At 40.8% G+C, this 131275-nt stretch overlaps 9 protein-coding genes and 1 long non-coding RNA gene across 16 annotated transcripts; 9 read left to right on the forward strand and 1 right to left on the reverse strand.

The window, feature by feature from the left end:
• Window positions 1–4651: 4651 nt before the first annotated feature.
• HOXD13 (homeobox D13) lies at window positions 4652–6217 on the forward strand. Its single transcript, XM_007060522.3, has 2 exons — window positions 4652–5276; window positions 5967–6217. Exons 1-2 carry the CDS (start codon window positions 4652–4654, stop codon window positions 6215–6217), a joined length of 876 nt encoding a protein of 291 aa, XP_007060584.2.
• Window positions 6218–11095: 4878 nt separating this feature from the next.
• Window positions 11096–13484, forward strand: HOXD12 (homeobox D12). Its single transcript, XM_007060521.3, has 3 exons — window positions 11096–11166; window positions 12374–12948; window positions 13208–13484. The coding sequence occupies exons 1-3, from the start codon at window positions 11096–11098 to the stop codon at window positions 13444–13446; spliced, it is 885 nt and encodes a 294-aa protein (XP_007060583.2). The 3' UTR covers window positions 13447–13484.
• A 6389-nt stretch (window positions 13485–19873) lies between these two features.
• HOXD11 (homeobox D11) lies at window positions 19874–23029 on the forward strand. 2 transcript variants are annotated; one of them, XM_007060519.3, is made up of 2 exons: window positions 19874–20632; window positions 21199–23029. In XM_007060519.3, exons 1-2 carry the CDS (start codon window positions 20026–20028, stop codon window positions 21432–21434), a joined length of 843 nt encoding a protein of 280 aa, XP_007060581.1. In that variant the 5' UTR covers window positions 19874–20025; the 3' UTR covers window positions 21435–23029. The 2 variants fall into 2 exon arrangements, with proteins under 2 accessions (XP_007060581.1, XP_043381479.1); XM_043525544.1 differs by having other exon boundaries at window positions 21202–23029.
• A 5964-nt stretch (window positions 23030–28993) lies between these two features.
• On the forward strand, window positions 28994–32064 carry HOXD10 (homeobox D10). The gene is made up of 2 exons (XM_007060518.4): window positions 28994–29823; window positions 31193–32064. The coding sequence occupies exons 1-2, from the start codon at window positions 29082–29084 to the stop codon at window positions 31468–31470; spliced, it is 1020 nt and encodes a 339-aa protein (XP_007060580.1). The 5' UTR covers window positions 28994–29081; the 3' UTR covers window positions 31471–32064.
• A 2726-nt stretch (window positions 32065–34790) lies between these two features.
• HOXD9 (homeobox D9) lies at window positions 34791–36694 on the forward strand. Its single transcript, XM_007060517.4, has 2 exons — window positions 34791–35699; window positions 36015–36694. The coding sequence occupies exons 1-2, from the start codon at window positions 35084–35086 to the stop codon at window positions 36254–36256; spliced, it is 858 nt and encodes a 285-aa protein (XP_007060579.1). The 5' UTR covers window positions 34791–35083; the 3' UTR covers window positions 36257–36694.
• A 5539-nt stretch (window positions 36695–42233) lies between these two features.
• Window positions 42234–44404, forward strand: HOXD8 (homeobox D8). Of its 2 annotated transcripts, none has more exons than XM_037912931.2 (2): window positions 42234–43048; window positions 43609–44404. In XM_037912931.2, the coding sequence occupies exons 1-2, from the start codon at window positions 42529–42531 to the stop codon at window positions 43902–43904; spliced, it is 816 nt and encodes a 271-aa protein (XP_037768859.1). In that variant the 5' UTR covers window positions 42234–42528; the 3' UTR covers window positions 43905–44404. The 2 variants fall into 2 exon arrangements, with proteins under 2 accessions (XP_037768859.1, XP_037768860.1); XM_037912932.2 differs by having other exon boundaries at window positions 43612–44404.
• A 4350-nt stretch (window positions 44405–48754) lies between these two features.
• On the forward strand, window positions 48755–88700 carry HOXD3 (homeobox D3). 4 transcript variants are annotated; one of them, XM_027822933.3, is made up of 5 exons: window positions 48755–49358; window positions 60189–60215; window positions 76400–76483; window positions 81089–81643; window positions 83223–88700. In XM_027822933.3, the coding sequence occupies exons 4-5, from the start codon at window positions 81148–81150 to the stop codon at window positions 83969–83971; spliced, it is 1245 nt and encodes a 414-aa protein (XP_027678734.2). In that variant the 5' UTR covers window positions 48755–49358; window positions 60189–60215; window positions 76400–76483; window positions 81089–81147; the 3' UTR covers window positions 83972–88700. The 4 variants fall into 4 exon arrangements, with proteins under 4 accessions (XP_027678734.2, XP_007060577.2, XP_037768089.1 ...); XM_037912161.2 differs by lacking the exon at window positions 48755–49358 and adding an exon at window positions 58886–58991; XM_007060515.4 differs by lacking the exon at window positions 60189–60215.
• On the forward strand, window positions 58489–68391 carry HOXD4 (homeobox D4). 2 transcript variants are annotated; one of them, XM_043525078.1, is made up of 3 exons: window positions 58489–58991; window positions 60189–60215; window positions 65075–68391. In XM_043525078.1, exons 1-3 carry the CDS (start codon window positions 58874–58876, stop codon window positions 65377–65379), a joined length of 450 nt encoding a protein of 149 aa, XP_043381013.1. In that variant the 5' UTR covers window positions 58489–58873; the 3' UTR covers window positions 65380–68391. The 2 variants fall into 2 exon arrangements, with proteins under 2 accessions (XP_043381013.1, XP_007060578.2); XM_007060516.4 differs by lacking the exons at window positions 58489–58991; window positions 60189–60215 and adding an exon at window positions 63758–64694.
• On the reverse strand, window positions 85368–96837 carry LOC119567320. Its single transcript, XR_005227292.2, has 2 exons — window positions 96637–96837; window positions 85368–85846 (listed from the first exon to the last, which is right to left on the reverse strand). It is a non-coding gene; the product is annotated as an uncharacterized LOC119567320 (long non-coding RNA).
• A 93-nt stretch (window positions 96838–96930) lies between these two features.
• HOXD1 (homeobox D1) lies at window positions 96931–99173 on the forward strand. Its single transcript, XM_027822936.3, has 2 exons — window positions 96931–97630; window positions 97928–99173. Exons 1-2 carry the CDS (start codon window positions 97039–97041, stop codon window positions 98245–98247), a joined length of 912 nt encoding a protein of 303 aa, XP_027678737.1. The 5' UTR covers window positions 96931–97038; the 3' UTR covers window positions 98248–99173.
• The last annotated feature ends 32102 nt before the right edge of the window (window positions 99174–131275 follow it).

Genomic DNA, 131275 nt, shown 5'->3' on the forward strand with positions numbered 1-131275 from the left:
AAATTTACATTATTAATCTGCACTCTGAGTCTCCACAGAAAAACGTGTAGAGCCATCTAGTGACAGAGCTGGGATCCTACATCGTACGATATAATCATGGGAAATGCTGAATGGTGCAACTTGAGAGAATGTCTCTCTCTGCTTACACCTCCAACTCTGCAAAAACTGGAAGCCATTTAATATTGTTGCTGAAGACTTGCTGCTGGGTACAGCAGCTGCCTGGAGTTTTACTGGAGACATCAGTGCTTTCTATGAGCCCATATTCTTCTCCTGTATATAAAGAAATAATTTAAGTACAAATATCCATACATACACCTCCATATATAAATATACTTATATTTATTCTACTTCCTGATGAGAGGTGGACAAAGCTAGAATTATTATGTAGGAGGACTCTAGCATAGTTGTCTAATTACTTGTGCTTTTAAAAATATTTCACTGCCGTGGTAAATATACAACTTGATTACAACTCAAAGAAAGCTTTGAGCACCATATATTACAAAGTTAATAACATTGTGTCTTTTTGTGGCTAGCTTCACGAATGGGACGTATGTTGCGAAGTTCAGCTGATAACATTTTCTGTGATGTAAAAAGTTATTTCGGTTTAAACCGAACCGTTTATCAGTTCCCTGCAGCGACCTGTATGCAACGCCAGCACGAGTTATGATTCTAAATGCTGGCTGGGACTTATGAAAGATTTTATACCCGTTTATGGGGGCCTGGGGGGGGACATGTTAAACACTCACGTTTGCTTAAAAGTCTGCTTGGATTTTGTAGAGGCCACTGTGCAGAGTGATACTTTTCAATGTTCTGAAGCTTAGGGGACTGGACTCGGTGACCTCTGAAGGTCCTTTACACAGGCTTACATTTCTATGAGTCTGTGAAAATGTATCTTTCAAATATCAGAGTTAACTGACTTCCTAAATAAAGTTCTGTGCATCCATAAGACAGATTTGGAAAACATATTTTAACAAATATCCTTACCTAGCAATTAAGCCTTTTCTTTATTGCAATTGTTTCAATTTCTACTAGGTCTTTTTGTTGAGTTGGAAGAAAAAGAAACACAGAAAATAAACACTGTTGGTCTACTTAGTCACTAAAAACATAAGCTGGTTAACATTAAATAAAAAAATCTAGCGAGGATTGGAGAAGGTAGCTGTTGAAATATTACTAATCTCCTTATTTTGTGTACGAGCTGTTCAGGCTGAACCCAAAAGTGCAAAGTTCCTTGGTTTGTTTGGTATGGTTTTGTTTTCTGCAGCAAACTATAGCAATAGACCGTGACTTCAGAAGGGCAATCGAAATAAAGAAATAAATTTAAAATATAGTTCAGAGAAGAGGACAACGTTACCAAAGCCAGATCCCATGGAAGCCTGGAAAAGAGGTAAAAGAAGGGGGTGGCGGAAGGACGAGGGTGTGTTTGCTGGGCAGACGGAAAAGGGAGGTGAAAGAGAGTAGCACAGCAATTGCTCAATCCGTATGTTTAATTAGGACAAAGATTTGATTACTATAGTAGATTTTTCCGAAGATTTTTGAGGACACGAGATAATTTCAAAATCATAAAATGCGGCATAGTTCTTTATGGGAAGAGCTCAGTAACTTTCCTGCATGATGTGCTTGCAGATATCTAGTTAATTTATTATACTGATGCCCGTATTATTTCTAAATGGAAAATGTCATACAGATATGATGTCAACTATGCACACACTTACTATACACTAGAGGGAAGGGAAATTATTCTGTAACATTCTGGAGCAAATGAAAACATCCATTATTACGATCTACTAACAAGTTTCAAAGTTGTCAGTTGTCACTGCCTTCTAAAATACTTTTTCACAATAAATGAAGGAGATAAGGAACCGTTTTAGAATACTTTATTATCAAAGTGTAATATTACACAAAAGCAAGCATTAATTAGTCTAGGTTCTTGTTCTACACCTAAGTGTACCACATAGTTAAAACAACGAATCTTAACACGTAAACTGGGTGTGTATTTTCAGACATTATAAAGAGACTGTGACTTATGAGCTCATTATTTTTATTCACATTCATAATATCCTGTTCGTGCAAAGCGTGAGAGTAAGGCAATGCTGTGTTTTTACACACCTCACAAAATGGCATATTACTGAGTTTCAATTATTGATCCCAAACACTGTTCAGAGACATAGTCTCACTGGGCATGGAATCACAGAACACTCATTGAGGCGAAAGTGGTCTTTGGTGTTATTTCGCGCTAAGACATAATTACAAATTAATTTGCTTTGATGTAAGAGGGCTAAGCAGACAAGAAACTTCATACTTTCCGTTTCTTTTTTTATTAAATACATTTTTTATATTTTTGTGACAGGAAAGATCATTACAGTATACTTATTGGCTAGAAGAACTACAGTACAAGATATAAACAGAAAATTGCACATGGCCAGTGCAATACACATTTTCGATCTTAAATATTGTATATTTTAGTTAAGAATCCATGGGAAAGCTGAATTCAGTTAACTAAAGGAATGAGTCTTTACTTGTATCCTTAGGATCCACTTCCCTAATTAGGTACCATTTTATATCCTGGGAACAAATACTGAGTCGGCTTATAATTGAGCCAAATACGTAGCCCTGTCTGGTTTATTTATTTGACTTCTTACCTGATTATGAAAGATTAAGAGTAATTAAGTGGTTGGAGCTAATGAACACGAACTTGTGTTTGCCAGGCGGTTGTTATTGTGATTATTGGCACCAGTTTGTCATTCCTCACCCCACTTCCAGAAACTGCCAAATATTATTAGACTTGCTACAAAACTAAAAGACCTGCGATTACTGCGAAGCGGTTCTCTTTCTCATTCAACTCACTTAAGCCACTGTTAATAAAGAGAGATCATAGTTTTTATATAAAATACCCCAACGGGCTTATGATCCTTGGTTGTTATTATCAATGCAAATTGCATTTCAAAACAAAATCATGTCAAATATTAATTTCGCTTTCCATAACCTGTCCTTTTCTTTGAATCTTCCACTGTGTTGTTTTGTGTGTGTGTGTGTGTGTGTTAAGCATTCAAAACATTTCTGTTATCATTTTAATTTTAAAAAACCCACTTCCTTTTACTTTGGAGAAGCTTCCCTGTAGTAACTTGTTGCATATTATGTCCAAGTGAGCGTGTTAAGTGTTTGCAACAAGTAAACCGAGAGCAAGAATGCTGAAAAGAGCCAGTCCAATAAGACTGAGATATGTTTATAGAACGTGATACATTTTAGGATCTTTGCACTACGGCAAGTTCAAAACTGACACAGCACTCGTGTCGATTAGACAATATAAAGATTTGCTACAGTCTTGGAAAGTTAACCCTAGAACCATAATAATAAGCAAACACGGCATTTTAACTTGTCAGTTTTACCACTAGATTAACTGACACTTCAAGAAAAAAGCCACATGTAATGAATCCCAGGTTTAACATCTTGTGCAGTACACAGACAGTGGATTTTAATGGCTATCGGCAATGATATAAGATCTGCCATTTATGTGTGCGTGTGTTTGTGTCTGTGATCTTATACACACGCATATATCTATATATGTTTATGCACTATACTTTTCAGAAATAACGTAAACAGCACTGTCATTTATATACCCTGTTAGAGCACACAGTAAGTTGCGTATATATATCTAGTATCCAAATGACAATAATAACAAAACCATGCAAAGTCTAATATTTCTTTATGAGATATTAGAAAGATACTCCAAACTTCCGTGTAGCAATCATTAATAACTCAGAAATGTCAATAAATCTATTTAGGAAAGGAATGTTTACTTCTAAACTAAATGGTTATTTAAATGCATCCCCATTCTGTGCATTTAGCAGTAACTGTTCCAATATTGGAGTAGGATCATTAATTAAGACACTTTGCTGCTAGTCATTAGCAACTTTCCATGCCTTTGAGCCAGAATTTAAATAACCATATGAATCGATAATGAAGTAAGACATAATCTCAAGTGTGAAGAACTGCAGTAAACACCGAGATATTCTGGACAATGACAATACATTGCCCGCCCCCCCGCCCCCCAGCCATTTCCTGCGCAATACGGTCAAAAAGTTGGGGCGCTTGTTTGTTTGTTTGTTTGTTTGTTTGTTTGTTTGTTTTCTTTCTTTCTTTCTCTTTCTTTCTTTCTTTCTTTCTTTCTTTCTTTCTTTCTTTCTTTCTTTCTTTCTTTCTTTCTTTTAAGCCTTTTGAAGCGATGGAAGCTAGCCGGGAGATGAAAGCACCGCTGGTGCTGCAGAAAAGGGGGCCATAAAACCCCCCCTCCCACTAGCGTGATCAGCGCGTTTCGGAGTAAACGCCCGTGGATCCGAACAGTAAAATATGAATAAGTGAGGCAAGGGGACACGCCGGTCCCGGGCAGGGGCTGAGAGCTCTGAACCAGTTCAGGCGGCTGGAGGATCACATGCTCCTCGGCAGCCTATGAGGCGTCCTCGGACTCCAGCAAACTAATCTGGAGCAGGCCGCCCCCTCCCCCTTTTCCCCCTCCCAATCTGAAGTTAGTTTTTATAAACGTACCACAATGATCTAACCTGTTGGAGGCAATAACAATGTGCACCGTGCCTAGCCCGGGACCGAGCCGCAGCCAGGGATGTGCAAGGCCATGAGCAAAGCCGCGAGCTGGGAGATGGAAGGATTAAGAGGAGACGGGGTCGGCGGCGCCTCCAGCCAGTGCCGCAATTTTCTCTCGTCGCCCGTGTTCGGGGCGGCTCACTCGGGCCGCTCGGCGGCCGCCCCGGGGTTCGCGTACGCTGGGGGCCCGGAGCGCTCGGGTTCCGCGGCCCGCTCCGATCCGCCCTCCAAAGAGTGCCCGGGCTCCGCCGCTCCGCCGGCCGCCCCGGCGCTGGGCTACGGCTATCACTTTGGCAATGGATATTACAGCTGTCGGATGTCCCACGGGGTCGGGATTCAGCAGAACGCCCTGAAGTCTTCCCCCCATGCCTCCATTGGCGGCTTTCCCGTGGAAAAGTATATGGACGTCTCCAGTTTGGCCAGCACAAGCGTCCCCGCCAATGAAGTCTCCTCCCGGGCCAAGGAAGTGTCCTTTTACCAGGGCTACACCAACCCTTACCAGCACGTTCCTGGGTACATAGACATGGTCTCCACGTTCGGCTCTGGGGAGCCGAGGCACGAAACATATATCTCAATGGAGGGCTATCAGTCCTGGACTCTGGCTAATGGCTGGAACAGTCAGGTTTACTGCGCTAAAGACCAGTCCCAGAGCTCACATTTTTGGAAATCGCCCTTTCCAGGTACGCGAGGGAGAGCTTTGGTCTGAGTTTAATTTCCGCCCTGTGCTGCACTCGCCGGCCTGGCGACCTGGTTACTCTGCGCACACAGCCCCCCGGCGCAGGGGGGAAATGTTGGTTAAGAATATCCCACTCTGTGTTTCCACCCTGTGTGGTAGACCCCAGAGCTCAGCTGTCCTAGCCTTATGGCTAGTTTTAAATGTGTTTGGATGATTGGACTTTTATTCACGTTTGCCTTTGCTGTTTTGGGAAGATGTGCCAGTTGATGTCTGGAATGCTTGGGATTGTCTCTGATTCCGCCTAGCATTTAAGACTCGCCCCAGAGTAGTTAAGAAACTGCATGCGGTGAGTGTGCCCATGCACAACACCACATGCAGACAGACACAGAGAAACACACACTAAGCAAAGTTCTCCGTGTACTTTACATACATGTAACTTAACTCAACCCCCCCAGCAAATGCACTGCGAAACTTTGCAGGCTCGCTACCACGCAGGCTTGGAAAGCGATGACAGACCATCAAGATTTTCGTGCTTTAATAGCGTGTAAATAATGTGGGTGTGTAAATAATAATAAGCTGCAAACAGCCTAACATTAATTATTTTCCCATGAAACCCAGTGCCCAGCAAGTATCAGTTAAGATTTAAACGCCTGTAATAAAATTCTAATTTTTCGCATAATGTCTTTTACAATAGGGGATGTTGCACTAAACCAGCCAGATATGTGTGTCTACAGACGTGGAAGAAAGAAGCGAGTGCCATATACAAAACTGCAACTTAAAGAACTCGAGAATGAATATGCCATTAACAAGTTCATTAACAAGGACAAGAGGCGAAGGATATCCGCAGCCACAAACCTGTCTGAGAGACAAGTTACCATTTGGTTTCAGAATAGAAGGGTGAAGGATAAGAAAATAGTCTCAAAGCTGAAGGACAATGTTTCTTGATCTATTGGTTGTGGACAGTGACGGAAATATAAATGCAATTTACGATCAGCTAAAGACTTTTGGAAAGACTTGAAAATATATTTAATATTTTCCCCCCTTCCTATGGCGGCGAGATTTTGTGATTTGCTTTTAATTAATGTCAGCATTTTTCTCTGATCCGTGGAGAATGCTGCCAAAACTTGACTTTGTAGTTCTGTTTCTTTCTTCTTTTTTATGTATTTTAATATCTTCTGTTCCTCCCTCTAGGCCAGTATAAACGACTTTAAGTATGTTGATCAGTTACAATTATAATTTTCTTAAATACTTATCTGTTTTTTTTCTGTAAAATTGTCTCTGAACAGCCGGGTGCCAAGACTGTCAGTTGTGATTTGGTATAATACATTTCACAACCACGCCGAATTTAAAAAAAAAAATTAATGTAATGTAATTGGGGATTAAGAAATCATTACAACACTGTTCTCAGTCTAAAATAAAGTGAGCCCACCAGCATATACAGTGAGTGGTTGTTAATGTGAAAATAGCTACTTTTATGTTGTTGGGAGGTGGTTATTATTTTTTCAGAAAAAAATGTAATTTGGAGCCAGATTGGAACTAGAAAAACATATTTAACTTCAGCTGTTTCCATGACTGTCTGTATTCCACATATTTTTTGGGATTTTACTTTGTAGTCATTTGCAGATTAATGATTTCATACTCCCTATTTTAAAGAATAACAAAATATTCTGTGCAGATGCATTTATTCGGATGCATCACACACAATTACTTCAAACAATACAGTTTTATAGGGTTATCATTTGCTCTTCATTAGTAAGATAGTCCGAAACAGATAAGTTTTATCAGTTTATAGCTAGCTAGTTAGCTGCATACTAGGAACACACAGTTAAATGGAATTCCAGTGTTTAATCATATTGCATATAGAGGACATGCTGTATAAAGGTGTGTATAAACGTTATGTGTATTTTTATATAATGTATTGGATGCCCTATTATCCTGTTTGTCTGAACAAGCACAAGACTCTCCACCTTCACCCCATCATGTGGTTTGAAAACTTCTTGTTACAAAAGTGAAGCTTGCTGATACCTTTAAGTTACAAAAATACACGGGTGTTAATGAAAGAAGCAATAAATGAGGACTTTCGAAAGATGCCGTAATTTATATAGATCAGAGAGGCTGGCGGTTGTGTTTTAGTTTTGTTTGAATCTTAGTGTGCGTGTTATGATACCCATGCAGTGATTTTGATCATACAAGTCAGTTGACTGCTAGGAGAGAAAAGAGAAAATCTCTCCATTTATTTCTCGTGTAATTATTAAACTATGTTGTGTTCCGAACTATTATTATTTATTATAATAGCCTATTGCTCTAAACACATTGATACTTAACGTATGTGGGTAAGACATACACTAAGTCTCTTTCCATCAAACGATATTGTTTCCGTTCTTGTTTTAAGGTCTGCTTTTACTTGGAATTGTGTTGGAAATGGGGGCTCAACTTCAAAGCCGTGAATGAGTTTGTCAAGAGCTCCTTAAAACATCTTCAATAAAAACGATTTCTTTTCAATATAAAAACAGTTGAAGAAAATCGCATTTATTTTTACAGCGTGGCGTTTCGCAAGCTGCATTATGGAAAGGCTACTTTTATGGCTTGATTGTTTTTTTTTTTAAAAAAAGCAAGTCAGATATCTAACGACAGGCTGCATTAAAAAGTCGAGAATACAGCCCAAAGACGGGGCTCTTTGCTATACCAGGTCTTTGTATAATGAGTAAAAGATGCTTTCTGCCTACAGTTTGCTCTATGAAACATAATTGTGGTTTTCCAGCAACTTCAGCTCCACTGTGGTATTTCGTCTCGCAAGAAATGCGGCTTCTTTGAGCAGCCTTCCAGTGTTTTAAACGTTCCATACGTGTTTGCTTCACATGGCATTTTAGAATATTTGTTGTGTCCTTAGGCCTGAATCTGCATTCACACACCAACAAGCCTCCCTGATGCAGCTGGTTTGGCTGAGTGTGGAGTTCAGAAAGCGGCCCAGAATTTTGTCAGCCCATTCATTTAACAAAATGACCTGTACAGCGAAGTGTTAGGCTCACACGTTACCCTTACACTTATTCCCACCCTCGCCCCCCACCTTCCCTTTTAACTTGGAAAAAAAAATCTCTCTCCGCTGGAAAGCCAGGTTCCAAATTGGATTTTCTTTCCCTGGGAAAATAAGAGACTTTGGGGGAACATAAAATCTCTAACTTGAAGTACATGGGAGATAGAGTAAATGTCCAAAAAAGTGTTGACCGGTCTCTGATAATCAATGCTGCCTTTGTTTAGAACTTTAAAAATCCCTTTCCTCTCTATATTTTAAAGTCCGTCTATCTGTTAGAACCTTTTCACCCTATTTTTTAAAATACTTTTAAACTAAGAAATACTCATCGGTTAGATTTTTATTGCTAACATTTAGTTTTCTTTTTGCCCAGAACTCGCTCGTATTATATTATTTTTTGTTGTAAGGTTAGCCTTTAGACTCAGTTTGTATCAGAATACTGAGGTGCAGATTTAGGCAAGATTACAACTCCACCTGACGTGCAAATAATACATCAGAATGAAATCTGAACCCGCTACTCACTCAATCACATATGAGGAGTTTGCTTTTAATTTTTGTCCCATGGAGCCTAACGTGCAGAAATAGAAAGAAAACGGCAACTATTGTCAGAAAGGCGAAGGCTTCCTTTTCCCCTCATCACCTGCATTTCGACGCATTATTTACAAAGTATACTGTCTGTAGGTACGCACACAAGGAGCACGGAAGCGAGATGGAAGAAATTAAAGAATGCTTCGGCAGAAAGTACGGAGAGCTGCTCTGGTGCTAGAGACAACGTCTTCATCAAAGGCTATTGGATTCTGTACAGTTGTTTGGAATATCAGATGAATTATAATATACCCAGCCATTGTGTGTGCAGTGTACATTTCATATCACTGCCAGCACCTAACTAAGAGACCTTATGGCCCCACAGTTTATGTATAGTAATTTATTTTAGACTAATGAAGCGTAGCGTAATCGTAATGATTCTGCTACTATAGATAATTAATGTACTCACTAACTGTGAGAAATAAAAGTGTGAAAGAGAAAGTTCTATTTCACACTATTCAAGAGTACTTTGATTATACATATTAGCAGAATTCTGATGACTGAAATGTCTTTATTATATAATACATGTATAGTTTTATTTCACGTAATTAATGAGTACATTAGTAAATTGAATTGAAATATGGCGTGATGGTGACTTGGCTGCCCTCTATTTACCATTGATCTTGACTCCTATAGTAGTGCTGTGGAGTGAGCGTGGATGTACAGGACAATCCTGCCATCTCCTGGACAATCTCTGGCATAGGCTGGGAAAGCGCTTCACTCCCGTTCCAGCTGCCGCATCTCCACAGTACAAATGACAACTCAATACCATTAATTTACACGGCACAACTTTCATATTCAAAGGGAAAGACTATGCTTATAAAATCAAAGGGTTTGGAAGCGTAATCAGGTCTAGTAGTCACACTACTTTTGATCCAACACTTTCCCAAAAACGCTTAAGAGCAAAGGTCTCGATCTAGCTCTATAATAAACAATTACATTTCTTGTACAAATAAGAATATAGGGATAGGCACGTTTTATTAAAGAATATGGTTTAACAAATGAGGCGTGTGTTTACAGCTGAAGATATCCTCTCCAACAAGACTTCTGGTCACTGATATTTTCACCCCACCACCGGCAAAAACTTTGAACAAGGATTATATTACAAAATATTGTGTCATGCTTGCGCAGACTTAAACATAACCATTATTTTCTTCAGCTATAAATACCTCTGCTATTGCTAAGATTTTTCTTTCCATATTTATTTTATTATTCATTTACAATTATAGATGAGTTTAAGGTTAATTGAAAAGTCCTGGTTTCTCTAACACCATAAAAACTAGTTTGAAGTGTCACCTTCCTTTCCGGTAACAGATCTCACATCTATTCTTGGTTGGTTTGTTTTTTTACTGCGGGAAAATATACTCTTTTGAACACAAAATGCCCATTCTTTTCTTCTGAGAGACTAAAAGCAGTTGCAGATTTCTTTATGAAACGCTAGGGCGGAAGAGAACTAAACTTTTCCCAACTATTTCCCAGCATATTGGAAAACGAAAACAAATAAGTTAATAAGAGAGACTCAATTGGTAGACATAACTCAAACAATAAAAATTAAGAGCAGTGGTCAGTAATATCCTCCAGCACTGCTTGTGTGGTCTTGTGTGGTCTAGGAGGATAATCTGGAGAGTAATCATTTAAAGATTTTCTTCCTGGGCAATGAAATTACTGTATAATTTACTCAAAATTCCCATTAAACAGAAAGACGAGTTTCATTAGGAAAATGTCAATGTCTGATCTCCTCATAGAAATAAAGCCAAGATTAAAACTATAATTAACAAGACAATAACATGGAAAATTAACCTTTAGTGTTAACCATGTTTGATATTTTAATCGAGCTAAGGTAACACGATGAAGTCAGTGCTTTATGTTTCTGTTTGAAGCTGGGTTAATTCCGTTGTGGGGACATCCCGTTTATGGAAGCGATCCGTATGAAATAGTCAGATTAGAAGCAGCGTGTATGTATGTACTGTGTGAAATGTATTAAATGGATGGATGCCGAAAATATTATTTAGAAGTCGACTTTATGTTCCGAAAACCTGCTCTGAAGACAGCTGACTGATGAAGAGTGATCTCAAAAATATCCATGATCATCTGAAGCTTTTTCCTCTGATAACTTGCCCCACAGCAGCCGCCTTACCCCATATTTCCGTATGTTTTAGCAAATAGGTTCAAGACCCTTGCGCCATTAGCCGTATTTTTCACGGACTATGTCGGCCTTAGTTACTATACAGAAGGCCTCGCGGAATTCAGAACTGACTCCTCAAAAGCTCCACAACTCGTTCGTTCACCCTTTGCCAAAGTCATGCGATATGAAGTGTGGACGCTCACTAATGTCATTTTTAATTCCGCTGTTATGCGAAAAGCAGGGGGGGAATTCTTTAAATCATGTTTGACCCTGAAAAACCCCGAGTGCCAAGAGCTGACCACCTAATGGCGGAAAAATAAACGCTATGGAAATTATGTCATATCAGCCAGACAATTTAAAACCGGTGGCGACCACTCTAATCATTGCCTTGTCTTATTGCACCTCCGACTAGATGTGTTTTCTCGCAGTTTCCGAATTAATTCTTAGCTTCTTCTCTCGCCAGTCCTTAGTAATAAGCCTGATTTGCGAAAATAAAAATAAATAAATCAAGAAAACCTTTACTTTGGGCGGGTTATTCTAAAATGTATTGCACGTGATAGAAATGTATTCTTTGGACTTTATTTTTATATACTTTGCAATGTTAAAAATAAAGTCTCCTCAATAAGAAACTTGTTGGGGGAAAGAGTGGAACGGGTTTTATTTTTAACAGTGTGTGTGCACTGGGAAATGTAAATTACTGAACGCCCTGTAAAGAACACAGACCTTCAATGATTACTCTCTCCCCCACATGGTGACAATGCAAGTTAAAATGTGAAAACCTGAAAGGGGCATAAATCTACAACTCGAGTCATATCAGATCATTATCATAATCATACCAATAATAACAGAGCATCGATGAGGATTTTAATTTCAAGCACGTGTATAATGATGTTTGCAATAAACATATATGTACATGTGCATCTGTATGTATAGCAAATAGCTTCACACCTTTACAATAAATGAGGAAACCCTAGGTGAGAAATAACGCGTAATAATCATAATGATCGAGTCAAGTAGGCATAAGGAGAAATCACCGTTCTCCGGATTCTAGCTAAAGTGCCCGATCTAAAGCTTTACAAATGTTTGTTTTCTCCTAGTTTCCCTTTTGGAAAGCAGCGTTCCACTCCTACTCCATTCATTTTTATAGGAGTGGGGACAAAGCTTTCTCCTCCCCCTTGCAAGTTAGGGATTTTAATATTTCAAGTATTACTATAATACTGAGAACAAGAGGGCTCAGTGGGTGTAGGCGGTGCTGAAATTACCGGCTTTGAAGAACCTGTATGCAAAGTTTCGTCCAATCGTTTTAGGCTTGCCGCTTATTCCCCGTTGTAACTAAATCCTGCTGTAAGACCAGCTGAAGGCCTTTGTTGGAAATGTGTGATCGCAGTCTCTACAGATCTGGCTACGTTGGTTCTCTCTTGAATTTGCAATCGCCGGACTCCTTTTATTTTCCTAATTTGCGGACTAATGGCAGTCAATTGGCGGCTCTGCCCACCATTTCCTACCCCAGAAGCTCGATCCCCTGGACTTGCTCAAGTTCGTGTACAGCTCAGCCTCAGAACCATGCTTTCAGCAGCTCCTCGCAGCCTTACCTTACGGGCTCTGTTCCAATCAACATCAATTCCAACAGCAACAAAGAGTGCCTGGAAGAAAACAATAAATACTACGCCCACGAAGCAAGCTCCAAACAGGAGGAAAGATGCAGGCAGAGGCTCTCTTTTGCCAATGACCCAAGTATTACTCATCCAACCAACTTAAAGGCAGTGAAGTATGACCACTCCAGCCTGCAAAGAGGTTTGCATGGCTCATCAGCTCTTTTTGAAGTGAATTCCTCTCCTTCAAACTTAAAGGAGGACATCAAGAATTCGGTCAACTTGAACCTGACAGTGCAGTCTGCAGCAGTCCAGTCATGTCTGAGACCTTCAGTGCAGGATGGTATGCCTTAAATAACTCACTTTATCTAGAAGAGACCTAGAGAATAATTTTCTAAAAGACCCTTAGAATTATCTTAATTACACTTTTATCCATTTGAGGAGATAATCATTTAATCTGACAAGATAGGTAGTTCTTGTGATGTCCAACGTACTTGACGAAAACATACCTTGGGCAAGTTACATTTAGGTAATGCTGTTTATTGCATGCTCCATGTATTGCAGACAATTTATCCATTAAATTATCGACATGTTTGTTGTAGGTTTGCCTTGGTGTCCCGCACAGGGGAGATTAAGAAAGAAACGGAAACCTTACACAAAACAACAAATTGCTGAATTGGAAAACGAGTTTCTCCTCAATGAGTTTATTAACCGACAGAAGAGGAAAGAGCTATCAAACAGACTGAATTTAAGCGATCAACAAGTTAAAATTTGGTTTCAAAACCGACGGATGAAAAAGAAAAGAGTAGTAATGCGTGAGCAGGCGCTTTCTATGTACTAGACAAAAGTCTTGCCATTCCTGTAATGAACTTGTCTTTTGCAACTTTAGGGTAGAGTATATTCCCGATGAAAACTTTATTATTATGATTATTATTATTATTAATAATAAAACAAATTCTAGAAGTTCTAAGCAAACCTTTGGGGCTCTTGTAAATTGGCATATATTGAATTCTTGGCCAAAAAGAAGAAAGTAAACTCATCAAAATGCTACACTAAGACCTGTATTATCAGCTCTTATCTTTAATTTCGCTTTATAATAGATTTTCTTCTACTTTTTTCTTTCCTTGGAGGATGAGCGGTACTGAGCTAAGATCCATTTCTCTAACTGTATGTAAACATAATTTTGCAGAAAAATAAAGAAACGTTGACTAGTAATGATCTTGGATATTAAAATACTGGCTAGTCCCTTCATATATTAACTTGCTTTTCAGTATGAGCATGCAGTGTTTGTTTATTTTGTGGTTGGGAATAACCTGTTTTTTTTAAATGGAAAAGCGTATAACAAATAAACCCTATTTTTAATAAGCCATTAACATAATGGCATAGATCCGAGAACCCAGAGGCATACATTTTAACGGGGCACGTGACTTGTGCGCAAAGGCATGGCATAACCTGACTACACGGATTCATAATGCGCCCAAAGGTTTTCTGCTTCTTGCGTGTTGAAAATGATGCATTAACTCCTGCTACTTATTTAAAAAGGTGTTGAATAAATCTCTCTTCTGCAGTCATAGGCTCCGGCAAACTGAATGAAAATGCCTGAAGTACTGGGGGTAAAAAATCCTTTGTGCATCTTCAAACATTCATGTGCCACTGAAGGCTGCCGTTGTCTCTTGCAGCCCTGCCCTTATACCTAGACTTTTAAACTGTGATGGAAAATCAATGGTCAGGCCTTTGAGCCCTTTGCCGCAGCTTCTTACTTGTAAACCAGAAAGAAATACATGTCAACGGACTGCCTTTTGCTTTGGTTTTCGGATGCGTAGAATGTTGATCGTCTTATTGCCTGCTCCATTAAAAGAAAGGAACTTTTATTTGGAAGTAAATATTGTTTGTCTGTCTTTGTCAGTGAAAGTGTCGAGGAGTCTCGTTCCCCCCCCCCCCATACACTGCCTTTGAACAGCCTTGACAAAAATAATGCTCTCCCAGTCACGTTCATGATCAAATGTTTTGATTCATTGACTAGAATCCAAGTGCAAAACTCAGTTGTTATGAGCTCCCTCACCCACTCCATTCGCCCTCTCTCTCCAGAAAGAAAGAAAGAAGCGAAGTGTCACTGCGAAGGCGTTTTTAAAAATTAGACACCCCCCGCCGCCAGCGTTACTATAACTTTGCTCCGTTTCCATCTTCATGATCTAGAAATAGAACTAAAAAAATTCTTGTAGGTCGCGTCCTGTGTTCGATGCGAATCGTTTCTTTGGCGGCCCGTGCGGTGCGCAGTCTACTCTGCCTTTAGCCTTGTTGGTCTGGATGACTTTGGCCTGGTCCAAATGTTACACGGGGGAAAAAATTCAAAAATCAAAACACCCTGTTGTAGGCGATAAAGATGGGGTTAATACAGGCCGATCTGCGATTTCTTTTTAATCACACGCCTTAACAACATATACTAGTGCCAAAGAACTGGGTAAACATTGAAAACTCTCCGATTCATGGAAGGGATTTACTTCCATTACTATTGTTTCATCTGGATGTTCAAATGATCATTTAGCATATTTTTTTTCCTGAGGACAAAAGCTTCTGTGTCTTTGTCCAATGCAAACACCTCCAGTTGTAAATACCTCTAACTTCATCGAGCTCGACACATTTTCCAACTCATCTGATGGTTTTTAAATGTTTCATCCATTTCTATTCTTTTTTTGCGGCTGATCCCTTTCCCTTTAATGTGAAACTGATTTGTGAGCAGTACACTGAGCTCTCTACCAGATGCGAATCAAATGAAAATTACGTATATTTACTGGGTTTTATATTTTAAAATTTTCCAGGGATCTTTAGGTCCTGATTAAAATGTCTATTGAATGTATTTTTCACGTAATTCAAAGTTTTTAATGCAGAAGCTTTTTCTGCATGCGAAATCTTGGGCTGCCTTTCCTTTATCATAGTAATTCAAAATGACAGAGACTGGGTTATACCCGTGTTTTTCTGATATGAAATAGGCTTAAATGTACTTCTTCAAGGCGTGTGAATAAGGATCAAAATGATAGTGAACAGTACAAAGAAACTATCTATTAATACAAGGCTAGTGACTGTTTGAGATCAGCCAAAATATAATTTAAAAAAAGACACATTTGAACTTTGTTCCTATCCAATCATCAGCTTTAAAATGTGTTATGGCAGTTGTAAGGAAACAGTCGTTACAGCTCATTTTGGATATAAATACTGGCTTTTTGGGGGGTGCAGCGTATCAGCAATGTTTCTGAATGCCTGAGGCTGATTGCTGCAGAAGAGGGAAGCGGTAAAGGGTCCAGAGATATTTTCGATTATAAGAATGAAAGCCAGCAAACTGGGGATTAGTATTTATGTCTTCTAAATTATCATGTTACCTCAGTACACAATGGAGGCAAAAATACGCCTGAGGATCTCGCTATTCAAAAGTGAACACTTAGGAAAACCACCAGCGAAACAATGCATTCTGAGAAGTCCAGAAATTATCTTTTTAAAGATTTTTTATTTCAAGCTAATGCGAACTGGCAAATACAAATATCTTCTTCTCCTAGTATGTTCTTCGATAATAATAACACAAAGAAATTCTATTGAAAAAATCCAGAAGAAAAATCTCAAAACTTCTGAAGCTTCGTTGCTGATTTCACCCCTCCCCCGCATACTACTCCTTTCCAATACTGTCTAGCAAAAATTGACTTGTTTATATTGCATTTTCCACCTTCCCCTCATTACATTTACAAACTATCCAACCATTTTATTTCCTAATTTTCTAATATTAAAGCTTGATAGGAATATCGGATGAAAAATGTGGAAAGAACAATGCATTATTCATTAAGCTTAATTGCTCTACGATGCTCACTTACTGTGAATCTGCATTCTTTATTGCCTTGAAATGAAAGTAGAAAATAAAATAAAGAACAGGAGACGTAGGATCTAAAATACATAACCAAAGCGCGCGCGCGCGCGCACACACACACACACAGAGGCACAATATTTTGTATATAAACTGCAACCTTAAATATAAAGCAACTACCGTCGCTCTGTGTGTATATGCATACATGCAAATATACATATATAGTAAGATATACTGTGTATACACACACACATTCAGTTGAGTGTGTGATTAGATAGATACACACACAAATAGATACATACTATATATATCCATGTGTCTATATACATATATATTTATATCTAAATTCATATACACATACATGTATGTATTAAATAAATATATATTAAATAAGTAAACACGAATATATTCTCATCTATTTATATAGTCCTGTATTTAATTCTCTACCAATAGATTTCTGGGTGCGTGCGGTGTGTGTCTTTGTACTTGCAAATAAGCACACAAACATACATGCATTGTAGCAATACACACATACACACCTACATTCATTTATTCAGTCCAACATAAACATCTTTACATTCGGACCAAAATCTAAATCGGATAAACTGATTAAGATAGGGTTTTCATTCGTGCTAGATTGCTAAGGAAAGGCAACTCTGGGTGCTTTTGTGTTTCCTAAAAGAGCATAAATAATTAAAGTTTGGCAGGGAGGAAAAGCTTTCTTGCAGAACTGTAGTGGCAATAAATGAAATGACTCAGAATCTCTTCTCCAGTCAGTTTTTACGAGAGCTGCCAGACAGTGTCTGTTCACGTTCTCCAGATACTAGGGGCGCCATAACAAAGTTAAGGTCAAGTTAGTGTCTTATCTTGGGTGGCACAAAAATACCGCATCTTCTCTAACTGGACTGGGTATATTTTTAAATCCGAATGTTATGCAAGTCGTCTTAATTTTCACGGAGGTCTTTTGGAAATGTCACTTGGACAAGAATACTTGCTAATTCTAGGCAACGATTGCATATGTTACAAGACACCTAACGGTAAAGTATTAGCTTGAATATATCCATTATATACATTTATGTTTCGATGCTATTTCATCTGCTTTAAAAAAGGATTACTTGTGTTTGGGATAGGATCCAATATGGGGTGAAAATGCCTTAGCAATCAGAAATTCGCACGTTCATCTCATTCAGGTGGAATATCTGTAGTGTTATTGGGTGGACATTCAAACAATAAGATGGCTGGGTTTTTGGTTTTGGCTCTGGGATTGTTTCCTAATTGAGCTGTTTTCTTATTAACAAATCGTCGCCATGTCGTTGAACTTGAATTGCTTGAAATTGATTGACTCCTACCACAATATTTAATTGATTCTAGGGTTTCTGCAGCCAAAGGAAGGGATACGATTTCGGCTAGAGCTTAATTAGTTGTTTTGGGTGCTAAAGAAAATGAAGTTTCATAGGTTCATAGCTCCCCGTCAAATTAGTAACTTAGTCTTGAGAAATCCTGGAGCATCATGCAAACGAATCTTTGCCCATGTTCTGCTGGGAACTCAGGGTGGGAAGGGACACAGAAGCCATTTTAGCTACGCAGTCATCATTTTTAGGAGATAGTTGTTGCAGCAAAATCTAAAAGGCTTGAAAGTCTTCCGCAAAGAAGGAAATGATGTGTTATGTGCTGTGCGTTGTATCTAGTGGGATCTTTAGTGAGTATATCTGATGGGATAAATCAGATTGCTGCATTAATGGTGGTATACAAGCGAGGCATCATGGAAAAAATAGATTGAACTTCAAGTTGTCTGAATGGCTTTGGACACAGTCCCTTTGGAAAATAGGACATTATGCTCCGTTTTGGGAACTGCTTTCACGAGCCTTGTATCAGATGGACAAGTCTGAAGATTTTTGGGGGGAAAAAATCGGAATAAAAGATTCCATACCTCTACCTCCCTCTTTCTACAGCTAAAAGCAAAGTGCGCATAATAGGTGTCTGTCATTGCGGATGCCTCTGCTACCACGCAATGCAGATGTTTTATACCCCATCGGGTTATACTGAGTCCCTTTTCTGGGTTCAGCCATGATAACAAAGTTAAGATCCTGGGTTTCTTTTTCTCCTTTTTGTTTGTTTTCATTATTCTTTCAGTCCGCTTCCACACCTGTAGGGGCTTTGCATTGTGTGAGATTTTAAGATTTTATGTCATCTGTGGCCTGAGTGTTTGCAGACAGTATCCTGAAAAAGCTTGGCTTTCAAGGGTTTTTTTTCACAAAAGCGATTCTATGTGGCATAACGGCATGTTTTTTTATTTAGAGACGAGCATGCCCTGTGGCTAAGATGGACATTTTGTACTGGGTAGGAACAAAAGATTTCTACAGAGATTTGGTAAATGCCCTCGGAATGAATAATGGTCTTGGTGCAGGGTCATTTCTGAAGCTTATTAATTAATTTTGTTTTCATACTACGTGGCTCATTTTTGTGCTCATTTTAGGTATAATAATATTTTTAAAATAGGGTAGGCTAACGCTTATTATGTGGCTCTGCGTTAATAACCAAAACTCCCAACTATGAAATGAAAATGAACATTGGTTGAAGTTTATGGTATCCAGTCACTTTGTCTGATATTCTGCTTTCCAAGGAAATCGTGACTGTTGGGTTTCTTTTCCTCCAAAGTTGTGATGTTGCATCATAATCTCTCCATAATTCCAAATGAACCCCGAAAGAGACTTCCTTTAACAAAATAGGCTAACTGTAAAGTGCTATTTGCATATTTCTCTTTTCAGTCTCTCTCACACACACCCTCAGACAAACACACAGGGCTTGTACTTAGGGAAGGGAATCATAAGGTTACTGAGTCTCATAGTTTGAATTTTGAAACAGGTTATTTTTTGCGAACTATGGATTTCTAGATCTGAGTTAGCAAATCTGCTAGAGTATGTAAATAGGGTCTTTGCTTTCCTAAATTTACTATCATCAGCTAATCATCAGCGTAAGTAGCAACAAGCAAATATTTCCGGCGCTGAATTGTCATACTACAGCGTCGAGGTCTCCGATTTGAAGCTCACACCCAAATAGCTAGGGATTACCTTTCCCAGTAGAATTATCTGTGCCTATTTCCCCAAATATGTTTAGAGACATGCCTAGAAAGAGGGGATCGGAGGGGTTCTGTATGCGTGCGTTTTGCTTCAGGGGTAGGGGCTGGATTTCCAGCAGTGCGTAGGAGTCGCTACACAGACTGTGCATTCTCAGGTGATTAGCCTCTCTCTCTATTTACCCCATCTTGCCGTGGCAGAAAGAAAGATAAAAATGTAACATTTGTACAAATGCGTTGCTCATCTCTCGGTGCTGGGAGGCTCTTTGGAGAGATCTTAGGAGTCTTTCCGAAGGGCTGATATAGATATAAGGACATTTCTACATTGCGTCACGTGACATAATTACCACTAGAATCAATCAAGATGAATTGCACGTCAGCACACGGTGGGGATTTTTTCTTAGTTGATCCTGTCCAAACCCTCTTGTGCAATAGATGGATCTTGTTCAATGCACTGAAGTCTCCTGGTTGCTTGCAATCGCAAAAAGGAAGACATGACTGAGTTTGACGATTGCAGCCACAGTGCATCCAATATGTATCTACCAGGGTGCGCTTATTACGTTTCACCTTCAGATTTCTCGACGAAACCCTCTTTTTTGTCGCAGTCGTCTTCCTGTCAAATGACTTTTCCTTATTCTTCTAATTTACCTCATGTCCAACCTGTGCGAGAAGTGGCATTCAGGGAATACGGATTAGAGCGCAGCAAATGGCAGTATAGGGGCAGTTATGCTCCTTATTACTCAGCTGAGGAGGTTATGCATCGAGACTTTCTGCAGCCTGCTAACAGGAGGACGGAAATGTTATTCAAAACGGATCCTGTGTGCAGCCACCATGGACCCTCCGCCGCTGCCTCCAACTTCTACAACACGGTGGGAAGGAACGGCATTCTCCCGCAAGGATTTGACCAGTTTTATGAGACAGCCCATGGACCTCCATACCAGCAGCAAGCAGAGAACGAGGGGGAAGCGGCCAAGAGCGACTTGAAACCTCAGAATAGCACTTGTAGTAAAACACCTTCCAGCCAAGAGAAGAAAGTGACAACAGAAAACAGCGCCGGTTCCCCTTCTGGTGAGGCTGTTGCAGAGAAGAGCAACAGTTCAGGTAGGTATCAGTAGTAAATTGGGGGCAACCGTACAAGGCCAACACTTTGTCAAGCCGCATTTTATGTGCAATTTTATAAGCATCCAAAGGAGTTTATATATCCTATAAGATTTCCTTTACCGTTGTAAAGCGTGTTTACGATAGGAAACCAATTTACGTGGGCTTAAGGTATTTTTGGAGGAGGATATTAATTGTTATTAAATTGTTGATTTGGGAGGGGGCAGAGAGATTTCACAGCTATTATTCAAAGCACCCTTAATTATAGATTCTAATATTTTCATTTGTTTAGGGGAGTAGTTTGAGAACCTTGGAATATTTCCAACCAATTTAAACATCCTTCTGTACTGCTAGATAGGGTCTGTTTTAAGGGGAAGTTGGAAATGTCCACCTTTTGCAAAGTTACCCAGAAGGGAGGCGGGAGAGAGAGAAATCTCTCAGAATATTTCCTTAACTGTTAGGATGCTGCTGTCTAGTAAATGGGATATTGTGAATGTGTCTTATCTATCATTATATGAAAGTGTTTATTGAAACAGCATAAAATCAGTTTATTTTGTCTTGAATTTCAGCAGTTCCCCAGCGATCAAGGAAAAAGCGATGTCCGTACACCAAATATCAGATAAGAGAACTGGAACGTGAGTTTTTCTTCAACGTGTACATAAACAAAGAAAAAAGACTGCAGTTGTCCAGAATGCTGAACCTCACTGATCGACAAGTTAAAATCTGGTTCCAGAATCGAAGGATGAAAGAAAAGAAACTGAACAGAGATCGACTTCAATATTTCACTGGAAACCCCTTGTTTTGAAAGAAAAGAAAAGAAAATATCCCTATCTAACCTGCCATCAGAGTACACCAGGAAATTGGTTTACAGGACACATTCACCCTGCGGAACGCAAAGTTTCATTTTGTTGTTCAACTCTGGTGCCTCCAAACAATCAATGTCCACTGGCGATATCGGGGGCTTGGCGGAACGCGTCCCTCATAAGGGGAAGCTAGGGTAAATCCAAAAGTCCATTCTCCAATGTTTATCGCCCAAGGTGTTTTTTTTTTTTTCCTTCTTTTTTTCTTTTTCAGATGACACCAATGAACCGGCGGTGTGTATGGTAGATTTTGCTTTTAAAAAAGAGTGTTTTTCCCTCTTGGTTTTGATCTACGATAACCCTTTCCTCCCTTAAATGAATGCAATTTATTTAAAAGATGGTAAATGTACATGGTGTGTGTGTGTGTGTGTATGTGTGTGTTTCTATTGTCATATAAACGCATGGGCCACTGTCTTTTACATGTGAATAAATGGTTTCTAGTAAAGTTAAGGTTATATCTTCTGCTCACTTATGGATTTCCATCTCTGAAAGATCAGAGTGTATACTCGACTAGAGCCAAATTCAATTTAGTAACAATGGAGGAAGTTAAATCAAAATATTTTCAACGGGATATAAACGTTAGTTTAAATCTCTAACTTATTCTATATAAAACCTTCACTGTTATTCCCTTCAGCTTAAGGCAGCCCAAACATGGCTGTCTGAAGACCACCACTTCTGCTGGTGCCACAATTACTATCAGCTATGAAAAACGCTTAATAGCTGTTCGGGCGTTTAAGGTTTGAGACAAGAATTCAAAGCTCAAATGGATGTTTACTAGCTGGGGAAGGATTGTCAGAATGGGAACCCTGAATGTTTCAAACAACAGGCAGCTGTAAACAATTGCAACTAGTTAAAACAAAGTTTAGCAAAAAAAAAAAAAAAAAAAAAGTGAATATTTTCACCGTGTTTTTTTACCAATTCGTTCTGAGTTTCCTATATTTAATCACGGGAATGTAATCAGTTTCCCCAACTTAGTATAAAATAACTGGTCTTTGTCTTTATTTTGAAAGTAAAAGAATTTGGTGAAGGTCCCCTCTTCGCTTCATGTAGTATGACCTGGCGAAACTGTTTACAAAACCTTGAACTGTCTAGACAACACCATAAAAGCCGAGGTTCTAAACAGCTTAATTGGGTTATATTATACACCTTCTGGTGGGTGAAAAAGAGATTTCCGCAAAGTGCAATAAAGGAAAGAAGTGAGAAAAGAATCTGGCTTTTCTGAATAAAAAAATAATAGAAAAGTGGGTCTCATTACACTTGCACCCAGTAAACACAAAAGTACGGAAATAAGTCCGGAAAAGACAGAAAAACTAAAAATTATCTGATTAAATCGTAAGGAGGCATAGCTAAAAAAATAAAATTTTAAACTCTTTAGCAAGAAAAACATAAGTGTATGCCTTTGAACTTCCAAAATGTCAAGGTCATCACCTTTAACCTTTCTGAATAATTAGGCGCCTTAAGGTTCCTCTGTTATTTTCAACCACCACCCACTCTCTCTCTCTTTCTCTCTGTCTCCCGATCTCCTTCTCTCACACGCACATACATACACTCACCACACACGCACCCACACACCCACACACACACTAACTACTGCATAGCTAGCCTTATTAACAAATGCATCATAACGCTAAGAAAATTCCAGCTGTCATGAATACTTCCCCATAACGCTATGTTCGGACAGGTCCCTAATCGAATCCGTCAGTTATGTTACAATGTCTTCTATTTTTCTTAATACTTATGTCGTGTCCAGGAAATGCAGGAAAGGCCATTCTTTCTATAACCGCGCCGAGCTAACATACTATATATAGAGCAGTGGAATGTAAAAAATAACTAGGTATTTCGGAGGAAAACAATATTTCCAGATCATTCATTTTCAAATATATATTTTAATAGGAAACATCCTATCAAATGGAGTAACATGTAGCAATAGGAAACTATTAAAATAAATCATTTAACATTATCACAAAAATCGCACATCTCTTCCAGGTCTTAATCCATAGTGCAAGAATAAGTTATTTGATTTTCAGATCCCTGTGGTGTATTTAATAAATTATCCAAGGGTACATGGTCTTTTAAAATGTTAAGGCACCGCAAAGATGATCACCAGAAACTAAATAAACCGATATAATCATTGCCGAATTTTGCAAATATATTATATTTTAATGTCTATTTAAAAACAGAAATTAACCCCATTGTTGAATACACCTAAAAGCATCAAGGTTGAACGGAAAGCCAAAGAAGATAAATAAATTCCCTTGTGCTTAACCTCTGAATTCCACAGGAGGGCGCGCTCATGTTCTGTAATGCTTACAATTGTCCTGATGTTCAAGTCTATTTTCCTCTTAATAGTAATTGTACTACTAATAAAAAATCTAATATATAAGTAACGATAAGATTTCAGGGCTTTCGAAATGAGAAAATAAAGCATCAAAAAGATTTATTAAACAAATAACCCGTAACCGTGACATGCTCAAGGAATATGCCACTTGAAAAGAAAAATTTTGGTCGTAATTTTTTATAATACATCCGAGGTTTAAAAATCCTATAATTTTAAGATAAATATAATGATATTCAGAATTCATTCAGCATTGCGAAAATCTGTTTACTCTTTTTAGTGCAATCTTAACACCCAAAGAACAAAAGTTATATCAAAATATGTGTCTCCTTTTCAAAGCTTATCTGTAAGATATTATTGCAAGCCTGTCCCTAAAAAAGTGCAAACACAGCTATAACATAATTTTAGAGGTGTATGTAATTTAAACAAAAGACGGGTTTGATTCTGGATGTGCCTGTTTAGTATAAATGACAAAAAGGAAGAGTACATATTTTGAATATCGGAACATCACCTTCCCAAGGGATTGTTAAATAAAATCTCTCTCCTTATAATGCTGTAGAGAGCTATTAAAATGTAACTAAAAGGTTTGAAAATTAAGTATAACACGATACATGTCCTGGAAAATTTCCAGTGAATTTACATATTTCTTTTTTCCCCCAATACGCACTTGTAAATAATAACACCAAAGATCAGTTAGTTTTTATCTGCTTGTTTGCAAAATTCATCTAAAACTAGCTAATGCATGATCTACTTGTTCAACTATATTCTCTATTTAACAAGCCCTATCCCCGTGAAAGAATTAGTTGACAGTTTGTCTGCTAGGTTTTTTAGAAGTTCATTGTTAACAGTTTCTTGGAAATAGCTTTGCCGTCTGTAATAAAATGACATTGTCCCATCTAAGATCATTGGAATCTTTGAAGAGAAAGGTAACGCTTATCAACAGAATCCAGAACAAACCCTATCTCCCCCAACATTAATTTAGTTACTTAGTTCCAGAGGAATAAATACAGAAAAATCTTTTTGTTGACAGGTTGGTTGGTTTTAAAATTAACGTACTTCTTTTGAGATCTTGCCTCTTCACTCCACCTCTTGCCTTCTGTATGTTTTAGCCCTTCACATTTATACAAAGGCCATTCTTAACGAATATAATCTTGGGATTGAAATCATATATGTTGTTAATTAAATAATTAGATGAAGATTAAAATGTGCCTTTGTTCTTTTTTGAATCATCATATAAATGTGATGGTTCTGTGGATGGATAAGGGAGAGTATACTTTTTTAAAAACTGTCAGCGATTTCCCAATTTATTTTGGTTGGTCCTATCAGAACAACAAATAGAGTATTTCTGGTTAAAGAACAAATTGTCAGGAATTTATATATAGATAAAGGTACTTTTAAAATAAATAAGATTAGGGCGCAGTCATTGGCCTATCTAAACGCTAAACGCTGATAACATCCAGATCACACACTGAGTTTTGTACTTACGTGTACAAAGAAATATGGATGCACAATAGGCTAAGGTTTAAACTATGTGTGAATATCTTCGTAATACAGGCAATGCACCTATGTGTGATCACACAAGACACCAATATCACCATTTCAGGAAAAGCTAATGTGCAATTACAATTGTTTTATCAACAATAATACTCTTGAAATACATAATGGCATCGGTATATTTTTTAAAAGTTCCGACAATCCCAGCAAGAAAAACGTGACTCACGAAGAGCAGGATAGTGTTACAATTACATTATTAAAAAAGAAAGGTCAAGCTATTGTAGCCAATTAATTTTTTTTTTTTGCTAAATAAAAATATTCTTCAATCGCAAAGCAATGTAATGGCGTGATATACAATATATAGTTTGCATTTTTAGCGTCTCCCTACATTAATTGCTCAAATCGAAAGCAATATTACTAAAGACTTCCTGGGTTTCCGGCTATTTTAAAGTTAGCTATTTCTCTCAATATCTTTTGCACTGATTAATACATCTGCAAAATATCTCTCCTTTTTCGTAACCGTTCTCCCATCCTACGCTAATAATCCGATACCAACATAGGAAATTGCAAGTAAGAATCGTTAGAACAGTTGGGGAAAAAATCAAATAACCTGTAATAACATGGGGGAGGGGAATGAAAATTAAACTTCACAGCAACGTCTTTTAACCTCGAATTTCTATTACTAATATTTATTAAGACTGAAAAGCATAAAGCCAACCTATATTTTATTACAAATAGTAATCTAGTATATATGGGCCCTTTTGAGGGACCCCCTTGAAAATATCTCATTTATTGCACACCATTGATTTATTTATTAATGTTAATTACTTTATTCCATCTTAATATGATTTAAAAAATAGTGACATTAAATACCCAGAGTGTAAGTAACGATTTCCCTAAAGACTACTGCATGTTTATTCAACTTCTATGGCAAACAAACTCCAACTTTCCTAACGTTCATTTGTCCAAATAACAGCTAGGCTACTTCATGTACGATTTTTAAAAGCCATGATTTATTATGATCAAATTGAGCTATTCGACATTCCTAAACTCAGTATTAAATAATAATAATTTGAACTACATATTCTGACATGTTATAATCATATTTTCACTTAAATCAAGGAAACATAATGTATAATCAGCAGCAGCAGAGTCAGCTCATTAAATAAAACAGACGCAGGAACGCAGAGCATTTAAGGATTAGGTTATTGTTTTAACTTTACCATTGGTCGAAATACACAGCAAACCTCTGGGATAATACTTCAGTAGGAATATTTCTGGGACACTCTTTTCTTAAAGAGTAAATACAGATTCCGAAAGGCCATTTGATGGGCATAAAATTCTTGATTAGATTTAACAGTCAAGTCTTAAACTGTGTCAAGGAAAATAGTATTTTGTTTCTTTAAACTCGGTGGGTTGTCAGGGCTGTTGTTCCAAAAGAGGAAATTGTTAGAAAGCAGGGGGGAAATCCCAGTCCGCAAACAGTGAGCATCGTGAACTCTACTGCAGTTTGTTCCTGAGCTCAGGCAAATCTTAGCAATGGCTCTGATAATGATCTTAAATATACACATAATCCCATTTTTTGTGCTAAATGCTCGGTGGCGATTAAACACACATGAAAAAGGCAGGGACGCATGCAAAGACTTAGGGAGTGCAGAAAAATCTTAAAAGCAGCTCATATTATGAAGGTAATATTTAAACTCTCTGGCAACACTGAAGCTTTAGACTGAAGCTGTAAAAGACACTGGCTCTTAACCTGACAATGATGTTGTATTTGAACAGCTGCGATAAGGTTTTAAGGGGTCTGTCTCATTGCCACAGCGAGATTTTAAATAGGGTTATTGTTTCCAACAATGTAAAGTGTACGGAAAAGTGAAAAACATTCAAATACCAGGAACTCGTATAAAATTCAAATTCACGTTGCTGGAATATGCCATTTCAAACTATGCTTTTGTGCAAAAGACAGAGTTTAAACTCCCTTTTATGTGTTGTTTGTTCTTAGATATCTGGACTTTTTAAAAACAGTGTTTTGATTATGTAAAGGCCCCAAATAAATAGCTAGCTGAACCTGAAACGGAATTTATCCACAAGTTCACGTTGTCTGTATGAAATTCCCTGACAGCACTATTCTTAAACGAGAACTGTCTGAGTTTGTAACTAGGCAAAAATATAATGAATTGTTGCGCGATCAAATCTGGTCTCTCGCAATTTTAAAAGTAATAGCTCTGGATGTAAATATAGTTACAAAGTGAGGAGGGAAACAACAAAACACATTTAAAATGTTGGAAAATAAAAGTCTAATTTGCCATGTAGGCAGTTATTGTTGCTTTCTGTGATTTTTTTAAATATTCATGCGGCATTTATTCTTCTGGGAAAAAAGAAGTGGCTTGAACAGTTGTAATAAACCTGAGTTTCTGTATGTTTTTAAATGAGCAATGCTACAGAAGAAGAATGATCTTTATGGTGCTTTCAGTGTCTAGGGCAAGTAATTTTTTATTTTATTTTTATCTTGGTTTATTTTGCATATGCAGAGAGAGAGAGAGAGCAATGTAAAACAATTTTAAGAATCTAGGGTAACTCTACACTTATGTTACGATAAAAGTATAGCTTTTAATATTTGACGGTTTGTGTTAAAACAAAATTGACCTTCTTGGTTAGTAGCGAGGGGAAAAAATCAATAGTATAATTTTCAATAATTCATAACGCGAACGCCATTATGCTAAATCTTAACTATTAATCTTATCCTTTACAAAGTCTCGATTGATTTGTTAATAAAATATCTTCCCGTGTGTGGCAACAGAGGGTATAACTCTTTAAAAAGCTTCAGAAGCAAGAAAATTACCAAGTAGCCCAAGAATGTAGATGAGAATTTTATTGATCGCCCTGATTCTTCTTAATACGTATTAATAAATTCCACAACCTTTTGTACCTTTCGCTTGTCAGGAACCAATGCTTTTACAAAATCCATAAAAGGCAAACATATTTTTCTTTGCATAATAACCAAATGACACCTTCGGATTTCGCACATGGTTCAGCACATCCAGTTGTCTAAAACTTTTAAGGTTTTTTTTTTTTTTTTTTGGTAATTAGTATTACTAGCATTAAGGAAAAGGGGGAGAAAGAGCCTTTCTCATATAGTGAGCTTTGGGGGCGGTTGCTCTGAGAGCACATTGCTTGCAAATAACTGTCTTCTGCATGAAACTGCACAGGGTCTTGCAGTAATGAGCGTCCATGCGGCCAGAAGAAACCACTTATTTTCGTACCAAAAAAAAAAAAAAAAAAAAAATTGCACAACCTATGGGAGTTTCATTATGTCCATTACAGTGATTTTCCGGGGCGTTCAGTCTGCAAGGATCTGTTTCATGTTTGTCCCCATCTCCTTGGACCACGGGACAGTAAGCTGCCAGGAGTTCGGTGAATTCGGATTCAGCTTGTTTGTAATAAAACACAACTCAGAGAAATAAAGCCCCTTGTTTTAAATCAGCGCAGTGCGCCAGGGCTGCTTCGCAGGGCTCGGGCGCGGGGACGGCACTTTCCCCCTGGCGTTCTAGATGTCGCTGTTGACCACATTTCAGACGCAGCCCGGACCGTCCCGCGGAGCACGTGACTCGCGGGGAGGTAGCGGCTCAAGGCCATTTTCAAATCTCATTGGCTTGGTTGTCATGTGGTTGTGCAGAGGCATCCACAATTACACAGGGAATGTTTTCCTAGAGATGTCAGCCTACAAAGGACACAATCTCTCTTCTTCAAATTCCTCCCCAAAATGTCCTTTCCAAACAGCTCTCCTGCTGCTAACACCTTTTTAGTAGATTCTTTGATCAGTGCCTGTAGAAGTGACAGTTTCTATTCTAACAGCGCCAGCATGTATATGCCACCTAGCACAGACATTGGAACTTATGGAATGCAAACCTGTGGACTTCTACCGTCTCTGGCTAAAAGAGAAGTTAATCACCAAAATATGGGTATGAATGTACATCCTTATATACCTCAAGTAGACAGTTGGACAGATCCGAATAGGTCTTGTCGAATAGAGCAACCTGTTACACAGCAGGCACCCACTTGTTCCTTTGCTACAAATATTAAGGAAGAAAGCAATTGCTGCATGTATTCTGATAAGAGAACAAAACTAATTTCTTCAGACGTCCCTTCCTACCAGAGGTTGGTCTCTGAATCATGTCCCATTGAAAATCCCGAGGTTCCTGTCCCAGGATATTTTAGACTAAGCCAGACCTACGCCACTGGGAAAACCCAAGAGTACAATAATAGTCCTGAAACGAGTTCAACTGTAATGTTACAGTTAAACCCTCGCGGCAGCTCCAAACCGCAGATATCTTCTCAACTTCAGATGGAAAAGAAAATGAATGAAAATCCGAACAACCAAGACAACTCAGCTAAAGTCTCTCAAGTGGAAAGTCCAGAGCCAAAGTCCACTTTGCAAGATGAAAGGAGCTGCCTGGCTGAAGGCTCTGTGTCCAGCCCAGAAGTACAGGAGAAGGAAAGTAAAGGTCGGTATTATAAAGTTTAAACCGTAACGTGCTATAACTTGAACACGCCAGCATCGTAAAACACGGTGTAAAATACTAACAAGCATTACAGCCATAACATTTAATGATAAGGAGGAATCGGGCTGCAGGTGCTGTGTCTCTGAAGCTTTTAGAAGGGCAAAATGCTACACAAAAGATTGCAAATTCTTTTTTGATATTTACATATCCTCCTATGCAGATAGCCCTCTGTGCATGCAGAGAACATATATTTTATTCTTTGTAATAAATTACAGTATCAAAAATCAATGAAACACCTTAAAATAGCTCTAGAGCGTGTACAATACGACCAATTCACCTTTTATCTTGTAATATTTTGGTCAACTATTTTCACTCAGTCTAACTGTAGTTTGATTGCATTGAAAGTTAATTATGATCCTATTAAAAGAGAGGAGAAATGGGTGCTACAGAGCTGCATAAAGTTTTAAACAAACGTACAATGAAAACAGTAGCCCGCTATCTGTTTGATGAAAAGTGGACTATTTTGCAGTGGTGTTTTTGATAACCTTGGTTTTGTCTTTAAAAGTACAACATTATTTTGAAATGTATTTAAAAGATGAATGAGATAATTATTTGATTATATTTTCCTTTTAAAAGTGCACAATAGCCTTAATTTCGACCGGGGTATGGTGCAGTATCAAAACCGGGAGATTTCCTCTTATAAAAATGTGCCTGGCAACCTCTAGGACAATTTTTATCCCAGTATGTGCATAGAAATTCTATGTATAACATTTATTTAACAATTAAAGTGTAGCTTTATCCGGGACAATTTTCTTTCTAATGGAAAAATTCTAAAAGGAAAATTTAAAAAATCCGTGGTATAAGGTGTTAATTTGAAAATTATCCTTTTAGTTAAGAAAAATGCCCATATCTGCTTCTATACCTCTTTGTGTAATTCAACATATGATAAACAGGAATCTGGTAGAAAATATATTGCATCAATACTTTGTAACTGAGAGATTTTCTTACTAAATGTCTCATAAGACTTGTATTGTCATGTGCAGCCCAGATCCGTTAAAATTTTACCATTTTACTGATGGCAGGTTAAATAGTGTGCAAATGTTATGTACTAGTTGAAAACTTAGGATATAATTTTAAAAAGAGCCCCAAAATTCCAAACGGTAGTGAATCATTTTATCTGAACTATTTACCTTGAGTCTGGCAACAATTAAACATCTATTCCAGTGCACACACCTCATACTAGCAATGTTTAATACCAACATTTAACATATCTGCCAGACACTATAGATGAGGGTTCATGGCCAAGGGTACACTTTGCCAGCCTGAGGTATTTTTGATTTTTCTTCTTCTTCTTCTTCTTTGATTTTGATAGAGGAAATCAAGTCTGATACGCCAACAAGCAATTGGTTAACTGCAAAGAGTGGCAGAAAGAAGAGGTGTCCTTATACTAAACATCAAACACTGGAATTAGAAAAAGAGTTCTTATTCAATATGTATCTCACTCGAGAGCGCCGCCTAGAGATCAGTAAGAGCGTGAACCTCACTGACAGGCAGGTCAAGATTTGGTTTCAAAACCGCAGAATGAAGCTTAAGAAGATGAGCAGGGAGAACCGAATCCGAGAACTGACCGCTAATCTGACCTTCTCTTAAACCGTAAACCTGGGGGTTGAAACAGTGAGAACTGGGCACAGCACCGCCAGTTGCAAAATGCAGGAGAGACTTTGAAAAAAAAAAAACCTTCATTTTTCATTTTTTTCTGATAGAATGTGACTTTTCGTCATTCATTTAGTGCTGCAAGTGAATATGTATTACTATGATAAGTATATATATAAAAACCTAGCACGTGTAATTTATTTTTTTCTCATCGTAATGCAGGGTAACTATGATTGAATATTATCATTTGGTCTTAACTTATTGGAACTGTCGAACGTCCAAACAATGTGACTTTTTCATGTTTTTTCTAACAAAATGGTATTTATGTCGGGGCTAATATACGGGCCATAACATTTTGAATACATTCAATACTTTAAGGGGGAAAAACTTTTGGGAAAAAAGCACATTAAAATGTAACTATTCTATCAAATGAACTTAGAAATTGTCCTTCATAAAATGGAATAGTTAATTCTTCTCCATTGTAGACATTTTCTTGTGGTGCATATGTGGTATAGTAGTCGTACAACAGCAATATGTTCTTCTTGTGCATGTTCTATTCGCATGTATAATGCAATAAAGTCTGTAAACTACTGCGGTTCCTTTGGTTTTCTAAAAAATGTTTAAAAGTACAGATTCAGGTTGGTTTCCTGATCCTGCCTTATCAGTAGTTGGTTGGATTGATGTAGCTTCTTTTCTTGTTTCTTCTCTTTTGTGTGTGTGGTTTTATTTAGGGAGTGTGGGGGGGTGAGAAATGATATAAACCTAATTATTTTATAATTGTGACTGTAAACAAATGATTAATTGGTAAAATGTTGTGTAATCGTTCGCAGTTTGAAAAGTGAATGCAAAAAGGATAGTAAAATATTATGGCATAAACTGGACATCCTCATTCAATCAACTCATAAATGGTAAGTGATAAAAAAAATCTCTAGTACAAGCTGTCAGCAATCTGTGTGTCGTTTTATTTGACATTAGGGTGTTGATTTAAAAAATAACAGTCATTGTGTACCTACAATGTGTAGAGTTTGATTTCTTGTCCTCGTTTGCTTTTAAAAATGCAACATACAAAATCCACAGATATGTGTACAGAAAAACATCATGAAGCTCTTGGTGAGCTCAAGAGCTTTAAGAGCATTGTGGAAGAGAAACAATTCTCTTAGATATCTGGCAAGGATGGGCTTTTTCTACTAGCAATGCTCACAACGGTGCACACTAAAGTACGACAACCTATTCAGACCTACTTTTGTTATTCTGCACCATTTTTGTTTGCTCGGAAGATCGTTTTATTTCACGCAATTCCATTTTTATAACATATATGAAGCTAATAAAGTTCACGACTCTTAACGATACATAGCTGGAAAATGTTATTAACAGCCACTTTATCTTGCAAACTGGGGGAGGGGGGAAGAGGAGGGAATGAAATGCTAAACAGAACTGTAAATGGCTTGCAAATGAACATGACTCCACATTGAAGTCCAAATGCTTGAACATACTTTCACCTTCTAACAATCCTGGAAAGAAACGCGTGGATACTGTCTACTCTTGAGAAACAGCATTCAGACAAAAAAACACCCCCTCTCTACCCATGCAGTTTCCAAAGCAAGAGATAAGCTCCGAGATATTTTAAATGTTTTCTTCCTTAATGACACGATTACAGTTCATATTACAATTGTTGATATCAAATTTTCCTCCCTTGTCTCGGGTATATAGTTTAGATATACTGGGCTGGAAACAATTAGTAACATACTATATTTTCCTCAAGCCAGAGAACAAACATTTTGATGCTAAAGACGCCGATAGTATTCACGTATGATGTTTTTATCCTGGTTTTAAAATATCCATACTAAAACCAAGGTTCTCCATCAGTTTAAATAAGAAATATATTTGAACCTCTATTTACTTTCTTCTCCTTTCGCGTAAAAGTTCTCAATACTTCGCTAAAGAAGTTTCAGTAGTGGAAATGCAATTAGCTGGCTACACACCAAGTTTTCACATGTATGAAAAAAATGTTCATTTTAAATCTTCCTGACTAATCAGTTTATATTTATTAATAATTAAGTGCAATATCTTAACATGAAACAAGCTGTGTATACGGAAAATAAAATTTCAGCATGCAAATGCAAAAGAAGAAGACAGCCATAAATCATTAAATAAACAGGAATTTCAGTCCCTTCCCTTTATTTGTCAGTGCGTAGGAATTGCTTTCCTGTATGGTGTTATGTTATATTCTCAACGAGTACTGTTGTGGGTTATGGACTAACTGTGTGCATTTTCTTCAGATTCAAATACGTCCATCTTCAGTATGTCTGAAGGAACAGAAATGTGCAGACGAATATGGGTAATTTAGTTTTAAATTCTAACCAAATATTCTTTTAGTTGGTAAAACACACTGTTCAGAAGAACCCATCTAGGGATGTGAAGTAAATAAAGGGGATCCTCCATCTCCAACTATTTTTGGAGGTGGGGGAATAACAGCCAGATGCCTTTTGCATATGCTTGGTAGGAATGTAGTAGAAGGGGCTGTGCATTAGACTCTAAATAGGAAAACCTTGTCTATCAATAGTGCAATGTCTCTCCTGCTGACGTAGAATTGTTTTCAAATGTGGTTTTATTTATAGTTGTAATGTACTTGTAAGAGATTTCGTTGGATAACGTTTGCCGATAGTTCATTAGCCAAATTGTGACGAGGCTACAATTAATGATACAATAACGTTTGCCATGTTGGAACATCCGAGCCCCGAAGTTTAACAAATACAGGGGCATGTGTTCAGGAACGAGTCAGTTGTGCAGGGAGACACAGGTTTTGCTGTCCCATCAGTCCGTTTTATTAGGGACACATTAATCTATAATCAAATCCACCTCATAAAATTTTTATGGAAAGGCATAAAATCATTACGGAGGTCTTCCACCTGTTTTAAAACAACACAGTGGGCATCTCTCTCTCTCTCTCTTTCTCTTTTTTAAAAGTCCCTTAAATCAAAACTTTATTTAAAAGACGGAGGAATACAGCCACATGCTTTGAAATATGGAAGTCACCACAATGTGCTTTTACTGTAACGTTTTCCTGTTTTATGAGCAGTCGTATACTCGGAGCGCTGGGATGTGGTTTGATTTTACAAGCAAGAATCTCCCCTTTCCCAGCGGGTTCTCTCGGCAGATTTCAGTTTAATTCGGAAGCCCGGGCTGCTGGGTTTATTTAAACACCCTGCGTCTCACTGATTAAGAAATGAATGGCAGAAATCACTCCAAGGAAGTGAAGAAATAGTTCCCGGCTGTCTCATTCTTGTGCTGCTGGCTCGGGCCACGCCCGCCTGGGATCCTGCTGGGACACAGGCGCAGCTGTCTCCCGGTGGGCTCCTTCCGGGCCGTACAGTTACAGTTTGGATTTAATTGTCTGTTGTTGTTATTGTTGTTGACGATTTTTTTTTTAATCACAGCAGCCCCAGTTTAGCGGATTGATTTACTAGTAGTATTGGTAAATATGATCACGTGGGCTCCACAACCAATGGTTGAGGGTTGCAGTCTGCAAAATACTACGATTGTTCTCAGGGAGGGCATCATACACAGTTAACAGAGTAACCTTTTATATGACTAAGAGGGGAACCTAAAAATGTCGTCTAGTGGCACCATAAGTAACTATTATGTCGATTCTCTCATAGGCCATGAAAGCGAAGAAGTTTACGGGAGTAGATTCGTCCAGGCAGGTCACAGTGCGTCCTCCAGGCCATCAGGTGTTGCAGAGAGTTCAGATTTTTCTTCCTGTAGCTTTGCACCAAAATCCACCGTGTTCTCCACTTCTTGGTCCACGGTCCATCCGCAGCCGTCTGCGGCAATGACAGGGATCTACCATCCCTACATGCACCAGCCCCACTTAGGGGCAGCCGAGACTGGCAGATACGTGCGCTCCTGGATAGAGCCCTTCCCCGGCTTCCCCAGCAGCAGCTCCAGCTCCTCCAACGGGCGCCACTACGGGATAAAGCCTGAAACGGGAGCAGCTGCCTCCTCTTCCTCCTCCTCCTCCTCCTCCTCCACCTCCAAAAGGACTGAGTGCTCCTCGTCCCGAGAGTCTCAAGGGATCAGTGTGCCCGAGTACACGTGCAATTCCTTCCTGCAGGAGACCCGGGAGAAGACGGCTACTTGCAGCCCTAAGGAGCCTCCAGGCTGCAGCCACAACCCCAGCCCGAGCAGCGATCTGAAGGAAGAGAAGCAACAGCAACTTGACCCAAGTAAGTAAAAAAGAAATTGCCCCTTTGATTTATTGCCGAAACCTGTAAGGCTCCAATGTGCAAAACTGATAGTTTTACTAACCTATAAAAACGTCTAGACGCCTACCCTAGCGCAAGCAGCAACAAGCACCCATAAAAGACTCCACATAACCACCTACCATCAAGACATGATTTGTACAGTAAACAGACTGGGGTATTAAGGCTTTTATGATAATTCCTACAAAGTTGTGAAGAGTCCATCCTTCGTTAAATTTAACGACCTTTCTTCCCTCACCCCCGTCTCCCCCTTCTCCCTATATACCTCCCTTTTTCCAGATAATCCGGCAGCAAACTGGATCCACGCTCGTTCAACGAGGAAAAAGCGTTGTCCCTATACAAAGTACCAAACTCTGGAACTGGAAAAAGAATTCCTCTTTAACATGTACCTGACTCGGGACCGCCGTTACGAAGTAGCTAGGATTTTAAATCTCACAGAGAGACAGGTCAAAATATGGTTTCAGAACAGAAGAATGAAAATGAAAAAGATGAACAAGGAGAAAGGAAATAAAGGAGACTAACCCCCGGGGGTAGACACGCATTCTTCTTCTTCTTATTATTATTATTATCATTCCCCCTCCAGCACCAGATGCGTTTTTGCAGAACTTTATATCAATCTGATCTTTGAGGTAGAAGGGGAAATGTGATCTATGTCAGGTTTTTTTTGGGGGGGGGGATTCTGTCTTGCTCGCCAATGTGTTTATGAAAGTTGCTTCATTTCCCTCTCTCCCTTTTCCCAAACTGTTTGTTTGGTTCATGATATTGTGAGTGCACGTTAGCTTTGGGACCTTAATGTTAAATGTTTTACATGTTTCTTAAAAGGTTATGTAGTGTAGATAGTCACTTTGCCAAAATAAAGGTAAAGGACATAAGTATAATTATGATAATAAATATATATATTGAAGTACACTTGTTTAAATCAATAGCAGTATTGTGTTGTTCATGACTTATTAAAATAATCTATTACCAAAACCTCTGTCTTCAGTCCTGAATTTTGTCCTTTGCATTAGGTGCCAGAGTGAGGCAATGAGAACATTCTTCTTCTTCTTCTTCTTCTTCTTCTTCTTCTACTTCTTCAGTGCACTATTAGGCGATTGTGTCATACCTGAAGCAGTTTTCAATAGGCCTAACATTTACTGATGCCTTGCATAGTTGGAGTTCTGAATATTAGTAAATGTTGTATCAGCCATCACATGTTTCTAACTAAAGACCTGTTGTAATTATTGTCAGTTATTCCATAATAAACTCCTACTTGATCAAATGAAATCACTGCAATTATATGCGCAACCCGTGTGCGTTCCTCTTCTTTTGGCATCGCATAATTAGCCGCAATCATATGAAAACAACAAATGCACTCTTTTCTCAGTGTCTGGTATATGCCCCAATAAGCATTTTTATGTATAATACTGGTTAATTTATCGTTAACGCGAGGCTTTAAAAAGGCAGTAGAGACTCTGATCTCTCGGTTATTTCGTACACAGGAATTTTGGAAAGAAGATTGATGCGCACTGTAGCTCCAAATGAAAACTACTTCAACACAGATACTAACTCAGCCTTATATTTGTAGTTACCGAGATAAAAAAAGATTCATAATGTTTCTACTATAGTCAGCAACCGCCTTCTCTAAAAGTTAATCACAAGGGGGTTTGGCTGAAATTATATATTGTAGATATGCCTGCATCATTTTTCAGAAAACACGTTATACACAAATTGTCTTTCAAAAATCAGTAAAGTTTCACAGGTGACCTCTTGGAGTAATCTAGGAAATATTGGAGCTCCAAAGCCAAATATTTACGATGATACCTAATTAATTATTTTTTTGCCATTTTAATCTTTGCGCTGTTTAATCTGAACATTAATAGATTCAGAATGGATTAATGCCACTTCCAGGTTATCAACTGGAGGAGAGGGGGAGAGTATGTAGCAACACATCTCATGCCTTCAGCATTTATAAACACACAGGACTTTATCAAGATAATTAAGATGAAGTTCATTGTAAAATAACCTTGCTTTGTTTAAAGAGCAGCCATTAAAATGAAGGATCTGTAAATGTTTATGAGCAGTTGTTTAAGATTAAGGAAAGAGTTGCAGAGACCTGGTACTTAATGTTTTTACCTCTGGAAAAAAAAGTGGAAAGGCAGATAGTGCTAAGAAAAGGTGTTGCATTGCTTCCCCATTCATTGTCAACCCTATACCTATAATTCTTTTAAAGCAGGAAGAACCGAGGTATAATAAAACCATTGAGATGGCTAGACGTCTGGACCTAATGAGTTTACGATATGCTATGGCGCTTTTCTTTGAAACTATCTTATTTTGATGTTTGCGGTTGTTAGAAGAAAACAAAAATACAGACAAAACTCGGTCTTAAAATCTGGACTATAAATTGCAGTATGTCACCGTTGGGCCAAGACAACACAGGCAAGAAAAGACACTCAGGTCGAAAAGTTAACAGAGGTTTTAACATTTAATTTATTGTTAAATTATATTTGTAGAAGTGTTAGATGGTGATCAATACTGTTGCGAATAGGGTACATATTTTTGAAAGTAGCCGTTTTTACTGGCTGATCTAAGATGTAAGCTATATTACTGCAATCGGGACGCTTCATTGCATTGATTCCATTACCTACGCTGGGAAGAAACTGCAATCAAACTAAGGCGATATAGATGGAACCTGATTTTAATATTTGCCAGTCGAAATGGCAGAGTTGAAGTTGTCCTGTTTTGGGGGGTTTTTTTGCGTTGTATTTATGTATATTAAATATTGCGTTGTATTTATGTACATTTATTTCCAAATGATCTGAGGAAAATGAAGGCGTTTCGAGCCACTGGGTAGCCTACAACTTCCATTTAAACAAGGTGCTGTCTGTGTCCAGCGACACGACATTTTAGTTCCTATACGCTGACTGCTTTAAGAATGAAATATAAGAACTGTACTATATACCAATCAGTTAAGTGGGATGTTCGGTGTATTTGAGATAAACAATTGGCTGGATGGTGAAAAGAATAGTCTTTACTTTAGTTTACAGTTACAAAAAAATTAAATCAAAAGCAAGTTCAAGGCAGAAAAATTCTGAACCTGAAAATACCAAATATCTAGTATTAGTGAGGTAAGATGTCAAGTAACAGGACCAAAAATGGGAGAGCAACGGTCTTCAACATTTAAGCCCCTAGACGTCTTTATTGGCTGCTTTGTCTAAAGAAGACACTTAATTTTACCCATGCTTAATTATAGCACGGGTAAAAATGGAAAGACTACTATAAATGTGTTAAAAGATACGGTATTATAAACTATGAATAAAAAGCTTTTTGTGACTAAAGGTATAGAATTCAACCCACTCTATTTCTCAGTGTAAAGAGTGCTGTTCTCTACATTCCTTTGGTTTTGTATGCCTTGCTTAGATAACTTTAGATGTTGAACGTGAAAGATAAGAGCTGCTATTTATATAATTCATGGAAGCCAGAGTTAAAACGAGTAAACTACTTTTAAATCAAGGTAGAGTAAGTATAAATAGAGAGAAGTTAAAGCGATTTGGTTGCTGATCAGAATTTCAGTTGACCGCTAGAGAGCGCTGTTGCTCCATTTTATGATTCTTGAGGTGCCAATGCTTCTGGCTTTCGTGCAGAATGTATTTTTATTAAAATATAGACAATCCGACTTTTAATCATGAATTGTACATTTGTAATCGAAATTAAACAAGTGTAACTGTTCTTTACTATGATCTAAATGGATAACTTAGAAAAACCTTGCGCAATCAGCAGTTTTGAGATGACAGAAAGATTCTCGCAGACTACACCGTATATGGCACAATATTTAATTATATGAAGCCATAAATATATAAACAGCTACGTTTTTTTCCAGGAGGTTTCAGCTCATTGTATTATATTTAAGTTATGACAATAAACACAATGATAAAATCCTTTACTTATAAGTTGTTCCCTGGAAAAAAAATAAAAGCAAGAAGTAATGCTGGCTTATTGGGCCTATTGTCGAAAAATGCTCCCTGTATTTTCTAGGATTTGTTATTGAAACTATAAAATACTTGAAGCTCTTTATGGATATTAAGCAAACGTCTTGTGCATTCTTTCGATTAATTTACAGATTTCAGGAGTATGAACATAAACGTTTTAAAGACCAAGGGTAAAAAGAAGGTAAGAAGTTAAGTTTGAACGATATTTCCCATTGTGATCTCTTCCTTGTGTTTTACAAACAAGACGAGGTTTATTAAGGTCAGAACTGGTATATGTTTCATTAAGATAAAACATATACCTAATTTTTCTCTGAGTGATCATCTGTGCATAATAATATTTATGGCTTCAGGGGAAAAAAACCTACAAATTTTACAGGGAATAAAACACATTTATTTTAAAGAACAGTTAGGGATGTAACAGACGGATACACTGTTATGAAATAATATATTGCTATATTTCACAGGCAATCTCTAGATATATTCCTACACCCAATTAGCATAGCAAGGAAAATAAGGTCTGTCTCGATAGCCATACATTTCCATCTCACAAAAGGAATCAATAGGACAATATTTTAGGGACTGACTCCGCTCCCAGTTGCGCTGGTGTAAATCCTAAACGGTGTAGCTCTTCTAAATTTTGGAATTTACCCTGCAAATCAGGTGTGCAGCCTTTTTCACACAAGAAGTATGCGTTGTCATAAGTAAGAGCGGCTCCATTGAATTGGGATTTGCAGGATCGAGACCTACACTTGTAGAATAAGCAATTCAGTATGTTTTTCAAACACACATACTCAGCTGAACACAAGATACTTGTTAGAAGCAATTACAGATTAGAAACCATAACACCAACAATAATTTGCGTACATATCCTTTAAAACAACTGAGCTGGAAAATAAATTCTCCGGAATAACATTGTATATTTTATGACATTCTATTTCTTCCTTTTCGCTGAAAGATGTCTTAACGTGTTTTATGTTAAACTGGATATTCTGTCTCGGGTTTTTATGCATAGACAAGTTCATTTTGTGGAAGTTACCGCATGTTACCTACATAAACAGAAAAAAAATGGATGTTTATTGGACACAATAACATAAGGGAGAAGTATGTGTGTGAGAGAGACGGTGAAAGATGGGAAAGGATTCTGGAGTCTCTTTTATGTAACCACAAATATTTTTTTCGATTCGCAACAGACGGTCACACATGGCTCTGAGTGGATCTATATAATATTTCACCTAAACGTTATTGTATGTTTAAAACAGGACATTGAGATCATATTCATGTTTATCCTATAAGCTGACTTTTATTTAACGAAACTCTTTTGCCAAAATATGGGAAAATCGGGGGTCGATTCCGCACCGCTTGAAACCAGTGGGAGTTTGGCCAATGACTCCTGTGGGAAGTGGATCAGACTCTCAAGTCTTTGTTTGAATGGAATTTAAAGACAGAATCACTAAATTCGTAGGGAGAGACCTGAATAATCCCCGGTATTTCTTTGCCCAAATAACAGATTAATAACGCAGAGTTTCAGGTGTGGAACGTTGGAACAAACATTGACCAGCCTCTATACTCTATGAATTATTTGGGGGAGAGCTATGGCCTGTGTTATACAACAGGTCAGACTAGATGGCCAGGATGGGCCCTTCTGGCCTTGGAATCTATGAATCTCCCTTGGCATTCTGCTGAAGTGAATTCAGAGAGAGCAGCGTGTACTGTACACCGAGAAATGCAAATGGCCTACAAGCCCTTCCTTCCTTCCCTGGCCCCTGAGAACCTTCCTACCCTATTTCTTATTCCGTCCCCAAGCGATGCTAATGCTCACCCACACATTCTTCTTTTCTTTTTTCTTTTTCCTTTTTTTTTGCTTCGCTAATGACGTTCACCCAGGGTGAAATGATGGAAAGTATATTCATAGGCATGATTTCCATTCAGTATCAATTAACCTGGGAGTCGCAGCCATGCGTGCACTGCGTCAAGGGTAACTGTGCATCTCATTTCCAATCTATCTGCTGGCTTAGACAATGGCCTGATTCCTGCGGAGGACACCGGGGCCTTTCGCTGTGGCGTGGGTTTACCTGTAGAACAGTTATCCCCCTGTTGCATCGCCAGCGGAGACGGGTGGACGGCTAGAGCTCCAGATGATCAGCCCGTCCCTGAGCATGTTATTTTGCTTCTCCGGGTTAGGTGCCTTCCCTCGCTTCCCCGGGTCTCCCCTTTGGTTCCCTTGTCCCGTGTGTTAGACAGGCCTGCGCGTTGCACGTTAGCCCTACCATTGAATTTGGAAGAGGCACATTAGCCCTTGGCAGAGCTGCCTGTTTATGGCAGGCGTGGGTGTCTCTGTGTCTCAGGGCAGGCGTCTGGCCCGCAGCGCGCTCAGCCATTGGATCAACCCGCCCCGCAGTTATCTGGGGCCGATCTCGGCCTGCTCCGCGGGGTTTTAAATATGCGCTTTCCGAGCACACCCCGGGGGTGCAGGTGGCGGGGGCGAGGAGGGGGGTATTTGCGCTGTGCCTCGGGAGCGGGACGTGCCAAGCCAGGCCGAGGCTCCCCCTGCCCGGGAGCGCGTGTGCGTGTGTGTGGGGCCGCGGTGTGTGCCTGATAGGAAACCGTAAAAGCAGCGAGGCAGGTCATTCGGGGAGCGAGTCCGTCCCAGCCCGGGCACCGCCGCCGCGCAGAGCAGCAGCCGGACGGCAGCGGCGCCGCCAGCAGCGCAGAGCCGAGCGGGCCGGGGGCGGCCGCGGCAGCCCCTCCCGGGGCCTGGGCCCCCTGCGCCGCCGGCTGCTGCTGTGCTGGCCGCGGGCCCCCTCCCTCGGCCGCGGGCAGCGCCCATGAGCTCCTACTTTGTCAACCCGCTGTACGCCAAGTACAAGGCGGCGGCGGCTGCGGCGGCGGCGGCGGCGGGCGAGCCCCTGGGCCCTGCGTACTACGACTGCCCCTTTGCGCCCGAGGTGAGCGGCCGCCACGCCGCCGCCGCCACCGCCCTGCTGTACGGGACCAGCGCGGCCGCCGCCGCGGGCTTCCAGCCGCACCCCGGGCCCGGCGGCGGGGGCCCAGACTATTACCTGCCGGCCGGGGGGAGCCCCGCGGCTGCCTACCAGCCGCCTCCTCCCCCCGCTCCCGCGCCGCCTCCGCCTGCCCCCTGCGGCGGGATTACCTGTCACGGGGAGCCCGCGAAATTTTACGGATACGATAATTTACAGAGACAGCAGCTTTTTACGACCCAGCAAGAGGCCGAGCTGGTACAATATCCTGACTGTAAATCGTCCAGTGCTAATATTGGCGAGGAACCAGACCACTTAAATCAGAGCTCGTCTCCCGCTCCAATGTTCCCCTGGATGAGACCGCAAGGTTGGACGCAGGCAAAAACAATTTGCTTCCATCTCACGTCTGAGTTCTAAACTTCTTTTCCTTCTCTCTCCTCCTCCTCTCCCTCTTCCTGTCTCTGCGGCTCTGTGTGTGCTGGAACCGCGCTGGGGTTTGAGAATAAAGTAACACAGCGAGGAAACCAAAGTCTGTGCAGTAGATGCAGGAGACACCAGGGTAGCCTTAAACTCTCTGCTCATAGGCATAGGGCGTAAATCCCATGAATTCAGGTACACCCGTGTCAAAAAAGCTCTGTGCTTAAATGTAAATACTGGGTATGTTTTTCCAGCGATCAGATCATAAAGTAAGACAGTAAATTCTGATGTGTAATGAAAGCAGAGTAGTGTAAGAAATGTCTACAGCTATTTTTCTGTACCCTTGTACACAACTCCATATCTAAATAGCCACATATCTGTATGTATTCGTCTCTATGCACCTAGATAGTCTCCCAGCTGTATGGTTATATCTAGATGAACAGACACATATAAGAGCCCAGGGCAATGAGCTCTTTGTTTTGAAAAATACTGTGTTTTTGTTTTAATCAGCAGCGCCTGGTAGGAGGAGAGGAAGACAAACATACAGTCGTTTCCAGACGCTAGAGCTGGAAAAGGAATTTCTGTTTAACCCTTATCTGACAAGGAAGAGAAGGATTGAGGTATCCCACGCGCTAGGACTCACCGAGAGGCAGGTAAAGATCTGGTTTCAGAACAGGAGGATGAAATGGAAAAAAGAAAACAACAAAGACAAATTTCCAGCTTCCAGACAGGAGGGAAAGGAAGGGGAGGCCAAAAAGGAAGCACATGATCTGGAAGAAGACAGAGCTGAAGGCCAGACGAATTAAGTTTTGCCTTTAAACATTAATAAAAGACTATTGAAAATAACGATCCACGTATGCTGGGAAACACGGCCGGTTTTCTTTGCTGTAAAGGTCCTTACCTGTGTTTCAAGCTATCCTGTGTCTCTAGGCTTGATGTTTCTGTGCTTTTGTTTTTTTGTTTTGTTTTTACTGTATCAGGCCCAATCTCTAGATCACTTATTCTTATTTACATGGAAATTTGATACCGAATTTGTAGCAATATATTTTGATTGTAATTTTCCAATGTTTAAAAGATGGTGATTACTGTCAGCGACGTAAACTTCCTAATGATAAGTACCAATAAGCGAGACATATAAAATGCTTTATTAATCAGAACAAGTGCACTTGTACTATTTTAAACTTTTTCCTATATTATGTTGAGTAAGTTAAAGAAATCTAATAATTTTGAAGAAATTATCTTATTAAAATATTTACCTTCTATTATTGATATTGATTAAAATAAACATAATTTTATTCAAATGTAATACTTACCCGTTTTCTTATCTCCCTTTTGTAATTCATTGGCTCGATAACCTTCTGGAGCTCTGCAATTACGGTAACTTTTTTCCTTTCATCGTTTCTCACTATATGTGGTATAGCTGGGAGAGCTTAAGTCGAAGACTTAAGGAGCACAGCAGAAAAACGGCATTCTTTTAGACAAAGAACAGGTGACCTGAAGTCTATGGAAAGTGCGATAGCCATAAGGTTGTTGGTTGTTGGTTGTTTTTAAATAGGCTTTATCTTGTTCTGGCTAAGTCAATGGAAGCTTGTCATTGATTTCAGTGGTAGCAGACTTCTACTTTTTTGCCATAGTTAATTTGAGAGAAAGAACTTTGTGACAATTAAATCGTCTATTGAGTGAATACTTGAAAGGCCAATGATATAATTCAGAAGGCCTGTTCCTGCATTTCTTTTATACTTGGTCTCTTGAAGTCATTGGGGATTTGGGGTGCACAGGTAATGCAGGATCGGGTCCATGCCCATTAACTCTCCAACGTTGCTACTGTTTCACAGTTACTTAGAAACCATTCATCTCACCATGAATTTTCCTCGTATTTTCATTTTCAGCTGCTGTTGTAATTTTCATAAATTGCATGTTATTGGTCCATTTACCTTTTACAATATTTGTTTATTGCAGGGTCGCCATATTTATTTGTGTTACCCGTATGGGCCTAGTAAAATCGTTTGATCCATCTTGATTTTTTTTCCCCAGTGGTGCAGGTCCGTACGTCTTCATACTGTTATTCTTGAAAACAGCAATGCCTCTTGCAAATGAATATTGTGATCAGAACTCAAAATAGTAGAACACATCTCTGACTATTTCATAAAACGTAGATCGCTTTAATTAGGCATGTACTGTCTGCATATCCACAATAATACGTCTTTGTAATACTACAGAACATCAACGGTCAGCAGGGTAATAAAGTTTATTTCCATTTTTTCATTTAGTAAGAAGGGGAATTTGTATAGACATATATATGATACTGCTAAATGACAGTCCAGTTTTAATTAAGAGTTTTCAGGTTTCAAAAATCTTATCCATCAACTATTTCAGTCTCTGGCACATAACCGCAAGATGCTATTGGACAGGTATACTTTTATTTTATCTTTAAAGGAAAACGCAGCCAAACACAGGACTCCTATCCTGCTAAACCTCACTCATCTGAGTATTCTTTACTCACATGAGTACTCTTGTGTCTACTAGGTTTGGAAGCATGAATAAAAGCTACTCAAGTAAGTAAATCTTTGCAGGATCCGGCCCTAGACCAGTGCAGATCGAGACAAGCACAAACGAAAAGGGAAAGGCCCTTTTAACCCCTAAACAAAGCTACCTGTATATTTCTGATTTGGGGTTTTCTCTCATTTCGTGTGGGGCTGTTTGAAAAAAAACCCTTGGGGATTGGTATCGTGTAGTCTCATTAATCCTGAAATTTAGAAATATAAAACAGCCCAGAGGAAAATGTTTATATTTAGAACAGGCGATGTGAAGGGATCTCTCCAAAAAGGTGTAAGGTCCCCAGGATCTCATAAGAAAAGTATACCCCATGCTACTCGTGCTTTTGCTTGAGAGGCAGTTGCAAACTTGATCAAAAAGCAAGTCCCCCTGCTTTAGTATAATGCTTCGATATCTTTTTGTTCTGATAGAGAAAACACTATTTTTCTCCCCCAGGCATGATATTTCGCATGATCTGATCGGACCAAGTGAAAATAATCCTTGTCTGCTGAAGATTTCTGTTTCATAGTCTCCATCAAGATTTTGCTTAGAACCTTCTCCTCCCCACAATCCCTCCCACATTACATGAATTATGTTTCGTGCAAAGAAACCACAGGAACGCGCTCAGTGGTGCAACAAATGGCTTCCCGCTCTTAAATTATCTGGTTGATAAACAAACGTGTCCTCGCGGAAGCAGAAATCTAAAATTGTGTAAATACCAGTTGACTGTAATGTATACTGGGGTGGGGGAGGAGGGTGTAGTGGGTTTCGGAAATGGCCCACACTTCAGCCCAATTTGTGTGCAGCCCTGCGCTGCGCTGTTTGCTCAGACCAAACTGCTCGTTCAGACAAGCCCCGATCCTGCTCCCTTTGATTCAGTGGTGCAGGATCCGCCAGGAGTGAGAACTGTATCAGTGGGACAAATTCCAATCTCAGTTGCTCCGCTGAGAATCCATAGTAATTCCACTGAACGCAGTGGAGTTTTCCCGGATTTGACACGATCTAAGGAGGTGTGAAATATGGCCTAAAGACAGGCACTGGGCAAGGATTTTATAAAATTCAGGTTAACTGGTTTCTTTTACTCCAGTGCACTTGTATACTTCAGGCTGAACCTCATCTAAAGAAAACAGCCTTGAAGGACGAGTGATTCAAGCAAAGCTATTGTTCTGATCTATTTTATAAAGGTGAAAAGTTTAATTTCCTACTTGATTAAAACTCGTAAACGTGTGGAAACTGCAGAAAATCCATGAAGCAAACATTTTGCTGCATGAATTTGCATAAATACACCAGTACCCCCCTAGTGTCAGCAAAGGCTGTGTGATTTGGTAACGCAGACTTACAGGCAACCTGATATTCGGAAACAGAAAATATATTCTTTTGGTTTTTTTTAATATCAGGGGTAAAAATATACTCCCTGACCGGAGACAACATGAACATCTTTCCTCCGGACCAAAACTGGCTTGACTAAATTATATGTAGGAAAATCCTGTCACAGGGAAAGCCATTTTGAAAGGCCAGGAATGTCTGAACTAGCGTACCAATGACTACCGTAGTCTATAAACCTGAATCCTGCTTTTTAACGTGGCTATTTATCCCACTGATATGTATCAATCTGGATGAAGACTTTTGTGGACAAATATTTGATTCTAAAATAAATCTATTTTTCAAAGCAGAGAGAATAAAATACAAATATCTATTACAAAATTGCTTGTTCACATGTTTTTCTAGAGAGGTGTATAAACAGGTTACCAGCAAAGAAAAGGAACTAACGTCCACGCACTCTGTACAATTTATTTGCAGTGGGCTAGCAATATTACCCCCGAGTGTATCCATCTCATTCGTTCTTGGGGAAAGGGGCCCCCAAAAAACACTTTTAATTTTGGCTGTGTGAGTTTATAATGCTATTTCGTACCCTTGGCTCTCGGATATCAATGTGGAATTCCGCTGAATACATCGATGGCACAAAATGGCCCACAGTGTGACAACATACAGCCCCGTAAAATCCGGGTCCTGTGATTTACAGAGGGAGCGGCAACATTTGGAATGAAAAGTGTTTTTGATGTGCTAGTGGATGCAGCGCCAATTCAAACAAATCCCCAAGAGCAGTTTATGAAAATGGCACCTTTTATTTGTGCGATTTAATTTCAATTTTCAACATCTGTGCTTTACAAGAGTGAATTACAAAATATTACTGCTGTCGATACCTCTCTGCATGGACGTTGTTGTGTGTATTGCACTTGCGTGACATTCATTTCGATGTCCCTTTGCTCACCTGTAATTCACTCATGTAGAATATTAAAGAAGGGGGTGTATATATGTCAGGATACTTTATTTTAAACTCTATTTTCCATTTGTGTGCACAATTATCTTGGATGCTGAGCGGGGAGGATTCGTAGCAATGTCCTAATGTCAAAACGTGAAGAGGAAACACCCAGGAATGTCTGGCGGTTTTGCTCCGATCTGCATATGTAGGTCCAGGGACCATTTTTAAGAAATCAAAGTTTTTTTCTGAGCAGTAAATGTCATACACATGGCTGTTTTCTCCAAATACAAACGGGTTAATTAAACTCACGTAAAAATGGAGAAAGCACGCAGCAGTTGAACAAAGTGGAAGATTCCACCTTCGAATTAAAGAAGCCGCTGAGCAACCTGCGTGCATTAAAAATTTGAGACTAGTTAGGAAGAAATTATTCCAGCTCAGTTTATTTGTAGGCTATCAGTGAGCTTGAGTTCAGTAGTGGGCGCTAAAGCAGTTCTGTTTCTTTTTGTTTGGGGAAAATATAAATTACATAAATTAAAAAACGGATTAAGAATAAATTCCAACACTCCTGGTATATGAAAACCGAGAAATTTAGATAACAGGTAGGGAAGAGGATCTCCCCTTTGTATAGCGCTGGCACCAGAACTCTGGGAGGACTCCAGAGACTTTAGGACGCAGGCTTGTGTTTTTGTGGAAATAAACACGCTTCAAACAAACCCGGATTTCTTTTGCATTTTCTTCCATAACTTCTCTGCCTGGGAGTGCGACTCTTCAGCGGGGTTGATTACACGACCCAGTCAGATTGCACAGATGATCTGCCATGCCACGGAAAATAGGGGAAAGACAGGAAATAAAGCTAGAGAGAGAGAGAGAGGGAGAGAGAGCAGGCAAAAGAAACATGGCGCTGGTAAGCAGTATGTGCAAAATCCGCAAGGAATTGCAGTAAATTCCTTTTTGTTTGAAGAAAATTTACAACTTGGTAATAGACCTTTTTATGACCTATTTGAGCTCGTCATTGGCTGAGGCTGGTCATGTGCAGGCAGTGATGGCTTTCATGGCCTTTTTCCTGATTTCCCTGGCGAATTTCCCCCTGCATTCTGCCTTCTGAGAGCCTCAACCCCTCTTTTTCTAACCTTTGTCTCCTGATGAGGTGTATTATAGTCGCTATGATGTTTGTGTACTGATCCATTTTAGACCAGGGCTCTTTAAAAAAAAACTCGCCCGATTCCTGCGGGCTGCTACCTTGTCAGCCTCCAGCTATTTTGAGGACTCATAAGCGAGCATCTCGCTGCCGAGCGGCAAGGTCCCAGTCTGCCAGGCTGGCTCCCGGAGCTCTCTCCCTGTACCTGTTAGCCCCATTGTCTTTTGCCTTTTTATTTTATGCGGCTCGGATTGCTACCAACCCGTCTAATGGATTACAGCGATCCTCCTCGGCTCCCCTGCCTTCTTCCAGTGCAGCAAGCGGGTAAGGAATTCATTCATTTCTGCCTTATTACAGGGCTCCCCAGAACCCAGACGCCACCAGATGACTTGAGAAGTCATAAAAGAAAGTGTTCGGGACAGTAATAACCGTCGCATTCATTTAGGCACTCAGATATCTTCGAGTCTAGGTCACTAACTGCACTGAATGTGGCTGCTAACTGCCCCTGCCTGTTTTGTCACCTGTCTGAGAGGCATTTTCTGATCCTTTAAGCCACAAGCAAGCACCACTTTCAAAACTATTTCTATTGGGGTGTATTTGGTCTTGTTTAAGGGCTGTCTCGAAGAGCAAGCTCTAGGAAAATGTGGCGAAGGTGATCAAAATACTCTGCTGACTGCTGAAGCAGGAAGTTTAGTTGAAGCAGAGTGTACGCTACTCAAAGATAGAGAACAGACATTTTAATGTGTGTGATATTCTTTGCTTTGCTCCAATAAAGGGCTTTTTGACGCATTGCTTAGTCTAATGATTTTGTAGTGTGCTCCAGATTATAGAATTCATTTGCATAACTACAGATTAACAGGTGTTTTTCTGACCAGAATTTTGGTCATTAATAATTTGCAACGCTGAATGCCACATGAAAGTTATCAGTGTTGAGCCTGGATGAATAATGCTATCAGTTCTCAGTTATTTTGGATTTATGCTGTTAGCAATTTACGAGTGACGTTGACACTGAATATAAATATTTTACGGCAACTCTTCTCTCTATGCTTTTAATTATAACAAACCATAAAGAATGTGTATGTGATCTGATTATTTCTTGCTGCTTAGCTTTATTCATCACAAGGCAGAATTTTATAATAATGAAAATATAAGACTCTGAAGTTAATGAATATTTCAGAATTTAAAGAAGCTTTGTAGTAACTGTCTACAGTGTGTTTAATTTTCCAGGGCTATCTAGGGCGATTTTTTTCATATTTTCATATTCCATATTGTCTTGATTTTATTTTATTAATATATTGTATACCACGTATTATACTGATACAAGGAATACACATAAACGTACTCACGTATATCATTTCTAGAGTTGTAAACATACAATACAATGCAATGCAATGCAGTACAACAGTTCTAACGGTACGATTTGTAAGTAGTAAAATTACATATATAAGTTAATTATACTTTTATAAACAGATTAATTTTAAAATATATAGATATTATACACAAATAATATATATTTTCTGTGTTATGCAAATATTTAGAATCTACCTATTACAAACTATATTTTGAAGTGTATATATAATAATTATGTAATTGTTTATCCTCCAGTGATAGAAATGTTGTATTGCATCTAATGTTTACAATTCTGGAAAAAGGTCGAGACATGTTATATAATATATACATAGAACATTTTACAACAGCATTATTTAGGTGACAAGCAATCATTTATGATGTCAAATATAAGCATTGTATATAATATTCAGAATTGATTATGAAAATAGAAAGGATTCTACTGGGTTCAGGACAGCTGTTTTGAAGCCTTCAGAATTAAACAGTGTCAATCCCTCACTGTGTGTGCCTTCCAATAGGTCTACTATCCCATAAGCTTGCTATAAAGAGTAAAGTGAAGACTCTTAACTTTCTGGTGCTTTATATGTATCCTTTCGCAACACCATAATTACGTTTGATTTAAAATGACAGGTTGGGAAAATAACTTCTGACACAGCAACAATTTACAATATCAATTGGAAAAATATGCATTAGCTAATAATTTGTTTCTCAGAATGACTCCTCATTTGATATAGTTATTAGTATAGGTAATATTATGCAGTCGATTAGTAATAAAACTCTAAAATTTTGCAAAATTCACTCTCTTAAAAATGTTTTCAAATTATTAGCAGCTTCTGCGTGGGTGGGGAGAATGCCCTATAACTTTGCAAGGGCGAATTTTAAAAATATGCTCATGTATATATTAAATATACAGACAATGGGTTTGTATTTATATACACACCCTTTGAACAGTTTCTTTGGTACTTTGAGGCTTTTTTCCGAAAAGGGACGGCATTCAATTCTCTTTACCTCTCTCGATATATTTCTGTTCTTAAAATACACACACACACACATGCTGCTAAGTTTGTGTGTGTGTGTGTGCTTCTAAATTGCAAACATTTTAAAGAAAGTATATGTGTTTATCTGTGTGTCTATTTATTTGGTTGCAAAGTGTTCTTAATGTAACATGAAGCAGGTGTGAGAAGTACAATGTGAATATTGATTTCTATAATTAATTTCATCTTTGAAAGGAAATAGAGGATTCATTAAATAGACGTTAATGGCGTACACTCTGCAAAGAATAACCATAATCAAGGAAACTGCAACCAGGAACCAGTCGTGCTATCCAGACCTCATTAACACTCGTTTAATATTTAAAGATAAAGTTATAGCCCATGCTTCATTTTTGTAAGTAAATTCCCTCACTTTTTGTCTAGAAGAAAAACATAGATGAATGAGCTGAGTGTGCGTCCGTAGATGCTTGGTGAATATCCTTGGGGGGCGGGGGATGCGAACATAAAGCACCTAATAGGAAAAATTAATACAAGATTTTTTCCCTGAGCCTTAGAATCCAACGATTTGTTTCTTTTCCAATCATGTTTTCTCAAAGAAATATATTTCTCATGGACTGCTTTATGAGCTCTTGGGGCAGAAAAAATCAGAACAAAGACAGTATTTCACTCCTTGGCTGGCAGGCAGCTGTTAAAGGTATTTACTGCTCTACTGCAGTGCGGCAGTGAATGCTGCTGGCAGTGTTAGAGGAAAAAAACTGGAAGTTAAAGGAAAAGATGAAGCACAGTAAACATTTCAACCATTCAGCTCGGTACAGTTTGTATTAAGAATCACCAAAGTAGATACGATACAACAAAAATATATTTCATTGATGCACGTTGTCTATTTTGCTTGTTAAAGGGAGGAATCTCAAATCTCTAATTCTAAAAGGGGAAATAACAAAATAATAAAAGCGTTCTACATTCTCCAAGAAACATGTGATTTCCAGTGTCTGAACTTAGTTTGCCAATCAGAGGGAACCGGTGATTATATCAGCTCCCATGAAAAATGGTTTCAAGTGCTTGCAAAGGTGAAGGTGGGAAGAAGAACAATTTATTTTGGCAGGTTTTAATGAAAAGGAAAACTGCCCAATGTTTCACATCTATGTATGCACTCTTACCTGTTTCATTATTAGGAAAGATGTTATTTTTCTCTAGTTCTCTCTCTCTCTCTCTCTCTCTCTCTGTGCATACATACGTGCATTCTGATAATGGGTGTTTATAGTGTACGTGTAGAGATAGATAGACAGATAGATCCATCTACACTATAGGCAGGTATTGGCTAATAAATTTTAAAAATTGAAAAATAAACCCAAGCAAGTTGAAAAAAAAATGGAAAAAAAAGCCCAATGCGCTTTTGATTCTATATTTGCTAATGTTGGACATTCTTTCATTTTCGCTGTTTTCAAAAGGCTCCCATTATACCTGACATTGGGCCAGAGAGTGTAATCACCTTTAAAGCAGCATCCAGCACCGCCTGCAATGGGGAGTTCTCCTTCAGAGTAGCTGGCAAAATGTGCCCCAGCGTTTACCCCTTTGTCAGGAAAGACACAGGTTTATTTTAAACATCAGTTATCTGTTATTTTCAGTTCTATGCTTTTTTCTCCTCCTGGCATTTTATTAGGCCAGAAATCAATAGAACTACTCAAAGAGTAAGGTGCCACTCAAAGTGAATAAATTGGCAGAGTCTGCCCCTAAGTACAAGGAAGTTTTTTTTTTTTTTTTTTTTGCAGATGAACATATTCCTTCCAGATGTTTGATACTTTTTTGTCTTTCAAAGCTATACAATCATATTCTGCCTTTTGCATCGGCTTTCTCAGTTTTTGTGTCGAAAATAAACTATAATTCCGATGAGTGTTGGCATGCATAAGCATTGGGACCCCAGAAAACAAGGGCAAGAACCCGCCCCTGCGGGTTATGTGATCCCTGGACTCTTGCTTATCACTTCGTTTGGATACGGCATATAGAAAAATCAAAGAGGAGGAGAGGTCTTATCCCTTGATTTATGTGGTAATGTTGTAAACCATTTGGAGAATTGATATTTTATGTGTTTATCTGTGTAGTGCGAATTAACTCATCAGACTTTATCTAGGCTACGTCAAAAAGGCCAAGTTTTCAGAAAACATTTTCCCCACAGACCCTCTTCTTCTCCCTCGGTGTCCGCCGTCCGCCCCCGATCATTCAAAGCTGTCTCACTGGGGAACCTGTCCCTGAGAAACCAGGAGGCCTTTCTCCCTGGGTGTGTGTAACCACTTTGTTTTCCGGCCTCTCGTCCAGGAGAAGGCGCTGTAGGACAAGCCTCCGTTTTCTGTCTTTAAGAATTGCCCTTAGCTTAGCCAGAGAGTAAAACTACTGCTGTTCCGCAATCACAGGGGAGACCACCTTCTACATGAGCTTCCACCGTGCCTGAGCCTCACAGAAGCATTGCCAAGTGCATATTACGCTCGCCCACGCTTTCATCTGGCAATCAGCAGAAACAGCCATCAAGATACAATTCCTGATGACTATTTACTGTCGGGAAAGACTCAGATGAGTTTTTCCCTTCCTTTGACCCTCCCAGGGAATCGTCCAGTGTGCGATGCAAACCTTTTGTAAATGGGGAAATCCGTTTCCTTTATCACATCCATTTTATCCCCCTCAATCCGGTTCGACAGTGGGTTGGTAGGACCACTGTGATTAACGCTGAGATAGTCACTGATGTAATGAAGTTGTACTGATCATCATCAACTGAGTCATTAAACTCTTGATGCTGACCCTTCTTCAAGCTACACTCAGCCTCCCTTCCCACCCTCCAACATACACCTCAACAGGGGGCCCAATTCTCTGAGTCAAATCTACCTAAAGGATATGAGAAGAGCACTATACCCCCCCATACAAAGAGCTATTCACTGTCTTGCTAGCACTGCCCAGTCTGCTGCAGGCCACTGACATTTAAAACACTACCAGCCTCCACTATCATCACGTGCTGTCCTCATTTATGAGGGTAGATAGGCTGCCTTTTGTACTATGATTCACCAGTGCTCACGATTAGCTGCTCTCCAGTGTCATCAGCCCGGTCTTTGATGTTGTTCAGTCACCGTTTCCTTTGCTCTCCTTTTGATCTCGGCTACAGCACCCCCTACTGCATTTCCCCTTCAGTCTCACTTTGCGCTAGTACCCCCACTTATCTGTCTACTCTCCTCTCTCTGACAGTGGGTGGTAAAAGCCCATGCACCCACAAATGGCCCTGTCTCCTTCTCGGGTGCATCCTTCAGGGTTCAACTTTCACAGTCATGCCACAAGTATTAGTACCAGCACGACCTTCCTGGTCACTGAGCTCCCTCCCTTCTTTCCTCAGTGCCCTTCAATGGTATACGCACAGTACATGGTGAGCCTGGTCTTCTACAGCAGCTCTCACACCCTGTGGACTCCATGTAGAGCTCCACCTCATCCTCACTCCTAACCCTTACACCGGTTCGGATGCTCAGCCAGAGTCAGCGTGTTTGACCTTTTGATCTTCCTACTCAACTCACTTTCCCCGCTCGCTGGCACTGTTCGCTTTACTTGTTTCCAAAGGCTTGCTGCTGGGGATGAGGACCTGTACTTTCATAGGCATTCACTGAAAGCCCTCACATCTACATTCAAGAGCAGTACACATTCCTATGTCTGGATAAATGTTGATAAAATAATGTAACCTAATTTATTGGCCATCATAAAGATCGCACAATAGGTTGAGCTGAAAGCTTTGACGCAGGTGATATAGTAACATCACAGTTCCTGGTCGCATTTAGATTGTAAATTCCTCGAGGTAGGATCCCTGTCTGTATGTCCACCAAGTACCATAAACGCCAGTCGCACTCTATACAAATCATTACAATAATCCCACTCCTTTATCGTTACTATTTCCAGTGTTCCATTTTCTCTGTTCCATTTTAAGATCAGCAACATCCGTATCTGAAAAGCAGGTACTATTCGGAATCCTCCAAAATCCATTTTCTCATTAGAACAACAAAATCTGCCTTCCATATTCACTGACCAGAGCTTTAAAGACACACCAGCATTTCATAATGAGTTCGGCAGGAAGAACATCATATTTCCCTGTTTAAAATCTGTGGACTGGAGCTATTCAGCAGCATGCAAAGTATCTCCATACCCCAGTTAGTAAGATTTATATTCCAATTTACTCTCTGTAGAACTTCTCTATGTGCGCCACCTCCCATCCCCAGTCTCTCCTAGCGCCCAATTTTTCTGGATCTTCTATGCGTCTTTCAGGATAGTTGAATCACTTGATTGTATCCATGCCTAAAATTGTTGCCTCCATTCTGATTTCTTAACTGTTAAGGCTAAATAATGTATGTCTTCCAGCCTTTGCACGTGCATTCTGTCTGCTACACCTTTTTAGCTGCTTAATAGTGGTGCGTTGCTTTGAATGGCACAATTTTTCAATGTTCTAATATTTCACTGAGAACCGTCCAGTTGTGCCATGTTTTCTTCCCGATGATGTTCTTTGCCATCTTAGTGAACACACGCGTCCTGTCCCACAGCTTATTTGGTCTTTTTCCTCTCTTTATAGAGCCAAATTCCACTTTATACATTTCTCTTATATTGTCCGGGTTATTGCAAAAGTAGCTAAAGTGCTTGTGCATGCCGATAGGGAAAATCTTACACTGTTAATTTATTACACTGTTAATAAATGAGCTGAGTTGACTCATGATCTTAACCTGCCAGATTTTTCAGTTTAATACTGTTTCCCCTCTTTTCTGTACCACAATGATCTCAGTGGATCTCTGGATCTGGCCAGCTCCAAACGCATTTTTCCCTGCTGTATTAAGAAAATATTTCCTCTACAACATGATTCTCAGACTCCATGAGTTGGTGCCTTCATTTTTTGACCTGCCTAGACAATGATGGTTCCCCATTAGATTCTGATCTACAATCACTTCCTCCGCCCTTGCAATGGAACTATTTGTGATTAGCTCACTTTTACCTTTAGGTGTCACTTAATAATTACCTGTAGGACTTTCATGTAATTAGCTTTGGATGCTTCAGTTGGTCAGCACTTTTGACGCTTTAGCTGCTGTGCTTTAGTAGGAAGACTGAAATAAACTCGGTATTGATTGTATTCTTCTAAATCATGTACACAAGGCTCATAATGCTATTTCAGAATGTGTATGTGTATACTCACAAATACACTGATACATCTCATATAGGGTGTGTGTGATAGTCACTCACCATCAATTCATTACATTGCAGAAAGACCCATAATGTTACAGTGCCCAAGTTATAGTAAGACAAGAACCTGCTTGTACATATCTGAATATTTTGTAGAGATCTGCATTTGTTTTGCTCCCTACAGTTAGCTTTCTGCAATCCCATAGCTGGTTCGATTCTCCATTCCCCGCGCACCCACAAATCCACTTGCAGTCATTTGGTTTGTTAGGTAGACAGGCGATGTAGGTTCTGGCCTATTCTCAGCTAGAAGGGCTTTCTCTAGGATTTTGTCCAATTCCATTCTATCGGTCTGTCATTCTCAAGGCTGTTGCTCACAGGGTACGATAGTGCCCAGATGAAGATCTGGAAGAAATAGCCCGTGAGGGATATATTTTCTATATGGTAAGCGAGGATTTAACCCTTCCTGTCCTTCTCATGTTAAAACGATGAACATAGCTAAAATCTCACAAACTGTACTGGTTAAGAGTTTATTCTGAACTTCCATTAGTCCACAGCTTTCTTGGAGTAAGATAATATGGTAGTTCCTCTATAATTCGGCCTATCCTTGAAAGTGTGAATATAGCAAACCATTCAGAAGGCTCCTTTGGTCCAAACACAGATAGGATCTAGAAAAATATTATTTTTGGAATGCTTGCTTAGATTTCATTGGTTGATTGATAACGTTTCTTTTGACATTCATTTCTTAAATGCATCATTAAATAGCTGAATGTGATACCAAAACTGTCACAGTTCTCTCAGGAATCAGAGGCAGTACAGAGCATAAAAAGAAACAAACTATTTCACAGAGTTGTCCTATTGATGAATACAAGAAAACTTTATATTTGAATCCAAGTTTTTACCAGGCAAAAGCAGAACAGCAGAGTGCAAAATAACCAGGTGTCAGAGAAAGGAAGCAAGAGAGGAACATTATTATAAATAAAAAAATCAGGACTCCTCATATTCTCTGCCTAGTGAAAGACAAATTGTTAAGCCATGATTAGAAACATAGAGACTATTGAGGAAGTTAAAATGTAAATATGCCTTTATTAGGCAGATTGCGGACTATGGCACTAGGTTTTGCTTACAGACTATTGGGTTTCCTGACAATAAAAAATACTTAATCATTCGTGCTAGACATTATTCTACCATCTTGAATCTATAGCTGAATAATTTTTTGATAATATATGTGGCTGCGATGCGGTTCAAATACACATATGCGTGATTCGGGGAGAGAGGAGCTCCCTTCTCCATTCAAACACTTTTACGTCTGTTGCCTGTTTCTTTTCAGATCTAGACTTTACTAAAGAAAAGGCTCCAAGCCTCTGCCACGAATCAGCAAACCTCCCCATTTCACCAACGCTGCTGTACTTACTACCTGACGTTCTAATCTGAAAAGGACGCGGTAATATATTATTAATTGGTGCCCAGCTTCCCTTATGCAAAGGGAGGCTGGGGGACTGCTAGTGACATTTGACTTCCTGTGCTTAGAAATCCTCATTTGCTCACTCACACCCTGCTCCCTTCACACCAGAGCTGTTTTATTGTTTTATAGCCCTCCTTACAGCTTCAGTTATCAAAGATTTCATTGTGGCAGGCTTCGCGATTTCTCACTTGAGAAAGCCCCAGCCCCTTGCTGTTTTAAGCAGTTTGGTCACTTGCGAGCGCCTTTCAGACAAACATTTCCTAGAAGCTTCATGCATGTGTTGGGAGACTTCAGCCTTCTGGCACCAATCCACAGAGAAACAGTTTAGCAGATTAATCAGTCAAAACCATTTTCTATGGGTGCTTGACCAAAATGCCATAAACTTCCGGTTAAAGAGGGTGGGGGAAAATCCCCTAAATGAACTACGTCTCTTTTCTCCTTACGATTTGCTTCCCAGTCCCTACGCGCTACATACATATTCAAATAAAGGTTTGAATTGATACTCACAGAGAAATGCTCCTTCTCCCAATAGCTATTTTGGAGAGCTAACTCCACTTTTAAGTCGTATTCCTTGCAACATACTATTTTAAAGGCCGTCATATTGATACAGCTATGACCTTCCGTGCAGCCTTGATATTTTGAACTATTTACATTTTATAGAACAGTTTCAGAGAACCTTTATTTAGTGAATAAAAGTTTAAAGCTGAAGGTTATTTATGGTTCCATAGAGATAGGCCCTGAGTGGCTATTTAGAGGCACGTGATTCCAATAAACTTTGTTTTATGGCTTGAGAGTTGACAAGCCAAAATATAATTCCCACCATAAATTAGTTTAAGAGCATACAAGTGCAGATGCTTCGGTTCCTGGAAGCAGTAATAGGGAAAGTGTTAGCAGGGAACATTCAGCTTGAATCCGAACATCGAGACATTTCTTCTTTCAGGTCCCCCACTTCCACTGGAAAAGCACACAGTAAGTCCGTTATTACTCTTCATACAACCAAAAACGTGATCGAGAGGCTCCGCTGTTTTTATGCCTCCTGAAACTAGCCCTGGTATTATAAGGATTGAATCAGATTTACTGTAAACATGGACGGGTACAGTTCCAGTAGCTAGGACTAGGCAGAGAATGGAATTAGGTTGCTTTTCCGTGTTTGAGATTTCTGCTTATAATGTAGTATCTCATTCTGAAACTAACCCTGTTCTACCCCGGGAAGGTGTTTTTTTAGTGTTTAGCTGCCGAGATTCCACCCTTATTGCAAGTTCTAGCTGTTATGCTTGAAGAAAACCGAGTAATGCAGAAAAAAAAAAAAAAAGGCGCGGGGGGGGGGGGGCGCTTGGAAAGCTATATATAGTGAACTATTATTACCAAGTTAATTGCTTTGTATATTAATAGAACACTTCTCCAAGATGGGATAGCAATGCAATGGATGATGTAAAATAGTTGTTAAAAATAAAATCAGATAGACATTTTCTCCTTAAGCATATATGTTTTAATGAGCATCAGTCTGAATGCACGTAAATTTTGGTTTAAATTACTGTTTAACTCTATTTAATTAAAAAAGAAAAGTGAAGGTGAATTCTACTAAAATATACCCTCTGGTAATGCAGACGAAGACACCTTGGTTAATGTTTGGATAATTACTGGCGGTCTTAAAGGGTATTAATATTGGAGTAACTCCTATCATATTGAAATAGAATTATAGTTCTTTCTAGACTCAGAATGGATATGATGTTTTCGTGACGTGTTGCCACACGTTATAGTTTGAGTTATCAAAGGTGGACCTGAATACCTCATTTGAATGTGAGTGAATTACAAAAGAAAAAAAGGCCTTTGTTATTCTTTTTCCAATGGTGAAAGTAGAGGGTTTTCCTCCCCTTTCCCTCTTATCTGAAATAAAAAGTATACAATATGAACAGTAAATGAACAGTGAAAGTAAAACCAGCACACTTCAGCCATTGGAGAAAGTCATAAAAATCTGGTTGAATATTATTCTTATTTCGAAATGGAATTCCTTTCTACTAGCCTGTTCTCAGAATTTGCCATCACCTTTTCTGCCTATTTACAAGCCTATTTACAAGTATAAAAGTCATATGTTTCCATAAATGTTGTAAAGAAATATTATTAATCTATTAAATATAACAAAACCAAACCTTTTTATTGCAACAGGTTCTACACAATGGAAAGACGTCAACAGTAAGTAACTCCTAATTTCTTACAAAATTAGCATCGCGTGAAAACACTGATTCTTTTCCTTAGACTGGGAAAATCAGAGAAGAGATGCCATTTTTACGTGACTACACAGTTGTTTTATTTGTATATAAAGACTCTTGGGCTTCAATTTATTTAAGCCTGTCCTCGTGCATGTTATAATCACATACAATATTAAAAGTTGATGGGCAGTTTCTTTATAGATAATAACAGTGCAGTCCAGGTGCTAGGTGTCATATTATGCTGCTCTTAAGTAGCATAAACTAATTAGCAATCATACCATTTTAACGTGCTCGAGCTATACAGCGCCTCCCTGTGCAAATACTGAATGTATCATGTTATACCACAGTTGCTCATAAGCTTGGCTACTCCTCCTCTTTTTCCGGAAAGGATTCAAAATACAGTTGCGTTTGTTATCTAATTTGAAACTCGTTTGGAATGGCATAATGAATGAATGGCATAATGGCATTTGTATGTTGTTAGCATTAGTGAGCTGAGTTGTTTGCCTAGTGATGTAATTATATTATTCTAAGTAGTATCACTGATCCTTTGATTCAATTAAGTCTTTTTGAGCTAGTGAAAATATGACATTTATTTAAATGACACGAGGAAGTGGAATAGAGCTAATATTTGAGTTCAGTGGAGGAACATCAAACGTTACTGATTTTCCAATCTTTGATCATTCAAAATGAAATGAAACACAAGGGAATATTAGGGGGGAAAATCTCTGACGAAGACAACAACTAAATCTAAAGTAGAAAACGCTTGTTTTTTGACGCTTTATGATTGAAATAATGGCAAAGGTCTTAGTTAAATGCATTTTAACTTCATGCTTCAGTGGAAGATTGACTTGTTTTTCTAAGAGAAAAATAAAGTCTAAGATTGCTGAGGATTCATTAAACTTACATTTCCTACCATTTCTGCAAAGCGTGAACGGAATGGGGTAATGTGCAGGAGTGGAACTGTGCTTATTTATATTTTTCTCTGCTTCCTTTCCACGCAATCTGACCAGCGACGTCTTTTACTTCTTAATACCAGGCTGATCGTTCTGATGTTGATTTTTCATGGCAATATTATTTTTCGAATTCTCTCTGACTGAACTAAGCAATTGCCTCTGCTGTAGGGTTTTTAATTCCCTTCCATAGGTAATTTCTCTTATATAGCTCAGCCCTGGGTTGCATGAATGCTCTTGCCATATAATTCTGTGGCCGACCCTAAATCTATGGATTACTTTCTTTTTACAAACCTACATTTAGCATACTGATTATGAACCAGAATACAAAAAGGCTGATAGATCAAAAGCATTTGTATGGGCAGTTGAACAGGAGGTGAATATTTAACGCTTTTGTTCATCAATAACTCTTTGGCTTTGACCTGTCTGAGCAAGTCGTGCAATAAGGTGAAACGCAGGTCACAGCGTCTAACAAATATGAAAATGGGCACTATTTAACAGAATATGGAGGTGATTCTTCCAACGCTATCGATCCCTTCTGTTCAACACTATACACGATTTTCGAAAACCAAAACTTTCTGCTGAGCTGTGAACCAGATTCTGGAGCGTTGGCTTGTTGAGCATATTGAACTGTTAAGCATTTCATAGTTAAGCACTATTAATAAAAAGAGCAAGCAAAGAAGCTATATTAAAATATTTAGATGCAAATATCAGCAATCCGGAACAGTTGATTTTGCTCAGAAAATCGTTTGGAGTTGCACTTGCTGTTGAGTGCTTAGCACCGCCATAATTAGAAAGCAGATGTTTAAAAATATCTTCCCCAAACACATCAAAAGTAGACGTTAAATGTATCATTGAAGCAAACCTTACTTTGAAAAACGCAATACCCCCGAAATATGCACGCACACTCTTGTTTGTCCTGATGTTCCTTGTATTAAATAGCTGAAGGAGAAGAGGTTGACCACAGGACAGCACTGAGGAGCTGGGTCAGACACAATTCATGAACTTTTGTACTCTTGTGTGCTGCTGTCCACAACGTAAAAATAATGAAACTTTGTGATATGTTTGTAAATGATTTAGAATGACCTCTCGCCCTGTCCTTCACCATAAACGCTACCGCACGGGAAACCTGAAGAGAGTGTCTAAGCTGAGAATTTTGATGATAGGTTCACATTCCGCTAACAGGAATAATAGTTAGAGACAGCATAATGTGATGGAGATAAATTTGGAAACTATTTTAATAAAGCAAAAAAGTTATCATTTAAATCTCTTTTCACCCATTTCTCTCTCTGTATGTGTGTGTTTCTTCCTTTTTTATTCCTGTTTCGATTAAAAGAAATCCTTTGGGGGGGGGGGGAAGTGATCAAATTAGGTAAAATTTCTTCAGATCCATAGCGTAAATGTATAATTCCTCTTTATTTTTCATTTTAATTTTTTAAAATAGCTTAATTTGATTAGTAACATCCATTGGCTTTAGTGGAAATTTAAATGACAGAGCATCCGATGCAGTGGGCTGTAGCTCACGAAAGCTTATGCTCAAATAAATTTGGTAGTTTCTAAGGTGCCACAAGTACTCCTTTTCTTTTTTAGAGCATCTAAAGTCATAACCAGATCTCACTGATCATTTGTAATAATGTTAGTAGAAATTCGTGGCTACAAATTCTTACAAAGTTATAAAGGTCCATTTCATCAATAATAACATACCTGAATCTTTTCTGAAATCACACCCTTCATGAAATCCATTTTTCAGAACTTAATCACAACAGAATAGTTTGCATTCCTCAGAAGACAGTAAGGAATAAGAAAATTGCAATGATCCTGGCTATTATATTGTAGATGAAAACAGAATGTTATTACGTTGTCTATATATACCCTGTAGAACCGAATTTGTGTGGTATTCACATAGTCACAGATTCGATTCTAGGGGAATATATGGTCGATGCAAAAACTTCACCTTTCTGCAAATGGTTAGAAGTTTAAATATTGAAGGTATCAAAAGACGTGCGTGCTGAATACTGGGAACGCTAAAAGTTTTGCTGCCTCTATCATATTTAACTACTCAGTGGAACAATGCTTAGTATCTATTTGTGTTGTTCAGTAGTAACTATTACTAATAGGCTGTTACTTTAATAAGTTAATCACATGATCAGTACAAATTTTCTGGAAAATACCAATTAACTAATGAATCATTTAAAAGACACTTAAAAAGTTAGTTTGATATGCCAGATGTTAGCAAAATTTTCATATCAAGTATACAGATTTCATCCAAATATTTATGACATTAGCATCAGAAGGATTCGAAACACTGAAAGGTATTGACTTGTATCCCAAGAACGCTATTGATGAATGAAGACTGCATTTATCTAATTACGTCTGTGAATTTTGTATATAAAGTTAAATGCCATCTCGAGTTCAATTGATTGGACTTTAGTGATTAAAAATGAATGTTTCCTTGTTATCTGCGTGATTTTTTTTTTAAAATATTGAGACTTGCAAAGTGAAGTAGAAGTTACTGATTGCCTAATTTTATTCAACAGAACTAGATTCTGGTAACTTTTGGATGACCTCTGCAAGACAAAGACAGGACAGGTCTATTGTACATCATATTACCCTCTTCTTTGATGTCTTTTCTTTTTCTTGTTTCCTTATCAATTTCCTTCCCCTTAATGCTATTTTAGCTTCTCGGTCTTTATTTCTTTCGATATTTAGTTTGACAAATGTAACAAACCATGTTTGAAATTATTGCTGGTGAATTAGACTAAAGGGCATCAAAGGTTAGAAAAGTCAATTCAGACAAAAAGCTTGATTTACCTGAGGGTCAATGAAGCGGTCATCGCTTGATGAATATTCTTAACATATTAATATCTGCTTTTGAAAATAAACTATATTGAATTTTGGTCACTTGATTACACGTATATTTAGTTAAATTGGTGGAAATTATGAGATGCACACAAATCCGGTGATAAACTCCCTGCCTCCCTATTGGCTGAGCCGGTCACATGGATGCCTAACTTTATTCAGTTGACAGCAAGTAGGAGGGCTCTATGGAAGGAGAAAAAAAGACAACACCAGAAAAATTAGTATTTTCTACCTTCAGAAATTAATGGCCATGAGTTCGTATATGGTGAACTCTAAGTATGTGGATCCTAAATTTCCTCCTTGCGAGGAATATTTACAGAATAACTACTTAGCTGAGCAGGGCTCCGACTATTACAGTGCATCGCAGGGCGCTGATTTTCAGCATCAGGGAATCTATCCACGGTCAAACTACAGCGAGCAGCCCTTTAGCTGTACCAATGCCCAAGACTCTGCAGTGCAGCCGCGGGGTCATGGACAGGAGCAATCCGGCCCACCGAGCCACTTCCCCGGTCAAGCAGAGCATTGTCTGCCGCCTCCAATATCCAACTCGCGAGCCTGCAGCCAGCAGCAAAACCTCAAAACCCCAAACGGGTCAGCAATTAAACAGCCAGCAGTAGTTTATCCCTGGATGAAGAAAGTCCATGTTAACTCGGGTAAGGATTATCTTCCTACTTCGCTCTTCTACCCCGATTAAGCTAATCCGGTTAGATGTTTACTAAAGTCCTTCCAAGACTAGTACGAGATGAGGTTTTTAAACTGAGGTAGCCAATTATACTCGTCATAAATTTTTATTGCAGAGGAAACAGGCCGTTGGCCATGTGGCTCTTTTCTGTGCAGGAGAACTCCATTTTAGGAGCATGGTAGAGATTTCCAGAGTATCTATCTATATAAAGACTGAGGAAACACGCACGCCTGTTGTAGGGAAATGTGATCAGACATAACAGCCACTTGGTAGCCTGTGAGGTTTGTTTTATGAAGTGTAACTAGAAAGCCAAGATTAGATTGTTTAAAGTTATACGTATTTTTTCCTCAGTGAATCCCAATTCCACCGGAGGGGAACCTAAACGCTCCAGAACAGCCTACACAAGGCAGCAAGTCCTAGAACTGGAAAAAGAATTTCATTTTAACAGGTATCTGACTAGGCGTCGTCGTATTGAAATAGCCCACACTTTGTGTCTCTCTGAACGCCAGATCAAGATCTGGTTTCAGAACAGAAGAATGAAGTGGAAAAAAGACCACAAACTGCCCAACACTAAGGGCAGGTCTTCTTCATCTGGTTCAAACCAGCATTTACAGACTGTTTCCAAGGACCATCAGACGGACTTGACAACTTTATAGAAGAGGTGAAATTTTCCATTTCATCCTTTGATTCGGAACTGTACTGTACATAACTGCCATAATCCAAGCAGAACCTGCATGTAGCAGCTAAAGACTCAAGAGGGTCATCTTGCTTTAAGGTACTGTTGTACAAAGGAGACAAAATGACAATACTTCGGACTTTATTTGAATTACCTACGTTAGCACAGCCTAAAAACTCTTCTTACAGGTAGTGGGAAGTGGAAAAATATTACGTGAGATCTTCGGTCCATAAAAAAGTAATAAATCATTGAAAATGAAACTGTGTTCAGTTTTGAATTTTAAAGTTGAGATTTGATGCTTTATTCCGGTATTTTGCTTTTGTTGCCTTTTCTGCCCCATACAATTTTGGGATTATGCGTTTGGGCAAATTCAAGACAGAAATCTATGGCTTAGTCTTTTATTTAAACTAGGGAGACTAGTATTTGTGAACTTTTTGTGCTGCTTTACATTTCATGGTGTGATGAAAACACTTGCTCATTTCCATAACACCTCAGAACAAATGCATAGACATGAAGTGAAAACGGGTTATTTTTTCTGCTTATGTTAGCGTATTTATTTATTGTTAATTAGAAAGAAAAGAAAAACAGTCAAACCAAAAATACTCAAGAGGAGATGTGAAATCCAGTATTCCTTCTTTTCTGTATCTATATGCATCATGATCAGTTAACCTGAACATACAGAACTTTTCTGTCTCTTTTACTGATTTCCTTTTCTGTAAATAGGAAAGCGTTCCTAAATCTTAAAAATGTATCATCAAGAAGTTACATTCTTTATATTGTATTTTAAATGCCTGCTTTATTCGGCGCCATACTTTAAAGCAGCGTTTCCTAATTTAAGAAAAAAAAACAAACAGAAAGCTGTAAAATAAATAAATAAATAAACATCCAGAGTGAAAACCAAAGCGATTTCTGGCATTATTTAAGCCATTCAATCTTCATAATAGATGACATACTCTTTGCTTCATGTCCTATTTTTAATTAAAGTATTGTTTTTAGGAGAGATGGGAAATATGATTTGGGGAGGGCTGTTCGTTTTTAAGAAGAAAAATGAGCTTGGATTGAACGTTTAGAAATGAAATAAAGTTATTTTCAGGGGGAAATGTAACGTTTTTATAATAACTGAACAAATCTAATGTACTTTGATTTGTTCGGGGATGTCTTTTGCACCATTGAAAAGTTTTTTATCAATGAGCCTTTCTTATTTCTTTTCTAAAATGCTAATAAACTGAGCAAAATCAACTTGCCCTCTTAACTTACACCTTAATGTAGACGGATTTAAAGATCAGTCCATTACTCTTGCACTCTGAAAACAGTCAAGAGGTTATACCAGTGCACCAGCTATTTTAACTGGACATTGTATTTTTAACCTAACCTTCTTAATTCTATACAAAGATATAAAAGATAGCCATTTCTGAGTTATTTCGAAAGTTCAAAAGTGTATTCTAGTTGGACTATGTTGACAATAAACTACTATCTGGACATTTTACTTGAGAAAACAGTAGGAAAAATGATATAATATAGGTTAGAAATAAAAAGGCAAGAGCTTCAAAAATAATTTAGTTGGCAAAATTAACTGTGGTCAGGGATTAATTTCTGCCCTTTGCTCATCCCTAGAATTCAGTAAAGTATCTTACGAGCCTTGGTCTTTTGTATTAGAGCCTAGAGACAATTCTTTGTTCTTCCTTAGGGTTAGCCTAGTTCTCAGACTTGCACATGGCCATACTTGAATCTCCACGTCGTGATATTAAAGATGGATATTCCTGCATTATTCGCATCATTGTTTCTAATACAAAAAGCACAGAGTTCATACATAGTAAAGACGTCTTTTTTCTGAAGCTTTCACGTTGAGAAGCTGAAAAGGTATTTTACTGAAGTTCGGCTAAATTGCAGAAACAGGTTCATCCAGAGGACAAATTTTCTATTCGATTAGCTGTATTTCAGCCGGGAAGAGTGACCTCTAAACCCTTAACCTTTTGGACCCTAACTACTCTTCCTTTTTTCTAACATGGAGAGCAGTTAGCTGCAGCCTTTGGGAAGGGCTTTCCTCAGACAAGTTTCGAAGTTGTTGAAAGCAATTCTTTTTAAAATCAAGGTTAACTCTACACAGTTGTCACAAATCATGTATTTTCTGTCAAAATTAATCTGAAAAAGAAGCCCCGGTTAGTCTGATTTAAGATAAATCCTGCTATTGTTTACCTAATGTCTGTGCTGAGCACATTGTGAACCATGCAGATATGTTATTTTGCGGGGGAAGCCCACAACTTTGGCTTCCTTTCTGTAATATTCTTTACAGTAACTTGCTCAGAGAAACAAATTCTTGTTTTGTATGTTTTAGGTTGAGATGAATACCAAAAGTGAAAGGGTCAAATTCTGCTCTCAGGTGCAGCCTCTCCCCGCTCCCCCTTTGAAATCTACTGAAGTAACTGAAGTAAAACAAGGATATATCTGAGAGTAGAAGTTGACCCATTGTCTTTTGAATTGTTAATATCTTCTGGACGAATGTTTGGTTCAGACACAGCTCTTAAAATCCTATGTGCCAGTCCAGTTTGAGCAGGAATTTAAGTTTACCTGGTTACAATCACATTAGTAAACTCTGAAAATACTTGAATTGAGGCACCAGCGTACCAAAATATATTATTTATATTTCTGCCAGTGTTCTGAAGGTTCAGGGATGTAAATTTCTGAGTACCGATGACTACAAACACTAATTTGCTGTTATCCCAGTTTTACTCCATAGAAAAGGCAGAAGTGTTTTTAACTCTCCGGAGAGGTTACGTTATGTAGCTTAAGAAGTAAAGACGTTTCTTTTTGCTTATCACGGATACGATGTTGTGTAACCTTTTGTTGTAAGAATGCATTGTCCAACAATACTATGATATCTGTCAGCGTGTGAATCTTTTTATGGACTTTATCAATGTTTTGCTGCCATTGATTAAAGTATTATTTATACTAACTGTCTCCTGTAGTTTTGATGTAAGTCCTCCATATATATATATTTGAAATAATAAAAGGTGTAGAGAAACATATTCTGTTTTGTACCTTGGCCAAATTGTCCTTATCATATGGATCTCCATTCTCTAATCATACAGGCCCTCCCCTGCATAATATAGTAAAAACATGGAAGCTTATCTATAATCCCGAAGTATTATATTCAACTGTCCCTTTGAACAGTTTTTCTAATGACATTGACTAGAATGGTGTGACTTTGGGACAAACTGAAGTTTGTATTTACATTCAGGCCGCAGTGAAAGTGCCAATCATCCATTTGTTAATGTTTTACATTTAACAAGCCACTCTTAAGTGACACACGGATGCATGCACGCTTGGTAAGTATTAAGAAACCACACCTGAAGTTACCTCAAACCCTACACAAGTGGCGTGTACTTTAGGTGGGTGATGACATAAATTAATCTTAAATTAAAAATCAGAGTGAAAGGGGATAGGTTTTTTTAAAATTAGAAGTAGGTTTAATTATTTCTGCTGATCTCAATAAAACACAAATAAAAGCCAAATATAGAGTGTTGAACTTTCCTATAAACCTGTAGCAGACTCCTCCTTTCTTTTTAATATAAGCACCTCAAACAACAACGACAACAATTTCTTACTACAAGAGGTCGATTGCACTATTTTTAGCACAGATATATGTCACATATGACTTATCTTTTCTTGAAGAGTGGCCAAGGCATGAGTCCAAAAATAGATAATCCTTCTTGGAATGTGAAATGAACATCATACAATAAATAAGGCTTGTGCCCTGAACACAATGGAATGCAGGGGGGGAAGATGTGCGTGCACGTGTATTTTTAAGTACCCAGACCTTAAGTTTAAATATTCAGACACATTTTCTGATTATACTTTGACCCTCTTGTGTCTAATAGCTCCTCCTGTTACTACCAATACATCAATACAATTCTGTATATTATATCACCACTAGTCGTTAAGGTAAGAATGAGGAGCAAAGGCAGAGTCAATAGCAAACACCACTCACTGTACAGTACAGTAAATAGGGACCTTTAATGCAGAGCCACAGAGCTTCCAACGGCCATGTTTGTTATCCTTCCCCCCTGATTTTTGTTACCGTATAGACCAAAACGGTCTTGCTAGGAACAGTCATAACAGGCAGAATTCAAAGTGCAAGGAAGATGATAAGAATAGATTTCTACAAGTCCTGACCACGTGATTTACGAAATAATTAATTCAGCACGTCCCTTAAGAAACACGGAGTCGTCATTAATCTGCCAAGCAAAGGACTCTATCAGACTTGAAAACTGAAGAGATCCCAAGAATATAATATACAAAGGGTGCAGGCTCTTTCCCTGCGCACCTATATCTTGGTAGCAGCCGAAAAAGAGAAGCTTGGTATGTAAACATTTTACTTTTTATTCCTTCATATTTTAATCCTTAATGAACTTAGCTGTCAAATGCTTGACAAATAGGACCCTTTGCTTCCCGATTTGGAACCATGCAATAGTCAGAAGTTGGTCTAGGCTTGTGTGGTGACCTTAGATTCAGAGGAAAAGATTTACACTTTATGAAAAATGATGATGTTGGGCAAAGGCTCTCTTTTTGTTTGTGTGTGCGTGTATACGTAGAGATAACAAGAAGGCAAAAGAAAAGGAAAGGGTTTACTAAGAGCTGTATGTGTGGTGAAATGGGAGAAGATTTACTGGTTGCTTATGTCTTACTGGGAACAATACTGGCTGTCAGGGCATCTGCTGCCCATTCTTAAAATGGTGAGAAAAGGCCCTGAACTCCTTTTCAAGCAAGGGTCGTAAATTTTTCTTTGCGTCATAATAGAAGGCTATAAAACTGAGTTGAAATTTTACCCAAGGCAGGTTTTAAGCAGCAGATAATGAATTCCGAGCTTGCTTCTCCCCCGACATTACTGCTACCGTTACACAAAGGGAAGGGTTTATTTTTATTTTTATTTTCGTCAGATAAATGCCCAGTTTTGATCTGGTCCTTTTCGGTTTCTATCTGAAATGATTAGCAGAGCATTCGTGTGTGTGTGTGTGTGTGAGAGAGAGAGAGAGAGATGGGGGGAGGGCGGGGAGAGGATGTTGAAAACAGGGGAAAAAAACCCTATGAAAAGCCCCCAGTCTTTAGGTCATTTTGCGGGAGACACACACTCTTAGAACTTCGAACCAGTAGTCCACGCTGAAAGAAAATTGAGGGTTGCAGTTTTTATATAGAAACCATGTTTCCCCATCCTATAAAACACAGACCGCAAGGCTGAGATTTCTCTATTAAACCCCATAGTCAGTTGGAAATACTTTCTGCGAACAGGATATTCTTTATTATCCCTCGCTGGAGTAATTTCTAAAAACCCAGATTGTAGCTTTTATGACTTCCGTTTCGGTGGCAGGACAGAGGCAAAGTTTCCTCTGTTATGAATTATACATTCAAACAATAACACATTAATTCAATTATTCAAAGATGACAAACGCGTATGCGCGTTGGTGGTGACTAAAAACCAGCTTTGCTGCTTCACGATAACTCCTCTGTTTTCATTAATGAAGTTTATATTATCCTCTTTGCCCAGAAAGAAACCAAACTCCATAAAGCCATGCGATATCATGGCCCCGAACATAAATTGAAACCCTTTAATAATAACGTTTATTCCTGTATATAGCCTGGGATATTTGATCAGTTTGACAATTGCCAGAGTTGTTGTTATAAATCATTGTAAGTAATTCCTGAAAGGGTGCGAGGCTGCTGGGGGGCGGGCGAAGACTGTAAATCTTTCTGTTTTATTGCTCTATGAACATATGCTCCGACTGAAGAAGTCTTCAGATCCTTTACTGGAGACAAATTCACTCAAAGCTTGAGTCCTAGTATGGCTGGAGTTTCACACTTCTTTATTGCTTTTGCGGTCCCCGCTCAATGTCTTAATTTTTGTTGTTCTTCTTGTTGTTGTTGTTGTTGTTGTTGTTATGTTTATGCCGTATAACTTAAATGAACCCGTCGGTGGCGTGTGACTTTTGCTAAGAGATATTTACAAATTAAGCATAAAAAGGGAGATTTTTCTTCTCAATCCCTCCTCTTGATCTTTACTTGATTAATGGCGCACTTTGCACTTTCACTTTTGTGTAACGAGCAAACGAGATTTTCGTCATTAGAAAATGTGTGAACCTATTCTATACATACATACATACATACATACATACATACATACATACATACCTCTATATAAATACAGATAGATATATAGATAGATACACTGATAGTGAAATATATGGCTGACAGAAAATGATGCAAAGAACAATTGACTTTTACGTGATGCAAGATTCAAGTACATCATTTCCAAGAAATACAAGATTACAAATCCGGAGTCCTAAACAATAATTTACCTTGAACGCGTGCTTCAGTAACTGGACTGCAATCTTTTTATAACTTGTTTGCAAAGTCAGGAAAAGCAAAGTAATTTAGATAAATGTTACAATACACTTAAGGGTAGTATTGTAAGGTAATACGTTACTGTCAGATCTCCATGCTTTGGATGGTAATGAAATCTTAGTAGATCCTAGATTAGATGTGGTGTATTTATAGCTACAGACACCTTAGAAAATCAAACAAAGGAACTAAAATACATTTTTACAGAATTTGAGCTGTTCAGGACATTTGTATGCACTCATTACATATAGAAAGAGTGTTCTAACTCTGTGTACATGTATAGGTATTCATATATACATATAGTGCTTTTTCTATCTCTCTGTGTATATATGTATATACATATACACAGAGAGAGAGAGAAAGAGAGAGCGAGATCAGACTCAGTGCACAAACAGAAAAGTAAGGCGATTTTTCTAAGGCTTCTTTAGTCTTCCGATCTGGAAAATCCGAGTTTACCTAAATATTTCCTCCTATAGAGAAGGAGAAAACAAAGATTAGTGCATACTAGTAAAACCTAGAACATTTCAGACAGCTTTGTAGTGTACATTTGTGCTTCAGAGTTCTTATTAAACCATATTTTCGGTTACATAAAACCAAAACATTATTTTCATCTTCTACCGGACATTTCTGATTTAATCATGTATTTGATCGGCAATGGCTGAAAAATCTACCATTCAAATTAATATCTTGTGCATTTGTTTTACTCACAAAGCAAAAAGATTGATATAATAGCGATTATAGAGTGTTCATGGATTAAGGGATCCTTCCACTGAGGGGTTGCTGTGGTAGTTCAATTTGTCCAGAAGCTCTAAGAATGCTTGATTTATCTAGGAAGAGAAGGTCTTCAAAGTACTTTACCTAAAAGATCAATTTATCCAAAGGGATTTGTAACACGTCAGGAAGGAATTGTTGCCATTTGGTACCTAAAACAATAATACAACCCAGGAATGTGAGACGGATTTGCATTGGACTGCTGCCTTGCTTTCACGTGAAGCTTATGGGTGCTTTTGGATCCCTGTGTAATACCCCCAGACATGTGTATTCTGGGGGGTTTAGAGAGGACGGACATTGTGAAAGTTCCAGCCTCAATCAGAACAATCTGCTCTCAGGGTCACGTGAACAAATATGCTTGTATTTTAAGGCAGCGCCTATATGTCTGATTATAAAGGGGTTTCTGTTGCTCTTCTAAAAAAAAAATCATAAATGGCCGCACGATTTAAAACCAAAACAAAGCACTCTCGCCGGCCAATTGCTGACTTTTATTCCTTGGGGTTGATTGCCAAGGACTGTTGTAATGAATTAAAAACAAAACAACAACAACAACAATAACAACAACAGATTCCGAACTCCACTCGCCCTCGTTTATTGGTAGTTGAGGCTGAACCTCTGTTCATTCTATCGGGAATGCTGGTGTATGAAAATGCCTGTCACACCGCAAGCCCAGGCTTAGGACAGGACTGTCTGCGGACAAAGGGTGAAGGGTATATTCTAACAACTGCAAGCACAGATATTGAGACCGAGGAGCCCAGGTTTATGATAAATTGATACACAGGTAAGCAATTGCATGACAAAATGGAACCTTTAACCATAGATCTGCATTATCGCCTTTAGTCCGAGACTAAATATAACTGGCTAGTAATCTGTGATCTGACTGAAAAATTTGTATAGAAATATGTTTCCATCTACGTTTATAGCAGTAGCGTCTTAATGATATGTGTTTTTTTGTTTGTTTGTTTTTTGGGTTTTTTTTGTTTTGTTTTGTTTTGTTTTTTAAACGAAACATTTTACAAACGTTCAGGAGAATATATTTGCCCCGGACCTGTTTTTGGTGGTTTCAAGTATGGAATGACAATTGAACAAGTAAAAGAAAGAAAAACTTTGTCATGTACTGTCACTGCCAAAATACTATAGAGCACCCTATTAATTCCCTGACTTGGACTGCTGGGCAGGGTGTAGCCGGGTTGATCTTTACTGTACGATATGAAATAAATTCACCGGTAAGGGAGCCTCCACATATGGTTTCTTGAATGCTCTTCGCAAATCCACTCACATACTCACGTATGGTTAGCCTTTGGTTCATACTTATCATTTGATGCTGTATTTCTATCTGAGCTACTGGTTATTTATTTATTTATTTATTTATTTCAGTCACACATGCTGTTGAAGTACTATTTGCTATTCATATACCAAGAAGCTTTCTTTAAACCTATTTCCATAGTTTGATCAACTGATAAATGAGAGAGCGTGGGAATATTTAGTGGAGGGTTTGGGGTCTAAAACCAATAAAATACAAACAAATTTCATACCTATTTTGCTTAATAAAAGTAAATGGATCTCACAGAAATATGTGTAAACCTTAACTCAACTTTTTGCTGTTTAAAATAGCCAGAACCTCCCACTAAATGCAAAGTTCGCGTTTTAAATAACTTGCTACCTTTTAAAATGTATGAATTATGGAAGATCTTTCCCGATTATACCTATTGAAATGAGCATAATATAACATCCAACCTTTGTGTTGGGTACCAGAAACTCAGAATAAGGCACTGTTGGACAAAATCTGAACAGAAGTCTTTATATCTCTTAGGCAAATCTTCCTTCATTTTAGATGCTCATCCATATTTATGCAGAACAGTGAAAAGACTGAAAGAAAGTTGTTTTGTCAATTGCGTGTGCTCTGCTCGATCAGAACTTAAAGGCAGGGAACATTTTTCTTAGCTGGATGCCTCCAAGCTGCTGGCCTGCCAAGTTAGTCAGTTGAATCCAATTACTGCAAGCAGCATTTCATTTGGCTCGATGGAAGCACTCACTTATAACTTCACCTAAAATTTCAATAATACCTATATTGGGTCCATGCCTGAATAGTTCTAAAGATTTATCCCTGGCAACTTTTTATCAGAGCTCAGATCTCTTTCTTTGACGAAGCTTCGGTAAGATGGTATAAAGCCAACGTCTTTAACCATCAGATGCTTAGAAATACAAATTTCGGATGTTGCTCGCAGTTAGGGTAGAAAATATATCTTTGCAAAATTGGTTGCAAAGTAACCCCTGTCTAGAGTAAGGATGATATCACTGAACTGCTGCAGTGCTGCTGCGAAAAGGATCAGAAGTCGATAATTAATTAGACACAAAATGAAAACTTACCATATTAATCAACAGCGGATAACAATGACTTGATAACAATATTATGATCTCTCCGGTCAAGAGCTAAGGGGTACCGAATTTATGCTTTCTTCTTACACACTGTAACGTACTATTCTATTTCTAATGAACTCCGTTATAAAAAAAAAAATAAAGCACTTAAAGTTGACGTACGCCCACGTGAATATATTATATAAGACGTTACCGGGACAGGCCTTGGACCAGGAACCTGGTAGAACATCGTGTGTAATCATGAAGCTCCACTTCCCAAACTCCAGTTTGCCAGCATAAATTAAGGTGAATTGGAGGGGGAATGCTGCATCATATTGGGTTTGGACAGGGACAGAGAAGATTTGGTGGAAAGTTGCAAGCTCTGTTATGTTGTGAGCTATTGGAGGCGCTTCCGTTGGTTGTTCATTAAGTGGTGAGTTATTGCTTTACAAGCCAAAGGTCATTTCAAAGGCTTATGGTTGCTAGATATCGTCTTTATAATGACCTGGGGTTTTTTTGTGGGGGATTTTCTGACACTCTTCATGTTCTCAAATTCCTTAGTCGACACATTACAGAAGGAAATGCAAAATGTTCATTTTGATCCACAAATATTGGTTGTGTGTGTACAGCAGGCTAAATTTCTATCTTAGTTTTCTATGTATCTTAAACAGGGAATTTAAAAGGTAGTTCCAACTGGATTTTTATACCTCTTTCCTAAATTCGTAGATCAGAGCCGGGGGTGGCAGATCTGTACACTAGTGCTGTGCCTTGTTTTTTTCTTGGTGTGACAAACCCGAGATAACCACAGATATACATAATGTATGAGCGCCGTGGTAATGGCGCTGTGGTCTTTCTAGTAAATTTCCATTCTTCTTAGTGTGATGGCTGGACCTGTGCATGCTTTTCCTTACCCATGCGAAATGCATGCAGTTATCACTTACACTGTACAGCGCTAGATGGATTTACATCCTTTTGCTGGGGGGGGGGGTTACAATTCATAATTGCCATGTTTGCACTTCCTCCCCCTAAGAGGCAAAGAACGTTGGTATAGTAGCTAGTAACTTGTGGAGGTGCTGGAAGCATTAAAGAAGCCATGAGAATGTGGAACTGTTTTTTATTTCGATCTGAGTTGGAGCTATTTTATCAAATGTTCCGCCAAATGGTTAAAAAGCTGTGGGGCTCTGATTACGTGAGCGCTAGACTCACGCCCTGTATGTACTGTATTGTCTGGAAAAGTCGAACAAGGCCTCTATAAAGTTTTGCCGATGAATCGTATAAAAACCAAAGGCTTCTTTTCAAAGTGTTGTTAGTACAGTAAATACATGTGAAGCACCTGTTATCTGTCTAGTAAAAGAGCTAATGTGGAGTTGGAGTCAGAGAGAATTGCTACATAAAAGGCGTGAATTTATTATGATATTTATCAAGAAGGAAGTACAAAACAAAACAGCTTCCACTGAAAGTTCTCACTTTTGTTTCAGGTACGTCCCAACGGATTATCCAAAGGAATCCGAAGATCCTACAAAAAGAGTTAAAGTCAAAAATCAAGAAAAAACATAAGTGTGGTGAGTTTTTACTTTTGTCTCTATAGATTTGTCACCTCTCTTGCTACAGAAGTAGTTGCCACGGATAATTTATCATATGTAAAGAACACAAATGCTTGAAAGTTTATCTCCCTAGTGTAAGCTAACATACATAACATGGTACCTGATGATCGATTTTCAAATCTATTACTGTTTAATAGCGTTAACCCAAAACTTCAAACACGAAGAATGTTATTACTGTAAAAGCTATTTCACCCAAATAACATTCTTTAAAATGCTGTCGCCCCATTTAAAGAAGCTCATTACTAAACCTATTTAAACACCAATGGAAAACAAAAAAAGCATTTAATAGAACCACATTCGGACCGATCCTGCTCCCACCGAATGGGAATTTGTCACCATCTTCAGTAGGGCTCTTTAAAAGCCAGTAACATTTTAATGCTGCTTTTATGTACCAAAGGCTGGTTACAAATAGTAATATTAAAGCTCCAAAACAATATTTCAGGAAGACCTCTGCTTCGCTCAGAAGAACTCTGAAATCTGTCAGATAGAAAGACCAGCATTATGATCCTGATTTACCAATGTTATCAGGTGGCTCACAGAGTCTTAAATCACTGGAAGAGAAACAGAACATACACCTATTAAAACGCGGCTCCCTCTGTGAGCCATTGTGTACAATCTATAACACGAATACATTTCAGTATCAGTGGCAGCCATGGTCAAATTACATCAGTCACTCTTCCCCCACAAAAATTGCGGGGAGGGAGAGTTAATTTCCTGGAAGTCTTCATGTTGCAGTCTATCCGTCCGTTTGGTAAACTATATTCCAGCAAATCCAAAGACCAGTACGTGATTTGGGGGAGGTGGGGAAGCAGGGTAAAAACAATAACAACAGATAAGCAGAGAGGGGTTCAAAAGTCCCTGGAAAAGTGAAGGAAAATAGTCTGTGCTCTGACAAGAGACGCAGTAAAGAAGGAAACTGTTTGACTACTTTATATATATGTCCCCTTCCAGGCTGCAAATAAGGAAAATTTGCGGAGTAGGGAATTCTTTTGCTGGTCTTCCTCCTACGCGTAGCCTGTTTTACCCTTCTGAAAGTGCTAGGTCTTGAGAAGTGTTTTCCTTTTCATTCCTTACTAAAGCGTTTACTGCCATAGTACTAGCAGTCATAAATTTTGTTACAAACCACAGTGACAGGTGCATTGATATGCACCGTGAGAGCTCCGGCTGCTTAATAACCACTCCACTGGCCGCTCTTACTGCCTGTTATTTATTCCGTATCATATTAGATATTGATCCTAAGCAGAATTAAGTGTAGTGGAAGTATTAGTAGAGAACTGCTTAATATGAATATGTTTGGGTGTCGGATCGAACACAATTGTGAGACTGGAAACTTGTCAACATTTGAGGTTGTTGTATTTTGTGCACACACGTGGGGTGTGTGTGTGTAAGTGGAAGAATGGGGTATTTTGTCTAACAATCCTGCATCTCTTATATCTAGTCTGATTTCCAGATATAACTGTATGAGGCGTAGTAGCTTCCAAGCGTTTGGAAAACAGAGACAACACAAAGAGCGCCATTACCATATGTAAAGTATAACGGTTCAGATGAGGTTAACCTCTCCGGATAGTAGGAAGGGAAACTCGAAACACAGACATGGGTACTTTGTGGTTGCCTAGCCCTACTGCATTTCAGTCCACCCCCCACAACGCTAGCAAACCATTTGGAGGTTACTTTGCTGCAGACTGTCTTTGGCCAAACCAAGAAGTGTTGAGCCCGTGCTTTTGGTGTTACATACAAAAACATCGCCTTATGCATTGCTCTTGTAAAGTCAAAAAGTGTAAAGATTTAAAAAAAAAAAAAAGATCTAAAAGATGAGCCACCAAACAGTTGAGCATTGTCCGTGTGATTTATGGCCCATTGCCTCCTTTTTAGGTTCAAGCAGAGTTCACAAGTAGTTGGTATTTCAGAAGAGAAATAAGGCTTTTAACAGTTTTTCAGTAACATTGTTTCTTAAGATTCTGTGTATTCTTTTGGAGACTATATTTTATTTTGTATATAAAAGAATAGGCACAATGCTGTGTTGTGTTAACAAAATGCTTCAGTCCAGACTATGCCTGAAAATGTAAATGATAAAGGTAGAAAATTATTAATTGAGTGGATTATTTGCAAAAAGTAAATTATGAAAGACAGTCAAACCATAGATAGCCTAGTCTGGATCGTTGTATTTTCTTAGCACTCACAATAATCTTCGCTTATTACTTCTTAGGCCTCTGGTTACTGCATTCTTCAGGATGGGGTTGGGGCGAAGCCGCAGGTTTTCTGCCCCTACCAGCTTCCCAAAGAGTTATCAGCCCATGTTGATGAAAGAAAAGAACTCCTCTGGTGAAGCTGTATTTAAGATCAGATGGCAGGATAAACAATTTAAAGTGACCTCGAATTTTCGTTATTTTAGTTCAGAATAGATATTATGGTAACTTTTAGAAAGAATGCCAATGCTACTTAGTTATAGCAATTACTATTGCGGAAGCAGCAGACAAATAAAATTAAAGGTAACATATTACTAAAGCTTTGCATAAATATTGACTGAAGAATAACAATTAACAGAGACTGCTTTAATATTTTAGAACCACTTTCCTGTAATATGTTAATACGTTTATACACTAAAGAGAGACGCCTGAGATTTTCTCAAATACAGGCTACATTGTCAGGTGAAATATTCCGTACTTTATTTTGCTAGACGGGATAAAAGATGCAATTTTAAAAGAAGCATAAAAATACTAAAGGTAACAGTAGAGAAGTTGTATCAGCCATATTATACCATTTATCAAAACTACGTGTTAGTTCCCATCTTGTAAGCTATAAAATACAGATTTACATTCAACAAATTGTATATAGCTTTTGTATCCGAGTAAAAATATTGATTATATGGAAAACTTTTCATTTGGCTACATTTTCCAGACCAAGCAGTTTGATAGGAAAATACTGAAATCTGAAATAAGTTTTGCATGCTAGTACATAAACAAAACATGGTTTGTAATGAAAGCCAAACCATATAAATGGTCTCAGATTGATTCGATTGACAAGAACTAACAAGAAACGTTGGGTGAAAGATTTTGAGCAGGGTAAAATTAATCAAAGAGTTAAGATAGGGTAGTTGACCTAAGCGTTTTTCTTTATAGTGCAAACTTAAGTTACTGAATGGTGTTAGTTATACTTTAACTTCCTAGGAATCTTTCAAGGAAAAAAGAGGCAGAATTTACAATAGAGATGGAATTTTCTATTTTTTTCAGGTTCTAATTCGGGTTCAATCCATCATGTCATCTGGGGCTCTTTCACACTTTTGCGCCTGCGTGCCCAGAAAAAAAAGGAGGGAGGGAAAGTAGGGAGGTGGGTTAATCTTTATACCAAAATGGTATAGGAGGGTCACCAATCATGCATATTATGGATAAACATACACACATATATGATAACAAAATAAATGATAATATGACAGTGCAGCCGGAAAAACAAAAGAGAGAGAAAGAGAGAGAGAGAGAGAGAGGTAAATGTGGTTTTAGCACACATTCTGGGAAACACAGGGAAGGAAAATTGTATAGATATAATACACTAAAGAAATACAGTAGTTAATTCATTTCCGTACATCTGGGATTTTTAAACGCTCTAAAGTTATACTAGAATGATACTGGGGGACAATGTAACCTCACAATTTTCACTGAAAGCCTAACACATTTATTTTTAATGGTTCAGGTGTATTGAGGTAAACGTATTAAGCGTCAGTTCAAAGTTTAAAAAAACTAGAACAAGAGGAAATTAAACACATCCTGAAATGTGTTCCTAAAGTCTGGGCGATTGTTCGCACATTATATCCGCCATTATCAGAGGATCTGTTCAGATTTTAAAGAGATGGGGCCCAATGCTCATCCCTTCACTTAGGTGATTTGATCTATGCTTTTTGGTTAGAGAGAAAAAAGGAAACTCCTCAAAGACTTTGAGGCATCTGTCTGACTATTCAACTAGATTAGGATTCTTTTAAAAAGTATTTAATGTATTTTTCACCCATTTTATGTTCAGCGTAGCTTCTCAATCAAGTTAATCCATAGTCTCCCTCTTTCTTGAAGATAAAAGATCTGAAAGGAAAGCGTGTGCAATTTACAGATGAAGGGTCTGAAAGGAATCTGTATACTAGCCAAATCTTAGCGTGTCTGAGTGTCAAAGTATAGGATGGGTGAATGAGTTCGTGTATGTGAGTCTCTATGTAAGCATGTGAGGGAGTGTGTTTGTAAGGGGTGTGTGTGGCTAAAGGAGATGTCTGCCTTCCTGATACTAGGGAGGGTTTTACAGCCTTCCTCTGCATGTGGGGCGGTGGTCACTTGCTGGTTTGAACTGGAGTAAAAGGCTGATTCTCTGTAACTTGAAATCTTTAAATCAACATTTGAGGATTTCATTATTCAGCCAGAGATGATGGGCCTGTTACAGGAGTGGGTGGGTGAGGTTCTGTGGCCTGCCATGTGCAGGAGGACAGACTAGATGATCAGGATAGTTCCTTCTGGCCTTAAAAGTCTACGAAATCACACCAGTTCTTCTCAATTAAAGTTTCTTTTGTCTCTCGCTGTTTCCCCATAGGTGGCTTCCTAGGCAGTGAGTGGCCCAGGCCGACCACGTGAGCCGCTGGGACCTAGTCAATGTTATCTGAGCAGGGTCCCCAGGCCTTGGTGATCCCAGAGAGAAAGATGCAGAAAACCGCTTACTACGATAACTCGGGGCTCTTCGGGGGCTACACGTACAGCAAAGCCGACGCCTACAGCTACAGCTCGGCCCACCAGCCTTATACACAAGCCGCCCTGGACACAGACTACCCGAGCTCCGCCTGCTCCATCCAGAGCTCGGCTCCCATCCGAGCCCCAACCCACAAGAGCAGCGAGCTGAATGGCAGCTGCATGCGGACCAACGGCGGCAGCCAAGCAGGCAGTCAGCCCCCGGGTATAGGCGAGCAGCAGCAGCCGCCTGCGCTGCCGCCTTCCTCCCCACCGAACCCCACCAGTGCGGCCCCCCCGAAAAAAACCAAAGGCGGCCCCAATTCCTCCAGCTCTTCCACGGCCACCATTAGCAAACAGATCTTCCCCTGGATGAAAGAGTCCCGGCAGAACTCCAAGCAGAAAAACACCTGCGCCGCTTCAGGTACCCGACACGCTCCCCTCCCTGGGGTCACCCCTTCACGTCCCCCTCAAGTCCAGCTGTCCCTGGTTCTGCTAAGCAGCACACTGATCAGCCTGGCCAGAGCCCCTCCCCAGCGAGGCAGAGGGGCCAATGAAGCACTGGGAGAGAGTGCCCCTAAAACCTTTGACGTGCTCGACTCTGTGGCTTCTGGCATAGTTGAGTGAGGGGCTCCTAAGCCAAGTCCTCTGCAGCTGGGGGCCTGTTTCACTGTAAATAACGACTCTGTCCATTAGAACGCGAGTTCGCGGGATGCTTCGGTCCCCTGCGCTTTGATCGAGGCTTTTCGGGGAGGCGATGCAGTGCTCCAGGGAGAGGCCACTGGACTTATGGTTTACAGTCCTGCTGGCCATTCGAGCCCGTCTGACGTGCAGAGGAAAACAGCATTTCCTCGCCCTCCGTCTAAACGCTTCAATCTGTCCTTTCTCCCTGACTCCGAAATGGCTTCTAGTACGGAGCCTTTAGAAATGTAGACGGCACAAGCACTGAAAACCACGTACTCCTAACACTCATACCCTGGAAAGGTCCCCAATCTTTTTTCCAGTAACGGGAGCATCTCTTCTGATTTGAAAGCGATAAAGCCAATCCCCCGTCTGTTTTACTCTTGCTAGCAGTTCTGCTGGTTTAAAATCCTGCCATTTGGCCTTTGCTCTGGTTTGGGATAAAAGAAAGGGGGACCCCTCATCCCTCCCCCTCTTTCTCCATTCAGCTAAATTGAGACTATTCAGAAACCCCCCAATGTCTAATTTACTTTCACCCCTTTTATTATCCACTATTGCTAATTACTAATGACTTCCCCCGCCTCTGGTGCTTCGGAATCCAGATAAAGAATTCGGATTAAGTATCCGGGTAAAGTAGCCTGGCTTGCTCCCATTTGAAGCAATACGAGTTTTGACGTTGTGCAAATTGGGAACAGGATCGGGAGTTGGGTCTAGTAAAAAAGAGAGAGAGAGAGAGAGAGACCCGTGGACAGAGAGACTTGGATATGATGCCACCAAAGTCTCTCTGAAGGGTACCTCAGGGTGCTCATACTCAGGGCATACTTATCAAAAGCTGGAATAGTGTGTAGCTCATCGTTAATTAATGTGATATGAAAGGGGGTTATACTGAAATCATCAGCAATCTCTGACACACTCTTTCCCTTAAAACGGTCAGTACTCTGCCCATTAAGTCTCATTTTACTTTGAATTCCAGTTTGGTAATATCTGAAGGGCCATGTTACATCAACTACGCATCGGTGTGGTAAATATACACCCTTGGAAGAGAGCAGGGGAAAGCAAAACCAAAGTACACGGGATTTGATCCGTTTCTAGTCAAACCACTGGCACAGGTTCGGAGTGACTGAGTCTGCATGGACAGGACAGGCACACAGCTCCAGTTCCTGACAAGACCCGGGTCATTTACCTCGTCGGAACTGGGAGAGTGGCTTGTGCTGGTTTGGTTTGTACAGAACGATCTTTAGAGCACTGGCCCGTCCTTAGCGGGCTGCTGTGTCAGGGTCTATACAAGAATCACCCTTTCTTTGTTTCTCTTCCTTCGGCAGGAGACAACTGCGAAGATAAAAGTCCCCCCGGCCCGGCTTCCAAGCGAGTCCGCACCGCCTATACCAGCGCGCAGCTGGTGGAGCTGGAGAAGGAGTTTCATTTCAACCGCTATCTCTGCCGCCCACGCAGGGTGGAAATGGCCAATCTTCTGAACCTGACGGAGCGCCAGATAAAGATCTGGTTCCAGAACAGGAGAATGAAGTACAAAAAAGACCAGAAAGCCAAAGGGATCATGCACTCTCCTGTAGGACAGTCCCCTGACCGAAGTCCACCCTTAAGTGGCCCAAATCACGTAGGATATTCCAGCCAGCTTCCAACTGTAAATAGTCTTAGCTATGATGCTCCTTCGCCAACATCCTTTGCCAAATCACAGCAAAACATGTATGGCCTGGCTGCTTACACAGCACCTCTCAGCAGCTGCTTACCCCAGCAGAAACGGTACCCGGGAGCAGAGTATGACCATCACACCATGCAAAGCAGCGGCGGCTTTGCCAATCCCAATCTGCAGGGCAGCCCCGTTTATGTCGGAGGTAATTTTGTTGATTCCATGCCAGCTCCTGGCCCAATGTTCAATATCGGCCATCTTTCTCATCCTTCATCTGCTAGCGTGGACTACAGCTGCGCTGCTCAGATCCCAGGCAACCATCACCATGGACCTTGTGACCCTCATCCTACATACACAGATCTTACTTCTCACCACACATCTCAGGGAAGGATTCAGGAAGCACCCAAACTAACGCATCTGTAGTGGACCGGGACGGATTGAGGGAGCGAAATGTACTCACGTTTAAATTACCTCACTTTTCTGACGTTACAGTGTTACTTTCCTCTGAGCGCCAACGGTATTAGTGGATTTCTCTCCCCTAACAGCCACATTCTTTTTTTGCGACTCTAAATAAGTCAATGAAAAGGATCCTTTCTTTTATAGCTGTTTAAAGCATGACAGTGCAATATACTGCAAACCAAGGGGCTAATAATCTGGTAATGATGTACTTGAAGGTAAGTCTTATAGATCAATTAGTGGTAGCAGCGCGTCATGCTGAGGTGTTTTTAGACCAATTGTGAACGATGGGATCTTGCCTGCATATAAACTTATTTCAGAGAAGTTAATTTATGAATTCTTCAGTAATGTAAGGATTGCATTGGACTAAATGATATGTATTTATTGTTTTAAGCGAGACTTTTTTTTTTGTATCACTGATTATTTATCCTCGTCTTACTGTATTTATGTGGATATTTGTAGAATTTATTCACCATAACTTCGGGAGATTGATTCAGGTCCCTGGTGACTATTGCATTTCACCTATTTAGTATATTTGGTCTGAACTAGTTGAGAGAGTAGTTTTGAACAGTTGTAACAGTGGCTGGTGTTTGTAGTTTATGTAAGGATTAATTAAGACTGTAAGTCTTTAATAGAGTAAAACAAACTGTGGCATCACACAAATAGCCCTTATGCATTTTTATAAAGTGTATTTATTTCAAATTGTCTGGGGCCGTTTGAACATCTATTTAGATTTAAAAAATAAGCCACTTTTTAAAGTTGGAAGTGTGTCTGTTTTAATAATGCAAGCTGCAAAGCGGAACACTCGGCCATTTTGTTTCTGATAAACTTCTACATACAAAAACCTCCGAGAGGTTGGCATTTATTTATTGATTCGCTATCTCTTGCACACATTAATTCGGTGGGCTATTTTGTTGGTATTACATTCTAACTATCTGAAATAGAAAAAGCTTAGAATGCAAAAACAAAACAAAAAAAAAATAGAAACCGTCTAATAGTGATAATTTAATTAGGGTTTCCATAGCAATCCGAGCTGCAGCTGCCCGTCTCCTTTGTTATTTATACTGTTGTCTTTATATTAACCATAAATCAATTTTTTTAGACATCATTGGAAGCCCGAGCTTAATTTCGCGCATTTAAAAAAAATGAAAGAAAATTGACAATCAAATATATACAAATGAAAGGAAGCCGCTAAGTGTAGAAACTGAGGTACAGTAGTAGGTAAACAAACTATTCCACAATAGCTTTCAGTTAGGAAAGTTATCTCCATCCGCGTAATCTTCTGTAGCAGACACTGATACATTCCTTGTGAAAACAAATCTTACTGCCATTAACAGAATATTTCATAAAAGGAACAAACATCTTGTTTCCTCCTTTTTATTTACATAACGGTGTTTAATCTCTTGCCGGATTTACAACGATTTTGTAAACGTAGAAATGGTATTAGCAAGGTTAGTAACCAGACATGTCCTTCCAGGAAGACGTTATTCTTACCGCCTTTAAAAATGCTCAGTTAAGATTCACATCTTCTGTATTCCCAGCAAAATCGTCCCGACGCATCACTTTTTAGTTTGACAAGTAACTGCCGCCCCTGCGCCATCCCCTGATGACAAGACCTGGAATTCCTAGTGTGAGAAATATTTAACTCCGAGCGTTCTGGTCAACAAGGGAAATCTTTATTTTCTGATCGTTGTGTTTCGCTGGACAGCAATGCTTCGAAATATTATTTAGTTTTCCCTCTGTGTTGTTTTTAAAATGTCACGTTACGCTGAGAAAAGAAGTGTATCCTTTTGTTAAGTTTCAACTTTTACCCCAGCAGATTTGAATATACGTGTTGTAGATCTGTAAACAAAACAGAATAAACTACTTTGAGCGAAGACATATTTTAACCACTTCGAGACCTACCATTGTTTTCTATGACACACACATCGATTATTTCGTCAGAGTTAAGCTATTAATATTTTAAATAAATAATCAATAAAATAAATAGTAATGAACTTTATTCGTGAATTATACAGATCCAACGCTTTGTGTTACAGTTTGCAGGGAATAGATCAAAAACTGAACTGGTACATGTAGATTAGTTTTATGTTCTTCAAGCTAAAGTATATTTCACGTCATCCGCCTATAAATAAAAAATGCATAATCAGTGTATTCCAGTTGGCATTTTATAGTATCTTATGTTACTCAACGTTCATCGTCTGAGTCTGCGGGTGTCTACAATCCAAGTGTTGTCTACTGTTTAATGTTTTATGGGCTAGACTTCACATAGTGTCTGGGCTGGGTTATATTATTATTAGTTCATTTAAAATTCATGTAACCAGGGAAATTATTATAAATACACTTCCCCTTAAAAAAAAGGGGATTGAAGAAATTGCTTTAGAATAAAAACATAATGTTACCGGTGAGCACTGGTATATCATATCTTTGTATGTCCTGGGGGCAAAGCTTGCAAATCTCTTTCTCCGAATGTTCTGACTGTCGTGTGTGGGAGGTGAGGTGGGAGAGGGGTCATGTGATAAATAAATTCCGTTTCTTCTGGTTTATTCTGGTAGAGGCAAATCTGATGCAACTGCGATAGAACCCCATGGTCACAACCTAATTATGGGAAGTAATGTTACCTTGTCTAAAGTGTTGGCATTTTTACAGTGTTTGTACAAGCACCAGCAATCTAAGAGAGAGACACTTTGGCATAAGCCCTCCTTTTCCTTGGCCCGCAGTTTAAACCTTCATAAATTATACAACCCGCTTTCACTTTCAACATGCATTCAGTTCCCTTTGAGCCTGCAATTAGTTTTCTGAGCCATGGTAACCTAAATGAAACAAAACACGAGTGCAAGGGCTGAGCTGTGTGAGGCTCCAAACCTTCATTCATTTCCAGGAATGAACCCCCCTCCCAACCCCCCCGCGAAACCAATAGCCTAAGAGCAGCAAACCAGGTCAGGAAGGCTGAAGTTGGTCTTTCAATTCCTGTCGGCATCATTTCAATAACGCCTGGTACAGTGACAGTCACAGACAATTCATCAGCCCTGAAAATTCATTTCTAAGCGGGGCCAAACAACCCCTTCTGACGTGCTACTGAGAAAGAGACAAAGATGGCTTCGTTGTATGTCAGGCTACTTAAAGTCTGACCCGAAGCCCATTGAAGTCGATGGAACGACTCCCATTGACTTCACTTGCCTTTGGATCAGGCCCCAATGAGTTTATTATAATAGCGCTTGCTGTTTATTTGTTTGATTAAAAATGGCATTCAAAATAACAACCAGAGAAACTGAGAGTTTTAAACAAATAACCCGAACCTAATCAGTGACTGTGCCTGCTATCTCTGCTGGGTTATTCATTGAGCGAAGGGGGGCGATTAATTTGATAGGGATTAATTCCTGCTAAAGGAAGATATTTAGTGTGGAGCTGACGGAACAATGTGACCTCTATTTAAGCGTTTTGATTGTGGAGACCTCTTGTGATTAGTAATAAACTAAAGTAAAAGGTTTAGAGCCAGATCCTAGTCCACTCACCGGGGGAAATCCTGGCCCCACTGAAGTCAATAAATGGGACCTAAAAAGCTCCTTTATTTTTGATGTAAGAAGCAGGTAACCTTCTGTCCAGTATAACCCACTTATTATTTACCATTTCAAACGGAGCTGTGCACTGGAAAAAGAACTCCGAAATTACACCTTGAAGTACCTCCTCCCTGGGTGGTTTTTTTGTTTTTGTTTTTGAATTACACACTGTAGTTAGGTTTCAGAGTAACAGCCGTGTTAGTCTGTATTCGCAAAAAGAAAAGGAGTACTGTGGCAGCTTAGAGACTAACCAATTTATTTGAGCATAAGCTTTCGTGAGCTACAGCTCACTTCATCGGATGCACTGTAGTTAGGCGACCTCAGTGGTCATAGAAACACTGAACTGAATGGGATATTCCTGTATGCTGAGGCTGATTTAAAGGCTGGACTGGTGCTTATCATCACTTATTATGCTCAATGCTCTTTTCGCTGTAATAATATTTTCTATCGGTACAAAGACTGCTCAGAGTCCTGATGGCCACAAAGCTACAGGAGAACGATCACGGAGCACACGTAACTAGTTTGTACTATTCTGATACACAACCATCCAGTTAGACCCCGAAAACTCCATTAGCATCCACAGAACAAGGTAAAAGAGAACGAGAACCTGCCTTTAAACCATATCATGGAAAAATAAAGACAGATACCCTTTGTGCGTTACCAGCAAATGCCTTTGAATGTAGGGACTGTAAAGATCAATTCCCTCTCCCCCCGCAAAGATAATTTATACCAGAGAAAGAATTGGTGTCTGAGGCTCTACGGGCTGGTAATAACCAGTCACTCTGCAAGATATTTAGCATGTCTACTGACCACCTTCACTAAGCGTTATTCCCTTCGTCCCACTTGATACGGCTCCTGCACAGCTCCCATTCAACAGAAGGACCCTTGCAAAAGCAGCAGAGTTTTCTGCAAAGCCCTGGAAAGCAGCTAGTTAGTTTAAATGTCCTCTCGGTTGGGGGACGGGGTGAGGGTTAGAGAAAAATTCTGGAGACTAAAATTTCTGTAAATGACCACATGACCTATCTGTATTTGACAAAGCTCGGAGAAATACCTATGTGTATATCCAACCTTTTGGCTGGGGACTTTGTCATAATCTCTGTGCTAATAGCTCTACGTCGTTTACTTTAATATTTTAGAGGCACAATTCCTGTAATTTGTTGTTTGGAAATAAATGTGGAAGTGGTATTCTTTATATCCCGGTATCCTGTCTATCACGTGCTCCTCTTCTTCTGGAAACCCTTTCTTTCTGTTTGTATTTGGTAGTGCATCTTAAAATGGTCAGTAGGAAAATACAATGCAAGCCCGTAGAAAAAGAAATAATGCATGAAACAGTTATCTCATATAGGTGAGGCGGGGAACCTTATTTCCCCCCAGATGATTTTATAACCGGTGTCTGACGCTTGTATCTGTTTTAGAAACATCACTAAAATGTCTACAGTTGCAGGGTTCATCATACTCTGAGTCTCCTTCCGATGTATTTATGATTAGCTCCCTAGCTTGCTCGTTAGAAGAACGCATCAGTAACAGCCTCACACTAAAACTGGCGGGAGCTCTCCAGATTTGAAAGCCCTGGCTTTTCAAAGCCGTCCTGCCACTCCCGCATTATGTTTGCACACTCTCTGGCTTGCAAGCTGCCGTTCCTTTTCAATGCTAAGGCCCCGTGGACTGTTGGAACGGGCTCCTCTGATGCTGGAACAGACTTCGCAACCCTCTGAAAAGGCTACAGCAGATTTGGCAGGGACTCAGGTCTGAGGGATGGACGTGGCAAGTTTTGGCGAATGGAGTTAAAATAGCAGGAGGGATCAGGGTAAAATAAATATCAAATCATTTGCACAGCAGCGACATAAAGAGGAAGCTGGAGGGAGACAACCCTGCCAAACAAACAGTCTTAAAAATCTGTCTATTAAGAGTGTGCCAATAAGGTCAGGGTTGCAGAGCTGGCATGTAAACCGCTGTAAAACCCTGCAAAAGTTATTGATGTAGAAGGGGCTAAAGAGAGGGGGCTAATTTTAAAACCCCGGTAGTGAATTGTTTGTAAGTAATAAACCAGCGCACAAAGCAGACTTCCTTGCACTCAGTCAGCCCGGTGGAAAACCAAGGAAACCATCTGACATTGATTGGAAGGTAGATTCATGAGCAAAAGTTAATTCAGCGAGAATTAAACAAGAACAAAGGAACATATAGCAAAAAAAGGGTCACTGTTAGGGCCCAATCTTGCTCTCCGGATTTATGCTAATAGCTCCACTCAATCTGCTGAGCTCAAGCATGATTTGGCCCTGGCTGATCCACATTCTGCAATATGCAAATTGTTGAAATTCTGCCTTCTGGTTCAAATTCTGCCACAGACTAACTTGGCTCTTGCTGGTAAAGAAAGATGTCTGAGCAGTTAAATAAAAGCTGGAAGAAGAAGAAGAGACAAGGACACTCAATTTTAGTTCCTGTCTCTTTATATTTCCAAAGACTGCCAATAATAAGACACAATGAAAGCCACCGCAAATACTCTATAGTCTCAGAAGAACTGCAGTAACGCTGGGTCTATCCAAGGGACCGTTGGAAATCCCTCGCTAGGAACAATAGCTCGGTGGCAGGCAGGCGGCACGAAAAGCCGGTTTCTTCTACGTGTACAATTAGCGGGCCGTGTTGGTTGGCTCTAGGACCACGTGCTATTATATATTTATGAACCCACAACCTATATTTTTAAAAGTCGGGAGATGGGCTCGCCCAGAGTTACGTTGGCCCCTGGCACTTCTGGAGACTAGATATCAAGTTAATCACTGAACAGACAACAACTCTCCATTACCAAGCGAGCAGTTGCAGTGGGCAGGCTGTGGTCCTTGCTGGGAGCGGGACTGGCGGGGGAGGAAGGGGGGATTGGTTCTATTAAGAGTTCATCAATCACACAATGTGCACTTTTCACTCGACAGCGGTTCCTCCTACTTCAGCTCGAGTCTGGGCCAGCTGGGATTCAACCAGAAACCGCAGCCGGAGGAGACAGAAACCGAAGCTCAGAACACCGCAATCTAATATTCACGGGCTGACGCTCGGCATTCAGCTTCCAGCAGGGAGGATGCAACTGAATCCTTTAGTGACAAAAAACGAAATGCAAAAAGTGACCCTGTGGTCGGGATAACAGCCTCCTCAGACTTGGTGACCCCTCCTCCCCCCGGTAATCTTGCCCCTGAAGGCAATACACAAGTATGCCCAGGATAAGCAAGATGGGCTTTGTCTACTTTATTTCGATTCAAAGCCATTATAGGTTCTATGAACCTCTAAGTCAGTGATTCTCAGGCAGGGGTACAGAGAGGTCTTCCAGGGGGTACATCCACTCATCTAGATATTTGCCTAGTTTTTCAACAGGCCACATGAAAAGCATGAGTGAAGTCCCTACAAACTAAAATTTAATGCAGACAGTGACTTGTTTATACCTATCCATATACTATACACTGAAATGTAAGTACAATATTTATATTCCAATTGATTTATTTAATAATAATAAGGTAAAATGCAAAAGTAAGACATTTTTCAGTGATAGTGTGCTGTGACACTTTTGTATTTTATGTCTGATTTTATAAACAAGTAGTTTTGAAATGAGGCGAAACTTGGAGGTACAGTAGACTGGAAAGATTGAGAGCCACCGCTCTAAGCGACAGCTCTGAGAACATCTTCATTGGCTCATATTTTCCTGCCCCCCATCTCACCTATAAAAACAAATCTGGAATTCAGCCAGAAGGATTCAGCACACACGATTTCATTAAAACGTTTTCCTTAATAAAACCCCCAAACTTTTGGGTACTTAATTAAGGGGCTCACATTCATGTACAGAAGTGAAAACGCTTAATTAGTCAATTAATTAATTAATTCTAGTTTTGCCTCGCAAGCTCCCTGGTGGAAAAATTGTAACTGGACTTGAAAATAACCGTAGCTGTTAAGAGTAATTTAAAAAAAATCTTTCCTAGAGGTACAGGCTCTGTGCTATTGCTTCAGGGCAGGGAGTCCCACAAATCTACACCGGGGTTTGGCTCTGATCAGCCTAAAGTACTTTGTGGCGTTTCTTTAACATAAAATAAAATAAAATAAAGGAATTTGTCAATGTAGGAACAATCCAATAAATTTGTATTTGTGTGTGTGTGTGTGTGTGTGTGTGTGTGTTAGCTGACCATTGTAAAGTGAGATTTTTGCATTATCTCACTGTCACAGGGTGACCTGTTACCTTTAAAAGGGAGGGGAGTCGAGTGCACCTGTGACTGGTTATCTGCTGTCCAATTGGGCTTAAGGGAAAGCACCTGGGCCTTATAAAGGGGGAAGGGGCGTGGGGGCGAAAAAAATGAAGACAGTAGAAGGAAATAGGAGAGGAGAACTGCGTGGTACAATGAAGTTGTAGAGTGTTCGAAGTCTTCTCTAGGGCTATAGCGAATAGAAGGCGGTAGGAGAGTCTGGCCTTTCAGGGACCGAAATATACCAACCAGGTAGGCTGGGAGTGGCTTCCCAAAGCAGTGAAGAACATGGGTGTAGCTCGAAGGCTTGGATCCCCTCTGGGGGAAAGAGGAGAAACCCTAGTCTGCGTTGAGACAACAGGGGGGAAAGAGGTTGGGTGGGAAGGCTGGAGAATGGAGGTTTCCCATCTGGGTGTAGGGGAGAAGCCCCAGGATTTAGTGTTGGTGTGAACAGTAATATAAACAGATTCAGTAGGGGAGTGTCTTAAGGCCTCTGGAGTAGTGGAGTTTATTTAAGGAGCCCTAGAAAGGGTAAACCAAAGTAGGTGCTACAGAGTCATGCTTGGCTAGCAGGGGTGCTACAGGGCAGGTGTGCTTCTTAGCACTCCACTAACAGGACTCTCCCATGTCATTAAGCCATTGGTTCCCAGGACTTGCCCCACTTAATCTTTCCTACAGATGTTTATAAAGTCCATGTAACATGATGAAGGAAAGCAAAGACTCCGAGTCACCAGCCCAGGTCTTATTTCAGTGACACTGATGAGAATTACTGGGACTTTCCCTATTTATGCATAACAGGATAGTTTCTGAAGACAGATTTTCCATCTATGCGTGAGAGGTTCTCCGTTAATCTCCCCATTTCACCGTCAGCTGTCACATTCAGGGGGGAAAAATCCTCTCCAAAGCCTATCAAAACGGCTCTGAAGGTCAGCCGAGGGAACTGATACAACTTCCTCAATCGGAAGAAGTGAACTGCCTTCACAGGGCATCCATGTTTTTCCTGGAGCTGAATTTGGATTCCACTAGGATGACTTCATCTTTGCTAATGTCAGTTGTCCAAATGTAGTCCTTACTTTATCCAAAACTTTCCGAAACAATCTACCGCCTCCACTGCGTTTCAATTTGTTTTTCCAAATACCACTATTAACCTTCACAGCCTGGAACCTATAATCTGCTTGTACACCAGGGCCACAACAATTCAGAATATCAGCAAATGCTGCTGAAATGTTTAGCATCAGCTTTTCATATCTACCCCTCATGAAATGTATATGGTCAGTTTTTCTGGAGAGCCACTTGAAAACATATTCCCAAGAGTATTTTCAAATGAGAATGTGTGTGACACAGTATAGATCTAGATCCATCAGTAACTGTCTCTAATAAACAACTTCTGTAAAAATAAAATATCAGACAGTAAGCTGGGAGAATCCAAGTGCATATCTGGACTAGGGCTTTCACTTCCTAGATTTCATGGAGAATCTATTGTATCTACTCTAGTGTGGTGTAAAATTTCCTCAGCGCTTTTTTAGGTCACACTTAAATAATAGTGTCAATATAGGTTATGATATTGGAACCATCAAGGATGACAGGGCAAGGAAAGCACTTTTCTTTCAGCTGGCACCTGGAAAATGTAAGTTTTCCTCTGGAGAAAAGGATTCAAATAGTCATCCTGGAGGGGGAAAAAAAGGAGAATGGACAAATGGGTCAAATTCTGAAGTCCTCTGACTCTCCTTGGGAAAGCTACCTTTGACTTTAGTGGAGGTGTGCTTGAGCAGTGCCAATGCTTTTTACATATGTGCCTTCACTCCAACGGTTTGTCATTCTTTCTTTTTTTTATGTTACTATTCATGAATTCATCTTGGCTTTGGAGTGAATTCCTTTACGTGACTTGTGTTTGAGAAGACTACTGGCGCCATTGTTCCCACCCTTACCTAGCATAGTTTGGTTTAGACTAGTTCTCTGCGTGGGTGGCGCAACGGCGCACTTGAAGGCCAGATTCCACCTATTCTGGACAAATGCCAGGACTTCACCCAAACGGTCTTCTCTGGGCTGTGCCAGCTACTCAATAAGCCTGCCAGAAACTGTGTGCCCAGTGGCTTTCCAAATCCACACTCTTAGCCGCCCTAGCACTCCCTACGGACACTTCCTTTCCCCCAGCTGTAAGATTCCCTTCTCCATCCCTGAACTTCCCAGGATTCTTTTCCAGACGACCCCCTTTTAGGAAACTCCCGTGCTTGCTTGGAGCTGCGGAGCACCTCCGACTCCAATGAAAATGCCTTTTTCCAAAATCTCTTTTGATCTCAGTGAACTGTGTCTGGGAAGTTTATACCAGACAGGTGTGTTGACCCTCATTGTCACCACAGTCTGGATTTGAATGGACACAAAGCCAAAAACTAAATTTCCTGACCACACATCAGCTGGTGGCCTCAGTTGGTTAAATACATTTTTTTTTCTCGGCTCATAACGATCGAGTTCATAGCTGGATCCGCTTCAAACTGAAATATGAGACTCTCATTATGGTAAATCACTGACAACATAGTTTGTAACTGTTAAAAGAGGACTGTCAGTGGGTATTCAGGGAAAATCTAATCCACGAATGTGTTCACAATAACCAAAAACTTGGTTGGTTGGTTTTTAACGTAATTGTGTTTTTTCTAACTGCAGTAACTCTTGATTTAACTACACCACAAAAACGTTGATCAACATAGTGGTCCAGTGTCCCTGCAATATTTTATTTTAGAAAATGTTGACTTAGGAAAAATATCATCCAAAACACTTCTGTTTTTCTGCCATCTGTGCATTAGAAAAGGACAAAACTGATAAATAAATTTCAGCCCCAACTGTGATTGAGTTGAAAGCTTAAAAGCAAAGGTTTGTGAGAGAGAATGGGGCAGAGCTCTAACTGTTCTACTGTTAGAATGGCCAGCTACTGAACAAACCCAATCATTCAGGTGAATGGATACTGGGCCTTTTGGGGAGAGGGGGGAAGAGACAAACTCTTTGGGTTGTTGCTGCAAATCGCAGGAATTTTCCTTTTTATTGAAGAGGAAATAATAAAGTCCTTATTTTGAAGGGTTGAAGTTGGCTAAGCTTTTCAGTGGACATAAGCAATGGCTAAAATGTCCAACAGAAGTTCCTAAGCTTAAAAACTTGTTTATTATTAAATTAAATGCTTCACTTGTGCTGCCCTACTAATTTCCTTCTCTAAGACCATGTCCCACATCCTGCCTTCTTTAATGCAATCTGTTCTTTCATCAAGGTATGGAATGCAGGATTGGGCCTGGGGTCTACAACTTCCACTGAGAGCACTAGGATAAGTTTGCAACTTTGCTTCATGGGAATTGCAGGTGTTCTGCTGCTTTGGGGAGTAGATCATCATTTGTGTCAGAAGCAAGGGGTCAGTTTTAGGCATGACCCCTTAACTCTAAGACCCATGAAAAATCGCTGAGATAGGGCCCGATTCTGCCTCGATTACATGATTTCAGTGGGAGCTGCACCCTTTTAACTGAAAACAGGACTGGACCTTTGGTAGAACTGAGTATTCGGTGGGAGGTGTATGTATCCAATGGAGAGTGTATTATTGTATTTGGGGTGAGAGTAGGACTGAATTATGAATGTGCTTCCCCACTCTCTTTTAAGGGTCTGCCTCTGAACTTTGTAGATTTCTCTTATAGAGAAGGAAGCATATTTCAAAACTTCAAACCGTAGCTCCGTTCCCTTTCCTCCCATGGGCTACATGACAGGTGCCACCTTTTCTGTCATGCGTCTTGAACTCCAAGGAGTACTCAGAATATTTAAAATACTTGCCTTTTTAGCGTGTAGTGACTTCATGTTTACTAGACTTGGATTGGAATAGAGCCCAATAGTTAATGAGTCAAATTTTGAAGTACTTTCATTGTAACACTTTAGGAAAACACCATCACTTGCCTTGTGGAGTCTAATCTTTCCCTCCACGAGGTTAATTCCCTTCTGCCAAAGGGAAATGAAGTTTACAAAGTTAGAAAGTTTGGTAGAGCAGTGAGACTTACTCTAATCTCTTTCCTGTTTCCTTTTATTTATTTCTGTGCCAGTCATTAACACTCAGTAAACACTATTGTGTCACCCTGGGGAACATGAGAGCCCATTAACGTTGTGAGCCCTCGGATTCACTTTCAAGAGTCTACAAAGCACTTATCTGATGGAGCAGGTCCATTAGTTGCTGTGAGTTGCAGATCTGAACTGTCTTCCGGATGCATTTTAACCTCGGATTTCTTAAAAACTCATCTGCATATATGAAGATCCTCTCGGAGAGGAAACACAGGTGCAGCTGAGGATGAGCTCCCCCAAAGTTGGCAAAAGACAGTTTTCGCCATTTATTGCAAGCAAGGCTAGATTAAACTGCAAAGGGAAACCTAGGAACACCTCTAAAATACATGATACGCTACAACGTACAAGAAACTTCCGCCTTTCACTGAAATACATAAAACATTACTGTTCTATCCCACCTAAACAGTTGGAACAGTCGACCTAGGCTTGGCCAGGTGCATTAACGTAGGAGTAAAGCTTTCTGAGCATTTACTTTGCACTTGAAAGCCTCCTGGCAGGGCTCAAAGTGACTGGGATTTCAGTTTAGGGAACTGCCAGCCCCCTTTGCCTCCCGAACTAAAACTGCAGACGGTACCGAGCCAGGCTCCCTATAACCACAATCAGGATTATAGCGGTTTTGCCAGGCAATGGGTAAGACTCAGGCCACATGAAACCAGGAGACGTCCGTGGGGCGCGCTGGAGAGGCCCGCGTGTGTTCTGCACCCCCAGCACCAGCCGCCTTTACCCCACTCTTCCCAGCTAAGCCCAGTGGCCAGCGCCTCCCTCCCAGTCTCACCTTCAGCTCCCTCCTGGCCCTGGCCCCGAACCTCTGCGGGGGCAGCCCGGGTCGGCTCAGGGCGACGCCTGGCGCTGCCTCCTCGACCTTACCAGGGCTGCGAGGTTTCCCGGGTGCTGCTCGCCGCAGCCCGCTTCTCCCTTGGCGAAGTTTGCGCCGGGGCAGAAGGCAGCCAGCAGCGCCCAGCATCCCTGAGGTGGGCTCTCCACGGAGGGCTACGATTGGCCACCGGGCGGCACGTGCCAGCCCTCTGGCTCTATATTAGGACAATATTTACCTCCGCCGCCGCGATGGCTCTTGGAGGTGGAGGGCAGGTCCAGAGAGCGGCCCGGGCAGCATCCGCGGGCAGCAGCGGGCTCCTGCCCCGCGCCCCCGGCCGCTGGCCCAGAGCCGCGCCAGGACATGAACTCCTACCTGGAGTACCTGGCTCGCGGCGATGCCCTGCCCGCCCCGCCTAGCTTCTGCCCTGCAGACCCCAGCGCCGTCGCCCTGCAGCCCTCGTGCCCCCTGGGCGGAGAGCGCGCGTACCTGGGCAGCCGGCTAGTGCCAGGCGCAGGGACTGCGCCCGGCCCGGCCCAGCGCCCTGCGCAGCAGCCGCTGCCAGCCGCGGCCTCCCGCTTTGCTGCCTGCGCTCTGGCGGGGGCTTACGACTCCGGTCCAGCTGCTGCTGACTTCAACGTCCTGTCTCCGGGCTCAGGCTACGCCCTGCCCTACGGAGCCAGCGCCCAGCTGGAGGACGCTGGCGGGGGCCACCTGCGCTATGCAACTTCCATCTTCTCCGGCAGCGGATCGCCGCTCCCGGTGAGTTACAGCGCCTTGGCCGGGCAAAGCCACTTCCACCCCTGCCTCAAAGAACCGCCTGGCGTCCAGCCGGGGGGCTTCCAGAGCGTCTCCCCCTCCCCGGGGACCTACCCCAAGCCCACCTCTCCGGCCTCAGGGGGCGCGCTCGGCACCTTCGAGTGGATGAAAGTGAAAAGAAATGCGCCCAAGAAAAGTAAGTGTGAACCTCGGCGAGGGGGCTGCATGGGCACAGCTCGCTCTTAGCGCTTATGGAGGAGGAGAGCGGCGCGCCCTAAGCGCTAAGAGCGAAACGAGGATGTGATCGCTTGCAGGGTCACTTATTGTTTCCTTCTCTCGCCTCAAATACCCGTGAGCAACGGGCGCCCGCGTGAGACGTTCATGCAAAGCGTTACCTCTTCGCCCTTGGAGCCGGCGTAATGCCCAGAGAACCGGCTCCCGTGCGCTGTGCCCAGGGCTCTCACTGCTACTGAACAAACGTTTTGTGTTGCAGGCAAACTCTCCGCCCACGGGGTGCATGGCCCCCCCAGCACCGTGCGGACCCATTTCAGCACCAAGCAGCTCACAGAACTGGAAAAGGAGTTTCATTTCAATAAGTACCTCACCCGGGCCCGCCGCCTCGAGATCGCGCACTCGCTCCGCCTCAATGACACTCAAGTGAAAATATGGTTCCAAAACAGAAGAATGAAACAAAAGAAACGGGAAAGAGAAGGGCTGCTGATCCCCTCACCTGCCGCATCCCCCTCCGCGCAAAGCCCCGCCAAGCCAGGCAGGAATTCTGCACCCTCCTCCCCTGCCAAAGACTCCTGCTGATCGCGGCAGCGCCCCTGTTGTGACAGCTACTTGCGAGGAAAGGAAGGCCGCGTTTCAGACACTTTACAGAATGCATAAAACATCGCTACAGTGTTAATCCTGCACAACTCGAGCCAAAAAAAATAATCATTTCACGAAGACTATCACTGCCAATGAAATATTTGGGCTGTGTCTACCTAAGGAATTAGATGTAGCTAATTTTTTTTTTTAATGCCGGACTGTAACAATATACAATTGCTCGTTATTGCAACTTGTTTACATTTTATTTATGGGTCTATCAGGGAAAGCTGACGGTCAAAACACTCTGCTAATTTCCTCATTGGCCTTATGACTTGTTTGGTCAAGTAGCTGGCACACGCTGTGCCTGTGTCTGTTTAAAATGTCAAACAAGACCACGCAGAGTCCTCCAGCTTAGTAATATATATGCAACGAAAATAAGTTAAAGGAGGATTACTGCTATTAGTAAGAAAGCCAAAGAAGATGCAAACTGGCTGGTTCAGTTGAGTTTCTGCACTGGCAGAGAAGTTTAACATTTGCACTACAAGGTGTTTTAAATTGCTCCTACTTTTCAATGTGCCTGAATGGGGGGTGGGGGGCGGGAGACAATCACCACTTATATAGTTCCAGTACTATCAAGGACTAACTGACCTGTTAAATGTCAAAACTCCGAGTGCTCAATGCGGTGTCCTGATTTGTATTGTATTTATATTTTGTGAATAACAGGCTTTGTCTTGAATAATTCTGAATTTAATTAAGTGCTAGAGCATGGTTATTGGTTTTTATTGAAAAATAAAATACACAATCACCCAGCGTTGAAAATTAGTCAAAATTAATACATAGCTACAGAACAGATTCAAGTGAAATGGATGTGGGAAAGTTTTGGTGAACGGTAATAGCATCATTGCTATCTTGTCTTTATGCCTTCTGCCAGGGTCAGATTTTGCTTTAGTATGTTTGACAAGTTATAACAGTAAATACAATGCTTTTTGTCCCTTTTCCGATGTCAGGGGCTTACAAAAAAGATTCTGACGCAATGTGATTACGAAAACAAGAGGCACATATTGCCTGTTTCCCACCTTTACAGTGCAAAAGCCTAAAGAAGCGTGATTTGCAAATAGGGTAGTTTTAATTAAAAAAAAAAAACTTTTAGGGTGGTTCGCAGTAGGGTACCCGCACATCAAAGGGGCGCGAAGGGCCGAATTCACACTTCCAGAGTCAAGAATCACAAAAGAGAGTTGAAGCAAAAAGGAACACGTGCATGTTCTTGTTTCCGAAGTTCAGTGGATGACCTTCAGTCTCGAATGGAACCAAGAGTAAGACTCACGCTAGGGAATCTCCTCTTGTTTTTCTAGTAAATCACTGAACTACAAACCTTTGAAAAACATCCTAGTATCAAACCACATGGATGAAATATTTTAATTACCCAGGACATCACAATCCTATTTAAAAAAGCCTAAACCACTTGGAAATATGTGCATAATACTCTCCTGATAAAAAAAGACTACTGAAAAGTCAGTCACTCAAAAGCAATCACTTGTATAAAAGCAGAACCCTAGCAATAGTGAACTCAGAACACATTCAGGATAAGTTTTGTGGAGATCTCTTTTAACCAAAACTCACAGATTTTAAGAATATGGAGAAATAAAAAAATAAAAAATAACCTGATTGGAAAACGACGTCACACTTTTCAATGTAATGTTGTCAATATTATTCTTATATATTGGGGCCATCTGTCTTTCAACCGCATAATGCTAATTAGCTCTCGGTTAAAACAACAGAGGACCCACAGTGATGTGTCGGTATTTCAAAGGGTCTCCGGCCTGGACGCATTTTCAATGACCTCCGGTCTCTCCTCCAGAAGTCTTTGATATGGCAATGCACCCTGCCTTGAAAAAAATCTGAAATCTACACATATGCAAAGCGAAACAACTTCACGGAACCCCTGATCTATATTTCCTTTTCCAAAGGGAACTATTTGAAAGTCTCTCGCCTGCCCATTCAAACACACGTATGAAAACACCCGGTGGCTTCACATTTACACCTTGAGGGAGGAGTAAATCTGATCTCCTCCAAGTTATGGTGTCTTGCCTAGCAGTCCGGCTCATTCAAAGCCTTTCGCCTCAGTGTAGGAATCCAAGGGCCAGATTCTGCTCGCGTTGATCACACAACATCACCACTGACCGGACTGGCAGTTAGCGAGAGTGCAGCAAGTTTTGGTCCCCTAATTTCATTTTTAACTGAACTTTTAAAAGGGGCGTGGACCGCTCTTATCCCACCCAAAGACCTCCAAGGAGAGCAGGGTCAGAGAGAGTTCAGACAGAGAAGAGACAGACAAGGAAGAGTAGAAAATACTTGATCCTTTGTAAGGTATCTGTTGCCACCTCCAAAAAGACCAATATGTCTAAAAGGTCCCCATTTAAACAAAGGTGCCCCTGGCAGCTTATCTGCTCTCCGCAGGTCCATTGCAAGAATGTATGCAGGTGTGTAGTGGACGGCTGTAGCATTTACTGGATCCCTACTTTGCTTTCCCAAAGGGGACTGGCTTACTCCAGAATCCGTACAGTAGTTCGAATAAATGTTTGAAAAGACATAAACACAGTACCGAAGAGAAAGGCTATCAGGCAAAACTAAACAAATGCAATGACATTAGGAAGCGGCCTGGAGTTTACTTTGTCCCAACCGTAGGGTTGCATCACAAGCTCCATTCTACTCTGTTTTGCCCGATTGATTCTTACCTCCTGCCCTCTCCGAGGGGCCGTTGGGCAAGAATGGTAAATACATAGGCCTCACACAGCACTTGCAGCCTGATCTGGTTTCTTATATTATCTTCTAGTTCTCAGATTCTTGATTATACCATATGGATAAATTAATGCCCCATATTAAATTAGTTTACAATAAATCTTATCAAATTTGAAAACCTCTGACTGTTAAAGTTCAGAAAGATTGGTTTGCCTGCAGACATCTCTTTGTGCAAAAGACCAATGGGATTGATGGTTCTTTGTTGTGCAGTTCCAAGTTCAAAATGAGGAACAGCCAAGTGAAGTTCATCCAAGTGTGAACAAGGCTGATCTCTCTCATCTGATTTCTGTAAGTCAGTGCTTGTAAAATAAAGAGCAAGGTAAAACAGAGCCAAAGGAAATCTCAAAGGGTGGATTTTACACTGATTTCCTGCCTTTCTAGGTTTAGTTGAGAAGTCAGAATAAGCTCATAACAGAATTTTAAAATAGAAAATGAAACTAAATAGATGTTAAACATAAAATCCCAGTTTAAAGGGGGAAGAATGTCAGGGGATTTGTGACTTTAGGGTTTCTGGGTAGAAGCCAGCTTAGATCCAACAGTCATTGTCTGTTGTTGGCAGCTCGCTGGCCTATGTGAAATGGGTGTAGTGGTCTCACTGTGGTTCCTATTTGGCAGTTGTCCACATTACATGACCACTATCACAACTGGCACTACTTTTCATTCTGTTGATAATCTTGACAGAGAGCTGAGGGGCTGATGAGCCTGGAGACTGAATTGCTCTGCAGATGAGGGCTGAAGTACATTGTCTAGGTAGCATGGGGAAGCTAGCACTTCTCCTGTTATGCCAGTTCTGTGGAGAGAGAAGTTCAGTCTGCTGGTCTGTGATTAGCACTACACCTCACTTGAAATGTCTTTTTGTGGCTGGCAAAGGGCTATAAATATTCCAACAGCTGATTTTAAAATTCCATTTTAATTTTTACCTTCAAGTATACTCTGTGGCATGGCTAACACTGTTGTGCCCCAGAACACATCCCCTGAAAGTTGTTAATGTTCACAATTATGTCTTGGATGCCCAAAAGCAAGCCAAATCGTACCTTGAATCTGCCCCATCCTTGAAGAAAAATGGCTGTTGTTGTTGTTTAGGTCCAAGAGGTAGAAATCAAACCAGGACTGGGAACTAGATTGGTCAGATAGGCTGTGAAGTTGCAACCTGTATGGATTATTACTCCATGTTGTATCTTCCTCCCAAGGTGCCCTTCAGAATCAGGTTGAAATAGAGGCCTTTCCCTTTTCACTGGAACTTCTCTTCCTCTGAAGCATCAAGCATAATCATCACCAGTGGCTGCTCTGTTGATTGTTGCTAACACAGATAGAGAGATCACAGATGGGAGATCACAGGAAACAGAATTTTCCCAAACAGTGTAAAAAAGAGACCAGATATCTCAGGCTGAATGTTGAGGTGAAAGACAGATGGCTGGGCTGGGGGCACATCAGGGATTCTTGACAATGAGTATGGTGTAAGTATCTTTAGTACTTGAGGGATGTGACCTCCCAAGATTGAAGTGTTAGGTTACGCATTGTATTTTACTTGCATTTGCAAAGTAAAATGAGATTGTAAGCCCCAAATTACACATACTTACAAACACAAACACACACGCACAGACACTTCCTCTATGATGCATAATGTTACCATTTATCTGTAAATAGCTGATTCACTTCTTAGGTTGCCATTAAAAAAACATAGTAATTGGATTACCTGCATGAAACTAATTGCAACCAAAATAAATGTTTACAGCTTCTTATAAAATTAATGGCACCAAAAATGAATGTTCATAGCCTGTGCTGATCACTCACTAAAACACTAGGAAAATAGCTACTGACTTCTGACTACTCCTTTAAAAGAGAAAATAAATAAAAAGGGAAGATCCCAAAAAAGTGAAATACAACAAGCATTGGAGAAATAAATCCAAATCAAAACTTTTTTTATCCAAATATTTAAAATGACTCGATTCCTTTACAAATAATTTCTATTGTTTTAAAACACATTTCCCCCACCAAGCCTACTGTTAGTATTCCTTCTATTTTAACTACAAATACACATACACATGCAGCCACAGTAACATATTTTCTTAGCAGCATGTGGTTCTCACGCAAACTTCAAAAACAGCTGTTTTTGCTTCTGCCTCTAACATTGTCACATGGCTTAGGGGTTAGTGGTTTGTCATGGTTTTCATTTTCGTAATGGTTTCCATGTTCATGCCAGTCACTTCAATTTTGAGGAATGTATCAATTTTATAAAAAGGCCAGGTAAATTCCTCGTTTTGGGGGCTGCTCCTGTTCTGTTGAAGTCAAAGGAAAGATTCCAGTGAGGCCATTGACCACACCAAGCCACTTACAATGAATTGTCTTATGCCATATATTTTCCTGAATAAATAAATACACATTTGCATTGTAGCAGTGCATGGCTCTGTATCTATCAGAATGACATAGTCTGAATATCGGGATGTGCTTGCAAATTAAGACTAAACCCTACAACTCTTCTACAAGAGTCAGAAAAAAATTCATGGGAAGGAACATAATCACATTTTATGCTAAAACCTAGTGCTTATTTTAAATATAGTTTTTTCTCAAATGATATGGACAGCTTAATGACACCGTGGATCCCCATGAACAATCTTAACTGTACACATGTTAGTTCCTGTTCTTTTGCATTATTCTGTCAGCAAGATACCCAGAGGAATGAGATAATGCAACTCATGTGCCAATTCCTGAATAATTGAATAAAAATGTCTGTAATATACATGGGCGTACACATGAGACAAATAAATGATAGATAAGGTCTAACATTTATTCATTCAACATTAAACCCAGCAGTTGGGTGTTGCATATGTTCACTTTGATGCCTAGCAGTTGGAAACAGGTTGTTGGTTATGCTAATAGGAATAAAGGCACAGTTCGTACTTCTCATTGGAATTAGTACAGTATTCCAGCCTGACCTTAGCAAATACTTACCATGCTCTGCATTATTAAGAATAATTAATATTATGGGTTTTTTTCGCTTTATTTTCCCCCCAGATGTCATTAAAAAAGAAACCCAAAAAGAAATGACTATATCAGTCATAGATTACATTCTACCTAGATGCTATTGGCTTAAGCCCACAGTCCACAAAAGGATCTCCAAAAAAAATTATATATTTTTGCCAGAGAAGATGTAACAAAACCATTGGCTTGGAAGGCTGGAGGTGCATTTGTCATTTTCTATGGAGGAAAAATGGCATGCAGTTGCTATGTCTGAGTGGGATAAATAAACATTTGGATAATGTGCGCTTCGGCTATTTAAATAATCATGGAAAGTCTTGTTTCCTTGGAAATCAGATGCAGGCAATAAGAACACATCAAGTTTGAAATGGTCACACAGAATTGAATGTGTGTGGGCCACTTGCACTACAATACCACAGACCTTTCCTTTAGGGTCATCCCAGACTACTTCGAAATATACTGTTGATTGCATAAATAGCTCTGTTTTCAGGATCAAGGAACAAAATGGTAAACCAGACAACAAACATACGGACTATATTATTATCTCTTTTTAAAAATGTGAGCCCTCACTCTATTTTTTAGTAAAAATTGGAGCAATAATTTACACATGAAAGGGTAAAATAAAACAAATTATTAACTGTCCTCTCACAAAAATTCTTATCAGACAAAATTACAAATGGAAAGACCTGCTTTGTGGTATCAAATATTTTCTCATAAAAGCTTAAAAACCTTGGATGATTTTTATACTTTTTAAACTATATTCCCCTCTTAACCTAAATGCTAAGTAAATACTTATAGTTGTTACAAGTCCATTTGTTTGCTGTGCAGTGGGAGATAGATATGGGAAAAACTACCCATAAGCCATATACATTGTCACAATGTCATTAATAGATGCCTTAAGTTTAGAGTCAACTGTTTCTTCATTTGCATTTTAAACGTAGGCCTTCCGTTTTGACTGATTTTTCCACTGCACATACTTATAATTACTGTGGTTTTTAACTGGAATAAGGCACCTTGTTGAATCAGAGAGAGATTAAATTGACTATCTATTTGTTCTCTGCACAGTGCCTAGGACAGTGGGGCTCTTAGGCACTATGATAACACAAATAAATTATAATGATAACAACCAGTCTACGTCACACAGTAACAGAGGACAAACTGCCCCGTGTCTATTTCATCATAACAGACAAGTCAGTTCAAGTTAGGAAGTTAAATAAATACTTGTTGCTGGTAATTTACTATTTATGCCATTGACATTTTAGTGGTTCTAAGCTGTAGGGCAATTAAGTATGTATTGGGGTATGCAAACCAAATATAAAATGTGTTGTTATTTACCCAATAGATGGTCACTCTGTGCTAATACAATTAGAATACTTTCGATTAAGATGATTTTTGCATCTGTGGGTCTTTGTAGCCTCCAAGAAAAGATTTATAGTGTGATGCATAAATCAATTACAGTTTGCACTAAGCCTTTATAGCAGGAGGGGGGACAAAATGCAGCCCACAAGGTTCTGCAGTTGACCCATGGCTCCACTCTTCTTTAATACGGAAAGCTGACCCACTGAGACTATAAGTCCCAGGATGCTATCTGAACAGGTGATGTTTACTTATTAAATTGGTTGAGCAAGAAGCTGGGAATCAGGAAACCTAGGTCCTATTCTGGACTGTGCCACTGACTTGTTTTGTAACCTTGGGAATGTTATCTAATTTTTCTGGGTACTAGTCACATCTGTAAGATGGGGATAATAATAACCACTGTGCACTGTATGGATGAGAATGCTAGACATGTGCAAAATACTATTATAATTTATTAATATCTACCTTATTTTAAACACATTAGTTGCTTTCCTTGTGCTCTTGGCAAGTTGTCAATGCAATCCTCAATTGCACAAAGTTTTGATCATCTTTGATTTATGTGTTTTGCCAATACATAAACTTAAAATCTCAGATAATGGTGTACTCTTGGGAGTTTTGTGTGAACATGGGATGCAGGATTAGGCTTCTTAAGCCATGTCTACACTACCACTTATGTCGGCAAAATTTATGTCGCTCAGGGGTGTGAAAAACACACACCCCTCAATGACATAAATTACACTGGCATAAGTGGTAGTGTGCACCACACTATGTCAGTGGGAGCGCTTCTCCCGCCAACATAACTACTGCTGCTCATTGAAGTAGTTTATTATGTCGACGGGACAGCTCTCTCCTATTGGCATAGGACGGCTACCTGAGCAATCTTACAGCAGTGCAGCTGGGCTGCTATAAGCTTACTAGTGTAGACAGGGCTTTATATGTTGAAAGAAATTAGTAGATATCTCCACAACATAGCTTCATAATGAAATTCACTTGCTTATTTTTTATTTGTGTTTTTGTTTCCTAAAACACACAAAGGTAACAGCCATTGGAGATTAATGGATTTCAAAGTAGCAACAAACAAAAAATATCAACCTGAAGCTGCATCATTTGAGTTACAGCTACCGTGCTCCAAAAAGATATATTTGCTACTACACTTAAGCACAGAGCAAATTGTTACAGCAAGTTATAAAGTCCAGAAAATATAGGTTTATAATGGAAACCACTGGTGCACCCTAACAACAGTGGCATAAACAGTGCATTTCTTACCAAAGTGGTATCAGAAGAATAACTTTTCTGTTACAGCCTATGCCCCTGCAATGAGACCTCTTCACCCACACCAAACTCTGTTGACCTTAATGAGGCACTACATGAGCAGAGGGGTTCCACTTCTAGATAGTTCACTGCAGCAGAGTCAGCTATGATTTCAGCAGTTACTGTTTTCACTCATGGCTCAGTGTATATAAAGTTACTCACATGGGTAAGTGTTTGCTGGATCAGGACCATTCTTTATGAGGAAAAAAGGTGCACTTTGTTTATATACCCTTTGTAGAAATGTCTGCACCCTACTAATATGATTTTTGTTATGTTACTGCATCACTGAAGCCTGAGAATGAAGGCTTTATAGCCATTATTCTTCATCTTAACTGTCTTGCTTCACTAAATCTACATTCTTAATGTTCTTTTTTATGTTCCCGTAACAAGTAAGCTAGATTAAACACAATCAAGTTTAGAGTGGTATTTGAAAATAGATGATACAAAGCCCACTAACAATACATTTTTTAATGACTACCAAAGATTGGATTTTGCCCAACCACTGTTCACATAATGGATGCAATTTCAGTTTCTGGTAATCTTTAATATTAAATCCGGTGGTTAACATAGGTATAGGGTTATTATTTTAAAATCCATGCATTCATATATTCTCTGATTTATAAATGGTGACTCTCTCTTCATCACATGAGTGCCTAAAATTAAAAGATCATTATAAAATTCACAAAATGTAAGTTAAAAAGGCTCTTAATAAAACCTATCTATCTTGCTCTTAAAAACTGTTCAGAGGTCAAGTAAAAAACTTGGCAGAACAAACTTCCATTATATTGCACCCTGAAGCTTATCAAACCTGGCCTTGCATGCCAGAGGGAGTAGATCCCAAAATATGGGCCACCCACTAAGAACTCCCCAATGCAGGTGCTAGATTGTTCAGTTGCAAGAACTGACAGCAAGATTGAACCAATAGATTGTGACTGTCTTCACAGGACAGAAGAGATCTCTGATATAACCACAGGTGCTGGAATTAGGTGTGTTGGGGTTGCTGCTGCACCCCCTGGTTGAAGTGGTTTCCATCATATGGGGTTTACAGTTTGGTTCAATGGCTCTCAGCACAGCCACTGTACAAATTGTTCCAGCACCCCTGGATATAAGTGGGTGCAAGACCACATATGATATTATAATTGTAATCAAGACCTCTAATTTCACTTGGATGTGAATAGGTAGCCAGTGCAGAAAATGGAAGCACAGTTGTCATATGCAATTTAAGAGATGGGCCAGATGGTGCTTCCTGCTGGTTTTCAAGTGAATATGTTTCAGTTATCGAGCCATGAGATTGTATAGGTGTGACTTGGTGAGGTGAGGTCCACGTGAAAAAGAACCATCATGTTGTGGGCCTAGCCATAACTGAAACAAATGTATTATGTATTACTAGAGTCATTTGTGATCCAAGAGCAGTGGTGGTTCCAAACTACCCCAGAGACTGAGAACTATATTTCTAAAGGTCAGACATACACTATGTTTTCCCATGCCTATCAGCCTTACCGCCTCTTTTACATGGGTTTGAGAGTGAGTTTGCTTTCATCCCCACCTTGGAAAGGAAAAAACAACAGATATAGATCCTCAAATGCATTTTGGCACCTAGATACCTGTAAGGGTCTAGGTCACAGTGTCTAGGTTTGTTGAAAAAGACATGTATATCTGGACATCACCGCATTTATATGAAACTGCAGACCTCAACAACTCCCCATGTCATTGCTAGAAGTGGGGTAAAATGGAACTCTCCTATGTGACAGCTGTTAAAGGACAAAGTGAATGTTTCTGACAATCTATGACCTTAAGTATCTCTATATTAATTGTATATGTTGAGCTATGTAAAAATGTGATTTTTGTGCATGTAACAGGTGATCTATCCCCTTCAAGGGCAGAAGGTCAGCCAATCCTTGTTCCATGGCCATGGCATGGCCCTATAAGTTTCCAGGAGTTTAGGTGTACATGAAGGGAGAGAAGAAGTGGTTCCAGGAGATTAGTATTTAGGAAAAATCCACAGTACTGTTTCTTTAAGGACCCAGGACCAGAAGTGGGATTCTTGATCCTAGGAGAAGGGTTTAGCACTGAGGGCCCAAAGAGTTTTGGTCTCAGTACAACACTTAATGAATAAGCACCACAAAAGAGGAACTGAGGTCTAAATACACTGGCTTGGGAGTAAATCATTGCAAGACCCAAGAGGGAGAGGAGAGGGCTTGGGTCTGCATGACCATGCTGTGCCACAAAAAGGGCTGTGCTCAGGGATGACACCTGCCATAATACTTGATGTGTAAGATGATGCTAAGCTAACAAAAGGGAGTGAGAAGGTCCTCTGTCCACAGTTTCATCACCATCACTCATGGAGGAGACACAGCCCTCAGGCCAGGGTTACAATCCATTAAGGCTTTGTCTTCACTGCCAGAAAAAGTGCGGTGGGTTTATTTGGTTGGTTTTGTTGTTGTTTTGTTTTAACCATGAGATAACTAACACGCATTTGCTATCCCACTGTAAAATCCTAACTCAGGCCAGGGTCTGTAATTTGACCATGAAGTAAACTAGGTAAGGTCAATCACTAACAGGGAATATAGTCTTGACCTTGCCTATGTATTCACAATAAAAACTACTTGTCTTCATTGGGATTTGACAGCAGGATAGCCTGAGTGAGTTAGTTATTTTACTGTTAAAACTAAACCAAATCACCCTTTTTTTTTTCCTGTGAAGACAAACTCTGACTGAATGTGTCCAACCACTAAAGCAATGGAGCAGCAATCACAGGGGCATCTTTCTGCATCCGCCTAACTGGATGCTCTGACCAACAGGGACAAACCCCTCTGAAGGACCAGGAGGATTTACAGCTTGGCCCTGAAACAAAGAATACTGTTGAGCAATGTGGTAATGGATTTAACTGGCATAATGGGGGTTGGGGAGAGAGTAAGGGCTTGTCTCAATGGGGAAATTGACTGGCATAGTAGAAATAAATTATTCTACTATAGCTATGCTGGAATACCTCCTCATGTAGACACACTGTTCTGGAATAATAGTGACTATTCCAGAACAATCAATCTGCTTTCAAAGGCCTGGTCTACACTACGAGTTGAGATCCAATTTAGCAGTGTTATCTCGATTTAACCCTGCACCCATCCACAAGACGAAGCCCTTTTTTTCTACTTAAAGGGCTCTTAAAATCGATTTCTTTACTCCATCCCCGACGAGGGGATTAGCGCTGAAATTGGCCTTGCCGGGTCAAATTTGGGGTAGTGTGGACGCAATTCGACGGTATTGGCCTCCGGGAGCTATCTCAGAGTGCTCCATTGTGACCACTCTGGACAGCTCTCTCAGCTCAGATGCACTGGCCAGGTAGACAGGAAAAGGCCTGCGAACTTTTGAATCTTATTTCCTGTTTGGCCAGCATGGCAAGCTTTTCTGCACAGCTCACCATGCAGAGCCCATCAGCACAGGAAACCATGCAGTCCCGGAATTGCTGAAGAGCTCCAGCATGGACCGAACGTAAGGTACAGGATCTGATTGCTGTATGGGGAGACGAATCCAGGCTGGCAGAACTCCGTTTGAAAAAACGAATTGCCAAAACATTTGAAAAAATCTCCAATGGCATGAAGGATAGAGGCTATAACAGGGACCCGCAGCAGTGCCATGTGAATATTAAGGAGCTCAGGCAAGCCTACTAAAAAACCAGAGAGGCAAACAGCTGCTCCGGTTCAGAGCCCCAGACATGCCACTTCTATGATGAGCTGCATGCCATTCTAGGGGGTGCAGCCACCACTACCCAACTCTGTGCTTTGACTCCGTCCAAGGAGTGGGAGGCAACACGGAAGCGGGTTTTGGGGGCGAGGAAGATGATGATGAGGAGATGGTAGATAGCTCACAGCAAGGAACGGAGAAATCGGTTTCTCCAACAGCCAGGATCTGTTTATCACCCTGGACCTGGAGCAAGTACCCCCCGAACCCACCCAAGGTGGGCTCCTGGACCCTGAAGGTGGAGAAGGGACCTCTGGTGAGTGTACCTTTGTAAATATTATACATAATTTAAAAGCAAGCGTGTTTAATGATTAATTTGCCCTGGCATTCAGGGCAAGTACAACTACTGGAAAAGTCTGTTAACGTGTCTGGGGATGAAGCGGAAATCCTCCAGGGACATCTCCATAAAGCTCTCCTGGATGTACTCCCAAAGCCTTTGCAAAAGGTTTCTGGGGAAGGCAGCCTTATTCCGTCCTCCATGGTAGGACACTTTACCACGCCAGGCCAGTAGCACGTAGCTGGGAATCATTGCAGAACAAAGCATTGCAGCGTATGGTCCCAGTGTTTGCTGGCATTCAACCAACATCCGTTCTTTAACTCTCTGTGTTATCCTCAGGAGACTGATATCATTCATGGTCACCTGGCTGAAATAGGGTGCTTTTCTTAAGGGGACATTCAGAGGTGCCCGTTCCTGCTGGGCTGTTTGCCTGTGGCTGAACAGAAATCTTCCCCGCTGTTAGCCATGCAGTGGGGGGAGGGGTGAAGCCATCATCCCAGAGAAGTGTGTGAGTGTGTGTGTGTGTGTGGCGGGGGGGTTAGTTGGGTTTCTGCTGCACGTTAACCCGGAAACCGCAGCCCCTCCTTTTAAATTGCCAACCCATTTTAAATGGCCAACCCAACGGCTACTTCATATGGGAAATGAGGGCACTGCTGTTTGAAACCATTCCCACATGTTATGAAGGTTAAAGAAGCCAAAAGACTGTGGCTTACCATAGCTGCCTGCAAGCCGAATTCTGTTGCCCGGCCCTGCGTGAGTGATCTCTCACACCAAACCGGCATACCCTCAATAAGAGGCAAAATGTGACCTTGTAATGAAAGCACATGTGCTATGTAATGTTAACAGCAAGGTTTACCGTGAAAGAGTCTACCCATTGTTCTATAAAATGTGTCTTTTTAAATACCACTGTCCCTTTTTTTCCCCTCCACCAGCTGCATATGTTTCTCCTTCCCAGAGGCTAGCAAAGATTAGAAGGCGAAAAAAACGCACTCACGATGAAATGTTATCTGGCCTCATGCTGTCCTCCCACACTGACAGAGCACGATACGTGGAGGCAGACAATCTCAGAGTGCAGGAAAGCACAATATGAACGCGAGGAGAGATGGTGGGCTGAAGATGATAGGTGGTGTCAGCTTGCTGACAGCAGGCAGGAGTCAGTGTTCAGGCTGCTGGAGGATCAAACTCATATGCTCCAGCGTATGGTTGAGCTGCAGAAAATGCAGCAGGACCACAGACCGCCGCTACAGCCCCTGTGTAACCAACCACCCTCCCCCCCAAGTTCCATAGCCTCCTCAGTCAGACGCCCAAGAACGTGGTCGGGGGGCCTCCAGCCACCCAGCCACTCCACCCCAAAGGATTGTCCAAGCAAGGCTGGCATTCAATAAGTTTTAAAGTTTTAACGTTTTAAAGTGCTGTGTGTCCTTTTCCTCCCCTCCTCCACCACCTCACCCAATGCTTCCCTCCTCTACCACCCCTTCCAGGCTACCTTGGCAGTTATCCCCCTAATTGTGTGATGAATAAATAAAGAATGCATGAATGTGAAGCAACAATGACTTTATTGCCTCTGCAAGCAGTGATCGAAGGGGGGAGGGGAGGGTGCTTAGCTTACAGGAAAGTAGAGTGAATCGGGGGGTGGGGGTGGTTTCCATCAAGGAGAAACAAACAGAACTTTCACACCGTAGCCTGGCCAGTCATGAAACTGGTTTTCAGAGCTTCTCTGATGCGCACCGCGCCCTCCTGTGCTCTTCTAACCGCCCTGGTGTCTGGCTGCGCGTAACCAGCAGCCAGGCAATTTGCCTCAACCTCCCACCCCGCCATAAACATCTCCCCCTTACTCTCACAGATATTGTGGAGCACACAGCAAGCAGTAATAACAATGGGAATATTGGTTTCGCTGAGGTCTAAATGACTCAGTAAACTGTGCCAGCGAGCTTTTAAACGCCCAAATGCACATTCTACCACCATTCTGCACTTGCTCAGCCTATAGTTGAACAGCTCCTGACTACTGTCCAGGCTGCCTGTGTATGGCTTCATGAATCATGGCATTAAGCAGTAGGCTGGGTCCCTAAGGATAACTATAGGCATTTCAACATTCCCAACCGTTATTTTCTGGTCTGGGAAGAAAGTCCCTTGCTGCAACTGTTGAAACAGACCAGAGTTCCTGAAGATGCGAGCGTCATGTACCTTTCCCGGCCATCCCACATTGATGTTGGTGAAACGTCCCTTGTGATCCACCAGTGCTTGCAGCACCATTGAAAAGTACCCCTTTCGGTTTATGTACTCAGTGCCTTGGTGCTCCGGTGCCAAGATAGGGATATGGGTTCCGTCTATGGCCCCATCACAGTTAGGGAATCCCATTGCAGCAAAGCCATCCACTGTGACCTGCACATTTCCCAGAGTCACTACCCTTGATAGCAGCAGCTCAGTGATTGCTTTGGCTCTTGCATCACAGCAGCCCCCACAGTCAATTTGCCCACTCCAAATTGATTCCCAACTGACCGGTAGCTGTCTGGAGTTGCAAGCTTCCACATGGCTATCGCCACTAGCTTCTCAACTGTGAGGGCTTCTCTCATCTTGGTATTCTTGCACTTCAGGGCAGGGGAAAGCAAGTCACAAAGTTCCATGAAAGTGCCCTTATGCATGCTAAAGTTTCACAGCCACTGGGAATCATCCCAGACCTGCAACACTATGCGGTCCCACCAGTCTGTGCTTGTTTCCCAGGCCCAGAATCGGCGTTCCACGCCATGAACCTGCCCAATTGATACCATGATGTGCACATTGCAGGGGCCCATACTTTGTGAGAAGTCTATGTCCATGTCCTCATCACTCTCGTCACCGCAGTGCAGTCGCCTCTTCCTCACCTGGTTTCGCTTTTGTTGCAGGTTATGGTTCTGCATATCCTGCTGGATAATGTGTGCGGTGTTTATAGTGCTCATAATTGCTGCGGTGATCTGAGTGGGCTCCATGTTCCCAGTGCTATGGTGTCTGCACTGAAAAAAGGCGCGAAACGATTGTCTGCCATTGCTCTGATGGAGGGAGGGACGACTGATGACATGGCTTACAAGGTTGGCTTACATGGAATTAAAATCAACAAAGGGGGTGGCTTTGCATCAAGGAGAAATGGAATGGCCCCCTCAAGGATAGAACTCAAAACCCTGCGTTTAGCAGGCCGTTGATTTCACGGAGGGAGGGAGAAGAAAATGAATGCAAAACAAATCTGGTCTATTTCTTGTTTTGATCCACTTCATCTATCTTTATACATCTTAGGCTGGCAGCAGACGGTGCAGTATGACTGCTAGCCATTGTCATCTCCTGGGTGCTCACCAGAAGACGGTGTAGTATGACTGCTGACCAGTGTCGTCATCTGGCTGCTCACCAGAAGACGGTGCAGTACGACTGCTGACAGGACTGAATCTCCATGAGACGAAACTTAAAAAGGGAAATGACTGGCTGAGTCATTCCATTGTCTGCCCACGTGCCCCGGACTGACCTCACCGAGGTCAGCTAAAAGAGCACCGGGAGTACGACGACGATGGCTACCAGTCATAATGCACCATCTGCTGCCAAAAGGCAATGAGCTGCTGCTGTGTAGCAATGCAGTACCGCGTCTGCCAGCACCCAGGAGACATACGGTGGTGGTGAGCTGAGCGGGCTCCATTCTTGCCATGGTATGGCGTCTGCATGGGTAACCCAGGCAAAAAGGCGCGAAACGATTGTCTGTCGTTGCTTTCGTGGAGGGAGGAAGGAAAGGGGGGGCCTGACGATATGTACCCAGAACCACCTGCGACAATGTTTTTGCCCCATCAGGCATTGGGATTTCAACCCAGAACTCAAATGGGCGGCGGAGACTGCGGGAACTGTGGGATAGCTACCCACAGTGCAAGGCTTCGGAAGTCGACGGTAGTCTCAGTACTGTGGACACACTCTGCCTACTAAATGCACTTAGAGCATTTGAGTGGGGGCACAAACAATTGACTGTATAAAAACGCTTTCTAAAAAACCGACTTCTATAAATTTGACCTAATTTCGTAGTGTAGACATACCCCAAAAAAGAGTCACTTTTATCTGGAATACAGTGGCCACCTGGAGAATAGTTTATTCTGCTATGGCTATGCTGGTCAATTTTCCATGTAAAGAAGCCTGAGACACTCTCACAGAAGGAATGCAGGAGGGCTAAAAGAACAGTAGGGCATGCTGTCAGTGGTGACCAGGTTAGGTCACAAGAGGATCTTTGCTTCATAAAAGAATGTGAGTTGATTTAGTTCTGTTGCTGTAACTGAAGAGGAAAGCCTATCTAACTTAGCTTTTGGTTAGTTAGTCTTATGCTTCACCTGAGATGTGTGGGTAGGCTGCTTGTTTTAAAATCAGTTTATTGCTAATGTTTTGTTAAACAGTTAAATAAAAAATATTTTGTTAAATAAGGCTGTTGGTCAATACTACTGATCACAGGTTCCTGAAGGGAGAATCAGGCAGGCATCCAAACTGAGATGGGACTGCATGTTAATAAGCGGGTGGTTGTATTCAAGCCTTTTCTGATTGATCTAACAATCCTCAGAGTAGCTGGTGTCCATTGTTGCAGGGAGAGCATCGTCCACAGATTATAATACTATCTCCAGACTATACTCACAGCTAAAAATGAGACTAATAGGGATCAAGGACCTCTATGAGATGAAGATGTGACTGGAGCAGTTCTCAACCTCCTTTTAATGAACACTGGAAAAACAAACATCCATCCCTATTAAGAAGTAATATTAGACATGTAACCAACAAAGCGGTGCCAATTCTTCACCATATTGTTTGCTTGTATGTTGTATCCTCATCCCTTGCCCTTTGTCTGAGTATGTAAGTTCTTTAGTACAGGGATTTCCTGTGTTTGTAAGTGCTTAGCACAATAAGGCTTGATTTAAGCAGCCTTCGGAAGCTACCGTAGTATAAATATTTACTCCTAATAATAAGAAAACAGCTAGTATTAAAGTAATAAGGCATTAATAACTAAATAATCTGCCCCCAAAATATACAGTTCAAAGGAAAAGTCAAAAGGTTTATTACTTAGAATTTGTGGGAAGAAAAGTTAACTAGAACATGAGATACATTTTCAAGAGGTCTGGTTGTCTCAGTGGTTGTTACTGAGATATATAAAAGACTCAAAATAATACCTGTGATGGGGTAATACAAACCCTACACTGGATAAGAAAGAGGTAAGGAGCTGCTTTGGGCACAGGCAGCCCTGACCCACTGCACCTGCAAAGCCTGCACAAGCTAGAGAGAGAGAGCCTAAGAAGGGAAGCCGAGTAGCAGGCTGACAGGGAAGGTAGCTGACCTGTGCTTTGAACTCCTGGGAAGGAGCACCACAGGAGCACTTGCAGCCTTAGCATACTGACCTAAACAAGCCTGAAAAGGAGGGACTGGTGATTTTTGAAGGCCAGAAACTTTGTTTTTGTGTTTCAGTTCTTTTCTTTACCCTGTGGAAGAGGGAGCGCTCGTGGGGCCTGATCCAGGGAGGCAATCGCCTAGTACCCCAAAGTGCAGGGCTTAGTTGCATACCATTGGGCCCTGGATCAGAGCCTGGTATAGAGGGTGGGCCCACACTCCTTTAAGAACTCCTAAAGAGGGGACAATGACAGAAGTCTATCTCTTGGCAGGGAACCTAGTTGGGGAAGACCCTGAAGGCACAAAGGTGCAGAATCCAAGACCCTGAGCCAAGGGGGAAGCCCTGAAGCCCTTGCTGATGTCTTTAGACTTCCACATTATTGAACTCTTTATGTGAACCCTGAAAGGAGTGGATTTGACTCTGTGACTCAGATGCGGGCGCTGCATCACTAAAATGACTGACCACCACAGGGTGGAGCTACAGTGAGAGAGGGGAACACCTGGAGGGGAAGGCAACCTGTCGCACCCAAGCCTGACCACTTGGCAGCACTGGTAGTAAGTGGTCCCCTTCACATGCCCTCATTCTCCACAGCATATGACAAGACTGTCTCCTGCTTTACTCTTTCCCATAGTCAGCGTACATGTAATTGAATGGTGACTTTTTTTTTCTGTTGTAATATCTTTTCATTTCTCTCTCTTTTCCAGGTCATTGGCCTAGCTTTACTAATGCATAAATCTCGCCTATGACACACTTTGAAAGTGATTTGTTTCATAACTTGGTATTTCCTTTGCTTTTTTCTAACCAGAGTTGGACCCTTGGGAGATGCAGTGTTGAGTATAAGCCTTTACAGCTCTAATGAAGATAAGGCAGAGCTGTTCCTGGTCTTTTTACATTCAGTCAGTGGTTTTAGATAGCAGAACATTTAGAATTAAAATACATTCCCATATTTCATATGTGTCCAAAGGTAAGTCAGTACTCAGCCTTTCCAGAATATATGGAGGGGCAATCTTCTCTGGTTAGCTTCTCCAGTATAGGTTATAGTTGGTATTCTTTATTTTATGTTTAAACTTTGGCCACCATTGATGGTAGTAACTAGATTATTATAGAGGAAGGCTCACAAATGATTCACAAAATAAAATATTACATTTCCTAAAACACAAGATCCACATAGGCTTTCAAAGGAATGTGACAAACTAAAGGGGGGAAGTGATTTGACAAGTCTAGGTGGAGCTTATATAGCTTTGTGCTGTGTTTAGCTGTAAAACAGAAAAGTAAGTGTTCCTTAAAGGAGTAGGCCATTCCTTACAAGCATAAATAAAAGGCTACCCTCAAACTAAACTTAAGGGGTCCATGAAACAAGGATTGCTTCAGTCAAGGATCAGAAAGGACAAAGAGATCAAATCAACCCAAACAAACACTTCCTACAGCGACTGGCCCTCACTGTCAGCCAGCCCTAAATTAACCACAGCACATCTCTTCTAGTGTACTGCGGATAATTAGTCCGTCAAGCAGGGCCATCCCTGATACCCTACAATTCCTTGCACACAGGGTAGGCAACTGTGAATATTCCGACAGCAAGAACAAGAGGGTTAATCCTACGCCAGCCTCTTGGAATGATTTTTTAGATCCCATCACAAGGTGCTTTTGTAACCCGCACACCTTCTGAGTGTGGTGTTCTGTCTCATCTAGTGGCACCAAGACCACTTAGAGGGAGATATAAAATGAGTCTGCTCTACAACCTTAGCTAACAGCCTGTTACTGGCTTTTAGTTCATGCTGTAGAGGCTCATGCACTAAGCTCCAGAGGTCCCAGGTGTTCGATCCCGCCTGCTGATGACTGGGGTCTGTTGGTGTTACACTTTCATGCATTAATAAATCCTCTTTAATGTTAACCAGGCTTGTCCAGCAACCACACACAGTAGCAGCTCCTGAACTTTTCAGATAACATCTTTTGGGAATAAGCAGACTTGCTTAACTGCTTCTAACAGTAAAACGGTGAACAACTGCCCCACACCCAAATTGACAGGCTGCTTCAAGATTTTGCAGCACGGTGAGACATGATGTACAAATACCAGAATGGAACTTTGTGTCACCACTTCAACAATCTGAGTTATGACTATAAAGATTGTGAAAACGAGGATTGTTTCTATTGAGATGCTGCTTTGGCATTGCTGGAATTTCAGCAATAGGATTATGATTCACACTTGAAAAGATCATTGAACTTCATTGTGTCCAGCCCTGGGTACACCAGGGATCTCTGTATGTGGGGAGATGGTGCAAAGAGCCTTTCAGCACTTTTCAAGGCAGGGGCCCGCCCTTTTCAAGGCTGGGGCTGGACCCAACCCTCATGGAGAATTCTCTGCTGCTAACCCTGTTGGCATTAGCTACTTGAATAAGGAAGTGGAGTGGTGCAAAAGATGCTGTGGTCTCTGTTGATGTAACAACTGTTGCAACATTCATGCCCCAGAAACCCAGGAAAAATTCTGGCTGAGTCTGAATTTCCTCTCTCTCCTGGGAGCTCCTGCTGCAGGTTGACCCACTGCAGCTCCCTCCAACATCAGCCATGATCGAAGAGCTATTGTAATGCTCCCAACAGAGATTCACAAGTGGGAGTACCAACTTCATTAAAAACCAGGGCACAAACCCCACACTGGTTGAGAGCTCTAAACCTAGATTTCACCAATCATGCCAAGTGCAAACTCATCAGGCACTTTAACAGCCTACACACAGAGTTATAGATAGTCCCCTTAGATACTCTGGTCTATCTTGCTACCCAGGTAAGCGTATCTCTATGCTAGACATTACACCAAGAATCACAGCAATATTCAGGTTACTCCTTATCCCAAAGGGCAAGTAATTTACCTGATGTCAATTGTACTTTAGGTCTCACACCAAAGACTATGCTTATAGCCAATCTTATAGTAAACTATATTAGGATTTATTAAATAGGAAAAGGAAATTAGAGAGTTATTTACAAGGTTAAAGCAAACAAACTTGGGTATATCTACACAGCAATTAAACACCCGAGGCTGGCCCGAGTCAGCTGACCCATGAGATGTGAGGTTCTAAACCAAGCCCGAACATCTCCACTGCAATTTTTAGCCCTGCAAGACTAAGTCAGTTGATGGGCCAGCTGCGGCAGTGCCATGGGTCTTTTATTCCAGTGTAGACGTACCCGTAGATACATGGACAAGTTACAGTCTTAGGTTTCAATAGGTAACATTGGCTTCTATGATCAGCAAGCTCTATTTGACCTTTAGGGCTAACCCAGGCTAGTAAGCACCTGGGAACCTCTTGCTTATGCCTAGAAACACCTTGCTGTCCCTCCCCACTTCCCCCCGCGAAACAAAGCAGCACAGAGATGATCGCATCCTTTGGTTTGGCGTTTTTATTTCCCTCCCGCCATGTGTTCTTCTGCATAGCAAACTCCGCTGATGGGAGGAGTCCACTTGCATGACTCATCTTCAAGGAGAGGAGAGATGAACAATAAGGGCAGGTCTACACTTAAAACACTGCATCAGCGCAGCTGCAGCACTTAAGTGAAGACGCTCCTATGCCAATGGGAGAGTTTCTCCTGGTTGTCTAGTTAATCCACCTTTGTGAGAGGTGGTAGCTATGTCGGCAAGAGAAGCTCTCCCGCCGACGTAGCGCTGCCTACACCGCAGGTTAGGTTGATAAAACTATTTTTCACACCCCTGAGCAACATAGTTATACCAATATGAGTCTGTAGGACAGATCTGGCCTGCGGCTCTTTGCACTAAATAATGTCCCTCTCCTGTGTGGCAATTCAGACAGTCACAGAGGTTTGCAATACAACTGCTCAAATATTACATTACAATATGGAATACAGATAATACGTGTGAGATTAATGCATGCAACAACTAACATACATTCAATAGAGTCTAAACACTAAACACTTCCTTATAATTCTAATACAGAGGTGGGCAAACTATGGCTTGCGGGCCACACCCAGCCTGCGGGATTATCCTGCCCAGCCCTTGAGCTCCTGGCTGGGGAGGCTAGCCCCTGGCCCCTCCCCTGCTGCCCCCCTTTCCCCCCACAGCCACACTGCCGCGCGGCAGAGGGGCTGCGAGCTCCTGCCTCTTTGAATGACATGGTAAGGGGGCAGCAGAGGAGTTGGGTACGGGGTCCCGGGGGGGAGTCAGGGGACAGGGAGTGGTTGGATGGGGCAGAGGTTCTGGGGAGGGGCAGTCAGGGGATGGGGAACAGGGGGGGTTGGATAGGGTGTGGAAGTCCGGGGAGCCTGTCGGGGGGCAGGGGGATGGATAGGGATCAGGGCAGTCCAGGGACAGGGAGCGGGGGGGGGGGGCGGGGTTTGAATAGGAGGTGGGGTCCCGGGGGACCTTTCGGGGGCAGGGGTTTGGATAGGGACCAGGGGGTCAGTCAGGGGACAGGGAGCAGTGGGGTTTGGATAGGGGTTTGGATCCCGGGGGGGGAGCGGTTTGGGGTGGAGGTCCTGGGAGGGGGTGGTGAAGGGGGAGGGGGTGGTCAGGGGACGAGGAGCAGGGGGGTTGGATAGCTCAGGGGTTCTGGGGGGAGCTGTCAGGGGAGAGGGAGCGGGAGGTTTGGATAGGGGGTGAAGTCCTGGGGGGGCCTGTCAGGGGGCTGGGGTTTGGCTAGGGGCTGGGGGGGCAGTCAGGGGACAGGGAGCAGGGTGGGTTGGATAAGGGGTGGGATCCCGGGGGCGGGGATTTGGGGCAGGGGATCTTGGGAGGGGGTGGTCAGGGGACAAGGAGCAGCAGGGGTTGGATGGGTCGGGGATTCTGAGGGGGGCAGTCAGGGGGCGGGAGGTGGGAGGAGGCAGATGGGGGCAGGGGCCAGGCTGTTTGGGGGGCACAGCCTTCCCTACCAGGCCCTCCATACAGTTTTGCACCCCGATGTGGCCCTCGGGCCAAAAAGTTTGCCCACCCCTGTTTTAATACCTATATTATCAATATTAACCCACAAGTGAGCCAGACAGATTTCACTTATGTATCTGTTAGTGTCCGGTTGAAACATGGGAACTTTAGCATGAGCTGACATTTAGCCTGCCAGCATCACAGCTATAATCTAGCCCTGTGTAATCTAAGACATATGAAACCTGTAGCACGGGGTTCTCCACTTTCATAAGAGAAAGTATTCTACAGGCAACTGAGTAAATATGGCTTAATGTGTGAAATCAATTTTACTCAGTCCTTTTTCAGACAAAACTGTTGAACTAGAGATCAGACTTTGGGATTTAGCCCTTTTAAGAAGAATGGGGAAAATTCATCTCTGATGTAGCTCCATTGACTCAAAAGGAGGTACACCTGAGTTGATTATTCCCCAGTGTACTGACATTTCTGCCTTCGGTCAGTAAAACATTGTACAGCAAGGGGCTGATTTTCAGAAATACTGAGCAACCACAAAACCAACTGAAGTCAATGGGAGTCAGGGTGGAGTGGGGAAACAGGTGAAAGACCTAAAACTCCCTCTGAACAAAATGGAGAGCGAAGAAATAAATGAGCAAGGGGAAAAGAAGAAAATATGATGCATTTAGAGACTATTTGCTTTCAGAAAATGCTATGGTTGGTGCTTTTGAAAATATTATGACAGCCCTGTTGAAATCCTAGCATAAGCTGTTGGAAATGCTTCCGCATATCTCAAACTATAATTGATTTAATCAATTAAATATGCACTTATCTCCACAAATGCAAAGTGGTTGGAGTGCTAATACCCCTATGGCTATTATATTTGTATAGAAGTGTGTTCTTAGAAATTAAACTTTTTCCTGTGTTTACAAATCAATGGACAAGTGTCTGTAGGCGGTTGATTGAGGAAATGGTAGTAAGGTAGTGATTACTAACAAAAAAACGCAGGAAATGTGCATCTCTTATTTTAATGTAAAAATCTATTGAAAAAATAAATACAAGCTTGGGCCCATGTTCTATAGCCCTTATCCAGTATCAGATCTTGTCCTTGGGGGTGTTTGCATGGTTCCCATGGAAGTTTACAGGAGCTGCACACACATGAGAGGTGGAAGCTGACCCTTAATTTTCACTCTCGGTCTTTCCAACTTTTTCTAATGAGGTTGCACTTCTTCCTTGTTGAAATCAATGGGACTGTATGTGTGATTAAGGGGTTTGGCTCTCAACCCCTTCTTAGGCAAAACTCCCAGTGATTTTGACACTGCTTCTCATTTTAAAATGCCCAAGATTTAGAACAGGTTGACAATTGTATATTTATTAATATAAACATGTATCCAGTGCCCATTTAAATCTGTTAGAACATTTTGGCCCAGATTTTCCTTTGTGCTGTGCTGCTTTACATACCCTGCTGACACAAAGCTTCCCTATGTAGCTAGCCAGAAGACCCCACTGCAGGGGATATTTCTGATGGCAGAGTCACTGGAAGGCCAACCCTCTTTCCTGTGCCTGGCATAAGGGGTATTGCTGGGGGAAAACAGCATAGCCAGGATTTCCCTGCACCTCAGTGATTCTCAGTTCTTGCATCAATGACCCCTTAGGGTTTTGTCTACACAGCAAAGAAAACCCCAATGACTGGATTCTGCCACCTGACTTGGACTTGTAGGGCTTGGGCTGCAGGGCTGTTTCCTTGCTGTGGAAACTTCTGGGCTCCTGCTGGAGCTGGGGCTTCAAGACCCTGAGGCTTGGGAGTGTCCCAGAGCCCAGGCTCCAGCCCAAGTCCAGAAGTCTACACAGCAATGAAACAGTCCTGCAAGCCTGAGTTGGCTGACATAGTGCAGCTGTGGGTTTTTCTATGCTTTGTAGACATACCCTGTGGCCATTGGCTGCCACCATAATTTAGAACAGGCTTTGGGATACTCTAAGGCTCAGATCCTTTAAGATATTTAGGCTCCTAACTTCCAAGGCACAGACCCTCAAAGGTATTTAGGGTTATAACTTCCATGGGAGGCTAAATACCTCTGGAGATCTGGGCCTAAGTTACTCTGGGGGACCAGAACGGGAGTGGCAGAGTGTGATGTTGGCTGGTTTGCATTCTCTCTGTGTCAGAGCTTTCCTTAGTTGCTATCAGGCCTGGTCTCCAACTCAGTCATGTTACAAAAGTAGTGTGATTTCCCCTGTGTTTTCAAGCCTTTCCTCATTAAAATACTCTTTCAGTGGAAAGTAACCAGTTAGTCATTTCTGGATTAGTCCATAACTATCCATGCTTCTACAGCCCTTCATAAAGACGAGTTCAGTTGCCATCAGCATGCTGTCTGGAGACAGAATGGTGCGGCATAGTTACGATATACCACTGACTTGCTAGAAAACTGCTGCTGCAGATCCTGAAGAAAACCCCCAGTGGCCTAAAAAGCTGCGTGCAGCCAGAGCTAACTACAAGGGTGGGCAGAGAAAGGCTTTACAACGTCATCACAAAACTGCAAAAACTGGTAGCTTCTGACACGCAACAAATAAACTCTTTTGAATACATTAATTTTAACAGTGCTTTGAAGATGTGAAGTGCTATCTCAATGGCAGGTCTTATTAGGGTGTGAGAGTCTGTATACACATAAAAATGGATTTATATTAATACGTGTTTTGCACACTTTAAAGCATTTTGAAGCATAGCACAATAGAACTTAAACAAATGCTGAGCAACTATCATTAAACTGTTGCATCCTTTGTTGTTTGCTTTGGTCTTATGGTCACGCTGCCCATTTGCAAGACAAACTTAAGACCTCCGTTCCAAAGCCCAATGATATCCATGGGATATGATATCTCAAAAAATGGAGAAAACTAAAACAAACAGCACCTCCACCCCATCATCTCCCACTCACACATACTTAAGCCCCAAATGCTACCTGTGGAAAGATTTCCATTTCACGTAAATAGCATATACTGCTGATAGCGGTTCTCTTATTTGTTCTATAAACTTTTTCAGTAGATATTAATACATAACAAAGAGAATAATGATTAAAATAATATTTAATAATCTAGGTGTTAAAAAAGCATTTTTCATGACCTAAACACCTAATTCTGAGAGCAGCCTTGGGACTCCTTGGCCAGTGGAACAGTTCTTAATTTAGCTCCATTTTGACATTTCAAATATATGCAAATATAGGGCTTAGACCTGCTACTATACTGGTTCAGACCAGTCATTTACACCTTCATTGGTAAAGATAACCCCTGAGGAGAGCACGGCTCTGGAGTGTTACATCCCATCTCTTAGAGCTTGTCTACATAATTATTTGGCTATAGCTATGCCAGTCAATTTCCCTGTGTAGAAAAGCACAAAGTTATATGTTTGTACTATACCTAGCACAATGGGGCCCTGATCTCTAGGCATTGCTGCAATGCAAATAATATTAAATAATCTGGCTCTCTTCAGCCAGAAGAATGGTCATGACAATGTAGAATTTTGAGAGGGGAAAGCAAAACAAGGTTTGGGCAGTAGGGAAATTCTTAAGGATTCAAACAGGGAAAAAGTCCCCAACATACGCCCACAGATATACTTTGTGTAACTTTGCAGTTTTCAATCTTCATTTTGAGAGTGAACCCAAATTTCTTTTTCTTTCTAGTACATTCTGTTTTGGCATGCTCTAGACAGCAGTCTTGGTATACTGCAGAAGCGTACTCCAGACACTGTAATTCCTTCTCAGACACACAAGTGGCTTGATCCAGGAAAAACTTTTTCACTAGGAGGGTGGTGAAGCACTGGAATGGGTTACCTAGGGAGGTGGTGGAATCTCCTTCCTTTGAGGTTTTTAAGGTCAGGCTTGACAAAACCCTGCCTGGGATGATTTAGTTGGGGATCGGTCCTGCTTTGAGCAGGGGGTTGGATTAGATAACCTCCTGAGGTCCCTTCCTGATAGTCTATGATTCTATGATTCATAGAGAAGATGACAACCCAATGTTTAGATGAAATCAATGCGAGCTGTGGGGCTCAGCACTTGTGCAAACTGGGTCCATAAATGACTAATTCCTCTTAAATTCTTGGCATTTACTATGCAATAGATTTGTTGTTGCCAGTTTCCAATCCAGAGGCACTTTCTCAGGTTTCCATACTTTGTGTCAATTAAAGCCTTTCACTACTTCTTATCGTGTTATATTAACATGCTTCAGCAGAAGTTAATACACCCCAGAGATATTTTGTCTCTCTATTTATCTCATTTCATGTTCTACTTCCAGCATTATTATTCCTTTCTTCAGATATCTCTGGACAGCTCAGAGAGCTTTCCACTAAGTTCTCCCTCTCTCTTTCCTTTCTTGTTATGACTCAGGTTACAGTGTGAATGATGTTAGCTGAAATATTTTTATAAGATTGGTGTGTACCATAGGTATGGGTTACTTTCCTTCTTCTTCTTCCAGACAAATGTAATGTACTTAAGATAGTGCTAGAGCCCAGTTCTGCCCTTTGGATTTACATTAAAATCAATGCTTAATATTCAAGTCAGTATTTAAGTCAGTGGGTCTTGCACCCTAGCATAGGGTGTTATCCCTTTAAAACCAGGGAAGGCTAGCAAACCTCTCCAGGGTATAACATAAGAATTACCAGAGAGAAATTTATTTGCAGCGGGCTCTGGTGAAAGAAAGACTTGTAGGTACTGTAGTAAGAGAACATGTGCTTGATTTATCTCTCTTTCCTCCTCTTGTGGCTGAGAAACTAGGATTCCATCTGATAGCCTTTGGATTATTACAGCTCCTAAATTCTAGACCTGAGATTGCACTGCATTATCCTATGTATCTGGTGGTAGAACTGGGTACTTTGTATCACTTGGTGAATTCTATATAGACAATGTTCTTTGTAATTAGGTGTTAGACATTTGATATGGGCTATCTAGGTCAAGCTCCAACTTTTCTTTGCCTGGGCACCCTTTGCACATGTTTTCATTTTTAGCCTTCTGGACTATTTATGGTGGTGGGTAGACCGGAATAATTAACATACAGCAATTTAATTTAGATTATCACCATCTTCTAATACATTCAGCAACTTATGGCAGTTCCAAGTTGTTTTTAACTTTCAATTCCCTTCTTGTTCATAGACTTTCTGTGTGACCTTGGGCAAGTCATTTAGGCTCATTTAAACTCAGATCCTCTAAATAACTCTAAGGAATTGGGCCTTAGTCTTTAGTTGCCCATCTGTAAAATGGAGTTTATAGTGCTTCCTTACCTCACAAGGTGTTATGAAGATAAATACATTAAAGATTGTGAGGTGCTCAGATACTATGGTGATGAGGAACCATATAAGTACCACAGATAGCATACTGTATGACAGTGCTAGGAGGAAGAAATTTCCTTTAATAACAATGCTTAGTGCTTCAGTAGTAGTCGTCATCTGAAGACCTTCAAGCACTTTGCAAATATGACTAAAACTATGTATTTGTTCACAGCTACCTTGTGGTGACTACCAGCATAAAGGATTTAAGATCTTGCTCTATAAGACTTAAGTGATATCATTCCTTTTCCTGGCCCTGCCCGTAGATGACAAAAAATGGGTTATTTCTTACTAAAGTATGGGTGAAAAAGAATGGAGATTAGATGGCATAGCAAAATAATGTAACAGACTTTCATATCTTCAGTTACTCTAATATGTCATCTAAATATCAGATACACAACTGAATATTATGGCACTTTTTCAAAATTTACATATGCTCCCTATTATAGATGTAAGAATAAAATAAATGAATGTTAGCTGAACAGGAAGACGTATATCTTGACACAAGAGTCCTTTCTTATAGCGATCTTGGGATGGGGAGAAGAAGGTTAGGCCCTTCATCAGATTACATAAGTAAGTTATAATATATTCTGTACAAGACACAAGTTGGAGAAATGTCCTTTCATCTTTGGGCAGGATCTGGAAGGATAAGCACTTGTTAAAGTTAGTATAGTTCTTGAGCGCCTCAGATGACAATGTGACACTTTGGGGTTCACCCAGGCCAATAAGGGATTCTGTCACAATCTGCTTTGTAACCTTGTGTGTCTAGTGGCTGGCAGATTGTTGGAGTCAGAGCTCTGGACCAAAGCTACGTGGCCACAAGACACCCATAACACTCTAACCCTGCCCCTCTAGCCCCTGAAATGCCTCCTTTCACCCTCTATGCCAGAGAGGGTAGTTCAGAGCAAGCTACACTGGCTTTCCCTCAGTGGAAGATACCCGCATGACAGGGAATTCTTTGGGCTTTATTAAAGTCCCTTTGTTTTTGCTCAAGTGGTGCAGTGCATTCCAGCTCCTGAAATGCCTTTTCTTACCATAGTCTTAAATCAGGACTATCACCTAAGTTTCATACAGATGTTATACCAGGAAGGAAGACTTGCACTGCATATCCCAGATCCAGGGAGCCCACATACTTATTTCATTTTCATACCAGAAGCAGAGTTGAAGTGCCTGCAGTATTTCACAAGTCAACCATATTTACACTATTGAAGGATTTTGCATCTGTCATGAATTATGTAGTGAGAGTCATCACCCCCTAAAGACACACTTTTACTTCCACTTACTGGCTAGTGATGTGGTTAATATTCCAACCAACCATCCATCATAATAAACAGAATTATGATAAATATTCTCATCCATTACATTATTGGCCAGTGTTTTTTGATACTACTTGACTGGTTCTAGTTTTGACTTGGCTCCCTTTGTGATTATATGTCTACAATGAGAGAGTTATCATTCCAAGGATAAGGCTGCAGTCCTTTCTCAGGTAATATTTCCATTTAGTGGAAATCCATGAGAGTTATTCCTGAGTAGAGGTTTGCTAAGGAGAGCATGATGTGGCCCAAAGAATGGCAGCTATTTTTCTGTTAATTAAGATATCTTTAAAAGATACTTTTTTCTTCCAATCAATATTTCTATTTTAATTTTTTTCAAAACTGTAATGATGGGGTGAGTAAATGTTCTATTTCAAATTACACAAACATACAAGAACAAACCAAATACATTCTGTAAGAGCTACACTTTCATGAGGCAAGAGAGGTAGGCTTGTTTTTGTAGATTAACTAGCTCTGTATTTACTGATACTTGTATCATTGGTGAAACATGGAATTTTACTGCAGAATGATAACCGTCAATATGCTATATATATCATTAGGATTTTTTAAAGTATGAGTTTTTCTGTGGACAGGGCACAGCTGTACACAGGCTAAAATGTGCACAACCACTGTACAACTGTAGTAAAGCATTTTCATTTGTGATCTTTGATATGGAACCGTTATGAATGGATAAAGTCTCAGAGCCTGTTTTTTCCCCCCCTTAGGCTATCAATTCAGGGGCAAAGTTAAGGTTATTTGGTGCCCTTAACATAGCATTTCCATATTTTCAAATGTTTGTTGAAATATAGTTTTAAATATGAAGTTCCTTGGTTTCCAATGTTTGCTTTTTTGACTTCAATATTATGGTAAGGTTTCTCTTTTCCCAAAACCAATAGGTATTCTCAGCATTAACACCAACCTAATAAAGTCTATTGTCTGTGAATTCCTTTACGGTTTGTTTTTGTTGTTTGGTTTTGTTTTAAATGGGAATGCTTTACTTTGCCACACACAGGTGAGAGCAGAAGACAGATTCTTCACTCCTTTTGGATCCCCTCCACTGGACCAGAGGAGCATCATGATGCAGCAAGTGGAGAAGGGAAGAGAGTTCTTCCTGGGACTCCTTTCTCCTCCTTACTATACTGAGGAGTCTTGTAAGGCTCTTCAAATTCAGTACCTGATGAACTTAATGAGGCTTGTCTGCCCTATGAAGGCTGTGTTTTGCTCTCCAGACCTCACCTTCCCCTTCCTGCCACTTGCCCCTCTTTCCCTTCATTCTCCTCCTTCTCCCAGGGTTGCCTCTACAGTGCCTACGTCCAGCCTTCTCCCCTCTTCAGCCCCCATTGTCTCCAGACCGCCAAAATTACAACGGATAGCAACAAACAACTAAGGATCATGCACTATTCTTAGTGCTCCAATCTGCAGCCCTCCACTTCCACAACCAAGCAGTCCTGTGCTGGTAACTCACCCATTCTGCAGTAGGGACAATGCGGGGCTTCCCTTACAATGATTCCTCCCAGCCAGTGGGGACCACTGTGGTGCCAGAATTGAAGGCAGCCGGGTGGGCATTTTATATCCCCTTTGCCTGCTTTCTGCTCCACATGTTTGCTTTGGTGCCACCATGGGGGAGAAGGGAATCAGAGGTGGTCGGCTGCCTCAGTACCCCACTGTCTGGAGAGGTGAGGGTCTAATGGAGGGGGTGTGCAGGATAAGGAACTAGTGGGCAGGATAAGGAACGGACTAATGAGGTGGACGGGGCTAATGGAAGGGACAGGGGTTGACTAATAGGAGGGGATGGGCCATGGTTTGAACGGGCTGACAGAAGAGGATTGGCTAAATGGAAGGGGGCTACTAGGGAGCAGAGGTAAAATGGAGTTGGCTCCCTTCCCTCCTGGGCTCCTTGGACACCCTCTCCCCCGGATGACTCCATTTTAATCTCCAATACAGCAACCAGTCCAGTATCTCTCCAATAACCCCCAAACTCCCTCTCACCCAGTAACCTGTCAATGATCCTTTGGTTGCCTCCAGCTTCCCTCAAGCTGCCTGTGATTCCTCAAAACTTCCTTTCACACCTGCTCCTGATGCTCAGGGAAATCAGTGATTGCTGTCATCAGTAAAATAAATGTTATATGGAGCTTCACAAACTCCAGGTTGCTGGGTGAGTCACTGTTCCCCCTCCCTCTATAAGCCCTCTAGAAGCAGATGGCTGAACAAACAATGAGGCATCTACCCAAAATAAGGCTGATTAGAGAGACAAGGTGGGTGAGTGAGGTAACAGCTTTTATTGCATCAACTTCTGTTGGTCAGACACAATTTTTGAAACTTAGGCCTTGTCTACACTGCCCCTTACAGCGCTGAAACTTTCTTCGCTCAGGGGTGTGAATAAACCCCTCCCGGGTGATGCAAGTTTCAGCACTTTAAAGTGGCAGTGTAGACAGTGCACCAGTGCTGGGAGCTAGTCACCTCACAAAGGTGGTTTTATTACAGCGTGGAGAGAGCTCTCAGCGCTCTGCTGGAACTACACAGCCATGTTGAAGCGCTGCCACGGCAGCGCTTTAACGTCGGCTGTGTAGACATACCCTTACACAGAGCTCTTCTTCAGGTCTGGGTCTTTGCTGACTAAGGACAACCGACTGTGAGTGGATTGTGACATATTCAAGGGACATTTAGTTTCACACCTCAAGGTGGGAAACTGAGGCAAAGTACAGTGCCCAGTGTACTGTGGGCAGGTGTTTGCCATGGCTACATGCTTTTGAATCATGGTGGTGGTGTTTTCCCAAATTAATGCTGGGTTCCCTTTCCCATTTAATAAAAATCTTTGTTTCAATGCAACATACTCAGTGCTTGTAACTGGGGAAGTACTGCTTCTTAGAGGTATTGCCCAGGGTAATGTTTAGTTTTCCCAGATTACTGGGTGGAGGCTGAAGCCAGTTCAGTTTTCTATTAAGACGATCCCCTAGATATTGAACCTGGCCTTTGTTGCTGCCAACGCCATCTGAAACAAGGGTTACATTTCCCCAGACCTGAAGAAGAGCTCTGTGTAACGTCAAAAGCTTGTCACTTTGATCCAATGAAAGATATTACCTCACCCATCTTGTCTCTCTAATATCCTGGGACCAACATGGGTACAACAACACTGCATACAAAATAAGGCTCACAATGCCGTTAGTGACTGATCCCCAGGTATATGGAGCCACTGCGTAGGATGGGGCTTAATGTGGTATTTGATCCAGATACATCCAAGAACTACAAGACTGAGTGTGCACAGTGTGTTTGAGGTTTGATTCCCAGTCCATGGGAGCCTCTGCCCAGCACAGGGCTGTACCGTGTGGGGGGTTTGATCCCCAGTCTATGGGAGCCTCTGCCGAGCACAGGCCTCTATGATGTGTGCGGGTTTGATCCCCAGTCTATGGGAGCATCTGCCCAACACGGGGTTGTACAGTGTGTGTGTGGGGGGGTTGATCCCAAGTCCATGGGAGCGTCTTCCCAGCACAGGGCTGTATGGTGTGTGTGTGGGGGGGGAAGGGTGGTATTGATCTCTGGGCCATGGGATCCTCCGCCCAGCACGGGGCTGTACAGTGTGTGTGTGTGTAGGGTTGATCCCCAGTCCATGGGATCCTCCGCCCAGCACGGGGCTGTACAGTGTGTGTGTGTGTGTAGGGTTGATCCCCAGTCCATGGGATCCTCCGCCCAGCACGGGGCTGTACAGTGTGTGTGTGTGTAGGGTTGA

Source organism: Chelonia mydas, chromosome 11 (genome assembly GCF_015237465.2).
Source record: "Chelonia mydas isolate rCheMyd1 chromosome 11, rCheMyd1.pri.v2, whole genome shotgun sequence".
Classification (NCBI taxonomy): Eukaryota; Metazoa; Chordata; order Testudines; family Cheloniidae; genus Chelonia; species Chelonia mydas.

Coding starts and splice junctions, on each gene's coding strand:
- HOXD13 (XM_007060522.3), top strand. CDS start 4,652: ATGGAAGGATTAAGAGGAGACGGGGTCGGCGGCGCCTCCAGCCAGTGC. Junction 5,277..5,966: donor TTGGAAATCGCCCTTTCCAG/GTACGCGAGGGA, acceptor CTTTTACAATAG/GGGATGTTGCACTAAACCAG.
- HOXD12 (XM_007060521.3), top strand. CDS start 11,096: ATGTCGGCCTTAGTTACTATACAGAAGGCCTCGCGGAATTCAGAACTG. Junction 11,167..12,373: donor CCTCAAAAGCTCCACAACTC/GTTCGTTCACCC, acceptor GACCAGCTGAAG/GCCTTTGTTGGAAATGTGTG. Junction 12,949..13,207: donor GAGACCTTCAGTGCAGGATG/GTATGCCTTAAA, acceptor TGTTTGTTGTAG/GTTTGCCTTGGTGTCCCGCA.
- HOXD11 (XM_007060519.3), top strand. CDS start 20,026: ATGACTGAGTTTGACGATTGCAGCCACAGTGCATCCAATATGTATCTA. Junction 20,633..21,198: donor AGAGAAGAGCAACAGTTCAG/GTAGGTATCAGT, acceptor CTTGAATTTCAG/CAGTTCCCCAGCGATCAAGG.
- HOXD10 (XM_007060518.4), top strand. CDS start 29,082: ATGTCCTTTCCAAACAGCTCTCCTGCTGCTAACACCTTTTTAGTAGAT. Junction 29,824..31,192: donor ACAGGAGAAGGAAAGTAAAG/GTCGGTATTATA, acceptor TGATTTTGATAG/AGGAAATCAAGTCTGATACG.
- HOXD9 (XM_007060517.4), top strand. CDS start 35,084: ATGTCGTCTAGTGGCACCATAAGTAACTATTATGTCGATTCTCTCATA. Junction 35,700..36,014: donor GCAACAGCAACTTGACCCAA/GTAAGTAAAAAA, acceptor CCCTTTTTCCAG/ATAATCCGGCAGCAAACTGG.
- HOXD8 (XM_037912931.2), top strand. CDS start 42,529: ATGAGCTCCTACTTTGTCAACCCGCTGTACGCCAAGTACAAGGCGGCG. Junction 43,049..43,608: donor CCCCTGGATGAGACCGCAAG/GTTGGACGCAGG, acceptor TGTTTTAATCAG/CAGCGCCTGGTAGGAGGAGA.
- HOXD4 (XM_007060516.4), top strand. CDS start 64,286: ATGGCCATGAGTTCGTATATGGTGAACTCTAAGTATGTGGATCCTAAA. Junction 64,695..65,074: donor GAAAGTCCATGTTAACTCGG/GTAAGGATTATC, acceptor TTTTTTCCTCAG/TGAATCCCAATTCCACCGGA.
- HOXD3 (XM_027822933.3), top strand. CDS start 81,148: ATGTTATCTGAGCAGGGTCCCCAGGCCTTGGTGATCCCAGAGAGAAAG. Junction 81,644..83,222: donor AAACACCTGCGCCGCTTCAG/GTACCCGACACG, acceptor TTCCTTCGGCAG/GAGACAACTGCGAAGATAAA.
- HOXD1 (XM_027822936.3), top strand. CDS start 97,039: ATGAACTCCTACCTGGAGTACCTGGCTCGCGGCGATGCCCTGCCCGCC. Junction 97,631..97,927: donor AAGAAATGCGCCCAAGAAAA/GTAAGTGTGAAC, acceptor TTTGTGTTGCAG/GCAAACTCTCCGCCCACGGG.